General features: G+C 41.9%; 3 protein-coding genes and 1 long non-coding RNA gene across 7 annotated transcripts; all 4 read right to left on the reverse strand.

Moving 5' to 3' along the window:
• Positions 1 to 17,026: 17,026 nt before the first annotated feature.
• Positions 17,027 to 20,891, reverse strand: LOC142088988 (uncharacterized). Its single transcript, XR_012676077.1, has 2 exons — positions 20,728 to 20,891; positions 17,027 to 19,170 (listed from the first exon to the last, which is right to left on the reverse strand). It is a non-coding gene; the product is annotated as an uncharacterized LOC142088988 (long non-coding RNA).
• Positions 20,892 to 29,706: 8,815 nt separating this feature from the next.
• Positions 29,707 to 33,112, reverse strand: RPS15A (ribosomal protein S15a). Its single transcript, XM_075165103.1, has 4 exons — positions 32,980 to 33,112; positions 32,718 to 32,797; positions 31,083 to 31,168; positions 29,707 to 29,840 (listed from the first exon to the last, which is right to left on the reverse strand). The coding sequence occupies exons 1-4, from the start codon at positions 33,110 to 33,112 to the stop codon at positions 29,747 to 29,749; spliced, it is 393 nt and encodes a 130-aa protein (XP_075021204.1). The 3' UTR covers positions 29,707 to 29,746.
• Positions 33,004 to 42,755, reverse strand: ARL6IP1 (ARL6 interacting reticulophagy regulator 1). Its single transcript, XM_075165102.1, has 7 exons — positions 42,639 to 42,755; positions 40,330 to 40,463; positions 38,468 to 38,587; positions 37,451 to 37,568; positions 36,709 to 36,793; positions 36,328 to 36,476; positions 33,004 to 33,117 (listed from the first exon to the last, which is right to left on the reverse strand). The coding sequence occupies exons 1-6, from the start codon at positions 42,672 to 42,674 to the stop codon at positions 36,358 to 36,360; spliced, it is 612 nt and encodes a 203-aa protein (XP_075021203.1). The 5' UTR covers positions 42,675 to 42,755; the 3' UTR covers positions 33,004 to 33,117; positions 36,328 to 36,357.
• A 4,282-nt stretch (positions 42,756 to 47,037) lies between these two features.
• On the reverse strand, positions 47,038 to 117,088 carry SMG1 (SMG1 nonsense mediated mRNA decay associated PI3K related kinase). 4 transcript variants are annotated; one of them, XM_075165097.1, is made up of 63 exons: positions 116,823 to 117,088; positions 107,185 to 107,348; positions 103,023 to 103,178; positions 97,676 to 97,812; positions 95,272 to 95,330; positions 94,308 to 94,521; positions 93,355 to 93,480; positions 93,188 to 93,260; positions 92,400 to 92,497; positions 90,606 to 90,779; positions 89,284 to 89,508; positions 88,471 to 88,572; positions 87,752 to 88,021; positions 87,052 to 87,182; positions 86,151 to 86,312; positions 85,575 to 85,693; positions 84,725 to 84,812; positions 84,540 to 84,641; positions 83,950 to 84,090; positions 83,437 to 83,636; positions 82,955 to 83,151; positions 82,094 to 82,261; positions 81,107 to 81,261; positions 79,861 to 80,006; positions 78,970 to 79,171; positions 76,507 to 76,616; positions 75,970 to 76,117; positions 75,423 to 75,582; positions 74,634 to 74,754; positions 73,688 to 73,936; positions 73,096 to 73,380; positions 71,958 to 72,102; positions 71,526 to 71,664; positions 71,007 to 71,237; positions 70,731 to 70,908; positions 69,746 to 69,907; positions 69,206 to 69,423; positions 68,849 to 69,003; positions 67,647 to 67,869; positions 66,375 to 66,621; positions 65,543 to 65,772; positions 64,733 to 64,981; positions 64,182 to 64,320; positions 63,985 to 64,094; positions 63,140 to 63,358; positions 62,518 to 62,708; positions 61,725 to 61,897; positions 61,061 to 61,340; positions 60,055 to 60,327; positions 59,687 to 59,921; positions 57,924 to 58,150; positions 56,539 to 56,689; positions 56,257 to 56,446; positions 55,552 to 56,021; positions 54,386 to 54,523; positions 53,324 to 53,476; positions 52,794 to 52,973; positions 52,345 to 52,572; positions 51,681 to 51,892; positions 51,375 to 51,481; positions 50,453 to 50,632; positions 50,143 to 50,249; positions 47,038 to 49,452 (listed from the first exon to the last, which is right to left on the reverse strand). In XM_075165097.1, the coding sequence occupies exons 1-63, from the start codon at positions 116,909 to 116,911 to the stop codon at positions 49,375 to 49,377; spliced, it is 10,989 nt and encodes a 3,662-aa protein (XP_075021198.1). In that variant the 5' UTR covers positions 116,912 to 117,088; the 3' UTR covers positions 47,038 to 49,374. The 4 variants fall into 4 exon arrangements, with proteins under 4 accessions (XP_075021198.1, XP_075021202.1, XP_075021201.1 ...); XM_075165101.1 differs by lacking the exon at positions 116,823 to 117,088 and adding an exon at positions 116,453 to 116,579; XM_075165099.1 differs by having other exon boundaries at positions 49,428 to 49,539.
• Positions 117,089 to 144,179: the final 27,091 nt, after the last annotated feature.

A 144,179-nucleotide genomic window follows, 5' to 3' on the forward strand; every position in this document is an offset into this window, starting at 1 on the left:
TGCTTTTAAAAGCCACGATAACAAGCAATACTCTCAACTTATTTTAATTAACAGAGGCAGAATGAACTAATTGTTGATACCAGTGCAGTTGGTCTGGGAGCTGCACTAATCTGGAAGGACAGACAACATTTTGACAAAGTGAACATTGTGGCATATGCTACCTACTTGGTTTTAACAGGGGGCAAAGATATTGAGACCAGAGACTAGCAAATCAGCAATAGTCTGAACGCCAACACTTCCATCTTCATTAGCCGGTGCTCACTTTTGTGTTAATGGCCGATCGTGAGCCAGGACAGGCAGACTTTAGCGGGGCCACATGTAACTCTTTGTAATGAGCAGAAGAACGGTATAAAAATGAGATTTAGAGTACAGCGGAGAAAATGCTCCAGCCAGCTTTTATACCAAGTCAGGCAATAAAACCACCACAGGTAGAAAGCAACAGAATGCAATAAAGCAAAAATTGCCGTCTCTTTTTCTGCACCCTGTGCTGTTTCCAAATACCAAGAGCAGAGGAATGCAGATCGAGATATCTGACAGCTGCCTGCAAGGAGCACGGAGGAGTTGTGGCTGCAGCAGTGACGGAAAGGGCTGCCAGTGTCAACCGCTGAGTCCAGCCCTTTTCAGTTGCTGACACAGTCGGTGACATTTTCTGTTATGCTCTCATTCATTTTTTCAGCTCCTGTAATATTTACTAGCTGGACAGGCCGGGTGATGATTTGGCAATCAAGTGCTCTGCCACACAACCTCTACCAGCACTACCAGACACGAGCTACGTGGCCAGTCTGTCCTAGCTGCCCATCCTTGTGTCCAGCTCCTCATCTTTGGGCTGCCTCGTACCTCAGATCCCAGCCATTTGCTCTTCTCTCCCTCCTCCATCAAAGAATTGTCCATATTTTTTTCCCTCCTACTTATAATATTTGGGAGTTTTAAAATTCTCTATTTAGAGGGGCTAATCCCACCCTCCTAAAATCCCAGTACACAGCCCCTCCTCACAGACAGCCACCTCCCCTTTGCAAATATCCACCTGAAAGCAAGGTTTAACCCATCCACCCCCTACTCTTTGGGCTCAGTCGCTCAAGATAATGAAAAATTTTGGTCAAAACCCAACATCTCAGTATTAAAGCACAGATCAAAAGCAAGTTTTGAGTCATGTCTTGTGCTATGTGCAGTTATGGGGAACCTCTCTCCATATATTAGCTACTCAAAAAACTAAGAAATTATTAATTCCACTCACACATTGTGAGCTGTTTGTTCTGGTCAGACCAAGAGTTATTTAGGGAAGAAACTCTCAAACAATTTGTTGTAATGAATTGTTTGAGAATTTAGCAATCTGCTCACAAGCCATTTTCAGACAGAACAAAGAAGGAATTCATCCAATAACTTAATTAATTGCAAATTATTTTCTCATGTGTAACGGAAGGACTTTCCACTGAACTGTACCTCCTATGCAAAGATTTCAGAACACTTTGCATACAGAAATGCAGCAGCACAACTACGCTGTCAGAAAGGAGAAATTTGCTCTGTTATAGAAACTGAGAACAATGAATCTAAGCTAGGCACTAAAAAAGTGACTAAAATAGCCAAAATGATGAGTGACTGGAAATTGTGTCTTTCAGATGATGAGGGCTCAAAAGATTTGTGTGGAAAACTATTTTTTGTCCTGGGGGAAAAAAAAAAAAAAGAAATTTGCCCTTCCCTAGTTAATCCCAAGAAGTCAGGTCAAGATTTCAACATTTTCACAAACAAACAGCAACATCAACAAGCTTTGAGGAGTTTCATCTGTTATCCCGAATGCCTTATTGCAGAATCAAACAGATTTGCCAAACATATTTTAAAATAGAAACTTAGAATCCTGTTTCTGCCATTTCAGATGGTCCTCAACAAAAACCAGTTTGGGAGACTTGCAGAAACCAGCACTTCCCTGTGACCTCCCTTTCTGCAAAATACTGAGCTCTCAAACTCTGATCCCAGAGAAACTGTAAAGCCATTGGAGACCATCCAGTTAGTAAAACTAACACGGGGGTGTGCAACCCTGAGCACAGCGATCTGTCCCTCCCGGGGCAGCGGCGGGGAGCAGCAGGGACGGTGAAGGTGGCCAGGTGGGCCCTGGGGAGCAGGAGGATCCCCAGCTGTGTTCAGAGCGCAGCCTGCCCAGCTTTCTGCCCCGGCTGTCCTGCAGGAGATGTAGAGTGCGGTCAGGTGTGCAGGCCATCTACGGCCCCCGGCCGTGCTCAGCAAGTGCTTGCCATGGTCAGGAGAGTCCTACATGTGCAGCATCCGGCCCAAGACATTTCAGCTGAGCAATTAACCCCAGGAAGGGCTTTGCTCTTTTCAGCAGTCGAGGTTAAATGTCAGCAGATGTGCGTCGTTTTCTGGGCTAGCCAGGGCTGACAGTTGCACTTTACTGTGACCCACGCAGCGCCATGCGAAAGTGCAGGTTACGACAGCTGTCGGTTATAACAACAAAAAATAGCCATTTACAACTTCAGCAAAGTCTCAGACAAAGCGAGGCCTTAAAAATAGAATTACAGCTGAATCCCCTTTCTGAGAGAGGTCTGTACAAGACAAGTACGTAACAGTTGTGCTCACTGCTACATAAAAGGGATGTCTCAAGTCTCTGCTACATGCTAAGCAATCTGCAGAGCGAGTTGTCGGTCACTGGTGGCGATGCAAACCCGACTCGATGCAGTTTGGTTTCTAGTTTTGAGTTTGGATGTGCTTATTTTGCTTCCTTGGGGAAAGAGATTTGTTTTTCTCTGTGTCACCGAGGACTACTCACTTTTTAATACGAGAATGCCAGTTTGTTGCTGAGTAGCTTTACATGGAGAGGTGACAATGTAACACGCAATGAATACAGCCAGAAGGGTTTTTTCACGCCTTTGAAGTAACACTACCAGACAGTTCAACTTCATTCAGGCAGCTTTGAGCAATAAGGCCCAAAACATATATTAGTATCCCCTGCCTAGTCCAATCAAAACTCTTTCAAGATCTCCAGTGTCAAGCACAAAATAGAGCTTGCATGGTAAAATATTTATCTAAAATTCATCCTTACATTTAACTTACTTTCAAATACACTCACCTATAATATCATGTCAAAGGATCATTATGCTTTTAGCAAAGCTAAACTTTCAGAAGAGGCTGTTCAGTTGTTTTAATCACCTACTCCAGGTCTAAGTTTCTATTGTATAAATAAAATGTATTTTAATTGTGTCACATAAATTAACTCCACATACAAAAGTGAAATCAAATACTTCAATTAAGGTTTGTGTGGTAGAAATGTCCTCATCTAGATGAACTCAAAGGAAAGCACTCTCAAGACTTGGAAAATCATTTTCATTCTTTATCTCGGCATAGAAAGAACAGCTTTGAGATGAGGGTGGAAATGGGCTGCCCTAGCAGTTCGGGATGTCCCCTGCACTTTGCAGAAGCGGTGAGCCTTCTGGTCTCGGTTCCCCTTGGCTCCTCCGCACCTGGACGCCCGCCCCACTCAGCCTCCAGCCCTCCTTCTCCTCCATGGCCGCTTCAGCGCCGAGGCCAGCCCTCGCACTTGCCCCCACGTTCTGCTGCGCTGAAACGCTGTTGTATCAGGCTCTCCCTCCCCTCTGCTTCATGCCCAAAGCACTGTTGAAAAACACCACTGAGAAAGACCGATTTCTTTAACCTCCTCGCTGGGGCCAGGCGTGACCCTGGCACGGCTCACCGAGGTTTGGACTGTCTCTCATGGGACGTGCTGCACATTTTCCTACAGATGCTGCAGCTGCCTTCATTCGTACCCAGCTCTCCCCTCTGCCCCACGCACGTGTCAGAATATGTCGTCTGTAGAGACCACAAAGGAGCTCGCTTATCACTTTGTGATTAATCCTACAGAATTTAGTCCTTTAGAATTTAGCAAAACTCCCACACCATCTTAAGCCTTGGCCTGAACATATATTGGAGATGCTATATCATCATCACCTCAATATTCCCAGCTCCGAGAGAAACTCAGTGATTTTCCAAAGAGCTACCACAGGATTTTCTTGGAAACAAAGCATAGGTGACATCAGTAGCCCAAGAAATTCCACAGATTGAAAAAAAAAAAAAAAAAAAAAAAATCACAAACCCTTAAAGCCCAGTTCTGGCTCTCAGAACCTCTGCTTTAGAAAGGTGATTTTAGTGGCTACTTAAAAGCAGAGCAAACTTCAGTTGTCACACAATCAGCACAGCCGATTGAATTAGAGAAGCATATTTATGAGTCTAACAAGTTTGAATCTGCAGAAAACCCTGCTGGGAGCAATTTGAAAAGACTAATGAGTCTTTTCCCATCATCGGCCAGGTATATTCTCCTTTAAAGGTTTATGAGCATGTCATTTAGTTTCACTACAGCTTTTGCAAAATCATTAATGAACTTGTGAAAACAATTAGAGAGATAAAAGGGCAAGAAATGTATGTGTTAGCCTGAAACCTGTGATAATACAGAGTAGGCGAAGCAGAGGAGAATGCACTGCTTTGAAGGCATCAGACGCAAGATCCTGATGTTTTATGCCTGTTAAAATTATCATTCCTAGTTTTGCGCCTGCTAATCCTAAAGTGGAAAAATATCTTTGTAGAACATGATCTTGGAGACTCTGTTGCTTATTAAAACAAGAGGTACAGCAGAACAATCTTGTTAGGGTAAACAGAAGACATGAATGTCAGGCCCTATAAAATGCACCTCATTAATATCTGCATAAACGGAATGGCAGAGCCATGAATGTTACAAAGACTGGATCTGAGTTTGATCTTTTGAAGCTACCTTTGAATAACTCCCAGCCCACTACATATTGCAGAAGAAAAGCAAATGTTCTAAGGCAGAAAGGACCTAGAATCACAGACTCCGTGCCACAGAGGTCTTTTCTTATTTTGAGTGCACTTAGGTTATTTTGGCAAATAAACCCACCGAACACCGTGACCAATGAATACACTGACTTCTTTCCCTTGAAAAGGCATTTTCTCCTTCTGTGCCAAGCTTACAGGAACAGGAATGGACATGGGGAAAGCCCTGTTCTGCTTTAGAACTGCACATGCCCACCCTACAAGCGACCCCAGCAGCACAAATATCCTTCAGCTTCAGCGATCATGGTCTGTGTGCATCACAGCTCTGAGCACCAGCACATCAGAGGCTTCCCGATGTGGACCAAGGCTTGGGACTGAACAGCATACAGACCTGTCACTAGTGCAGCATGGGATCAAGCTGCAGACGGGCGGCCAACCTCACTCCAGCTGTTAAACTGCTTCCCTGCTTCCCCAGCGACTTCCAGCTGTTTGGCAGACCTCAGCCTGTCTCCTGCAGCAGAGACAGAACCTGCTCTTCAGCTCAGTGCCTGTGCTCCATCCGAAAGCATAAACCTCTTTATTTATATCTATCTCCATTACTAAGGTGTAGATTAATTTCAGAGAGACTGCTCTGAGAGCAAAAAAGAAAGTAATGACCAGCTTCCTAAAATGACTAGCTTGCTCATCTCATACCATTTTTCTCCTCTGTATATAAACACTACTGTATTCTCAGCCCTGTGCAACTGAGCCTGTGCCTCAGCATTCACTACGCATTCATGCAAGTGGTTTCTCTTCTTCACTAGCTTCTCTGATCAGTATTCTGAAGCTCTCAGACATACAATCGCTAATTCAGAAAATGGAGACTACGAGCTTCACTTCTTCCTTTTCCCTTGGAAACACTGCAAGTTTTGCCAGCTATGTGGCAAAAATATAGCTAAATATAGGTCAAAAAACAATGTCAATTCTGGATGATTTGTAGGCCAAGTTTGAACATAAACTGCAATAGAAACTTGCTGTCTCTGGGAAAGTCTGAAAATCAAGTCCCTTCTCCACACGTTAATGACCTGAAACTGGCAAATGGGATCACAGTAGTCTGTCCCATCACAGCCTGATGGCTTAGGTAATGTCTGAAAAGCATTTGGACCTCAGGAAGGGGAACATTTTCAGTGTGGTTTCATTTCTTAGGTGACTAAGTCACTTTCAGAAATAGAGCTTGGCTGTCTCAGCCATGCCATCACTTACAAGTCATTTAACCTACGTGCTGGGCTCTCTTTTCCAGTATAGCTATGGATAGTTCCAGTTTGGGCCCAGAGTCCCAAAGCCTGAGACAAGTACAGTGAACTCCTGGCTGTGAGTCAAGTCATCCTGGAGAAAAAGAAATTAGTACAAATGGCTCAGAGTCAACATACACTCATAGAAAAAAAGTAGGATGTTTTAGCATCCCCTACACCCACGCTAACTGGACTGGACTAAGCAGGATTGGTCCACAGCCCAGAAAAAGTACTGGAAATCTTGGCGATGACTTCAGTGAATTTGAATCATACTCAAAGACTCACAGGTTTTGGTGGTGAATGAGAAACCCTAGCTAGAGTCTTCTGCCTCTAGGATACACTTCTAGGAAGAGCTGCACTGTGTCTTTTGCAACGATCAGCATCTTGCATAGACCACCCTTGTGCGTGCCAGCTGACACTGCAATCGCTGGTGTCACTCCATAAATCTGCTCGCTCCAATATTTGCTCCACTATATCAGAATTTGGCCCAGCCCCTGTGTCTGGCAGGAAAAGTGCATTCAAATGTTCTACACACCAGCCGTTCCTCCTTTCCCCAACATGCTCCAGTCTTCTAATTGCCTTGTTTGGATTCTCCTCTCATCCCTCAAACCTTCCTGATGTGAATAAAATACACAGTAGATGACAACTTTCAAGTCATTTTCATGTCATGCCTGATAGCTGCTGTAGGAAGGTTATTGATACTGTTATTAATTCTTTCATTTCAATTTTCCCTATACATTTCTGCCCCCAGCAAACCCTCAATATGAAATTATTTTCTGAACTGTTTCCAGCCTGCTCCTGATGTTGCTCTCAGAATGATCTGAAGACAGATAATACAGCTGTCATTTCTCAAGGCTCCCCTGCCATGCTTTGATAAAACCCAAATCGTGGTTTTGATGGTGCCAGATTTTACAAGCCTATTAAGCTGTCTCTGCCAAGTGATGGTTTTTCCTTTACAAGCTCTGGGCTGACACAGGGTTTCCATGCTCTCCGCAACGTTTAACATCCCATCTCCGCCCAACCGTCTGCCATCTTTTTTATTATTTTTTTTAACCTGACTGCCATTATAGCAGCAGACTCAAATGAGGAAACCAGCATAGCCACAAGAATCAATCACCAATCACCTTTTTTGTCCTCAAGCAGGGTGTCAAGGAGAAATATTTGCATTTAAACAGAAAAACATAAACCCTGTAAAAAAAAAAAAAAAAGAAAGCGATACCCTGCCTTCTGGTTCGGATTTCTGATTTCTGGCAAAAGATCTCCATTCACCAAAACATTTAACACACATTTTAGTCCCTTCTAAATCTGAGAAATTAGAAACTAAGCACATGCCCAGAAGCTTTAGTGAGACTCATACACTGCAGACGGTAGAGACGTAGAACAGGTGGGAAGAACAAGACCTGTTATTCATTCCAGCACTGTTTCATTACTGTCAGACATTTACTATTCTGATGTGCAAACTGGGTCTTGCAGGCAATATCTGGCCTTCCCTGGTCCTCCTAGATTTTGCTCATGTGGGTTACACTGTACAGGGGGGCAGACACATTAATTTAACCTTCAATTAAACATCAACTCCTGGCAACGTTAGCCGCTTCCTGCGAGTTTTCAAGGGGGAGTTTTCAACCAATTCTTGTGGTAAGTGGCCGAATAAAAGAGAGTTCATAGTAAAGGAAAATATTCATCATAGAGATGGCTCTCCTGGACAGCAGCACAGCCTGCCCACAGCAGATGGTTGCTTTGAACCATATTCAGTAGCTCCTCTCTGCAACTGCCTACAAAAGCTCATACACCTAAAACAAGCCATCTCAGTGGTACCCTGATGACTTCATGGTGGGTATCAGACCCAGCTTCCCCTCCACATTCCCATCCCCACCTTTCCCTTGATAGACAGCAAAACCCCAGCAGAAGGAGTGAAAGCAGTTCCTGTTTCCCCATTTTGCTGAAACTAGCCAAGCCTGAAGACATTTTTTACCTGGAAATTTTCTAATGTTGACAAACACCAATTAAGTTGTAAAGCAAATTGTTGCAAAATGGAGGTCATAGGGAGAACTTTCCCATTTCCAGGAGTGCTAGCAACACGCAGACAATGGACCTGGTAGAAAACAGCAACCTGGCAGGCTGTGCCAATACCCACGAGTCTCACATAGGCCCAGCTCCCCACCAGACCTGCTGCACTCTCTGCAGAGGTGAGCACAGTCTTTGTTGGATTACTGCTGCAGAATACAATGCAAGGCTGTAAATTTGGGAACCAAAAATGTTGTGTTTACAAGACAGAAAACAAGGACTCAGAGATGAAAGTAATGATCTCTGGAGTGCTGATGCTGTTCTTGCATGACTGAAGAGCCAGGCAGCATGAAAGCAACATTAACTTTGTATGTAGACCTGAGAAGTCCCTAGTCCAGACCAAAGAGTCAGCTTTCAGAGAATAGGAAGACACAGAAATGAGTTTAAATGAGAGCTGAAAGGAAACCAGGGCCTGGAAAACAATTCCTGTAGGGACAGACATAAGAAATATAATGTGTGTGAATAAAACAAAGGGACAACTGAATAGATACTCACAGGTACCTGTGCACGGAAGAGCTAGCCAAAAGTAAGCCTCATTGAAATAGGACCCAATGGGCAGAAACTGAAGTCAAACAAATTCATCTTTGAAATAAAAGCTTGTTTCCCAGCACTGAGAGTAATTAAACCATTGGAATAGCTTTCCTGGGGAAGTGGCAGACTTCCCCACTTGGAAGTATATCACTGCTGAGTGATATACTTTAATCTGCTTCGTCTATCCCTACATATCCGAGCATGCCAAACAGACATATTGCAGTGGTCCCATCCCACACAGCCTGCCTCAAGGCTAAGGGCCTTTGGCTTACATGTGTCCTGCTGGGAAACAAGAGCCTGAAGCCAAGCAGCTCCTTCCCCAGCCAGTGCTCGGCTCTCATTCCCCTGGCAGGGCCTACAGGAACCTGGGGACCTCCAGACCACACCAGGCTCAGAGCTCCTGAGCTCTTATAGTTAGAAACTGTTTATTTTTTTAGAACTATGGAATTTGCTGAAGAAAAAAGATGTATTCAATCACTCGTGAGTGAAGCACGTGACCATTAGTCATACAGACTGCAGGTCCCTCCAGCCACTGCCACCATTTTCTCCTTTTCTTAGGACCTTCTCTCTCTCGTTAGGTGCACTCTCTGGAAACAGCTGCAATACCGGAGATGCTGGGCCTACCTATCTTTTGCTCATGAAAGAATTGTCTCCCAAAGGCCATATTCTAGTCAAACAACCTCTAACATGGCAGCCCACCACAGAGAGGTGATCTCCCCTCCCAGTAGCACGCAGCCTGTGAGCAGACCTCACCTCCAAGTCTGCCTGACAGGGTCCCCCCAGGTCTGCAATCACAGCAAAAGCCCAGTATTCTGAACTGGCATAAGGAGAGGACAGATTGATATAACCATCTGTGCCATCTATCCCACTTAGATCATCCCCAAACAGTACACTGTGCCTGCATCGTGGAACCGGCTCATCTTCCTAAACACTGTGGCAGTGTCTATCACTGGGACCCCGCTTCCCAAATGAACCGGTGGGGCACCAGACCAGAAGTCTGTACTGTGAATAGCAAGACCATAGTTGCCTTCAATGCAAGGGTCAGGCAACACAATTCATTTTAAATTCTTCCCTCCCAAGGCTTCCAGACATCTGGAAGAGGCCAGTTAAAAAGCCATACAATATTGCTTGTTCATTTGCTTTTCCATTCATTATACATACTTCCAACCAAGACACTGTGCTCCAACTTGATAAGCAACCAAGCCACATTTACACTTGCTCCCAAATCACTGAATCCCCAGTAACCACTTTAAGATGGCAAGAACACCAAGGTAAGTGGCAGTAATTTTCCAGCATGAAGAGATGAGGTCATATCTGCCTATTCTACTTCAGATTTTCCAGTGCAAGGGCGAGCCATTTCTTTTTATGCTTTGCAGGCTCCTTTCAAGCATACAGAAAGTTGTTTTCTAACGAGCTGGAACATCTTGCTTGATGAGATCTCTGTTCAAATTGTTATTTTCCTCCAGCTGGGTCAGGGCTTTCTGGCTTTGACACAATGAAAAAAGCACACACGTTTTCCGTGACTTATGTATTGCAAAGACTCAAGTGTCCACACTGGCAGATGCAGTGGTCAGGCATCCACCCCTCTCCAGCAGGTTGCTTCCCCTTCCTACCAAACTCTGTCCACAAGGGGACATTCCCCTTCCTCCCTCCCTTTCTCCCCCCCGCCTTTCTCTGCAGAAAGGAGAGAAAGGGAGCAGAACCAGTCGTGGGCCTTGCAATTTTCCTATCTGACCCACAAGACAACGTGACGGGAACAGCCTGCATCTTACACCGAGGAGGAGCAACACGTGCACCAGGTACACTGTACAAATGTGTCTCTGAAGAGCAACCACCAGCATGTGACACAGTGATGCAGCCAGTGTTGCTGCCAGGTGAGTTCACCTGCCACAACTCACAGATCCTCATTAAGCACTTGGCCAACTCGCAGTTATTTGTTTTTATAACATCTCCTGCTGAACAACAAACCTACCCATGCTGCTGCTTCAAAAGAAATGTTTCACAAATAGCCATGCAGGGTTTTTATCTTCAAAGGAAATTCCCAGTAAGGCCACTGTTTCCATTCCACTACTCTCCCTCCACTGACACCAGGTGTCCACCCTCCCCAGCACGCATGGAGCAGCAGATGTGTGGCGAACCACATTGCGCAATTTGTTAGATCAAGGTTAGACAAAATAATAATAAGCCTGCCCGAACTTATGAATAAACAGACCGGTTTAATTATGGGTATGCTTTGACAGAAATAATTTCCCATTCAAGCCTTTCACAGCGCTCTCCCAAAAATAGATGAGGACCCAAGAATATCAACAAACATATCCTCACATCACCCCTGCTAGGTGAAGCAAAATCCATTTTACAGAGAAGAACCTGAAATGGGAGGTTTGCCTACAGAAATCTATGGCACATGGTATCTACCAGCCCCAATGATGTGACATCAAAGGATTCCCTTGTCAGAAAGTGAGGCTTTCCATCATGAGTAGGAGCATATTTCACCCATGTGCAATGTTCTACCTAAAATGCCACAGCACTTTATTAAGTTTTGTGCTGTTGTGCTTGATTTATCAGCAGAAAAATAGAATAGAGGTGATTCCTGCCTTCTTTCCATCCTCCTGGCCTGACCTCAGATTATTCAGTAACTTGACCGCAGCATGCAAAAGCCATCCTGTCTTTCCTAGCCGTTCTCCTTAGAGCCACCCTTGAATGTTTGTTCCCATTTATCAGACATTTCCCATATATGCCACGCATTCATGGTTCTTGCTTTACACTGTTCACACCAAAGACAGCAAAAAGCCATCAGCTGCATGACAAAGACATGTCTATCTGCCTCTGCTTTGGTTCTTGAACTGGCCAAGCCTACAGAGCCCAGCAGGGTGTAAATGGCCTTTCCTTTACAGCAGGTAGGTTTGGGCATGGCCCAGCTCCTCCAGGCCAGGAAGGCAGATTTCCCAGGATTAGCGAGGCAATTCAAGCACACTGCAAAGGCCTACCAGGATTTCTGGACTTTTTGTGGTGTTGCAAATTCCTGTAGACACGCAGCATCAAGATTAACAGATATATCCCTTGGTTTACTACAAAGCCTCAAGGTCAGCCATCTCTAAAAGTCCGTCTCATCAAACTGCAGGAAAACTTCTCTGCCCCTTCAGACACAGAGACCTGTGAGAAGGCAGTGGAGCCATCATCACTCAAGTGATTTAGCTTTTATTCATGCTGCTATTCCTGCTGTCCATCCCAGGTAGCCCAGGCATAGAAGAGCAAAATGTCAGCCCACAATTGAATATCTAGGAAAAGAGACAGAACCACCATTACAGGAAACGCCCGAGATAATCCTGCAGGGAAGGTGCAGCCTGAATAGGAGCGAGCCCTCCAGAGGCAGCAAGTCTCTGGAAGTGTGCGCACAGTAAAGCAATGCACAGTTCAAGAATTCAGTCATCTCTCACCCTGACTTTACTGAGGTGCTCAAACGACACGGGAATGGAGAAATGGGAATTTGAAAGTCAAAGGACAAGTATAAACTAGAGCAGTGGTTTGGCTGGCATTTAAGGACTGGATTGTGCTCCCACCCTTATATCAGAGAGCAAAATGCTGGACAAATGCACTCCCTGGACCTTGTGCTTCTGGCCAGACATTAGTTGGTGGCCACTGCCACCTCGTGGCACTGTCATCCACAGAGGGGCCCAGAGACAAAGCAAGGACTCCTTCACCCCTGTTACTCAGCCATGAACAACACAACTTAAAACAAAGCAGCTCTCTGGACTGCACAGCAGCATAGAAGCAAGAAGAGACCAGACCATGTGGTTTTCCCTGGCTGGAACACCCTTGCAAAACATCCTCTGCCTAATTCCAGGCCAGTTAATTCAGCCTGGGGCTTCGACGCCCGTCCCTGTCAAGACGTTTTTGCTAGCACAACAGAACAAGCAGGTTCTGCTGCATTCAGAGCACACTTGGAACTAAAATCTTTTACATGTGGTACAGTTGCCCTTTAAAAAGGGGAAGTCTAACATTTAAGAGAAAAATAAGGTCTGGAGAGACTTGGAAGTTTTCTGTTCTGATGGGTGGCTGAGAAAAAGAAACACCCCTACTACTAGCACAGCTACCACCAGAGATGATGTTCGGGGTTTACTGGATAGTACCTCCCTGCAGGTAAGGTGTGGTCTACATTATCCCAGCCGCCCCTTGCTGTCTCAGAAGCTGGTCCAACAGAAATTTCCATCCATTACTATTACTCTCTAACAGATCAAACAGTAACAGCCCAGGCTTAATGATTTCAGACACTCCAGGTTCAATCTGCACCCAGGGTCCCAGCCGAAGGCTGATGTTTAAGATCTCCAAACTGTTGTTATGCCCTGACAGGGTCTGCCCATGCCACCATACAAGGACACTACTGTGACACTGCATTACTTTCACGGAGGCAAGCCCTGGTTCTCCCCGCAGATTGACACCGCTTATCTATCCTCAAGGCAGTAGAACCTCTTGTCTGTTGGGGGTGACCTACCACCACTGCTGAATCTTCCAGGGCAACTTGATCACCAACCACCGTTACAATATGAACTTCTCCTGATGACTGCCTTTAACGGCAGGTCTTAAATCTCAAGGCTTAGCACCGTTTATGCTTGCCTTTTTTTTTTTTTTTTTTTTTTTTAACTTTAAGGTCTCTGTGCACATAAGCAGAGTGAAGCCTAAATCAATGCACACAATCGAACTACAGATGATACTATAAGAAATGACTCTTTGAAGGACAGGTTCCTCCTTCTAGGGGAGAGAGAACAGCTGGGGTTACATTCTCAACAATCCTGAGCTTCCCTTTGCCATTGCTGGAAGATCACTTGACATATATTTGGTAGGAGCTGATGCAGAGCCACTGTTTTCATTGTCTGCACACAGTCCTTTGCAGGGTCACCACAGGTTAATCCAGGCAGCACAACAGCGGAAACCTTTTCCTCTCAGGGCGAGTAAAGCCTTCCCCAAACTTCCAAAACATAGCAAGGTTCTTGTAAAAATGTGGGTGAAACATGCAAGTTACATCCTTGAAGATGGAACACCCGCTTTCAGATGCCTGGCAGAAGACAGTCAGACCTTTTTTTTCTCCCCCACCAGCTTAGATTACAAGCAGGTCTGGGAGCACGCACAGAGAGCAGGCACCCCTGCACCTGTAATTATAACTTCAAACCACCTTACCCTGACTTTCCTGTGGAAGTGCTAGCAGGAACCCTCCCTCTTGGTGCTGTGTGACCTCTGCCTATTGTCTGTAGCGATATTTACTGTCGTCGTGGTCTCCCTCGCTCTGTAGGCTGGCTCCCGAAGTCTTTTCATATTTGGAATGTGTCAAGTAAATGGAAACACTGACAGGGAGAGTAATTTAAGCATCCAGGAACCAAACTACCATTAAAACACTAGTAGACGCAGGAACACATACTAATATCCTAAGGAACAATAGCCAATCTGAAAAACAATAGGTAATTTTCTTCTGTCTCCAGCTCTTTTTATGGCTCATACTACCTATCATAAGTATCTATTAAAGAGCCCATACCGCAGCATGGAAGAGAGGAGGGGGAAACCCGAAGTACACTACAAAACATTCTCCCTCAAATTCTGCCCATCAAAGGGAATTTAATCTCCAGCTGTCTACCATTTAAGAAATATCAAGTAAAATGGTGAGAATAGACTGCAAAATGCCTTTTTTTGCCATTATACTCACTGCTGAGGGAAAACATTTTTGATGGGGTGACCTTTGCATCGAGCTGTGTTCATACTGAAATGCATTTTGCAGACCATGAAAAAAGCGGCTCCTTTTGACAGCAGAACTCAATACATAAGAACTATTTAAGAGAAGCTGCTTTACAAACAGTGGGTGGCAGATGACAATTAGTTTTATTCTTCTATTATGGTACTGATGGGGGGAAAAAATTATTGCCATTAGTCACAGCGTGCTTGATATGAAAACAAAGAGGGACGGGGCTCTCTCTGTCTTCTTTCCCATGTTTTATTTTCCCTGAGTATCTGCAGGCATCGCCTTTATTGCTTCATACACGCGCGTGCACACACACACACTTATTCTTTAGTCTGTTCCCAATTTTGTCTCCCTTTGCTTTAATTCAGCCCTAAATATGTTAAATATTTAAATATGTTAAATGCAAATCTGGGCAGCTTCCTCAGTTGTGGAAGCATTTTGCATTGGTCCTTGAAGATCAGGATAAAAAATTGAATCCAAGAAAGATGGGGATTAAAGAGGAGGAGGAGAGGAAGAAAAGCGGCACAGGGAAGAGAGGAGGCGAACAAATCCTCCGCCAGCACAAGTCACTCCCTCTGGTGCTTGAATTACACAGGATTAGTTTCTTTCAAAATGTCATCTGTGCCTCACCTCGATGCAGGGACCTTGCTGGAGCCCAGACCAGAGCCGTTCGCAGCCCTCCAGGGACGCTGGCGTTGCTGTTCCCACTTGGAGCTGGCGGTTTTGGACTGGACCTGCCCTCATGGCTGCACAGAAGGGACACACAAGGGACCAAGAGGCCACTGGTCTGGAGAGGGCAGCTGGAAAGCAAGAGGAGACTCAGTGCCCGCAAAGCAAGAGGAGCTCAGGACAGCTGAAAACCCCGGCAGCCACCCTCCATGTCAGCTTCCCCCGGCCCCTGGGGAGGGGCTGTGCCAGACGAGGCACAGCTGCGGGCCTGCACCAGCTGGGGCAGGGCCGGCAGCCCTGCCGGGTGGTCCCAGCCTGGGGGGAGCAGGGCCGTGGTTGCCAGCAGCCCTGCCTGGCCAGTCCCTGGCGAAAGGGGGGATCCCCAGCAGCGTCCCCCCACTGTGCTGCCGTCCCCGGAGCAGCCCCATCTCTGGGAGAGGCCCTACACACCAGGAGCTGACACAGACGGTGGCCATGTGGCTTTTAAAGGGCTCGGTGGGCCCAGAGTTGAGCCGCGCCAGCAGCCCGACCTGTTTCAGGAGACACAAGATCCTGAAACTCAGAGTCCGATGGGATTGCCGAGCTGAAAGAGGGAGAAATGGGGCAGTGGGCCACTTTCAGAAAGGGGGTGACAAGAACATAAGACATCAATGCGATGCTTGGTGGCACTTCTGCCGCATGTACCGCAGGAGGCCATTCCCTTCCCACGCGCGTTGCGTCGCAGAAAACCGCAGCCGACTGCTTTTGAGAGGGGACCGAGGGATGGGCAGAGCCTCTGACCGCGTCCAAGTGCCACTCGGGGAAGCACACACGGGCCTGGCCCATCTCTGAGACCACGGGCCAGGACAGGGCACCGGGAGAGCGGCTCGGCAGAGATCCCAAAATGCCCGGGAGAGCGGCCCGGCGCTCCCCAGCCTGGTTCCTCTGCACCAGGCCAAGACGGCCCGGGAGGGCAGCAGCCCTTGCCTTTGGGAACAGCAAACCCGGGCGTTGCTTTGCCACCGAAAGGCCTGGCTTTGGAAGCACCAGTTCCTACAAAACCCCACCAACCTCTGCAGAGAGATGTCCCCGGCCTGCCCCCGCTGACAGCCCTCGTCAGCTGCACGAGCAGCACCCTGGGTCTGGAAACACCAGTGAAGCCCAGCTGAGACTTCCCATCTCTGCCCCCTCATTCCCAACAAACCCCACCAGCAGGGACCCTGCGCCAAGCCGGGGTCCTCACCAGCGCCCGGTAAACCAGGAAAAGCTATGGCAATCACTTGCTGTGTTCCCTGTTCATCTAAGTACACGATGAGTTTATTCTGTGATGGACTGAATTTAAGAACGCTCTTCAGTATCAGACAACGGGCTGGGCTGAGTACACGGCACCTTTTTACTAAGAAAAGGACCAATTTCGCCACACCATCTGCAGAACAGTGTTTTCCTCACCTTAGCAGACACCACATAAGACCGATGGGGCAGAGGCCACGAGGGCTGCAGACCCGCACCCAGCGTGGGCCCAAGGGTGCTGTGTGAGGCACCAGACAGCGACCCATGAAGAGAGACAAAGACTTTTACTGAGCACATTCCCATCCAGGCAAGCGAGTAAACAAAAGGGCAAGCAAGACTAATAAAAAAAAAATCCTATAAAGAAGTTATTTGGCCATAAATGAACACCAGGGTGGCAGCATCAGATATGATGGTTCCCAGATTTTTTTTTTCCCTGAAGGTCAGGCAGCCCTTTGACTAATAAAATTTGAGAACCACAGCTGTAAAGTCTGTTCCTGCCTCTGCTCTTTGCCTGCAGAGAGAATATATGTGCATGAGTCTGTATTTCAGATAGCTGGGGCCAAGGATAACTCAAAAGATCTTCAAAAAGGATAAAAACATCCTTTGTTGTACAGCAGCTCCCAAACCATGATTTTGGTAGAAAATAGGCACAGTCATATGAGAAGCTACACACAGCACACAAAAGGCAACAAACAAAACTATGTGAATTCAGGCAACAGTTGAATTATTTTAATATCAGCTGAAGCTTTGAAAATATGATTAGCATATAGTTAGGAGACACTTCTCCTTTGCATCTAAAAATACCATGCCAGCTCTGGAAGAGAGCAGCCACCAGCAGAGCAGGAGAGTTGTATAAGCCTCTGTGCACCGTTGTCTACGGGGAGCAAAAGGGCCCCAAGTGCTTTCTTGGTGTTGTGGGAAATAGCAGATAGTTCACTGAGCAGTTTGATTTTTATGACACTTAGCGTAACAAATCCATCAAGGTCAGCCTGAAATAGTCACAAGACGTAGGTATTCACACCATACATTGGCATCCTTTGATAAACGGCTGTGCATCTCCTGTAGCACTTAAAAAGTGATACCTATTTTTAAATGCAGGTCTCCAAATGACTGTTTAAAACCTGAAGTGGGAAACAACATTTAGAGCCCAGTTTTGTGGCTCTAATTTGCATGAGACCATGCTCCCACATAGCAGGCACAATAACGAACTCTATGGGCGGCTCCCAACTCAGTTCAGCTGGCAGCACGGCCTCTCTGAGCCGTCACAGCCTGGTGGGGTTTGGATCTGTGCCAGTGGAAATCTTCCCTTCAATTGTTCAAGTTTTGGATGAGGACTGACTTGCACAGACCTTTAAATGTGAGCTTTAGCAAGATTCGCTGAGGAAGGCCAGTTCAGCACATACTGTCCATTAAAGGTCAGCAGGTCAGGGATGAGCTTCACCAGGCAGGAGCGGGCACTGGCCAGGATCAGCCCTTATCCTTCAGACAGACCATAAATTACGTTATCCTTCAGACTGGGTACTAAAAGCAAGGACCTGAATATCTCCTAGACTGTGAGGGACACCTGAAATCTGGATCTTTCTCAAGTCTAGGCAGGGGCTCTTCCCCCCTTGTTCGTGGCTGAGCGCTGGCACAGCACCAGCCCCGCTGCAGCCCACACTCAGCCCGGTTCCCCACACCCCCATGTGCTTCCCATATAATCTCAGTTGTTGTTCTAGGCAGACGGCTCTGTTTTTACTTAAGGCAATTCTATGCCTTTCATTGTGTTTTTAATTTTCATTTCACCAAGATTCACTCCCACGACTGTGCTTTCTGGCTTCTTCCAGCTTTTGTCCTTTATTTTTACTGCTGGAGTCAGAGATTATTATCTCTAAGAAAGAGATTTCAGCTGCATTATGTTGATGCTAAGTGCTGTTTTTCCTGCCTGTCTGATTTTCCATGCAAGATGCTTTTCGTATAGCTTTAAGTGTTTTATTATTTGCAAATTGATTGCCACGTCTCCAAGTTTCCCTTTCCCTGCTGCGGAAGGTGCCAGCATTGCTGTAAGGAGGGGACTGCAGCCTCTGGCAGGCCTGAAGAAGCAATCAGTTGAACCTTGGAGAGGACCACAGAAACCTCCCACAAATGCAGGCTGCTCTGGGGCTCCGTGACCTCCGCCAATGGTACCACATGTCTTCGAGCACCTCCATCTGCATGCCCTAGGCAGCAGGGACCTTCCTGAGCCAGGGCACGGCTTGCTGAGAGACAGCAATGGGATCGCAGGCTTCCCAGCAGCCAGCACATTTGAGTGCTGGTACACAGGCTGTGACACCTCCATCCTTGACAGCACCTCCATCCTCCCCAGCATGACATGGAGATCCTCAAACCATCACTTCTGCTGCCAGCACTGGGAGATGCCCAGGCAGCAGGGAAGCACCGCTGAAGTCCAGGATTAAAGACAGATCCTGATGCCGCCCAAAGTCGGTACAAGCTGGACCTGGCCAAGACTGTCCTTCTAGAGCATCATCTTCTCCATGACAGGAAGCTTCTGAAGATGCCACATGAATCTCCAACCATGACTAAAGTCTCCAGAGAAGCACCTTCCTTCTCCTGTTAGGCAGAGGAAATATTCCCTCCCCAGCCTCTCCAGCATCGCTCTGCATTAGCCTTCCCCACATTTCCTTCCCAGCGCTGTTGCTGCCTGCTTGTGCTTTGGACCACCAGTTCTCAGCTGCTTCTTCAGCCACCTTTCACAGGTCCACAGTGGCCTCGCTCGCCCTACGCACGTATTACACAGGGCCTGGCAATGCCATAAGCTGTCTCACATCACTTATTGTACTAGTACCCAAAGCTAGAGGAGCAGACAACCTGTAAGAGAAGGCAAGAGCATTAAAACAGTGTCCCCAGATTGTCACAGGTCACCAGCAGCCACAAAGGGTCCAACACGGTCCTTATCCCCCCAGCTGACCATGCTGCCCATGCCCTACAAGGGGACACTTGTCTGACTTCAGCCAAGTCAGTGCTGTAAGCTCAGCATCTGAGTTTTTTCCTCCCTGCCTACTTGTCCGGTCCCTCTGTTGACAGAAACTACCCGCTCATCTCTGCAAGACCTCCCAGCATGCTGAAAACCAGCAGGTCTGTGCCCGTACAAGACCCTGACACCATACAACATCCCATAGGCTTGTGAAATAGTATATAGTCAGGGCAATACAATAGAGCAAGCTCTATTGAAAGCCACTGCTGGCTCAGCATTTTTACTTTCAATCAAAGCAGCATTTTTTATTTTTTGTAATGGTTTTTCCCCCTTTGGCATTTTCATTAGAAGACTAACAGGAAAAAAACCCTCAACAATCCCTGAGTGAAAGTTATAAGCAGCCTGATACCTGGTAATGAGATATTTCAAGCTATGGCCTGGCACTTTTATGGTATTTCTAAACCAAGCGCTCAATCAAGCGAACTTAGAAAGAATGGAAAGTTTGTTACTCCCAGGCATATGTCTTAAGGTTTTTCATCTTACATTTCAGCAATGGAAGAATACAGGACAAATACGGCAGGCAAACACCTGGCAAGTAAATACTTCTGCCACAGTATAATTATTCCCCTCAACAAAAAGGCTTCCAAGATGGCTCCTGAGACAGTACTCAGCGTTCACAGCCGACCTGAGAAGCTCTTGGCTCCGCATTTGAAATGCCTCATGATTTTTCTGAAGGAAACAGAGCTCAGACAGTCCCTTTGTCTGCCCACCCTGTTGTCTTCCCTTCCCCAAGCAGCTCTGCAATCCACCAGCCAGTTTCACTCAAAGTTTAAGCAGGACAGTAAAGATCCAAGATTGTCCATTTCCACACGTTCTTCCATTAAAATGTATGCAGAAGAGATGAGAAATCTTACTGCTGTTGCAAAGCAACAACTCAAAGGCGATGCCTGCTGAACCACTCGAGTGCTAAGAGATTTGTCCGGAAGCTGTTGCAAGGGGCCCCTTCGCCCCGCGCTGGTTGGCAGCCAGCGTCTGCCCAACACACGGCCCCTCAGCAAAGCTTTCCCTCCCTCCCTCCCTCGCTCCAGAAACTTGGGGAAGAAATGACAACCATAGCGGCAAGCCCTCATTGAACTGGTCAATGCTTTTAAAATTACTGCAGGCTTTGGCTCTCTAAGGGCGAGACACCCCAAGCCCCATGAAATGAGAAGGGGCAGGGCAGCCGCGGGGCTGCCAGACCCTGACACAGCCAGCACGACCGAGCAGGCTCTGGGCGAGCGAGCAACAAGCACCTCCCTGCAGAGCCTCCAACACCACTCCCAGCTAAGGGCGCCAGGTATGCGGGCACCTGAAAGCACCCAGCACTCAAGCACAGAAAAGCAAGACAAGAATAAGATGAGCAGGTTCCCATCAGCAGAAAGGCAGGCAACCTGCACATTCAAGCAACCAACCTTATCTCCATCGCCAATCTCCACTTGGAGCACCCAGCTCCTCAGAAGACAATAAAGCTTTCACCCGGCCACCCACACGTCTGTGATTAAATTCCTGTGAGATAACCAGGATGTTTCCACTCCCCTCCCACTCCAGCCACAGCTCAAGTTAAGGCTGGTGGCTGCGGCCAAGTTGTCAGGAGTCCCAGGGGGGCTGGCAAGGGGTGTCTCGCCCTCATAGGAGCTCTGCAGCACCCAAAAGCAGAGCAGAGCCACCACAGGCAGGCAACTGTTGGGCATGGAGACTGGAGAGAAGAACCTCTTGTGCTGTTGTCTCACTTGTCTCCTGTTTGACACAAGGAAGGGAAGGTTTTCTCAAAGCACAGCCACATTTAGGCCACTTGCTCGTCTCCCACAACAAACGACGCCATCCAAACATCACTGCTAATTGCAGAGACAGGAAAATAATCTGCATTCTGCCCATAACAATCCATTGTTATTTTTACGCACGCATACGCAGACACGAGTAAAGAACCCTTCTCATATCAAGCTGTGCTATTATGCTAAGTACAGAGAAATAAATATGCCACACTGTAGCTAATAAGTGTCATTCACATCAGTATTTATTCCAAACATGTTTCCCCCATCACGTCTGCTCTGCCTGGAACTGCTCATCACTGAAGAGGAGACCTTTATTTCTAGTGATTTAAGCAGACAGGAGAGAGTTAGCAATTAAAGCACACTTTTGTACAGTTTAATTCTTTTTATTTCAGCTATCAGGGAGTGTTATCTGCTATCACTGTATCTTTCTATTTCTGGAGCTGCCACCTACCAGCACTGGGTTCGTATTTCACCGATTTGCAAGATGAGTTCTCCCACCTGGGCATGGGAACAGGGCTGACTCCTGACCTGCAGTGGGCTTGCGGTTCTCAGCCCCGTGCCCTACACCGTAGGACTGGGTCTCTATCAGGAAAATGGGCTGAGAGTCATTTTTACTCAAGCTCTGATACGTTCCTGTACCGCCGAGCCGACTCCAGCTCCCTGCCACCCCGCATTTTGCTCTCGCCCGGTGCCTGCCGCTGGGTGCTGCCTGCTGCCCCCGGAGCTGCCCCAGCGCTCCCACAGCCATGCCGGGAGCTGCCGGCAGCTGAGCACAGACCCAGGCACCTTCGGTTGTTCCCTTGAGGGATTATTTCTTTGCTCATCAAAGGCTGGCGAGGACTGAATGTCATTCCAGAAAAGTATTTCAAAGCTAAAAATAGTCTCCTGATTTTTGCTTCCCTCCCAGAGCAAATGTCTGCCTGGCAGGTAGCAGATGAAGTTAGTGGTCCTACCACGCACATCTCGTCTTTCGCCTGACGATGCTTCACAAACACAGTAAGCAAGGCATGGCACCAAACTCAGATACTCCCATTACCTGGGCTGAACTATAACTATTTTTCACATTAAAGTGAAAACAGAACTGAGTCAGAAATCCTCCAGCAGTCATGGAAAGCAAGCAAGGCTTTGACTTCTGCCCAAGAGGGACCGATCCACCTGCCCATCCACACCAGAGCAAACACAGGTCTCCGCACAAACACAGGCGATGCGTGCAGTCGGCTCCGGGCCCCAGCCTGCTCGAGTGAGGTGAAAACGGTTTCAAATCTGAGGAGCGCAGATGCTTAACTGAGGGGCTAATGTTGCTGCCCTAAGGAATGAATCCCAAGGACTGAATGAGGGCCAGCGCTAATTACCAGCCCACGCAGACTTGTGGATTATATGTCGAGGATCCTGTTACGCAAGAATAGAGCTGGGCATGTTACTGCAAGCGAGGAGACAAGCACCCATGTGAACTGCAGAGGTGTAGGGAGAAAAGGAAAAAAAAATCCTTTCATTTTCCCCCTGACTTTTTTCATTCTTATGGTTAAAGGGCTGATTTATAAAGATACTAAAAACCTAAAGTTCTCATTGATGTTCCTGGACTTCGCTTTTTAAAACTGCACAAAACAGCGGACCAAACATCAGCTAGGTTCCATTCATAGAGCAAAGTACCCCAGAGGTGGGTTTCAGCAGCAGCTTTTCTTTTAACCTCACTCGTCACCTGCTTTTCTCCTCCTGCTCCCAGATATAATCCTTGCTCCTTCCTGCTTGCAGCCTGGTCCAGCTGAAAGCACAATTTACTTGTATCAGTGGAAGACAAGAGGAATGGTTTCTTCCCCACAATAGAAGGGGCAAATCCCACTCTAATCTAGCTGGGGAGGTGAAGATGGAGGGGGGTTGCACATACACGTTTCTATCAAAGATCACATACCAAGTGTTTTGCTACTCCTGCTTTTTCGTATTTTCTTCTGTTAGGGCAAGAGAGACATCTAGAGATTACAGGCAGGATTGCAAGCTTCTGGGAAAAGTTCTGTAGCATGGGTAGCATGATGTGTTTGCAGAGTGGGAACTATAAATAAAACGAATGAAATACGAAACAAATCAACTCCTGCTTATAAATTATGAAGACACAAGAGGGAATAGCAATGGATTATAGAGTAGCAGGAACTCTCTCCATTTCTATGGCTTGCCCTCACACAACACTACCCCCAAACCATGAAGAAAAGCACTTCCTTGGCGGACAGAAAGTTTGGAGTGGGTCACACACCCTGCTAGAGCACCCTGTCCCAAAGCAGACAATACTACAGGAATGCATACGCAATGATTAAGTGCAGCACTAGTAGGTAAAACCCCTAATAAAATGTAACTACACTAGACTTGGAACTTTAATCCTGCCCTTTAAATCCCAAAGCAAAGGCCCACACCCATCCCATCAGCACAATTGCACCAACAGCATCACTATTCTCAACTCAGCCACAAGACTGATGAGATGGGGTGTCCTGAGGATCAGGAAAATTTCAGCCCAGAATAGGTAGAACAAGCTACCCGTGTCATTAAAATACGCACCTGATCCATTTGCTTTTATAGACCATTCGGCATCCACTTTAACCATGTTTTATGTCACTATAAAAAGGGTAAGTGGTGGTTGCTGGGTGTTTTCAGCTGGCTGATCTCCAGCGTCCTGCTGCATTATGCTGTTGCACGGCACTAAAATTTGATCAACTACAGCTGTGCAATGACTATTGCCCCGATGCCAACCCACGAACAAAATACATGGCCCCAGAGGTTTTGCTTAAACTGTTGAGTGTCACAACCGGCGTATGAAGGAGGGGGAGCAGGGTTGTAGGACACGTAACGTGCTTGTAGCAGTCAGCTACACATAGTCTATTGAAGAAAGCAGCCGTGAATTTGATTACCTTGTTAGACTGAGGCTTGTCACCGGCACATCAGAGATTTTGCAAAAGGGGTTTTAACTTGCTTGCTGCTTGCTGGGAGTAATCGTCGTAGCTTTGCTCCACTTGTAAAGGCAACTTCACCACTAGCGTGCTCTCCTGTTCTTGTTTGCTCCCTCACACCCGGAAAGAACTAAATGGGGTGAAATTCAAGAGGAATGAGGTCTGGGGCCTTTGTTACACCAAGGTCAGGGAAGATAACCGAGTGTCTCTTCTGGACTTACTTCCCAACTGAGATTTTAGAAGGTGGAACAATTGTCTTAATGACACAAGTATTATTTTCCCCACTTTCATTTTGCACATATTTTTTGGCCTGCAGTTTTCCTTCCCCCACCTTCAGCCAGTGAAACTCCAGCTGGAACACGCGTCAGGTGATTAAGGGCATCCATTTCTCTGCTTGAGGAAAACTAGCACACCAAGGAGAGTCAGCAGGCTGAAGCATCAGCACCCAGCTGAAACCTGTGTTACACAGACCGAGTACGACTAAAATACTGTCATATCACATTTTACCAGGTTGTAATTGAGTTGTTAACCAAATATCTGCCCTCCCTTTCATTCTGGGTACTGCATGAGAAAAGATCCAGTCGGTACAGCCTGTCCTGGTGCAGCTGTAACCCTTCTGGAGATGGTGAAATTCCCAGCGGCTGCCACCTCTGCTTGGCTGTGCCCACAATTGCCCCCCCGCAACGCGATGCACTTGCCCTGTGCATCACAGCGCCCCAATAGTATAGATTTTAATTTGTGGTCCCTATATAAATGTATACAGGGATTCCCACACACCGATTAGGAATCACTTGGTGGCTGCTAAACCCAGTGCAGTCGGATGAAGAATGCCAGGACAGCTTTCGAAACCGTGGGTAACCAGTAGGTAATGGTGGATACCAGGACACCTGATGACATTGAGTGGTCCTAGCAAAGGTCAAAACTCTCATTACCTTCACCAGAACCACAATATTTCTTTGTACATGTTCTCCTCTGTTTCTAGTGCTTTTATGAGATTATTCTTATATATCTCCTATAATAAACCAGACTGGATCAACTTAAAACTAAGTGGAAAGTTTTCTGCCTTCAGACATCCTCATTCACTTTGTCTGAGAAGAGCAGGAGGAGGACAACGGAATTTATCTTTTTTCCCCCAGCAGAAGATGCACCTTTGCATACCAAGCAATAAAGTTTGCCCAGTTATTCTTGTAACTTGCTATGTCAGCACTTCTCTCTTTGTAAAGATATTTGTAAACAAAACCAAATTAATCCAGGTCATGAGCTGGTAGTCAAAATACAATGTACCAGAGCAAGGAGATGGTGAACAGCAGGAGAACTAAGAGAAAAATAGGTAATTCTATTTTAAAATAGAACTGCATAAGTAAAATGGCAGCATTTGAGCAGAGAAAGCATCAGAGGCATGAGCGAGAACAGGGGCCACCAGCTTCTGAAAATCCTTGGCCCTTCTAGAATAGTCCTCTGGACTAAACTGTGGTTAAATCCATCCAGATATTTACTGAGAGCCTGATATTTGCATTAATTGGCAGTAAGACACTGAACAATAGATAGTCTTGTCTTAAATCTAAATTAGCTAGACAGCATCAGACAAAACACACAAAATCTTGTCATTTGAGAGCATGTCATTTTAATTAAAAATCCTAAAATAATAGCTTTGGCAGTCCCAGATCCTTTAAAAATAAATTATGTCTCCTATCCTCTACCTGCCCATCTCGACATGCTCATCACCGTGCTCCCCGTTCCGGCACCCTGCAGCCAGGGCCCCCGCGCCAGCCACGAGCGACTTCTCGCTCTTTCACTGCTGTGAAATAGCTACTCGGTGCCAAATCCGCTGGGGCCAGTTCTGAAGCCTCGCTCACCCATTTTCTTCCCTGCTTTCTGCTGCACCGCCCACACATCCTTGTCTGTCGTTCTGGCTTTCATCTGGAGTCCAGTGGGCAGGAAAGAGCCACTAAGATAACTGCTCAGACATTGGCGATCAAAGCGTAATCACTGCTTGCATTTCTGGTGCAAGTAATTGGCACATGAGTTTGAGAAACAAAACACACGCTCCATTCAGGGGACGAAGCTGATTGAATTACCTGTGGCAGAAAAACAAAAGGACGAGGAGGAGAAAGTGCCGTTCCAGTGAAGCCGCTGCCATGCACCAGGCTTTTTACCCTGTTGCCTTATTTTGAAGATCCGTACTTATTCTCGCCTCGCGTATTATCTTAAATCAGGCTCTATTGCATCAAAGACAGAAAAAATTATCTTTGTGGCCCAGCGTACAGGAGAAGTCAGGATATTTAGCTCTGCAGAAAGAGCGGGGAGACCAGCAGCACCGCCACAGCCCTCCTGGGACTCCTCTCACAGCTCGCCCTCAGTCTCCAGCGATTCAAGGTCGGATGCTGCCATCTGTTGACAACTTCCCACTGTGACAATAAATCGCTATTTCTCTTAATGCATGGCAGGCGGTTTGAATATGTTTTATCCTGTTCCTAAACAACAGCATAAGGAGTAATGGCAACCAGCACCTGGAAATACTGGCGACGTACCTGACAGCAGAAGTGAGACCCAGCCGTACCCCGCAGATGGGTCACCAACCTCTCCCATCTACTTCCGACTTAATAGGTAATTTTCACACCTCAGATTAAGTTCTGACTCCATTTTACCACCTGTGACTGGGACTACTGATGCTTACCTTCTTGTGATCAGCTGAGCAGGTAAGAAGGGACTACAGGCAGTGCAGCATCACCACAGACATCCATACCGTAACGACTAGCCTCTCCACAGCACGACAGCCGGGCAAGCAGCCGCGCTCACACGGACCTCGGTGTTCAGATTCGGCTTAGCAAGTAGAAGCAACCTCCAGCCAAAAGGCCAAGACTTCTCTCTACGTCTGGAAGGGTATGGAGGTGCCACTTCCAGACTCGTTCAGTGTTAGGCTGCAGGGTATCCGGGATAGCAGCAGTAAAGCTTGGCGATTCAGGGGTTTGCAGCAGACGCCTTCCTCAGGTGCCACCCACCCTCCCAGTTTTCCCCACATGAAGGTCACCTGCCTCTGTCGCATAGGGGACTCCTCCATCATTAACATCCCCCCCTGCTCCACAGGTACCAAACACCTTCTCTACACTAAGACTTTGCCTTGATTGCCCGTTGCAACCCATACTGCACTTCCAGCTTTGTGCCATTTTCCCTCTCACCTCTCCCTATTAAATCCTTTTATTACCCAAAACGATAGTTAACATTTACCTACAAACTGCTTTTCCAAGGCATATGCCCTCAGCTCACAAAACATCACTGAGGCTTAAGATACCACCGTCGGATTTTAAACATGTCTGAGAATGAGAATTTCTGCGAACCCATTTAAAGCAGTTGTGTTGCAGGGCATGTCACAATCCCGCGGGTCAGCTCCCGAGCCCCGCTCCAGAAGTTCCTTGGGTCCCAGCCAGCAGCGATCGCCCAGGAAGAAAGCTCTCGCCAGAGGTGCAAGCTCAGGGATCATCTTACGAACTTGGATCAGCCCCATCAGCTTCCACGTGTGGTAAGCCAGTATGTAGTTACATTCGTTAGATATACTGTGGAAAAGCTGCGTCTGCTGCATGGGAGCTCTAATTTCCATTTCATAATCCTACAAAAGTCATTGGGCTGGCTTGTGAAATAAATTAACACAGTCTATTCCCAACTGGTCCGTCAACTGAGAATATCAGAAATTCTCTTACTTCGGAAGTCTCTGTGGTAGTACAGGACATGCACAGGTAAACTGGTTCAGAAAAACTGGTGTGTGTGTCCTGTATAAAACTGGTTTAAAACACGCATGTCAAACTAGCAGGGAACTTGGAGCCATAGCAAATTCATCTAAAGGAAGTCTTAAAGTGTCACTGACCTCCTTCCATCAGGTATCAGAAACGTGTGTTCTATTCTGGACTGATAAAAGTCAAGATTTTATAAATCTCGATATGGAAGTGGAATCTTGGTATGATCTTCAGGGTTACTCTGAGCAAAAAAACCAAAAGCTTGTGTATCAGTTCTTATTACTGCAAAATTATCTCCATTAAGGATAGGAAAAAACCCCACCAACCTGTAACAAAATAGCTTGATTTGACAATAAAAAAGGGGTCAAGACAGACTTCTGACTTCGTAACTACTCTTTGTAATTCAGTGTACAGATCTTTATCTTCAGCTAAGCAAATTTGTTTCAAATCAAACTGAGAACCACACATGTGAATGTTTTGATGCCCTCTGCAATCCATACTTTGTGACCTTAACTGGCATGTGACTGAGACAAACCAGGTAAACTGGCCTTTTTTATTATTCCCCTGCTCTTCTCAGTCAAGCTGCAAATCTCCATTACAAGATGCTAGTGCACAGCACCAGAGCTGTAACCACCCTTTCACAGCTCTGTTGCTAGCTTCGTGTTCCTCGGAGAAGAGCCACCACGAGGCGAGACGGTGCTGCCTGCCTACAAGTTACGAGGTGTTTGCTGAGCAGCATCACCTTCTCCCTTTCTCCATAAAAAGTAACAGACTGAACTGAAACAGGTTACATAGTTATAAAGACTTTGCGCCTGACAACAGTCACTTCCATCCCAGGGCTCTCTGAAAAGCTTTGTGGTGAAGCTTCACCTTCAAGGCACAATACTTCTGACTCAGGCAACTGCACATATCGAGCATCAGGACACACCACCAAGAAGGAAAATTGTTTCCAACTGTTTGTATCAGGAGAACCACAAATTCAACAGCTGTTTTAAAGCGTGTTGAAACAGGCTTGCTACATTTCAGTAGGCTCCTTCCTAATAAAGGCTCCGAACAAAGCAAAGTAAGGCAAGGTATTTCCAACCGCTGTTAAAGGACACCACCATCAGCCCAGAAGCTCGCTTCCCGTTCTCTGACATCTGCAAGCAGCTCTTCAGCTGTAGTCACAGGCTCTGCGTACCGCTTTGGAAGTCTGTTGATTTGTCCGTATCATATACATTATGCTGTCATGCATCAGATGCCTGAAACAAAGACCAATAACTCATTCAATACTAAATATTCACTACCTGTAAGATAGGTATCCTTATTTCCTTGCTCCAATAACTTAAAGAAGTCCCAAACGGTGACGTCTTCATAGCAACATGCAAAGCAGCTGCACAGCAACTACCCTACCCAAAACTCTGATATTTCAAAGGACTTTCAAAGTAGAAATTTGAAGGAAAAAAAAATTCACCTCTCTACCTCAGTTACTCCTTACACTGTAAGATGTGGAACAAGTCTGTGATCTGAAATCAAACTTCAACCATCTTCATTATTCCACAATCCCACATCTCATAACTTTTTAAACCATAAACAGGAAATACCTTCTGGCAAGGCATCTTCTATTACTTAGCCAAAAGGTGAAACTAGAGTCACACACGTGTCTCCATAGTTATGTATACCTAACACCTAAGAGGCGATCCCACTGCATGATAGCTGAGTTTGTAGTTCAGCATTAGAGTTCCCCCCCTGCTGAGGCTATTCTGTACAGCGACCTGTAACTGTCATTCAAGTGGTAACTATTAAAAGTATGTTATATCATTAACAGAAATAAAAGTTGTGACCAGGGATGGTGTGGAACCCGAACGTCATTTGAAGTAAAGCTGGAACTTAACCACCACTGAAGAGCTGCCTGTTACAAGCACTACCACAGGTAGTGTTCGAAGTCATTAAAATACCGACTGGAAACACCAGAGTCCATTTGAACGATTTATTCGTATCCTTTTTTTACAAGTTTTAGAAAAAGAATCCCAGGATTTTGCCTCCTGTGTGTTTTCGCCTAGCCTCCTCATGGTCCATGATGCCAGCTGAGGTCGTCAGTACAATGTACCTGTTAAGAAAGAACAAACGTTCAGTTTATCCCAAGTTTTGTTCTATGCTCGTGCAGAACTGGCAGCACCAACTTCATTTCTGTATTACGGTAGTAAGATCTGTTTCTGTGAGAATGGGCCTAACAGAAGTAAGATCAGACAATGAAAAAGAAACTCCTCTCACAAGTGCAACTCTGCAGCACGCAAAGGACGTTTATAGGCTTCTGTTCTCCAAATATTTGCCTAAGTCTCAGCAAGAAGTTTTCCTGCGCGTTCCCACCGTAAAGTCAGTTCAGCTGTTGCAGCAGTAGCAACTCTATAGTTTCTAGACAAAGTCTGCTTCTATTTTAAGCACACATTTTTCTTCAGAGCAGGTAGAGTTGCCATGGTGCCAGACAGCGCCCGGCCTCTCAGTGTTTGGAGCACTGTGCACTGATGCAGATGAGCATCTGGATCTGGACGGGCAGCTGAAGCAGCCTTAGTCACTGCCAATGCCAACGTTTGCATTATCAGCATATTTCATCCACACAGCTTCGTGTCCGAGAAGCTCTTGTCCCACCACTCCATAAATACTCTTAAAAATCTCAAAATGACAACACATACTAGTGAGCCATATAGGTACAGCTAAAGCAAGCAGCTTATCACTGGAGCTTTACGCACAGAAACGACAAGGAACTGTAAATCCTGCCTTTGACAGGACAGACTGGGTGAGCCCCTGAAGACTCTTCTAGCTCTGTCATCCTGGTGCACCAAGATTCATTACTGCTGACTCAGCGAATTTTGGGAAGGAAAAATACACTGCATAATAGTAAGATTTTCTAAGTTGTGGAGGTTTGTTTAACAGAGGCTCCTAGTCTCTCATCACTTAATATCTAATCAATTTATACGCAATCAAGTTTAAATGAGAGTTTTACGACGTATTTCCATTGACCTGGTAACTTACATGACTCCTCCCCCATCTATAAATGGCCACTAGTAAAATTAAAATGAGTAAGAGAAAAGTCCTACTTTTCTGGTAAACTGTAGAAATGGTGAAACCACGATTTTACCAAAGCCAAGCAAAAATAGGTCCTTGCTTAGCAGTGCCCCTTTAAACTGGTTAAAAAGAGCATTTATATGGAAGATGGATTTTTAGACTGGTATCTACCTCCAGACTGATCAGAGAGGAAAGGTGTCAGGCGAGTCTAACTCAGGCAGTACGAAAGCATAATAAAAAAAAACCATTTTTACATGACACGGATTTAACTCTTCTCCATACTTACCCAAACTGACGTGAAGGCAGTAGGTTGTTCTGCCACTTTTCCAAATCCTTCAGCTGAACATCAAATCTGGGACTGATTACACCACACTATAAAACAGAATTCCATTACAAATTGAAGAACTTTATAAACTGGATTTGCACATTTGTCATTCCAATTCACTGGATGAAGGAATTTAACAACTGCAATTAAAATATTTTTGGCAGCAAAAGATTAGAGTACCAAGAAGCATGCTCCACTACCCCTAATATGAAACAATGCTTCCTCTCAGGTAAGCTGAGCCTCTCACACAGCTGTTCAGCTGCTATTTCCTCAGCCTTCCCTCCTCCTCCTCGCTTAAATAGTGACTTACACTGCTGCTGAAGCTAAGCAGTGTACTAAGCTAAACTAACAAATTAATGGCTAGACCTGGGAGAGAACAAAAGCATACTATAAACCACTAAAGATGACTAAGCATCCTATACGATGAAAAATCCTGCAATTAGTCAGGGATATTCTACTTCTAATCATCATACACAGTTAAAACCTGTAGGTTTTAAACAGGGAGGAATTAGCATGCATAAAAGTTATCCAAGTTTTCAAGTTAATCCTATTACTTACTGACCACAACCACTACTACCACCTCCAATTACCTCACTGGCTACAATTATCTTAAAAAATATCCAAGAGCAAAACAGAAGCACACCTTCCTGCACCGATGGACATTTTTCTGAACCAAACAGCTGTTCCCTTATTGAAACTATTGAGAGAAACATTATATCCAGCTGCACCCCGGAAGATCTGTTACAAAATCATCCCCGAAGAGTTCAAGGGACACTATACTCAAACCTGACATATGTTATTTTTATTACAGACACGTAACACTAGTACTTTGGGTGGTGTCAGAATTCTCCGCCTGCTACACTCAAGCAATTTTCAGCTGCAGTATTTGTTCATCGTGGAGATAGCCCCAAACATACTTTGGCCAAGTAATTTTTTTATTTCTTTACTAAAGAGCCACCTCTCACTTGAATAGCTTAATTGGAAACAACGATGCACAGCAAGCCATCACAGAACTAGACAACTCAATATTTCGAGACAAAAGCATTTAAAAAATTTCCAAAACACCCGTGAATACTTCACATGCCCCAGGAACTTAAAAAGCACTAATTAACATAACATTCAACTTTCCCTCAACTGCAAGCAAAGCCCATCTGGCGGCAGGAGAAAGGCTTGTCTTCTCAACGCTTACAGGTATTAAACATCAACCGGAAAGCAATTCAGTTCTTATCTCTTTCTAGATAGCTTAAACATCAAATAAACTGAGAGAACAGCGGGTAGCCAGAAAGCCTTTAAAGAGAGAGAAACACACCGCACTTGCAAGCAGACTTTCCTGAAAATGTGTCTTTGTCGTGGTTTAACCTATATATATAGAGTTTAAAAGAAATGTAATTAGTCAACCATACCATATGAATCTAGAAAAATTAACAAGCATTTGGTAACCGCTGATAATACCCATATCACTCTCATTTACATGGATTCAATAAATACCACCTTCTTTACAAGTAATTCTTTCAGAACTGGAGCAGACAAACATAAAAAAAAAAGTCTAATTTAAACACCTTTCTAGAGAACTGAATTCAGGAAGACAAATCCTACCTTGTTGAGTCTGCCTGTGAGATTGACAACAATCTTCCCAGCTCTGTGATCATCAATTATCTCAAATTCACCAATGTAACCTACAAAAGATTAGCAAACAGGCAAATCAAATATATAATACTTAGCTACATTAATACAACTATGTTGTACAAAACTAGTTCAAGCATCTTGATTTACTTTTAGTCAAAAAGCACCTTCACACAACAGTATCCACAGAAATCACGAATGAGAAAAAAGCCAGCGCTGTGCACTCCAGACTTACCGTGTTTCATCATCACAGTTAAAAACCGGACGATTACTTTGGAGCACGGCCTAATGAGAACTTGGCGTTTCCCACGTTTCTCTGCATTGTTGATGCTTTTGAGAGCATCGGCTAGAACATTCATGCGCACCATGGTGCCTGCAGGGAAGAGGAGGGCAGTTATGTACACCAGCTTTTCAGCAGAGAAATACTGACCACTGCACTTTTTTTAAGGCTAATTTTAGACCTAAACGATTTGAGACTGACAGAAAGTTACATTAAACCTTAAAAAGCATTTCTAGCCTAAAAAGCAGATCAAATCACATACGCAGCTACGCTCAAGAGGATTCACAACTATCATGACAAGTGAGGAAGTCTGACACACTTATATAAACATGGCATTATCAACACACACACGAAGACTTAAAAACACCGTCTAGACAACATTTCATCAGTATGACACCTTTCCCCGGTGAATCGTTTTGGGCTTTAAAGCCCAATTATGCAGTATTAGCCCTGTTCAAAAACTAGGTCGTACAGAGTATTAAATTTAATAGATGCTTCTCGGCTTATCTGCAAAAAGATTGCAGGATGCAAGCGCAACACAGCACTCTAAAGGAAGCCGGGCATCAACTCTTGCATTCTCGTGATAAAGACACGAACACCGGGACTACCACAAGGCGTGACGCGGCTTGGTACTGTCGCCCCACTTACTAAAAGGGCCAGTGCACTGCCAGAGCTAGGCAAGACGGTGCTCCTGACCTGGCCCACAGGGCCACTCCCGAGACGGCCAGGTCCTGCGGCACAGGCGGGCTTTTACCACTAAGCCCGGGCCGCCCAAACGAGCAGGCCGGGCTAACTCCTGCCCACGGGGCGAGTGCAGCCAGACCCCCCGCCCCGAGGGCCGCCTCCTCTCCCAGGGCCCAGCCCACCGCCCGCTCCCCAAGCCCCCTGCTACCTCCTCCCAGGCCTCGCCGCACGATCCTCGCTCCCCGAAATCCACGGGCTCCGCGGCCCGGCTCCCCCGAGCTCTGCCCAGCCCAGCCCCCCTCAGCACCGGCCCTGGCCCGGCTGCCGTGCCAGCCCCCGCCCTCGCTCCCGCCCCGCATCTGTGCGGAGCGGAGCCACGGGCAGGAGGGCGCTTCCCCCCACCCTCCACTCCGGAGGCTCCAGAGAGCGCTAGGGGAGACGCCGGCGGCTCAAAACAGGCCGGGCCGGCCGGGCGCACCCTCATGGCCCCGGCGAGGCGGGCAGGGGCGGCCGCGGGGCCCGGATGGGGCCGGCAGGCGGCGGATGGCCGCCGGGACCCAGCAGCACCCCCCGCTCACCGGTGCAGCAAGATGGCGGAAAAGGAAGAGGCCGGGCGCCCGCGCGGGATTATGGGAGGGCCATGGGCGCGGGGTGGCGCGCGGCACCTCGCGAGATCTCGCGAGACTTGGCGTCCCAGTCGGGAGGCGCCGCGCGCCAGGCCTGGTCATCCTCATTGGCCGAGAGCCGCGCATCGCACTTCCGGGGCGACGCTTCGGCCCGCGTTCCTATAGCAACCGGAACGCTTCGCAACGGGCGGGGCTACGGCCGGGCGGGAAGGCCAAAAAGCGGGCGGCCCCGGCGTCCAGCGGCGCGCGCTCCCCAGCGCCCGCGGGGCTCCCAGGCAGCCGGCAGGGGGCGCCGCTGCGCGGCGGTCAGCGCACGCGCCGCCTGCGGAACCCGCACGGGCCCCGGGGGGCGGCCCCGCTACTGCAGGGGGGCGTCTGGCGGGGCGCGGGGCGTCTGGCCTGGGTTTTACGAGACAGAACCCCGTAGCGGGCTCCCGACACACTTGATTTCCACTGCAGTGTCAATGGGGCCGTGGAGCAGCGCAGCTGCCCCGTGCTGTGAGGAGTCGCACGAGGAAGCCGAACTAGCTCGCACGACGCGGGAGGGTTGCGTTTCTACCGAATTTTAACTCAAAACAGGAAGGTGGCTCTCGGTACCGTAACAGCAAACGCACAGCACTCTAAAGCGGTGTTCACGTGGGGGTAGAGGGGCTGCCACCAGCCCTCCCGAAGGCAGCTCTGCCACACCGTGCAACGCCACCGCTTGTCGTTGCGCTCCCCGCATCCCTTCCAGCCACGCCTGTGCCAGGCGAGAGACGCTTCCGAGTACCCGTGTCACGGCTGCACCGGGGCATCCCCCCACGCTCACACCTTCCACAGGTTGTACTGATCGGGGCTGATGTGTCCACAGCCCATCACCTTTATCAGATAACATTACAGCCTCTCCCCTCCATGGCCGATTAAAGTTTTACTGTTTACACTGAGCCATTTCAAACAAAAGGTGTTTTTCTCTTAGGACCACCTGGCACTAACACGCCATTCCCAGCTCCCGTTCTTGACTGAGAGACATTTACACAATCTTCTGTACATTCACAGAGAGCAAGTCTTGAAGAAGTTTCTCTTAAGTCTGTATTTACCTATTCAACAGTTACAATAGACACTGAAGAGAGTTCATTTTAAAACAGTAAACTTTTAAAATGCATTAACACAGGTTTTAGCTTTTTAAAGAAAAAAGTTCAGTTTTAAAAAAAGAAGGGAGAGGTCATAGAAAAGCACAAACAATTCAGACAGGCTTATTTACAGAGACAAACGTAGCATATTCAAGGTGATTTTGTATACCAACAACAACATTCATAAAACCAAACATGCTACATGGCTCCATGACAACAGCAGTTTTTAGAACAATCAGCTGTTAAGGTAAACACACACCTTAACTCATTTTCTACAGTCTCAGTGCAATGAGTTGAAGTTTACACTACAGCTAAATAACTGAACTACAAATTTATATATTCCAGACCCCTATTCAACAGATAATCTGGTATATGCAGCCAAAAAAAAAGCAAACAGATTCAGTGAGACAATGGGATCACCTTCTGCAGCAATTTTGGGTATGCACCCTCAGCTATGATCATTCTTACTCAGCTAATTGACCTCCTTCCACAAGGATCAGTAGTAATAAGCCTCCAAGATGTGTAAGCTTTCAGAACTGCTACTTGCTGTAGCCAAAAATTAACCATCAGTGAAACTAACACAGTTACAGAAATGCTATCACGCATTACAATTCTGCTGCTTCTTGAGTTGGGGTATTTATTTATGGGGCTTCTTAGTTTGGTGAAGACACTTAAGCTCCATACAAAGGTCAGGATCTTTGACGTAAGATCAGCTGCAGGCTGCAGAACCCTAGTCTGCACACCAAGAGACACACAAACCCACAGCAGTTGCTAGAGTGACATTTTCACTTCATCAGGGAGCCAATAAAAAAAAAAGCCAGTGAGCAATACAACTTCTATTGTCTTAATTACACGTTAATTCTCAAAACTGTTCCCAAGGAAACCTTTTACAAGAGTGAACAGCAGTTAAGTCTTCATTCATTTTTCTTTTCCTTGTGCTTGAGAAGTTTGTTTATCTCCCTTTTCGCCATTCCAACATACTTTGTAATGATCCCATGCTGGTTTAGTCCAGGAAACAGCAACAAGAAACTTACTAGAGAGGAGGGGAAAAATAAGGGAATTACTTAATACTCGTTTAACAAGCTTCTGTCACTTTGCAATCTCTTGCTTCCCTTAAGCCCCATTAACTGCTTGAAAAAGACAAATAAAACCCTGCAACAAGAAAAATCACCCCACTCAAATAATGAAAACTTACTTCTACCAGCCTCATACCATTTCAGGCAGCTAACAAAAAATGTTACTTCTGTTTTGTATGCTGCACTTACCAATAAGATAGGTCAGAAAGAGATTGTGAACTTGCTGTCCAATCCAGGCAACCACAGCAAGAGAAAAAAGCATGGTCATGAAGTACTACAAAATGAAAAGGGAACAGTTACCACACATCTGCTGGGACTTCTCCCCCTTCCCTTCAGTATCTGGCAACACTTCAACATTTAAAACTAACTTGAGAATTTGGCTCTTCCACATGCAATACCTCTGCGTAGGCTTGTCAAAATTGGATTAAGAGTCTACAATTGTATGTTCTCGTTTATCTGGACCATCAGTTTTACAGGACGCCAGTTCTCTTCTGTCCAGATATCCCTTAGAGTCAGACTACACCATCCCCATTGACACTTCAGCCTCACACAGTACCTGAAGCTGTTTTCAGGACAGTAAACATGACAGTAGTTCATGTACCTAACCTGACACGTTACTAAGATCTAGTTTTTTTGGACAGTTCATGTACACTGGAAACAAGCTGTGTTTCCAAAAATTGACCTATCCAAAGAAACCCAGTTTAGCTTTATCAAGGTATGCTCCTAACGGCACAGTATTGCAAGTTTAAAGTCATGTATCTTGCCACTCCAGGTTTAAATAAGACGTGTGACTGGCATTAAGTCACAGCCAGAACTGCTAGTTCTGGGTTTGAAATACCAGTTTATTCAGACATGTGCCTTGCTAAAATACTTAAGACAAAACAAAAAGAAAATATTAAGACAACAGAGATTAACTCCTGGAACTGAATACCATTTTAGGCTTCTCTTCCTTCAGTGTGAAGAGACGTTTCCACCAGCCAACAATTCGGCGACGAGATTTTACCAAGTTGCTGCAAATCTCATGAAATCTTTGCTGCTGTTCCGTAGTCCTTTTATTAAAGAAAAAAAGCCAGAAATAAGAATTCAGTATTTCATCTGAAATTTAAAAAGTCTCCTATGGTATTTTTCCAGCAGTAAAAATTTATCCAGTACTTATCCTGGCATTTGCTTCACTTAGTTTTATACCTTATCTTTATTGAGCATTGTAATGCAATTGCCCATGTAATTTTTTCTGTACACTGACTCTCAAACTGACTCCTAAAGAGCAACCACATTCAAACCAGAAGACCACAGATTTTAATCTGATACCAGTGTGATACACGCATGTAATACACACCTGATACCAGTGTGTACTACTTTGGCTTTCATGTTGGTTCATTATTAGAAAAGAACATTTACCTACTAGTCAACTTAAAGCAAATAGGCTAAAATTTACTTTTAATTCAAAATTTTGTTCAATTTTGTTCTCCAGCTTACTGTTTTTGTATAAGCCTTGCCCTTTTTCAAATCTTTTTCAACCACTTACTATCACATTCATACTGTGTATTACTCTTTTCCTTCATCTTATTTACTACTGCCACTCTTTCCAGACATATAATCCAACATCCTTCTTCATATTTTTAGTTCTCAGTATCTATTATCCATTAATTACTAAAAACTAGTTTAGCAGAACTAACTAGCATCCTTAATGGAGAGCAAAGAATGTGCCTATTCCTTCAAAAAAATCTTATTTTGCTAGAAGAGAAGGAACAATAAAGATATGTTGTAGTAGTAATCTTTCAGAAAAAGAAAAATGAAGGACATCTTGCTAGTGTCCTCACTTCATATATTAGAGATTGCCAATTTCTTACAACAATGACTCTATATAGTAATCATTTGATATTGGTAAGTCAGATATCCATTTTGACAAAGTTCATAATTTATTTACACTCAAGAAACCATTCCTCACCATTTATTAGAGCCAAAGATTCTAGGCGCAAGAGCAGGAACAAGATAATCAGCCAAACAGAGGAACATAACGAAACAGGAGACACCTGAAAGAACTGATGGGTCCAAGTAGTAGATCATCCTGCATAAAGAAGATAACAGAAATTACTTCTGGATGCTCAGACTGCTAAATACTGGACATATTTAGTCACCTCTTCAGATTGGCTCAGGACTTCAAAAAGTAGACCTACCCGCTTACCCAACCTCAAAAAAATATTCAGATTTGCTTCTATTACTAATAAAAGGAGCTTTAAGTACTTCGATGCTATTACAAAGAAATAGATAAAAACACCAAAATACAATTTTCTTAATGTACTAGATAAGAAAATGCTACAATACAGCAAGCATAGTATTGAAGTTCAGCAGAAGTAAAAATGCATCATTATTGCGCTCTCAGAAGTTGAGATCTAGTGAACTTAACACTGACCAGGGGATGAGTGAGTGAACGTACAAAATAACCAGGTACAGTGAAAGCTCTAATCTTGTTGGTTCTTAAGTAAGTCACAGAATTCAAATCCACTGCAGGTTGTCATTTGCTCTGTCTCACCCATGAGAGCTAGCTAAACCTGTTCTGGACAAGGAGCCATAAATCTCCAATTAGGACAGTGTTGTGCTTTTACATATTAAGTGTGCCATCACTCAAATGCAGCAGTATGGGTACTGGACAAGAACTAGCTCATCTCTTGTCTGTTAACGCTCAGCTGTGCCCCGTGTAACTTATTTGTACTTAACACAACTTCCTGAACATTGAAGCAATAAAAGTAAAGAAATGACACAGCCCATTGCAGGGCCAGTCTTTCTGTACATCTGGCACAGTGCTACTGCACTGAATGTTCACGTTCATTTTTGATGAAGTACCAATTCAAAATTTGAAGTAGTTCTGTCTATTTCCTCAAAGTATTATTCAACACAAGATCTTTCCTGCTACAATCACAGAATTTGTAACAGGATACCCTGAAGTTCATGCAATTACTTCTTTTAAAAGTTACTTTTCAGCTTCATTTCCACCCTCCTCACCTCCCATGAAGACCATAAAATTTATATTAGCCAGAAGACGGATTATCCCTGCCTCACCTGGTTCAACATTTATTTTTGTAACTCTCCTCTTCTCCTTACTCCAAAAACACATGCAACTGGCAAACTCCACAGCTGGCATGGATACTTATCTATACAAGGCAGGCATCTTGACTACTACCATGTTACGTAAAAGCACGTACAAGTGCCTCCAGCAAGCCGGTTCTGTATCTCCAATCCAGAGACAGGCAACATGCTGTTAACTGAAAGTTACCTGCAGTCTCTCCTTCTCTTCCTTTCTCGAAGGACAAGACAGAGAACGCAAAAAACCAAGCTGTGCAAAACCTTTTGAACCCATCCTAAACACCACACCAAAGATGCAGAATAGGAAAGTCTGCCCTATGGAAACAAGTTTTCTATAATGATATTGCTGTTGGTTTGGGGAAAAAAGCTAAAGGAGATAACCAGATTTGACTAAGCAGCAGGGTACAAAGGATGAGGGCAGAATATGAATACACCAATGAAGAACATACAGCTGAGCATGGTAAAAAACTACAGCAACCACTGTAGTGGTGTGTGACTGCCCACAAACAGCTTTTGCAGAAAAAGCTGAGCAGGATGTGACTCGTGTTACTTCCTGTTCTCAATATTTAAGGTTTCTCTTTTCAACAAAGTTCATACGTATTCAGAAACAGAACCTGGAGTAACAGCCTTCCTATTAGATTTTTAAAGATGTCTTGTTACTTAATAGGTTTGCTACGAGCCATGAAAGTGCAATGGTGTTCTAGGTTTCCTCCACAAGCTACTTACAGAAAAGAAAAGGAAACAACACTCATCAGCGCCAGAGGAAACCAGGCTCTCTCCCAGCGAAGAACTTTATCGGTCATCAAAATCACTTCTCCCCATCCTTGCAACTGCTCTTCCAAACTAGCAGTTTCTGCAGCCTACACAAAAAGAAAAGAAAGCTCTTTTATTACTAACTAGAGTATCAAATTAATTCTCATACTCGAAGTAGCTAAAAAAAGTCATAATTAAAGACCCATCATAAACCTTTCTGAGTAATTAAATTACTAATAATGTTGTAAGTTTTGTACTAAGTTATGACATTGTAGCAGTGATACTTTAAAATAGTCAAGATCCTAACAAAGCAGCAGCATATGTTATCAGACCAAATGATACCTCCTCCCAGATTTTGCCAAGGTCTTTTCCGCCAATTTCCCATTTACGGTACTCCCTCCCCCCAGATTAGTAGAAAGTCAAGTTTTAGCTAAAACCTTTCAAGCTTTCAGCGTCAACATCTGGAAAATTGCAACATGAGAACTATTTAAAATATATGTATTTTCAAAGACAACTCTACCACACTATGCTGAAGCTTTCTAGTTGCTGTCCAACACCAGTTTTTTATTATGTCGAAGATGGATAAAAGGTCAGAATCCACAGTAGAGGAAAGTTACCCAACTGATCACATTTGGACTGCAAAGGAAGTTTTTCCAACAGGTTGCCCAAGGCAGTGATCAGGCAGCCTTTAAACTTCTCTCCCTATATTATTGCTACATTCTTCCCTACACATCTTCTGCGAGAAGGCCCTATCTGTTCTGGCATCTGCTTGCTAAGCAGTTCACCTGAGGTGTTCCACATTTAACACAGCTTAATAGTTTTCCCTCAGGTATCTCAGAGATTATAAAACTCAGGTAACCATGAGCAGAACCGATCACTGCCCAAGTAGTAAGAGGTGAAAAGGCATCAAGACCTACACATGTGCTGTGCAGAGACAGCAGAGCAGGTTTCATTCTCAACTGTGTGCTAGATACCTCAATGATAAGCCTGACACCACTAGAATAACAAGGACAGCTGAGTGCAGCTATCATGGTGAAGTAGTTTCCTTGTGTGATACCATTGGAAACTATTTGAAACTACAGTTCAGGACAATTAAAAAAAAAAGAGTAGAAAACTATCTGACATGCTGCTGAACACCTTCCAGTTATCATATCTATCTCATGTTATAAACACAAACTGTCACACAGAGGGAAAAAAATGCATTTCTCCAGAAAACTGACAAATAACAAACTGTTTTTCTTTATTACCTCTAGCTGTCTGCATTTAACATCACAATCAAGAGAAAGTTTAATGGGAAACTGACTGGAATATAACAGTGTTATTAATAGTAGCCTGCCTCTGTCAGCCTAAAAGACAACTATTGTAAGTTGTTTTCCCACTGGGCCAGGTAGAGAAAACTTAAGTCAGCTTTTGTCAACACCATCTTCATTCCAGAGCCCACCCATCAAAAGGGTTTTTTTCATTAATCAAACAACATAAAGTTTCTATAAAGATGAACTTCTGCTCCGAAAGGGGCACCCCTTCCAAAACATTGCACATCTTTTTGGCATTACAGTTCCGCGCACTTCTTCTGCAGAAATTCGAACCTCCCTTCCACCTCCGCGCTATTGACAGTTTCCCTCTGTATCTCCCAGGCTGCACAGCCTCCTGCGGCAAGAAACAGCACTGATCAATAATGCACTCAAAGGCTTCCCTTCTTCAACCCTTCACATGCTTTTACCGTGATTTTCCTATTCCCCATGGCAGCCGTTTACCATTACACAGATAAATAGACATATCCTTGTATTTATTTAAGTTTTAAGTTAAGCTAATCATCCAGCTCCTGCCACTCTCCTGCATCGTTGAAGCGTTCGATAACACAGCCAAAAGATGTTGAAACACAAAGACATGAATATTAAACGTAAGCCCTGCACATCAGGTAAAGCCAGATATTATTAAGAGCTCCGGCCTGCGAGCAGCAGCCGTGCCCGCTCCAGGGACGGCACACAGAGCAGCCTCCTCAAACCCAGCCCCCGCCAGGCCCTGAGGCAGAAGCCCGTCCCTGCACAGGAACCCTTCAGAAGCAAAAGCGAGGGCAGGGAGGTAATTCCCCCGCGTTTCACAAGCTCGGGGCCGAGGCGGCCCTCGCCAGACGCCGCCGCGGGCAGGCCTGGCTCCCCCACCTCCCCCAGCGTCGGCAGGGCCGAGCGGCCGCCAGCCCTTCCCCAGCCGCCGGGAGGCAGAGCGCCTCCCCGTCGCCAGCCCCAGAAGGGGCGACTCGCCCCGGCGCCGCCCGCCCTCACCAGCTGGTAGACGCTGTTATTGTCACCCTCCGCCATCTTGCGCGGCTCCCACACCCCTGCCTCCCGCCGGCCGCGCCCTCCCGCACCGCTCCGCGCCGCCGCCTTTTATAGCCTCCGCGGCCCTTCCCGGCACTCTGATTGGCCTTCTCGAACCCAGCACGGGCCAATCCCAGAGCTTCTGTCGCGCCACATCGACAGCCGGTTGGCTGGTGAGATTTGAATAGCGACAGCCGCCCAATCAGCGTGGGACCTCTGCGTCTCCTCCCCTCCCTCCGTCGCAATGCGACTGCGACAGCAGCGGGCCTTGGGGCCCGGCGGCGGAGGGCGGACCTCCGCGGAGAGGGGGTGGCAGGCGCAGCCGAGGTAGCCTCGGGCGGGGCGGTGGGCCGGGCCGGGCCGGGCCGTGCCGGGCCGTGCCCGAGGCGAGCGTTGGTGGGGGCGTCGCGCCGGCCGTTGCCTGCCGGGCTGTGGGGAAGCCCGCCAGCGGGCCGCCTCGGCTGGGGGAGGCGAGCCGGCAACCCAGCCGTCGACGCAGGAGTGGTAACTCAGTCACGTCCCCACCGGGGCTTGCAAGGAAAAGGCTTTTATTTTAAAAAACCTGACCCATATAACCTGAACGTGTGATTATCAGGAGACAAATAAGTAAAAGATTACGTGCCGTCTAAAACGTTACCTTTTCTTGACATACATGGTGTGTGGGTGTCCTACCAACTAGACAGAGCCTTCTGGTGGAGGATGTTTCAGGGCTAATAAATAGCCCGTTATTGCTGAAATTACATGGCACCGGAGGTGCTCACCAACAAACTTTCTTTGACTGAAAGTTTTGCTGGTTTTCCAGCACAGGTATTTATTTATTGCGTGTGACCGACACGAAGCAGCCAGCGTGTCAGCTGGAGGCAGCAGACTGCGGGGGTACGGGATTTCGGGGTTACCACACAGGAAACCGATGAAACAACTCCTAGCTTCACAGGAAGGTTGCCCAGCTCTGAACACTGCCTGACCTACCTATGATAATTGCCATCCGTCCAACTGCTTGCTTTATTTTTTTCAGAAGCTGTAGCAGCATTGGAATAAACACGGGAGAAAAGCACTAGGGTATAAGTATTTTTTCTGACTCAACTTCTTAAATGTTTGTCACACATGTTAACGAGCTTAATCACAATCCCTAGGATGTAATGCAAGTCCAAAATGAGGGCAAAGAAAATATCATTTCTGGCACCAAAACTGCAATACTTTTCCAACCTAGCTCACCAGCTTGATGGAGAGGAAAGAGCGGACTGAGGATGATACTGTAAAAGCAAAAACATGTCTGTACTGAATTGTTTGATCTTTTACAGGGTGCTTTTCAGACTCATTCAAAATTGTATGTAAAGAACAGATACTTTACTGAACAACTTTCAAGTTCGTTTACATGTTGCTAAAAGCTAAGAGTATTTTTGTGTTCCCTTTTGCACTTAAAAATTATGGAGTCCACCCTCAAAATCCATAATTGCACCACAGCAAAGCTCAAACAAAAGCTAATTTCATAAGGAAGTCATGCCAGCAATAATTCTGATTAGTCTTTTGAGGAAGTATGGACACACGCAGAAGCACAATGCGTTGCTGTTCCTAGGAGTACTTGCAGCATCCTGCGGAAGCCACCTCTCCGGCTATCGGATACAATCAGCCAGCTCCTGGTTTCATCCATCTGTGTGCTTCTCACCACAAAAACATAAGCACCTGAAAAAAGCAGGTATTTCCATCATCTCCAGCCACTGTCAAATTCCTTGTCTTCCAGCTAGTCTTTCAAATGCCAGCTCCAAAGTCAGTCTACCGTTACAGCTTTTCCCCCATCCTAGAGGGCCCACGGAGGAGCAGTTCCCTCTGTTAGGTGTTTCCCCCCCTCGGAGGGGCGGAGGGGGAAGCGAGCCTTGAGATGCGCCATCGCACTGCAGAGAAGAGGGCAGCGTGGGGCCCTGCCCCGCTGCCCCACGCCCCCCTCCCTGAGCCGCCAGGCCTCTTGAAGCACAATGTAAAATGAAGAAAAGATGTGCGTGTATACATATACACCTGTATGTGTGTAAATTTGGTTGTTAAAATCAGAATCCTGATGTAGAAGGCAGAGAATGGTAATAGCAGTAGCTCAGAGTGTGGAAAACTATTAATCATCTCCTATGCATTACCTGAGCTATAGAAAGTTTTCTGTATGCTTCAGTGTATGACACAGATCATGCTACAATGTGATGCATTCCTCCTACGCTGAGATTCTTTCTTAGCAGATGCAGAGAAAATTAAATGCCCAAGCTAACTTCAAAGCACCTTTAAAAGGAGCAGTTTAATTGCTCTGTGCACTTAGAACAGACATAGAGACACAGATTTTACACGTTAAGCCTCCACCCATTCATCATACGTAATATAATAAATGCATCTCAAACTTTTTTCTTACGCTATTAATAAAAAATTAGGCTGATGGATGGCAAAATTGCAGGAGTTTTATGTAGTATCTATATTTTCAATGAAATTCTTTAATTAAAACATCAACAGTATACTCATGAATAACTATTTTCCACTAAAGAAAAAAAAAATATGCGTGTGAGAATTGGGTACTGTGTTAAGAAAGCAAAAGATGGATGGCAGGTGTCATCTTAAACTTTTTTGCTAGCCCAATTCTTTAATGCATAAAGGGGTGCGTCTGCCAATTTCAGGAAAAGCTTGCAAAAAAAGAAAGGGAAAAAAAAGCAAAGAAATCTTTGAAGTACTTGAGTGTGCTAAAACAGGATGGCCAAATGTACAGAACACACTGATAAATAATTGAAGCAAACTAACTTTAAGGATTACAACATTTAAAAAAAATGGAGCTTTAACCTCTCCAATCCCCTCCGGTATTTCTGAAGTTGTATTTTTAGATCGTGCTTTTTGTTGAGGTATCACAAAGCAATTAACAGGATAAATATTATTTGATCAGTTTAGTTTATCAGAGTGTGGACAGCACTACGTGGTGTCACGGGGCTGGGGCGGATGGCTGCTGCAATTCCCGCAATCGAGTTTGTGCAGTGAAACACCCTCCTTTCCTACGCAAGGTAACCTCGCACTAGCATCAAGTGTTGCCAATGCTTTTATAGATGTCTCATTCATTTTTCCTTGGAAAACTAGCTCCCTCCCCCTGATTTATGTCTGATTTATATGGGAGATTTGAGTCTTTTACCAATATTTGAAAAATTGCAGACAAAATATATTACTATTTAAATAGACTAATCACTGAAGGCAAAACTAATTGTTGCAAAGGAAGAACGGACCATGAAGTCCCTGCAAAGTACCAAAATAATTTGTTAACTGTATATAATATATATAATATATAATTTCAATTTCAGTTATATTAACTTGACACTGCCATTATTCCACCAAAATAATCTCAGACACCCCTAATGACTCCAGTTGGTTTAACACATCCCAGTAACCCGTTTGGTACAGCAGTGCTCACATCCTGGCTTTATGGAGGGGAGCGGGAAGAGAGGCAAACTAGTAACTGGATTTTCAAAGGGTTAAGAGCATCTCAACCAGTAGCCTCCATAATTGGGAGGGGGTAACAACTTAAAACTGATGAGCATGCTTTCAATTTGATTTTGAGAAATTAGTTTATAGCATGATCCCTTGGTTAACATCTACTGCAGGTGAGCACCATGCAAAAAAATTGCCATCAGCTGAATGGTTTGTCTTCTATAGCTTCAGCTAATATTTATGTATTTACAAAGATTTGATTCTAGATTTGCGTTATTCTAGGTCTTACTACAGAAAAAACAGAAATGTCTTGTTTTACTGAAAAAATGTCTTTATAAGAAAATGTCTTTATAAAAAAAGTCTTTATAAGAAACACATTATCTTTTAAAAGATAATGTACCTAATGCAGTCTTATTTAATATGCAAGATGCACACAGAGAATCTGCATTTTGGGTTTAACCAAGACCGTACCCATTTGCCATATTGTCAGCATTTACCAAGGAAAATGCATCAGCACACAAAAGCCGACAGTCCCACTAACTCCTAAGCATGCGAGCTGTCTCCTCAACATCAGTTACACAAATTTAAGTCTCTATAGAATCCTGCTCTAATTTTTGGATTTGTTTTGTATTTGTTTGTATTTGGCATTTTATTCTCCCTCGTAATTTTCACAACCACAAGTAGTTCTGCATACAAGGAAATTATGAATACATATTCTTTTTTTTTTTTTAAAACTTTATTAAATTATGCAGTAAGAACCCATCTCCACACAAGTGTTTCATTTCTGGATAGCAGAGGTATAATACATGAGCCACAGGTGAGTGCATTACCCCTCCCTTCCTCCCAGCTTCCAAGAAATAAAACAGCATGTATAATACACTCTTGTTACTACGGTACTCCAAACAGATTGTTCGTAAGGTTATTTTTAACTGGAAAAAATAAAAAGGACCGACAGTGTCAAGTGTCTTGTTCTGCATATGAATGTTCTTCACTGCAACATTCAAACACCTTCTTTCTTGCAATGGCGTGGCGGAGGGTTCAGGAAGCGATGGCAGTGGAATGCATTTGCACGGGTATCGTTAGATATAAAGCCTGTGACTTCCCTAGAGTTAATCAGGCAACCAGAATGCAAAAAAGGCCATGTGTCTGTGGAAAATTCTTACACTTCAAAGTGCATGTCCACAAAAAATTGGCAACAGAGGAGAAAGTGAATTCTAAGACCTACTGAGGAGGCAGAGGAGTTAGCATAGTGCGAATACTGAAAATAATACAAGTTTGTTTATTACTTATGCCTGGTGTTGATTTATGTTATCTGAAAATTACTAGCCAAGCTTTCCACTCAGATGAACTGCTGCAAATCTATTCAATTAAATTAATTTTATGCCAGTAATGGACTTGGCTCAAATCCTTTAATACTTAGATTTTGATTGAAAAAATGCTGTATTTAAAGTGTGTTTTTACTCCGGAAAGTGACTGAAATGGCATAAAGGATCTTCCTACATCTTGTTTTTCAGCAACTGTGCATAATGAATTCACCAAGTTTACAAAAGAGAAACTTTTTATACATAGCTACGCAAATTTATCTGGGTTGAGAACGCCAGTGTGCATTTCTGCTTTAGCTATCAGCACCTGTAAGATTCTGTAGTTGTAACTGAATTGTGTTAGGTTTATTTGCTCTAAGAAAAGGGAGTTGCCTTTTCCTAAAGGTGTCCCACTTTAAAAAGGAAGCAAGAAGTCTTTTAGACAACTGGCAGACAAGCAGGACATAGATCTAAGCAAGATGATGCCATTTTTGGAGAGACTTTTCTGACCATAATCACACTTTGAGTGCAGAATTGATTAAAAAAAAACCAAAAACCTTGGTGGAAGATTCACTATGAATGCATTATTGAACAACCATCTATAGAAGTAATATGGCAAAGGAAAATTACTTTGCAGAAATCTTTACAGATCTAGTTGAACAAAAATTGGGAGAGTCCTTCATTTCTTGCATTTATATGTATACCCCTGTGAACTGAAGCACTATAATTTACAAGTGTAAACTAAAAGTATTAGGAAAGTGAAGTAAAAAGCATATCACTCTACCTCCACCAGAACATCACTTTATTGTTTATCTGTCATCAACAATGTAAAACTCTACTAGATACTCTATCCTGGTTTTTAAAAAGGTAAAGATTACATTGGATTAGCTACGTCGTACGAAAGAAACTACAGCAATCACAGTAGAATGAGATTGGAGGGACAATTTGAATTACAAAAAAGTGTACACTGCAAGCAGAGGGAAGTGCACATTAAATCAAATGCCTGTAGGATTCATTACTTTTAAATGCACAGTGACAATTTTGAGAAACTGTACATAATAGAATCACAGAAATGACTTTAAATAACCAAAATTACATTTTGCATTTGACCATCCAACTCATAAGTAATCATTGATGTTCTATATTTTCAGTGCTTTTGGAAAATTTGTTTACCAAACAAAATTTAAGTTGTTAATTTGACTAAACTGTGAAGTAGAAGGATTGAAATAAAAAGTATATTGGAAGTACGCCTAACCTACAAGAATAAGCCAAGAGGAGTGTATGCAAGGAGAGGCTGGGAGGGAGGAGAGAAAGGAAAGAGGAAAGGGAGAAGAGAACAAAGGCTTTTTCTTCTATCTCAGAAGTTCTTCCAATGCAGCGTATATCTGATGTACAGCTCTTTGCTTTCAGTCCATTTCTGAAGTTTACATTTTGTAGCCTTTTTCCGTACTAACTGGTCGACTCAACCAGCACTGTTGCCACGCAACAAGAGTAACAAGAATCTGAATGCATCAAATCTTCCCTTGCTGTGATTTCTTCATGGCCCCATTTTTTCTGTTTTTCTTTGAACAGGGTTCGGTGTTACCTGAATTGTTCACAGGGTCAGGTGGAATTGAGTTCCAAATCACTCTGCTGTTTGTAGCATCCCGATTTCTTTCTGCAGCTAACCCCCAGACACGTTTGCAGTTCTTCCGTAGCAGAAAGACAAACCGTGTTGTTCAAGCGGTGAGCTTTCACCCTTGACCGTGGGGGTTGCAGACCATTGTGTTTAGCGTATCCCTGAGTGCAGCTATCCTGCAGGATTCACTTCCCAGTGCACCGAGATTTCCTAGGTTTCCTCAGATTAAGCCCCAGTATGCATCACCACCGGCTGTGGTGCGGCTATGGATGCCTGAGGCCGAGTTGATTCTGGTGGATGTCTGACCTCGCTGAACCAGACTGATCTGCTTTCTCCCTACTCATACCCAGGCAGTCCAACCTTCATACAGCTGAGCCAAGTTATCTAGATTAGTTGCTTCCTTAATCACAAAGTCAACCTATTAAAAAGGTCAAACAAGTAATTAAAAATAAGCTAGATTTTTAAAAGTGTTTAAGTGATCTTAAAATTTACTGTTGAATGTCACCTGCGAATACAAAATTTCAGTGAAATAGATGTATAGTAACTGTAAACTTAATCTTACATAACTTTGTGTAGTCCACATAAGAAATAGGAATTTCTACTGCAGGGGCAAAAAAAGATCACGCATCATCTCATTCATAGCCCCCATCTTGAAAATAGTTACAACATTCTCAAATTTACGTGGACATCTGGGTCCCCTGACTCAGCTTCCCAGAGACAGGAGCGCGGCTGTGTTATGCTAGTAATCACAGACAAGTTCTGTCCTTTAGACAGCTGTACAGATCTCATGTTCTCCCTCGATACCAACAGCTGTCTAACAAATGTTAGCTTACTGATATACAAAAGGCAATTTTATCCAATTCATGAGTTTATATAAATCTACGGTACAGAAAACAAAAGTATTTGATAAAAAAAAAAATGAATGCAGCAATACAAGGCAGCAGCATACCTTGACTTGTGTTAGAATATAAATCACACATCTCAAAGGGACCCCCATTCACAATAGAATTTTAGTCGTTAAGGCATACTTCAGCATACATACACACGTGCTTACTACCAAATATTTAAAGCAAGGACCGGTACTGGAACTTTACTATTTTCAACTCACCTGTTCAGCAACAGACATTCTCCTGTTGGGATCCACATCTCGGCCCTCTAACTTGGCTTTGACTCGCTTCCACACGCTAACTGCGTATGAATTCCTTTCTTGCACGGCTAAAGGTACAAAATAAAATTAATTCAATTTTACATTCCTGCACAGAAGCCCACCGAGGTGTTTTGGGGTTTTTTGCTGTTGTCAGTGGTGGGTTTTTTGGTTGATTTTTTGTGGGGTTTTTTTTGTTTGTTTTGGGTTTTTTTTGGTTTTTGTTTGTTTGTTTGTTTTTTGTTTTGTTTTGTTTTTTAAGCCCTATATTTACCTTTTCCCGTTTTAGGGTCCCTGGCTGTCTTTTTGGGACTACAGGCAACACTTTTGCCAGTTCCTGGGACTGTGCTTGGAGGAGTATCTGCTGACGTGGCAAGGTTTTTCTGAATTAGCTTTCGTGCATTCTGCGACATCACCTCTGGCTGAGTTTTCTGCCCTGTATTGCTACGTACAGCTGTAAAGAAAGTTTAAAAGCGCTTAAAGTATTCAAAATAATATATTATAGATGCAAGAAAAAACACAATTAAATGTGTATCAAACGCAGCTATTTTAAACTTGTATTTTAAACTCCGCACCAGTTCTTCTCTCTGCAATTTTTTCCGTTTTCTGGTTTCTTTCACTTCATAAACAAGGTTTTGTTCCATTGCAAAACATTTATTTACATTAAGCAAATTTTTATGCGCTCTCTTAACCTCTAATTCTATCATTTTGTATGGCAGTTATAAAATGGAATTCTTGCTCTTGATAGAAATCAGGAACCTGAGCTTAGTCCAAATACCGACAGTAGAATAACCCTTTAAATAGAAAGAAATCCATGCTCATGAGAAACTTTACTCATGTTTTTAATTGTAAAGTGATGAAAATTTTGCAAACGTTAATACATCTGTAGGTTTCAGGATTAACTCCAAAGTCACCATGAATTTTAATACTAATTTCTACAGAAATTACAGTTCAGTTGATATATGTGAGAATGCGTTCCATGTATGCCGGGCTTTGTGGAGTGAATCCAGATCTCGAAGGCTATTCAAAGGCTACGATCAAGCGGTCATTCAGTATTGTATGCTGAATAACTTGAATTTTACAGGCTTTTAGAATCTTTTAGAGATTGCCTCTGTTTCAAAATTTAATAATAGTTATGATCCCCTCTCTAATATCAATTCCTGATGTTTTAATGTTTGTATTTTTTCAAGTATTACCTGCAGCAAAGGTTGGCTGATATGTAGCAGCTGACGTTGGGCTTGAGCATTCATTTGATGTATCCGTGACTAAGGGTGATGCAAAACCCACTAGATTATTGTAGACACTAGGAAATATAATGGACTTGATAAATATTCATGCAACTACTTGACTTATTGGAAACTCAAAAAGAAAGTTAAGTCAAATTTTGCAAAAAGATTTCTGCATTCTAAGACAACCACCAAGGAGGTACCCCATGCTGTGTTTCTGCTATGTACAAGCAGATAAGCAAAATGCCTTCACCTGAGAGAAGGTGACTTTCTTACCTTTGGCTCTGTGTTTTTAGTTCTTTCAAGGTGGGAGTTATTTCCTGCAGCATTTCAGCATGTTCCTGACTGCGGACTTGACCCATAACCTGAACTAATGTAAACAAAACTGTCTGAATATTATCTTGCCACGATTTATATTCGCCCAAGAACTGCCTAACACTATTCTCATAGGGAACATCTTCACCATCTGCCAAAGCCGCTTCTTCATCCTGCAACAAAGATGTGCAAAAAGGTTAACTACTTGCTATATTTTGGCTAGGAGAATAAAGTTGAGCATTTCTTAGCCTTTTCAGCCCCTCAGTTTGTCATTTGACTACAAATAACCGTAACTTTCAGTAGTTACATTTCAAGAAAATAAATTTGAAAAAGATGAAATGTTTTACTGATTAAAAACCAAGAGGATTTGTAAACACAAAGAAAATGTTTCAACTGCCAAATGAGAGAAAAGGTTTAATTCAACCAAAGCCTGATTAGCCTAAGTCTAGAAATAAAGCTTTATGAATTCTTAGAGATGAAATGAATTTTATGTCTTGAACTCCATATGCATGAACACATTTCACTGTTTCTAGATACTTTAAAAAGCATAAAGTTACAAGTGTTTTTTTTTTAAACTATACTGACATGGGTTTGAGGAATAAATTTAATGCAGCTTTAGGCATACCTTTGCCATAGCTTTCAGTAGATGTTTGACATCTCCAAGTTGTCTGTTATGACCTGTGAGCACAGTTTTAATACTATCCACCAGATTCTGAATTGTTTCACAAACTGTTTCTATTTGCTGTTCTCTTTCTGTTTGTACTGTTCTCTGTGTAGATATTTCTTGGGTCAACTGCTTGTGAGCTGAGTGAAGCCATTCAGAGCTGCCAATAGGATGTTCAAGACCAGTGCCCTAAAAATAACAGAAACATTTTTGTACCTGTATCCAGAGATTAAATTCAATTACTGTGTAGATGCTACTGCCAAGTGTTTAGCAGCTGATGGAATAAACTCTGTAATCCACAACCCATTAGAAGGCATACATAACATCAATTTAGGATGAAAGACAAAATTGAGAACTCACGATTACAGCGATTCTGTAATGTTACATATTTTGCTTTGACCTTTACTTACCACTCTCTGAAGCAGGCGAAGCTCCAGTTCAGAGACTGAACTGTTGAACTGCGATGCAAATGAGCACATTTGTTGACAGCGTTTGAGAAGTTCAAATAATGCAGCATCGAGATTTAAGGCTTCTGCTGTTCTAGTACGTAAACTTTCAAAATGAATGATATTACTGCAGAGAAAAGTGACCTGAAAATCAAAGCAAGAGTGAGAAAAATTATCCCAATTAAACTGTCTATTATACAAACTGCGTTTGTTCCATGTCCTTAGAAGGGAGAATTTTGAATACCGCAGTAAATACTGCTCTGTTGCAGTAGCAGTATCATCTCAGGGTCATCCAACCCTGCAGCAATTTTCTCAGAGATTATTCATATTGCTTTTAAAGTGGGATTCCCAAAAGTATTTGGTTATCTATGTTTGCTCTTTAGATGCTGAGGAGGAAAAATGTCTTCTACATAAATCTCAATTTTCCTCCTCAAGGAGGAAATAAAGAGCGAACACACTTATCAAGTCAATAGTGCTATACTTATGTATAGTACCTGACTTGCTCTTTGACTTTCTTTCAGTACAAGATTTCTTCTTTCAGCAATAGTGGCATCAAAATCTTGCAAGACTGGTGCCAGTGCAGGATTAGCACCTCCAGCCCATTTTAAACGCTGCTCAATACTTGCTTCAAGTGCTGCTAGTTTCTCCTGCATTGGGGAAGAAAAAAAAAAAAACACCTAGATATAGATAATCCACACTATACAAGATATATATTATCTTAAGCCTAACTAAAAAAAATTACGCATATGTAACACATGCAGACACATTCTTATACCCATATATATAAAAGAACGTGGTATTCATGATTGACAAATGTTAGCTTATGCTGTTTAAAAGTTTATTTTCAGCAAACATCACAACTGGATTTGATTGCTATGGAAATAAAGTCACCTGTCTATATTTTAACTCACCATAAAAAAAAAAACAAACAAAACAAAAGTTAGAAGTAGTCACATTTCTAGACTAAAAATTGTATAAAATCACAGAATTACTTTACAAATAATCTTCAAAAAATGACTACAAACAGTATCTTCACAGCTAAAAAGGAAATTAAAATTCAAGAAGCTAAGCAGTATTTATTTTAAACAATTAAACATTCTGTATTACTGACATCCAAAAGTCTAAAAAGCTGAGCCAAGCCACAGCACACAGAAACCTTAACACACAGAAAAATTGATTTGCCCAGATCTACAAAGGAAGCTTCTGACACGTAGCTAGTAAAATGATAGTAAGGATGATCAGTCAAGTCAGACAAACTTAAAGAATAGGAGCATGATTAGCCTTCAGAAGGAAAGGTACTTTCACGTATTTGTATTTTCGCTCATGAAACAGATTTACTGATATTCCTGAGAGAATATTTTGTATGAGATAGCAAAATTAAACAATGTAACAGTACACATCAGACAGACTGAAAGAGATCAATGAAAATACCACTAAATTTGTGGTATAAATAGCAAGAGAGATAACATAATCTGGAGGTGGCAGATAATTTTGCAGTTTGTGTTAGAGTCACATTCCAATATGCTGCTGAACAAACCTCCCAAAAACAGTAGTACCTGGACTGTTGCAATTGAAGCTTCAATCTGACTGAGCGTGTGCAGTTTCTTTTTCATGCTGGCTAAAATTGCAGAACGAGGTGGAGGAGTAACAGAAATAGCTTGCGGGCGACTGATGAGGAGATCTTCATGCTGCCACTTTAAGAAAATAATAGGAACACTTGATTATCTACATTGCTCAGCACAAAATACTTTGCTTCACAAACAGCAATTCTAGTACCCTGGTACACTTTATAAGTAAGGGCATTTTAAAAGGGCTAAGTGTCAGACGATACCAGCACGCTTAAAAGTTCTAAATCATTAGAGTGTGTTAAATTATGTAAGTAGTTGTAAACTATGTTTTGCTGGCTTGGATAAGTATACCATTAATCAGTCATTAACTTAATAGAAGTGATTTACACACATTTCCTTGATCTAAAAGAAAACCCATCAATATTCAGAAACAATTCACTTGTGATACATTAAAACCAAGACAATTTTGCTTACCAGTCTATGGAATGGTTTAACTGACACGGAGAAAACCTTTACCCTTAACCTACAACTCACTACAAAATGAAGATAAATATGATACTACAATACAACTGGATACCAGCATACAGTTCAAGGTACATAATGGCATTTATCTAAAGTCTCAGAAGAACATTTTCAGGATTGATACTGCTGCTATTTATATTTTTTCATGAGGCAAACAGTGGAGCAAGGAGACAGTTAATGCATTAAAACTTTGAAGGAAAGGTACAAGATGACATTCAGCAATGCATACCCTCTGGTTTAAGCAATCTCCTCCCTTAAAGTCATAGCCTGTTTGAAAAAAGGGGGAGAATGGGACAACATTGCTAGTAAGAAAGCCAGTGAATGACTTCTTTTCTAATAAACAACTTAATGGTTATTGAAAAAAAATTACATGTATTGACTCGAAAAGAGAATTCACACATTGCCACATTTGCATCTTACAAAGCAGCTAGTCTTCAAAAGAAGCTAGCTGTAACACTTTTTTTCTTACACATTTACAGAATAATTTAAACCCAAAATATTTTTATCCAGTCCGTTAAAATACTCTAAAGCTCATTCAACAAAATATAAAGTTCCTGTGCTCAGACACAGTAACTAAAGCTCACTTTCCACAGACACAATTTGGAGAGAAATAACATGCGTTGTCGTCTTACCTGGAACATGGCAATATGCAACTGTACTCTCTGAAGACTGGTCTTGCAAGATGAAATACTGGTTTCAAGTCTGCGCACTAGATCATGCTTCTTCCATGCTGTATCGTATGAGCTAGCTAATACTGTTGCCCTGTTCATGACCAGCTGCGAGAACTTGCCAATTTGGATATTGTGCTCCACGGCTTTCTTGCACAGGTCATCCACAGAAACTTTGCTTTCTGCTCCAAAGTCTTTAGCCTCTACCTGAGCAATGATATCGACACCCAAAGCGCTGATGAAACTGCACAAAGTCAGTCCCAAAGCTTGATTTGGAAGGCCAATTAAAAGCTGTCTCACAAAGTCAGCTGTGAAAGCCTTGATTGGTTTGGCCATTTGGTCTTCACTAAAACAAGAGTTTCTGTAAAGGGCTTTCACATTGACAATTTGAACAGGTCCATTTACTGCATTCTGGTCTTCAAGTGAACTGATTCCTTTTAAAGGAAAGAAATAGTATTTTTGTTATAAACAAAACATTGGATGCATCTAGAAAAATATTATGTGATTTATAAACAGAGCAAGACTACAGGAATTAATTCTTAATTTCTGCATACTTGCCATATATGAAAGGTAAGTTACAGTAAAAGTGACCATTTTACATTCTTCTCAAAAGGACACAGGATGAGAAGTGGACAAAGCGATACTGAATATTTGATAACATTTACTTACCTGACAACGTTTTAGAAAAGGTACCACAGAGCCTGAAAAATTCTTTAATTGTTTGCAGTCTCTTCAGAAAGAAAATTTCCTCTAGAACTTGCCGATTATTATCATCATCGAAGAAGTTAACTTGGGTGCTGCGGGCTTCCCTAATTATGTCAATCTTACGCCAAGCAACAGGTATTTCCATCTTGTTTAGCTGACCAATGTAAAGGATATAAATTAGTTTTGTTTTTATAAAACTTTCATATTCCTGACTCCAAGAGTACTCTGAAAAGAACAAGTCCGTACCTTTTCAATCAATAAACCAAATGCAGTTTCCACTTGAGCAAACATTCCATCAAAGGCTACCAAAAGCATCTGACCAGCTGACATTTTGGGAGTTTCATCAACTGAACCATTTCTTGGCTGAATCAGCTCACCATACTGAGCATGAAGTACTCTTAAAAAAAAGAAAATTTACATGTTTTTGCTTAGTCTACAAGAAAAAACAGGATTTCTTAAACTGATTGATCCCACAGCTACAGCAGATTGGAATCAAGTTGCATCTGAACAAGATGACATTTTTGCAGGCTCTTCCTACCCATCCCCGCCCCACTTACCACATGAATCCTAATGCTGGTCTCATAAGAACAGCTAAGGATACCATAAAAGACCGGAGTGTATTAAAGGACCAGCTACAAAGCTAACTTCAAATACAGGTAGAGGACACACACTGTACTTCCTATGATCATGGTAAAAAAGTTATGAATAGTAAGCGATGTAAATAGCACCTTTCTTTCCTTCAAGTACTGGTTTTACAACATACACATATATAACTGACTGAATGGAGCATGGAATAAAAAGGTGGAAAAAAGTGGAGGATGAGGTCTCGGGTTATGGCTGAGATGTTTTAACAGCTTGCCGCTCCTGAAAGGATGGTCTTATCCTCTCCCTCCCTTATATCACTTTTGACCCTCAACTAACAGGCTGAGCAGGCTTGCCAATGGGTAAACCAGGAAGAAAATTAACCTAAGAGAAAAAAAGTAAACTGTTTTCAACTGGTATAGCAGCCTTCATTGTACCACTGATGGAGCCACCAGAACTGGCTGAAGGGAAGCAGCAAGATCACTTCTACTTGGCAGGAAGCTTCTGAATTGGCTCAGCTGTCTACCAAGCACTTCCCCAGAAAGGTACTGTCCCACATTACAAGATGCACAAGTCTTTATTTGGCTGGGGTTTTGTTTGTTTGTGTTTTGTTTTTTTAAATCAAGTCACTGAGTCATTATGCAAAAGCTGCTCATCAAACCTCCTGATGGGAGGAGTGCCACGGTTACAAGCTCTCCCTTTCACAGGTTCCTCCCACAAACTAATGGACCAGTTGCTATTTTTAGCATCCCTTAACTTCAAACATAAAATCACAAGCACATATTTTGGAAAAAGTTGACTACCGAAAGACAGCTTTAAGCAGATGTAAATGTAAATTGCCGCGGCTCTGTATTTCTATGTATGCATGCGGATAAACGCACAAACACACAGAGAGGAAACGTGCGCACTTTAGACACTGCATTCTGCTTAAGGGTATTCTTGGGCAAGAAAAGACTGTACATCAAACAAATAATAAAATTTAGATAAACTAATGTTCTGCAGTCTTCATTATCTCATACCTGAACCAAAAAAAAAAAGAAGTGATTTACCTTGCAACATCAATGTAATGAGTATGTGTTTCTTCCTCTAGTCCCATAGCGGCATTTCGTAAATAGGCTTGAAGAGATTCAACCAATGTTTGCAAAGGGACTCCATCAGTTGTTTGTTCAATAAGATTATCTAACTCATGGAGCATACTTTCTAAAGTATATTCTCCTTTCATTAAGCACCTAAGCGCTTCAGGAAAAATGATCTGTCGGAAGTTTGAGTTCAACTCCTGTTGGGAAGTAAGTATGAAAACATAAGAAATTTTCCCCTCTCAAAAAGTATCATATGCAACATCTTTCTCATTTTAGTATTACACCACCTGGGGTAGACATTATCTAAAAACATAACATGATGGTGGTCGGCCAAGGGTCAAAATCTACTCTTTTTTTTTTAATTTAAAGAAATCAGGAATACATTAAACCCTGTACAAACCCAAAGGTTTGACATTTGCACAATGTAGCAACAACTACGTCAATAGCATCAGCAGCAATACCTTACAGCAATCCTCAGCAGAGGATTAGTGGTACAGAGATCACACTTTGCAACTCAATTTCATCCAATTATGTAGCTTTTCTTTTCCATTACGTAACTATAAATCAGTGAGTTAAATTATTTACTGAACTTATGATTTGCTAAACTGATTGGATTTGGCAAGGGAAAAAGAATCAAAAACTTGCCAGATCGTCATTATTTTGCTAGTCCTACTCATGCCACAGAAATTGATGCCATGCCACAGAAATTGATGCAGGTAAGAAAAAACAGTACCCTAAGTGGCATAAAGCAATTTTCTCCAAGCAGAATGCATCAGAGGACTAAAGGCAGCTACAGAAAGAACCAACCAATGCGCTCTGTCTCCAAAATGAGACAAGACACACCAAAAAGATTAGTTATCTTGGCTGCTCAGTGAGCTACACATCTTACCCAAGAGCCCACAGGGAGGACAACAATGTGTGGGTGAAAGATCTCCGCTGCAATGCAATGAAATTGCATGCATGTTTCTGAAAAATTTCTGAAATGCTAATACTTTGAAGAGCGAAGAAACAAAGTGATGAAAATCTCAATGCGCTTACTCAAGTTGGTAGGAAAATATTTTTCAAATACAATACAGTGGAACCAAAAGCCTCAAAAAGCTATTTACACCAGCCACAGTTTATAAAACACCTAAATCTTCAGCAGACATTTTACTCAAGCTGCCACTAATGTTTTTTTGTTTGTTTTATTAAAGTGGAAACATTTCTAAAACACGAAATTATAAATGCATTTTTCTCTTTCCCAATCTTGGAGATAGGGGCCTGTAAAACAGGTTTTCGGAATTTGTTTCAAACTACTTGTTTCAGGTGAAAATAAGTAAGGCTTAGCAAGGGCAGAAAACAGAAAGAGCACAGATTAAATGGTTTGGAAGTTCTTCTGGACTGCCAGCAACAGAATAAAAGAATGAAAACAAGACATGAAGCTGGTGGGTCTGTAAATCTGATCCTAACTTCTTTCTCATGGTTACTTACTTGACAGCAGTTTTTACAATTTGTCATGTATAGATCAAAATGGTTTCTTTCAACCAATAAAAATGTAAATGGCAGTAGCAAATGCCTGTTCAGCTCAGCCAAATACAGCAATCAAGAGGTACTAAGGTCTGACAAAAAAAACCTCAGCAGCATCATAAACAAACATTCAGTTGTTTAAGGAAGAAGCTGTTAAGAATGGCTTAGCTGAAGCCTTAGAAGGTTGGGGATGAGGAAAGAAAAAGTAACACAGAAGTAAGTATCACCTGAAGTGAGATATATACTCCATTCGCTAAGTGAACAGCTTCTGATGCTTCAATTGGGTTAGGAATATCTAAGTCCTGGGGTACAAGATGACACTGCTTCAGCAACTGCACAAGGCACGTAACATTCCCACTCATGCTGCAAAGCTCCTCCAAGAACCAGGCTCCATCTCTTGACGTCAAATCAACCAGTTGCTCTCCAGCACTAGATGCTGCACCTTCCATCATCAGATTTCGCCTAGATGAATTATGACACTTAATTAGACAACCTGCCTGCTATTGCATTCTCTACATAATTATGTCACTTGAATATTCCTTTTATGTGGTCTCAAATATGAACGCATACAAAAAAATTTCACAAGAGAACTCACCTCGTTAGCGTACACAGAGCAGAGATGATAACGCTTGCTAAGCTCAGTGAGCCCTCCTCTCCATTTTCATGAAGGAAAACTTTTATGCAACGTTCAATTTCTTTCAGCTGCTCTTCACAAACAGGTACAGTAACTGCCTCCTGTTTCAAACGCTCCACCTGCCTGATAAGTCTGTTATTTATATCTGCTGCATAGCGCTGTAGAGTCATTTCTGTAGCAGTTATGAACTGACACATACTTGGAGGTGGCTGAGGAGCATATTGCATTTCATACCTGTAAAGCAAAAGTACAATGACAAAATTCTCCCTTCTCAAGCTCTAGCAAATTGCATTCTGCTCTGTGGGTACGAAAAATACTCCGCATTTGAACAGTTCCCACATCACCTACTCCACATCAACTCTAAATGCCACAGCAGTTGATGGCTACCCTAATGACACTTTCCAAAAGTCCTAGAATGCACCGTATTTCATACCTATTTGCAAGGACAGAAGACAAACAGTAGTCCTTGAGGCAAAGAATGAATAAATGATAAGAAACAGGAAGGAAACAGGTTTCAGTGTAAATGCTTGAATATAATCTAGATCTTGTAAGCCAAGCAGTAATAATGCTGCAATGGACTGACTTTAGAAGAAAAAAAAAAAACCTGCTTGAAAATCTGTTTTAATAAAAAAAAAAATCTTTAGTTGACTTAAGTGATTTTTAAATAGAAGTTTCTAAAACACCTAAATATCACTACCCTAAAGCCACAAACATGGTTCTTCATTTGTTCATTACAGGGCAACGTTACTTGGTTTTCTTTTTGCAGTACACAGATTAAACTCTGGAACAGTATTTTTAAAGCAGTTTTTCATCTTTTTCTCCAAATTTCTGGAACTACAACTTAATCTTCTCTTGCTTTACAATTAGATCAGTCCTCGCAAAAGTAATCATTTTAATTAGAAAATTAAAATCCCCAAGTAGCTTGAAAATTAAGTTCTTCAAACAATCCATTATTCTGTCAACTTACTTCCTAAAGATATCCTGACAACGTTCTATTGTCATATTACAGATGAGTTCTTCCATCCAGGTTTTCCACTGCTCTATTCGGTGCTTCTGAAACACAGCTTTTGGATACTGAAGAGCTACGGTTGCATAGTTGTGCAGTTGTTCAAGACAACCACGTAATACGGATCTTCTCTGCTGGAGAAGAGCACCAACTTCTCCTTCCAGTTGTTCACACTGACTGATTAGATGTGCCTGGCCTGCATTTTGCAGAAACGCTGTTGCTGGTACGTAACTTGGAGGACCTTTTAAGAAAGATGGTTAAAAATTAAGACGCACCTCTAAAGCACACGTATTTTATAGCATACAAATACTGAGCATTAACATCTTTTCAAAAATATTCTTTTACTTGTGATAAAGGAGGCGTAGAGAATTCATATTGAGAATTTTGAGCACGAGGTAAGAGAGTAATCTCATGCCCAGCTAGGGTAAGACAGGCAAGTTCCTTCAGACAGCTTGGCACAGAAACCTTGAAGTGCTCTAAATCCCCCTTTGAAGAACCCCCTTTCTTTTTATTTATTTTATACAGGTCCTTGCCTTTAAGTTAGAGGATACTCAGAATGCCTCCTGATATTAAACTCTAGTTATTTTCAAACCATTAAAAAAACCCCACAAATACTATTTTATACCTAGGTCCATTTGTGTGCTAATTTCCTGAAGAAGACTTGCAAGTTGCGTTGCCTCTAAATTACTGAAAGCAGTTTGGTAATGTGTTATCCACTGCTCAAATTCATTCAGCTTCACCTGGATTGCTTCCTGGACAGCTCTTTGTTGAGACTGCAACTGTGTGTGCTCAGAATACCTGAATTATTTAAGCCACAGAATCAAGTAAGTATTACAAGAAAAAAAAATACTTAACTGTATTGAATACAAAACCATATTGAACAATACAACTACCTTGTTGACCAGAAAATGAACATTTTCTCACCAATTACATAAAACTTTAACAATGTTGTGCTAATAATTAATTCTGTTTTCCTACAAAATAATGAATGCATGTGCATATTCATGCAATTCTGAAATCCTTGACCAATTTCAAATAAACTTGAAAAATAAGTTAAAGAATTAGAAACTTAGATGAAAAGATTTTTGTGCTATTTATCAATAGCTGCATTATGTGGATCAATTTGATGGGACACCACATTCAGCACATTCTGTCTCTTGCCTTGAGGGTCAAGTGTGGAACACGGACCAGCATAGGTTATATTGATGGAGTATGAGGCACAGGACATAAATAAGATTCAGTAGGAAAATGGTTTCAATAGTTCTTCTGTACAAGGAGTGCCTTGCTTACTGTAAGAATAGCTTTTACCCAGCTATTAATCTCTCTCATATATACATTTCTAACATTTAACTCATAAGTACATTATTAAACTGTACTGAACTGTGAGATTCCTGACAGAATTCCTGGCTCCTCTGTACCTGTGCTGAAGCGTGTGGGAGGGATGATCCACTCCTTCTGCACCTTCCAGAAATTCTATCTCCTCCAGTAGTTTTCCTTGCAACTTTTCTACATCTGTCAACTGCTCTTGCAGGTTCAGATACTCTTCTAAACTACTGTCCAATTTTGGCAGCACAGCAAGCATTTCATCTCTGTTCTTAAACCAGTTAACCTATAATCAAGACACAGACATTATAGAACTGGACTTAATTCAAACAGGTAAGAGAAAGTAATACATGGCAGCACTTAACTCTTCAATGATGTTGTTCATCTAGGACTACCTCCAGTGCTACAAATGCTAAAGCTTATGGACATTCTTTATTTAGACTGCTCTCTAAAGCTCTATTTTTATTCCTCTAGCCCAGATTCAGGCAAAACATTAAAACATGTTTTAGAATTAAGCACACACAAAATGAAAACTAAATACTTGCAAGTTCCATATAAGCACTTCCCTCAATACAAATTCAATTTAGCTCAAAAAATTTTGTGAGCTGTTTCTAATAAATGACCACCTCTTCCACCACCCCCAAAATGCAAATAAATGAAATGAAAGCTTAGGGCCTACTTCGGTTATAAAATAGAAAATTATTGTAGTAAGCTCACCTTTATCTCAGCCACTCTTGAAGAAAAGAGACTACGTGTAATATCTCTTTCCATTTCTCTTTTGCTTTGTTTGTTTTCAGCCTGCTGGCCGCCACCACCATAGACAGCTCCGGCAAATCCTGCTTCGCCTCCTGCTGTCCAGTCCACCAGAGGATCATAAACAAAAGCTTCAAGCAATGTAAGCAAAGTCTCTCTCCCACGCCGCATAATATGAAGGACCTGCATCATATTTTAAACAGACTCATTCTGATCTTGCATTATCCTTGTAGAACAGTGTGGAATTTTAAATGCAAAATACTGTATTTCAGTAGGTACAGAAATCCGTAACTTATCCCTAACCACTACAAATACAGGAAGAACACCACAATATGTACAAATGCAGCTAGCCTGCAGTAACATCACTAAAATTAAAGATTGCGTTCTAGCCTTCACACAAACTCTATACTTTAGCAACAGACACTTGAGGAAGAAAACTCTCCTTTGCTCAGAGCATTTTTCTTTTTAAAAAGGTATCTGTCATGTTTACAAAGGACGAGTCCTGAAGAAAGACGGTAAGCAAAACTTCACAAAAAAAGCTTCAGGAAAAACATAACATTTTACATCTAGAGCTACAAGGCCCTCTCCCCCCCCAAATTGTAGTTGTACCACTACTTCCATATGTATTTATCTGATATTCTCATATTTCTTAAATACCTACTATAGGATGTATCTAAATAAGCCCAATTAAAATCACAGCAGAAAAGATGAAGGCTTTATAAATCAACAGCAGAATGTTTAATAGAAAAGCTCTAAGATAGTATTTGGCAAGTGATAGGCCTCAGTTTTTTGCAAGTTTCCTAACTTACCTGTTCACAAGAAAGCCTGAAAACCCCTTCTACTCCTGTCACTCCAAGTGCTGTTTCAATATTGTGCGTCATCCGGAACGGAACCTTCTCTGGTACCCTAAGGCTTTTCCCTTTAAGATAAAAATGTAAGTTGTTTCTTTTAATTACCAAGAAGGAAAACCTTTTATGTGAATAACATATAGCATTTTTTAAATTACCTTTTTCAAAGCAAACATTATAATCTATGTGGACAACTTCTCCTGTAGTCATATCTATAAGAACATTATCCAGATGTCTGTCTCCAAGACCAATGATGTAGCCAACCATGGACATAACTGCAGTGGATCTTGCATACGACTTTAAAGAGAGTTTCAGGAAAAAATTATTTGTGGGAATCCTCTGCCAACACATTGGACCGACTACCATCTTAAAACATTATTTTAAGTGTAAGATAAATCAAAATCAACTTATTCCAAGCTGTACTCTATTTGTTGTCTGATGATATGTTACAAGAGTTTTCATGTCTTAGGCTGATAATTCTAGTTTAATAATTTAGAGTTATCAGGTGTATACCCAATTTTTTATTCCAGATGGTACAACTGCATCATTTCCTGCCAAATGCTAACATTTCCTGTTATGTGAAACTTTAGCAGTCCTAGCTCGCCTAACTCAGGAGTATCATTGCTTGAACACATCCCAGGCATTTGTTGCCCCTCATCCCATTAAAAACACAACCTTTCAAAGGGAAAATATATTTGTTATAACTCACCTGTGTAACTCTCCACCATTCATCCGGTGTAGTACATGATGACCAGAGCTCCTTAGCTAGGAGATTTGGGGGCGTTGCTTCCATCAGTTCTTCTAGAACAGCCCTCATGACGTTCAAGGGCCAATCACGACGTGACACATCAAGACTAAGCCCGACTGCCTTTAATGCGGGTCCAATTTTACTGTAGTAAAGTTCACTGGGTCTAGGCACTATTCCAGGATTCTGAGGAGTCTGGTAAGAATCCTGAGCCTAGAAGAGGTAAAAATGCTAGTTTACATATTGCAACTTTCATTACCACAGAAGAATATCCCAAATCCAGTTTTGGTGAGAATAATATGAAACCAACTCCTCTACTGAGGATGACTTTTACAGCTCAGAGAATTATTTCAAAATTCAATGGTTAAGAAAACCTAAAGAAACTGAAAATACATCGCTTTAGCCTAACTCTACTCTTATCAAGGTCAATTTAAAAAAACCCTGTATTTAAAACGAAATAAGAATGAGAGAATGAGATGTGGAACTAAAATAATTTTAACCAAGGTTAACTCTATTTGTTCAAAACCAGTTCTCCTTGAATTATCATGCCAGCACAGTATATTTATGTTACATACTGTAATATATATAAATACATATATGCAATTTCATTGACGTCTGGTGAAATACCAAGAGATATGAATACACAGAACTATTCTGCATGATTATGAACAAAACAGAATCCTTTTAAGACTACATTATTTGGAATTGGAAAGCAAATCAGAATAAATGTTTCCCTTCTGAATTGTCCCAGCCGGCATAAAACATAATTGTTACCTTTTGTGCTTGTAAAGCAGCTTCTCGCTGTTGCCACCGCTTGTAAAGACCAAACAAAGGTGTAGCTCCATCCACCCACTGGATCAAGCCTGATCGTGTTCCCAGAGGTGTCACAGAGTAGTGCCTCGCATGGAACCTCGGTGTCTCTTGACGGTTAATGGTAGCAAACATTGTGTTCACAATCGATAAGAATTGCATAATTCTTTCATCTAGATGCAAGTCTTCCAAACCTGCAATAAATTTGTTTTTTTAAAATTTAGTTTCTAGATAAAAAAAATTATTCTCTTAAAGCCCAAAACTTAGCACTTTGTGAAATCCTACTTCATTTCAGACTATGAATAGCTTTATAAATTATGCAGATTAAGGATGAGTTGTTCAGCCTAGACCTAAAGGTTTACATAGCATTTACCTACTAGAATCCCCAGTTTATGACAGCGCTCTCTGTGAGCAGTACACACAACAGTTACCAACATAACAAATAGGTCTTTCCCTTTCAGGGAAGGCATGAAGTCTCAAAAGTTCTCTTCTGGGTACTACCTTAAGCTTTTGGAAAAGTGCATCCAGCTAATCCTATCAGTATGCAAGCAGAACACTGTTTCTGATGCAACCCTTATAAAGAAGGGATCTGAAACACCTCTGACTTACAGCTTCACAAAGCAAAAATCCTCGACAATGTATGGTGAGGTGGGGAGGAGCAGATGGTCCAAACAACTCTTTCTCCGTATCATGCAGGTAGAGAAAGCAAAAGTTGCAACCGTGCATCTTCCCAACTTTAATATAGTCTGATTTATAACAAGAGACAGTAACTTGTATGAGAATTTCAATTTCTTACCTTTGAACAGGTAGGGATAGTTCTTCCCATCTGAACCCAGGAAAAGCAGCTTTTTAGGTTTGGTTTTGGTAGGCAGAATTGTGATGGTGCTGCCCACACTATGAATTGTGACTGTATCTCTGGTAGATACTTCTCCAGGAAGTGCTATTTCAGTGTTCATCATGGCAGCCAACCAAGGACTGATTTCTTCAAGCCGTAAAAGGTAACTAGCCCGTTTCTGTGCTCTTTGCTGCAAACTTAGCATAACCTATTCCAAAGAAATTTTTTGTTTTAGGTTGAGGTTCACCTTAAAAGCTAGCATTAAAAAAAAAAAAAACAACCAAAAAAACCATAACACACAACACCAAAACAGAGTTAATAGTAGTCACCTTCCAGAAAGCACGGAGATTTTTTTTAAACTATCTTTCATCCTTGCCACCCTACTAATCCATTTATAGCTTAGGATGAAGATGACAAAATCTAAAAAACATCCTTTATGTAGCAAATATACCCTGCCTCGTGATAGGCACCAAAGTCACAACATATCAAACTCCTCTGGAGGTTTGGTCCTGCATTTATAAATATTTGAGCATTATAAATATATAAATATTGAGAACCGTTCAGCAGCCTCCTGTTTATTTATCTGCATGCTTGCTTATTCTGCAAAGAACAAGGGGAACTACAAAAAAAAAAGTCTATTTGTGTGTAAAACCTAGGTTCTGTCTATCAAGATTTTTAAAAACCACCAGGTTGGCTCTGGATATCCAAGTGAATACATATTTTATTTCTCCTCAGACCCATAAAAAACCTAATAAGACAAGATCACATAATTGAAAAACAGAGTATATTTGGGAAGGGTTGATCAGTTGATGGTTGCTGCACAGACTGAGGACTACTTAGATAACCAGACTACCAACTTGTTCAAATTTAAATCCACTAAAGTCAAATAGCATAGAGTTTCAGAAAGACAGTATTTAAAAAAATTGAAGTCCTCTGCCCCCAAAACTGACAGGATCTCAGACAGCAGAAGATGCAAGATTTAAAAAAAAAAAAAAAATTTCATTGAGTAGAAATGCAATAATGCAGACAGTCAGTAAGACTTGTTACAGAGGCAATGATTACTTTGCTTTAGTGTCTAGCATGCCTGTGGCGATTGCTGAGAAGACAAAGTCTCAGGCTGCAATTCTGATATGGCAAGAGAATAGCAAGAGAATACTAAGGAGAGGGTGGAGCACATGGTACAGCAAGAATGTCAAGCCTCTACTTTGTACTCTTAGTCTGTGCATATAATACCTCTTTAAATGGGAGCCAGCTGCTTCCAGGTTTAGCAGGATTCAAAGGATTCTTAAGTTTCTCTAGCGCATTTTCAATTGCATCTCCATAGTTATCCTGAAACCATTTCTCATGAGGAGTTTCTGCAGGAGCTGCAGTGATGCTCCGTACATGTTCCAAAGCAAATACAATGGGCTTCATTAGAGCTGTATGCTTTTCACGCATGATTGCTATCTTCTCCTCTCTGTTAAAAAAAAAATTTCCTCTTAACTCCATAAAATAAAGTTACTTCATAAGCAGAGCATTAAAATAAGACTGCAAATGAACATCTACGAATTCACGAAAATGGTTACACCTCTAAAATGAAGTCTGCAAGGACGACCGTATTTAAAAGGAAGAGTATTTCATTCCACGTTGAATGCATGTTCCTCTGAATCACTTTTTTTTTTTTTTTTTAAAACTGAAACATTTGAACTGGGCTCTTCACCACGGGAAACCCTGAGAAGAAGCTCAGAGAGCTCAAACCACCCTTGGCAACTATTTCCTTTAATAAAAGAGCCCCTAACTACTACCTCCTGAGGGTGTACCACACTATAAAGAAGGGGAAGAGCGCGATTCAGATCATACTGTTCTCCCATTCCATATCAGCTCTGACTATAGAATTCGAGAGATGTTCTTAAGCTTAGCCAGCTTCCCAGTGAATGGCTTTCCTCTTCCACAAATCCATTCACAGGAGAACCCAGGTGAGAGAGAAGAATAGACTTGATGAACCCTGAAAACCAAAAGCAATTTGGAGTATTGTTTACTCCAAATATCTATAATTTGGAGTATTGTTTACTCCAAATATCTGTATTTATAGTAAGCTCCAAATAGATTACATCCTTCAACATGCTTGTCCTCATTTCAGCTGATTTATAAGAAAAACCTTGGAATGAAGAACTACAGGATCTCATAATCCACAACTTAATATGCATTGGGTTCTAACGAATTATTACTAAGGAAATCCCAACATGGATTCACAGGTAGACTGTTGTTGTTTCTTGTTTGATTAGAGTACTAGCTGTAGCATCAAAATGTTCTTGAAATAAGGTCACTGGCTTACAAAGAAGAAGCTAGGATAGTACAAATTCAGGAGCAACAACTGTTGATGGGCTCGACTGTATGCTTTCTTAAAAACAAACATTTGTTACGATTATCACTTGAATTATTCAAAAAAGACATACTTCCGTAAAGTGTTGTTGTTTTGGACTCTCTTGACTTCATCTTCCAGTTGTTGAATCCTTCTGAGGACATACATGTGCTGCTGCAGTAAAACTCCCAACCAAAGTTCATCCCAAAGAACTGTAACTCTGCGCAGCTCAGCCACTAGCATCTGAACCTGTATAAAATAAATTAAGATTCACTTACTTTTAAAAGTACTAGTATTAAGACTCATTCTTGGAGATTAACAACGTGAAAAAAGATGACAGCCTAACAGCAAAGATGCACCAAACTTTCAGTAGGCCTACCCAAAAGATATACAAATTATGTATTTTGTGGTTCAAATAAAAGCACAAGTAACCTACATTTGGATTATTTACCTGCAATACCATTGTTGGATTTGCAGCAGACAGTTTCTCCACAATTTTGCTATAACAATCTTGCATCATTGCTTGATCTTCATTTAATCCAACTTTTGTGTCATCTTTACTACTTTCTTGAGAAGTTGAAGGGCTCCCTCCATCGCATTCACCACCCAACAGTTCTTCTCCTTGAATATTACCCAGCAAAGTAGGGATGGCAGAAGGCAGCTTGTTCCCTAAATTAAAAACAGATATTAAAATATTATCTACACTGTTCTGGCCTGGAAAGATACATCGCTCAATACTTCATTTAGCATCTGGTACCCATATTACATTAAGTACTGGCCAAGTATGTGATGACAAAATTGAAAAAAACTAATTTATTTGCCAAAACTGATACATCAAATGAAAGATATCAGTGAGGTCCCATAATAAAAATGTTCTTAAGATAGAAAGTATCAGAGTTACTGAAAAAAAACCCAACCTCATTATCATTTTATCCAATATATAAAATACATTAGCTAAAGTGTATTTGAACATTTATTTTTTCCTCCATACCTGAAGTCTGGGATTCACTGCTAAGTGAAATGGTACCCACTATTGCAGGATATAGTATGAGATGAGGAGAATCTTGAGCCACTCGACACAGTAAGTTGCAAATACTCTGACGAACATACACTTCTGGGTGATTCAGGCGGGAGAAAAGCTGAGGAATAATACCTTCATAAACAGGAAAAGAAAATGTGCCGATTCACTTCCGTACACTTCAAATGATGCAGAATTTTATTTTAATTTAAAAGCATGCCGGTTTTGCATTAGGAGAATGTAAATGTTTAGTTTTCCAATAAAAACTTCTTGTTTTAAATAACTGTCTTTCACAGTACAGGCAAAAGCTTATTTTCTTCTACTATTCAAATACAGATAACAGCAGATGCAATATGTAAATCCTTTAGTCAAGCACTAAGAATTGAGTTTTACACATTGTATCTGTTATATCATTTTTAAAAAATAAGGAGCATTTAATAGTTCTTGAAGTTAGCACAACTGGATGTTTCAAAAGAAAGTACAATTTTGTACAATAGCTGGCCTCCTCTTCTGCTGCCTTCCACACTTTAACTCAATAACATTTTGTGGGAAAGTCCCTGAGCAACTAGAATGAGTACTGTAGTGCCAAACAACTACTTCTGAGACATCTGGCTTTAGCCATACATCTTTCTCTGAACAGTATTTTAAACTGTAGCTAGGAAAAAAACCCACCCCATTTTTTTGTAAGGTGGTAATGTAAAAACTACATCTCCTTTCTCCTTTCAATGTCTTAAGGCAGGAGAAGGAGGCGGTCAGAATCTGTGCTACTTCTTTATTCTAAGATCAGAATGCACGGCAGAGACTTGAATACCTTTAATGAAATTATTTAGTAAAAAATAGGCTCTCTTTCCATCATGCTTAAATAAAAATTTTATGAAAGTGCAATGAATACCTTTCTGCTTGTATTTAGAGAAAATGTGTCAAAATGAATTTTAACAACTAGATAACATGCGCTTACCTCTCCAAGGAGCAGTAGGTGTAGTTTCTAGCCCATGCTCTAGATACTGTCTAAGTTCTCCAGCATGTTTCACAAGCAATCGTAACAGCCTTAGGGTTGCCATCACAATAACATCATCAGTGCTTTGCTCAGAAGTATTTCTTAAGTGCAGCCTGGGATCATCTTCATCAAGTGGAACCTTGAAAGAAAAAAACACTCCTCTAAGCTAAGTATATAGTTCATATCATCATTTAGAAAAGTTTGTAACTGGATTTCCTCATCAGCACAAACACTAACCTGACCAGCATTGAGTTTCAGGAAAGTAAAATATGCACTGCAAGAGAGTTTATAGAGACTGAAGATTCTGTCTACAACTTTCCTCCACACTTTAATTAACCCTTCTGTTGCATTTTCATCAAGATCTGAAAGCCAGGGACAACTTGTTAATAATTGACGCCATATAACATCCACCATATCGTCTTCTTCATTGTCTTCATTTTCAGTGATTTGTAGAGTCATATCTTCATCCTAAATGCAAATAAAGAGACAGGAGATTTGATTAAGTCCTCCAACCATTGTTACAAGCAGTTCCTAATCCAGTTTTTGTCTAGGCAACTCATGCAATTGGATTACTTGATCATATTACCATAGTCCACAGAACATGTTACCGCTTAGCTAACAGACGGTTTCTTAGAGAACTCTTATCTGAATTTTAACTTCAAAACATTTACAAGATTTAATATGAATCACAAATAGAGGAAAAGTAATTTTCATACTGAAGTTGAACATTTTTTAAGCAAGCAAATTTACACTTACTTGAATCCCAGCTGGACGACACACTGCCTGCCCAAGAATCCCATAGATTTTCTCTTTGTCTTCCTCTGCAATGTTGTCTGGAAGCAAGTTCTGAACCTCAGATTTTTCCCGGGGCAGCAGACGAACACCTTCTCCCTGACTGTAACATTTAATGAATTAATGATCCCCAATATATTAGTATTTGTAGAGCTACTGAACCCATTAACATTGTATATATAAAACTTCTTGAAGAAAGAAATTTTCACCCTTTAACTCCGAATTAAATTAGCTTCTTTTTAGAGAGGGCAAGTAATCAAGAAAATACCCACAATTCTCAGCTCACATGTGACTTCTGACCACAAAGAACAATAATCATAAATACAAAGCTAAGGTTTATCTTAAGAAAAAAAAACTAGTTGTGCCGTATAAATTGAAATGTTAGGATGAATTTACCTGGCATTATCAACTACTTTCCGGCCCCACCTATAAGCCCAACTAGCCAGGGCTGCCCAAGACTTGGCTACTTCAGGTGCCTGTACCGAAGACAAGTGATACAGCTGTCCCAAGATGAAGTCAGGTTCTCCAACTCCAATATTTACTGTGATGGGAGAAATAGAGTAGTATGTGTTATGATGTAAAACCTGCTTCTAATTTCCTCAACGTACAAAATAACAGCAAAATATTTTAAGTGCTTTTTTTTTTTTGGTCGAGTTAGTACCCAAAAGTGTCAAGTTTTCCAAAATGGAAAACTTGGCACTGGCTGCAAAACAAAGACGAGTTTTTCATTTGCCAGCAACCATTGCCTATACTCTACAATTGTTTTCTCTTTCACAGAAAGATGGTACTGAGGCAAGAAACTCATGATCTTCAAAAGAGCAAGATGCTTCAGAAAACAGACTTATGAAGTACCTAGGGCAATACGTTTGTGTTTATTTGTGTATATATTTATTTTCTTCACCATCAAGTCAAAAAGCACCTAACATCCATTAACAGCTCTAAAATAATTTTGACTCTGCAAGAGAGAAGTTAAGTTATTTGTGAAATCCATGTTTAAGCAAAGAAAGAACTTTCTCTTGACATTTGAAGAAAAGCCTGCCGAAAATTGGGAATTAGAGTACATTTTGTGGCAACAACAGAAGTGTTCAAATTAAGCGTAGATTAAAGATCACGAGAAAACCTAAGGTAACTGCTTTTCACACTTATCAGGGCCTTCAAAATGTAAGTCTTGTCAATGCTTAATCTGAGAGATCTCATTCAAACTAACAAATACAGGAGCTGAAAGCAGACAGAAACATGACAAAATTTGATATCCTCTTCATAAAATAAATGCATTCCAGCTTCTTGTTCAGGCCACAATCACTTTAATGAAAAAAATGTGAAAGAAATACGAAATATCAATATTAACGTGTTTGGTTTTTTCAACTGTGTATAGTTACGTATCGCACAAATGCACACCGTTGGTATTTGTATTAGTAGAATAAATATATGAGTGATGGAGCACTTAGTCTTTATCAATATAACTGGTGCTATCCCTCAGTGGAACCATCAGTAACTAGTTTTAAGAAAAAAAGAATAAGAACACCACCTCTACCTGTAGATTCACTTTCAATCCTAGGATATTCTTCTTCCAGTGTATTAACAGCTGGGAGATCAATCAAATTATATATGTTTTTAGACAAGGTAGACAGGCCAGTGTGATTCTGCTGCTGTCGAGCTCTATACACTTGTTTCAACTGTCCTGAAATCTCTTTCCATTCTGCTTGAATCCATTTAGCCAGTGTGAGAATAGATTTAGCAACTGCATATTCAGCTTTGGCAGATTTGCAAAAGGATATGGCACAAGAACTCAGCATTTCCATGGCATGTGTTGACTGACCTGCATATCATGAAAAACATATCTTCAGTAGAGTGTTAACTTTATTCAAAACATTTCTTCTGAAATTCAGCATATTCAGATACAGCTTGTAACAATATATTTTTACAAAGAAAATTCTCTTTTGAAGTTAAAAATGACAAAAAAGAAAAGACGTGTGAAAACACTTTCGGACAAAGACAACAGTTAATAGGATGAAATCAATTCCTAATGATACTGTCCTATTACGATTTTTTTAAGGTCAGGGGTATTAGCCTGGTTATAAGGACAAGAAGCCCAAGTATCTCCAACATAATTAGCAAATACTCACCTGCTGTGTATAACAATTTTGTTTTCTCAATATCAAGTTCAGGACCCCATTTTTCATCTATCTGACCAGGTGCAGACAATTTTTTAAAGTGCTGGACTAAGTCTTGTGCAGTGGTGGTTTTTCCTAGCTGAACTTCGCTGCACTGAGCAAGCAGTCGTGTAGCTAGGGCAATATTTCCTCGCTTCCGTGCAAATTTTGCTGCTGTTAAGCCCAGCTCCATTAGATGGCTTTTAATTGGGACTGTTGGTTCTGAAGAAGAAAGCAAGACATTCTAAACAAAATTATTAAACAAACAATAACTGCACCTGGGCTATACAGATAATGCCTGCCCAATGTATTCTGTACACGGCCATCAGTAAAAAAATGTTAGGAAATACGGAAGAGCTGAACACCTCCTTCAGAAATTTAGATTACTTCATTTCTGCCTAGAATATTTATATACCCCATCTGAAAAAAAAAATATATCCATAGATTATCTGCTGGGCAAAAGAGTAATTTTTTCACATTATAAGCATTCTTCTTAACTAAGAAATCTACTTGTCCCCTAATACAACTACTTCTTCTCCCATTACCTCTTATCATACTGCACATTTAAATGGCTTTTGTGACTGTTTTTAAAGACCCATTATTGATAGTGTCGAAGTGTTCAAAAGCAAAAGCATTTAAAGTGTGAAGAGATGAGCAAGTAAATGTGATTAGAAGAGTAAGTATAGAACTGCTAAGCATTTCAGAACAATTTTTTTTGTTTTTAACACTGTTTACATTACAGTAGTAATTGAGAGTAGTAATTGAGTTGTAAAACAAGACACCTAGAAAACCAAAACTTGGCTTCTAAAAAGTAATCCACCTAAATAATAGAAAAAGACACAGCTGCTCCTTTCAGCAGAAGATTTAAGTTCAAATTCTGCATTTATGTTTCATAACACTAAAATAAGAGCTTATATACCTTTAAGTTTTTCCATCAATTGATTCTGGTACACTGTGTACCTCAGCGCATGCATCCATGGCCTTACATCATGCTGTTTGCATGACCTCAAAGCATCATTGAAAAGAGGTATAAGACAGTCCTGAAAGAGGCATAGAAGGTCCACAGTTGTCATGAGAGACATCTTCACTAAAATGTATTTTCATTTATCAAAAGCAAAGACCATTTTAGTGCAGAGTAAAGATTCTTATTTATATTAGTAGCCGGTTTTTATCGTTAACTAATAAAATGCAAATATGTTTTCTGCAACTCTAGAAAGACATGCTTGATTTTGAGAGGACAACACTAAGAATAGCTCAAAATCAAGCAGAATTGTTTTCTGAACAACATGATTAGAAATTAGAAGTAGATCATCCATGCTGGTTGAAGTTTGACATTGAGTTTTTTAATTGCCTAAGCGATTGGTTTTTGATAAATATTTTAAAGTAAATTACTTGTGTGTATTGTAGGCATAAGTGTTACAATGTAGAAATATACCAACACTTCTCTAAAAAGCAACTACCGATTAAACTTTAAAAATACTATAAGTAAGTGAAAGATATGGTATATTTATAACTATAGAAAGAAGTCCAATTGAGATGTAAATTTGAAAAAACTTGGGTCAAGACACATTAGAAAACTAAATGAGGTCTTTTTACAGCATGATTAACAACAGTCAAAACAACTAACGTATGTTCTATATTCAATACGTCATGACATGACGTGGAGAAAGACATTACTCCAATTTAGGTTTTAAACACACAGACATACCTCTGATGTCAGCCTGTTGGATACAGTGTTTTCCAAAGCAGAAGAACAATACAACTGAAGAGTGCTCAACACTGGTAAAGACTGAGACACAGTGAGTGTGGAAAGTCTTAAAGGTCCAATAGCGATTCTTGATGTTTGCTTTAAGTACTTAATAACATTTCTGAAATAAAAGAATCAGAACAGTCATTTTTGTTAGCTAGACTTTAAGAGTAAACAGTGATATCAAAATTACTGAAGAAAAAGCAAATTCAACATCTTCAAAGAGATGATGAGAAAATCTTGCAATATCATGCGCAAGTTACAGTATGATACTTCATTATTAAACTGACAAGAAGCAGTACTTTATCAACTCAAAGAACTACATAATCTCCAAGTTAAACATCATCTTATTTTTCCTCAGTAAACTCACAAGAGCTAAAACTGGTAGCAAACTACCATAGATACTGAAGTACAAAGCAGAGTATGCTTTTCACAAAGTTGTTTAACAAACTAGAACAGCTTTTCACAGTATATTATATTCATTCATTCATAGCACATTTCAACTTACTCAGATATTGACTGCCACTTTTGCTCCTGTTCTATGTGGTTTACAGCTGTTGCCAGACATACTGAACTTCTCAAAAGCTGTACTTCAACTGCTTTTTGAAGTTCTCTTGGATCAGGACTTAGCGTATTAGGAAGGAGCTTCTTCATGTCTATATGGAGATCAAACAATTGAAACCAACTAGAACTGCCAAATTTTGTCAAGTGTCACCATCTGAGAATGCATTTTTGAGAGCAAGGAAGTTTGGGGAAAAAACCCTTCTTTAATAGACATAGTTAATATATACGTATGTGTGTATTCATATTAGAAATTGATGATAGATTATTTATAAACAAACACATTAACTCCAGAAAACACACTTGTATCAACATTTAGAATGACCACTGCCAATCATTTTGAAGCTCGATTCGTAAAGATTATGGTCAGTCCATTGAACACAGCAAATGCATTCAGAAGTTCCAGTCTGTCATTTATAGAGACAGATACATGAAGAAATATTTACTTTTGTATTTGAAGTAATGTTAACTTATGCATTTATACCTATTTTTTCTTTGGATCCCCCTGCAAGTAGGTTGATATTTTCTCCTGGTAATAACTCTAGTTGTTCAGTGCATTCAGTAAGTTGTCCAGACTCAAAGCTGCTCAAAGATCTGCAATTCAATGTTTATAGTTTTATTCTCACGTTTCTTACTTCATTCCAGTCGCTACATTATCTTATACAGCAAAAAAGAAAGACTCAAGTCTAACTCAAAACCCTACAGAGCACTTATGATTAATTCTAAGCAAAAATCCCCATTTTTCACATAGATCAATAAAAGCCAATAGTATTGCACCAAATGGATAAAATTCAATATCAAGGAAAAAACACCTCTCCAGCTATGAAGCTTTTCATATTATCATCACATATATATACAATACTCTTCTACCATAGTCAGGAAGAAAATGGTTGACTTTGGAAGAGTCTAAAAACAAACAGAGAAAACCCCAAAACTTCCCCCCACACACACCATGCACAGAAAACTAAGTTTTGGGGCAGAATTTCATGAGGCCATAGTTTCAACTCTTCAGTTTACATGAAACCAAAATTCCAGAAATACTGGAATATTGTGCAGGTCATAGATTATACAAATTTATATTGCTTAACAGCCTGAAGCAACAAATGTAACTTTTTTTTTCCATTGTTCTACATTAGGAAATAATTTGGGTGTTATAGACTTTTACAGAACTACACAAAGGGCACTGAAAGGTTAAGAGGCTTGATGGCTCAGAATACAGAAGACTCAAAGGTTCAATATTCTTGTTACTATCCACTGAAGAAGGAATTATCTAAGTATCTGCATTACAAAAGAAAAAAAATATTCAGCATGTGAAAACTCCCCTTTCTGCTGAATTATTTCGATCCTCATTACTACAGAGAGTCTCTTCTCAGCCTGCTCAGCAGCAGAAGAGTCAAAGTGCTATGCATGCTCAGGAGCTCTTTACAGGATTTTTCTGATGATGTGGTATCTTACTTCCAGTAAGTATCTGGATGAAAACTAACTCAAACCACCCAAAAAGACCAGACCTCTGCAATAGTACAGCAAGCACTCGCGATGCTTATCAGAAGTACAGTGGATTTTGTTTACAAAACCATGAACATTCAGAAATGACACATTTTCACACCCATGACAAGCACTCACTCTCCTAATGGATTAACCACACAACCTGAGTTACTGCAGTAAGAAAAAGGATCGCCCCTTTCTCTGACAGAAGTAGTCACCTTTTCACACCTGCAAGATTTTATTTTTAAGTTTCCTTCTAAGCTTTTCTTTTCAAGTCAAGAAATTTCAGCCAAAAGGATTTTACGATGTTTACCGCAATAGTACAGGGATGGAAAGTAATCAAGTTGTCAAATGAAACAAAGGACTATTCCAATGTCACAAATATTTTTTCATGAACTAGACAAATATCAAGGGTTAGGAAATAAATGCACAAAGTAATGTCTAAATTCCATGTAAAAAAAAAACAAAATGAAAAAAATAATTTAAGCAGCCAAGACCACCTCCTTAATATACTTTTTACATGAGATTGATGAATTAAAATATTTTTAAGAACTGTACCATTGACAGGCATTTTATTTTTTACTATTATTTAAGTTGTGCGAAAAGATGCATCTTCTGCCAATAGAAGGAGAATAAATTTGGTATCTTTTACTTTCAATGAAAAGATGTTTTTCTTGAATACTAAGAAACCTTAGCAGTCAGAAAGCCACAGTAACTATTTAGAATGATGTTACCTCTTTATTTATCTGTATGGCTAGTAAATATCATGGCCAAGTTTTCCCCCTCCCAAGAACACAACTTTCTTCTTATCACGCCTCTATTTCAATGTGTTTCGTCTGCGATAGAGTTAATTTTCTTCCCAGTAGCTGGTATGGTGCTGTTTTTTGGATTTAGTATGAGAACAATATCGATAACACACTGATGTTTTAGTGGTTGCTAAGTGGTGCTTACAGTAGTCAAGGACTTTTCAGCTTCCCATGCTCTGCCAGGTGCACAAGAAGCTGGGAGGGGGCACAGCCAGGACAGCTGACCCCAACTGTGCAACGGGGTATTCCATACCATATGATGTCATGCTCAGTATATAAACTGGGGGGAGTTTGCCGGGGGGCAGCGACCGCTGCTCGGGAACTGCCTGGGCATCGGTCGGCAGGTGGTAAGCAATTGCATTGTACATCACTTATTTTGTATATTCTATCATCCGTATTATTATTTTCCCTTCCTTTCCTGTCCTATTAAACTGCCTTTATCTCAATCCACGAATTTTACTTTTTTTTTTCCAATTTTGTCCCCCATCCCACTGTGGGGCAGGGAGGAGCGAGCGGCCATGTGGTGTTTAGCTGCCAGCTGGGGCTAAACCATGACACAATGACATTCAGTTTCTAAAATCCATAAAAACTTTAATATTTCAGTTCTCAGATACTGAACTCTTCGGTACTGTTGAATAAATTAATTATATCCTTACTTTATGTAGTTAAAATCTGCTTTGAGATTGATTGAGGTATTACTATTGCTTTTCTTCAAGTCATGGACCATATTTTGCCACTCCTGAACAGCAGACCAGTCAGCAATGGAAATGTAACATTCACATGCTTTGTTACCCAAGTAGTTTATAACTTCAGGTGAAGAGTCACTTGGCTTAGTCAGAACAGTCTTTCTAGTTTCTCCTGTGAAACAAAAAAATAGTATATATACTTAAATATATATTTATGCTCATATATTTTTAAATAGCAATTCTATTACTCAAATGTAATTTCTATATCTTTTGTCAAGAAAAACACTTAATGTAAAAAAAAAAATCAAATAGTTACACAACATTTACAGTATTCTTCTTCCACTTATATTTAAAAAAAAAAAATAGAACCTTTTCAAAGGAGGTTTTGGAAAAATTTAGTCCATATCTGTAAAGAAGTATCAAAACAGGAAAACAGAGGAACTAAATTAGGAACAAAGGTGGTCCCTTTTCAAAGATGAAACGGAATACCGAAACAAAGTCTCAGTAGTTGAAAACTCTGAGTAACTAGTGCATTTATGATACAATTATGTCATAAATACTAAGCCTTAAGTTATGAAGATCTAAAATAACTTAGAATTAAATTAGTAAATTACAAAATATTTTACCTATTATTTTTAGTTTCATTCAGCTAGACCTCAGTACTGCAAACCCTCATATCTACACATAATACTGGTTTCAATGGCATTAAGCTGTTCAGTTTAACTGCAGACAGAAACAGGTTTTCAGATTTAAGAATTAGACAATATCATTACCATGGCTATATCATTGAATGTTCTAATTTTATGTACATACACTTACAAAATTGTATTTCTCTTAAAAAAGAAAACAATAAATACTGACCATTCAAGGAATGCTTTGGGCTGGCATTATTCACACTGTTTGAATTGGCCAACTTCAGAACAGTTTTGTCAAAGCCTGCTATGCAGCAATCCACTCCTGTCATGGAGCACAGGTGCTCCTGGTATTCCGCAGTTGCTTTTTCAAACCTTAAATGGTTTAATATCTTAGTCAGCATTTTACAGAACCACTTTTCTTTTTTGGTAAATAGACTGTATTTTAAACATTCCTTTACCACAGTACTCAAAAAGTTCACATGTCACCTTCAGCAAAAGAAAGGGATTAACGTAGAATACAAGTTTACCAGCTGAATTTCCAGGTTATAGCATAGTATAAAAGCTTTTCCATTTAGGTTTTAATGCCAACTTCAAACCAAGTACAGATTGAAGGAGATAAATAAGTTTTATATTTGACTGTCACACTTTTTACCTGAATGAGTAAAGTTGAATACTGATTAACTACGTATCATTTAATAGAGGATTGTAAAACTGGGTCTAGGGCAACAATTCACACCTTAAACTTGACAATTCTGAGAAACTTCTCATGTATTACAAAGCTGCACATTATTTTAAGAAATGTTAAAAAACTGGGAAAAAGACAGTTATAAATATAAAATCTCATTTTTTTGTTTTGTTTGGGGTTTTTTACATGGCAGGTAAATAATGAAAGGTGTCCCTTTTTCATTTCATACCAAAGAAAGGATGCATTCCTTTAAGGAGATGAAAACACCAAACTGAAGGCATACCCTATCTGGAACATTGACCCACTTATTTGTATCTGCAGCCAAAGATTCTACTTCAATAGACGTAGAAGCCACTTTTTCAAAGCTGAACTAAAACTGCAAAGCATCTCCCTCGGAGTCCCTCTCTTGGCAAACTGTGGCAAGTAATCAGATCACGCCGTTGGTCAGAAACTTCATTCGAAAATATTTAAATTAATAATATTTTGCAATGGAAAATTAAATACAATATGAAAATAGTATTGCTATGTATGAAAAACTAAGAAAAACACAGCTTAGGAGCACCATTTATATTTAAATCCTGGTAATTTAGTTAAAACCAAAAGTTAAAATACCTAAAAATGCTGGATGCATTAGGTATCTCTGAAAGACACAATGACTTTAATTGACATGGAAATTAGATCAGTAGCCTTGATTCACACCACAATTTAAAAGATTGAGAAGTAGAACTATGCATAAGAAGGAAAAAATGTCCAAGTTTGTAACATCCAGTTATCTGAGAAAACTTACCGCCCTTCTGCTTGTTGAGCTACAGAATTGATCCAGGCAAGACTCTTCCCAACTACAGCAGAAGACCAGACAGCGATACCCTGAATAGCTTCAGGACAGTGAAGCTCACATAATGCTTCTACCAGCATCATAATTGTCACTTCCAATTCATTTCCCTAAAACCAAACCAAAAGCTTTATTTAACAAATCTCATATAAAGTAAGAGCTATATACATGATTAAATACTTGAAAATGGTAAAGCAGTATTTCATTATATGCATCTACAAGTGAAGTGCTCTGCATATCCATTACACTGCTTTTGAAAAAGCAGGGGAGCTAAGGGAAGAGCATATGCTGTGAATCCACAGCCTGAATGTCAATTGTAAGCAATCACTATGTGATGGTCTATACCTATAAAAGTATGAGAATTCATAAAGAAGCAGGAAGTAATAAATATCTATCAAACCTCCTTTGTTAAAATATTTAAACAAATCAAGTCATGTACCGAAGAAATTATTCAACCTTTTTAAAAAGGCTTAACCACTTTACCCACTCATCCCATCCCTGCACTTACCCTGCTAGTTACTTGTAGAAGGAGGACACCCTCACGATACATCCCTTTCCTGCTCTACCCACAGGTAAGCAAAGGCACTACACTACCACAAGCTTGGGAAAGCCTCACACTAATACAACAGAAATTTCATATGGTTTAAGCAGCACCTTCCGCTTAAAAAGAAATTGCTCAATTCAAACTGTGAACCAACTATAGGATTCATTTATGTATAGTATTTGACCACATGTATACAGTACATCCTAATCTCCAACCTACAGTATCACTTAACCACAGAAGTCTATCAATACAGAAGTATGAGTTTAAAATGTGGCTTTAAATAACACAATCTTTTACAGACCAGTTGGTTTAATAACCACTGATTGCCTTAGCTTAGTTCTTTTAGAATATCGTCGGAATATTTTTGCAATAGTCTACAGAGTATGAAAAGAGAGTACCTGAGAGATACTATTATTAGTTTTCATTTCTGTGAGTAAATCAAAACCATGCCTGACTGTCACAGCAGGCTGGCCAGCCAGCAATCCAACTCTCATGATGGAAAGTCTAATCCGTGTTAGCCAATCTTGGCATGTCTGACGATTAGTATAAAAGAATGTCCTGATAACCTTTAAAGACAGAAAAGATAAGTTTCACAATACCATTCTTTTGTATGAATCAAAATAGTTACATGAAGTACTTAATATTTATAATAATCAAAGTCAGGACAGGTTTCTTTTCTCCAGTTGAGTTTTGAATTGAGAGATAAAGAAACAGGTAAAATTCTGCATCTTTAATTTTATTAATGCAGATGGTCTGAAATCATGCATAGCACGGAACTGGCCAGGCATATTGGCAAGCTAAAAATCTTGAAATGAACTGACTACAAATTATATATTACTGTCATGTCAAAGTCTGGTAATTAAACAGCTTATTTGAACAGCGAAGAATGTTTTGCAGTTAGAACTACACAAAAGGGTATGCTGTTTATAAATAATTATTATATTCCTCAAAAAGCAATTTAAAGCCTCAAATAATTGTGTTACTTTATAACAGGACTGCTGACAACCTACAAATAAGTGACAGCTACAAATTAGACTTGCTTGATTTGTACCACTATACAAGCTGGTACTCCAGCAATAAATCCTGTGTTCACATGTTTTCTAGGAATAAGCCAAAGTCAAAGCCAGACCAATTAAGAGTCTCAAACTTCAGTTGAGAAGTTCTTCTGAAGTTCCACAGTTAAGACATGAACAGCCCTGAAAACACTGTTCATTCAATAGACTGTTTCAAGTAACATCAGCATTGTAAGACAGACAAACCTTGGGTGGAGAGGTGAGGGCATTGGCACATCCTTCATAAGCATTGTACATCAATTTTTCCAAGTTCTCCAGATACTGTAGAAGGAGAACAAGCCTAAGCTGGTTGCTACTGTGTCCTTCGTCATTGTCTGCAGTAGTCCACTGGCTAACATCCTGGTCAGGGTTTAATGTATGGGCTGCAAGACTCCTAATAATACCTACACATTTTACCAAAACATGGGAAAAAAAAGTTACTAGACAGTATTTTATTTAACTGTGTCAAGGGATAGCAATGCTAAAGTAAAATCTCTCAAAAGTTAATAGCAATTATGCTACCGCTCTTCTGCCATTGCATTTCTTGATGTGTCAGACAAAAACATGCTAAAATCTATAATCACTGAAAAATAAAGCCATTGTGCTTCTTGTCTTGGACATGAAGTTCCGAGCTGCACAATCTTACCAAAAAAAATCCCATTAAAATAAAACTATATTTTTTACATTACCTTCAATTGTTTGAAATGTATCTTGGGCTCTACCCAGAGGAGTTCGTAACTTCGAAAGAACAGTAAACTGAGCTGCTTCCCAAACAGCCCATTGCCAAAGGACTGCATCAGTCTTCAACAGATTACGAGGGATGGTTTGTTGATCTCTCTTATCTAGTCTTTGACAGCTATAGAATAATCTTTCTAACCAATTATCCTTCCTGAAAGAAAACATCAGTAGGTTAACACAAGTTCATGTGTTAACGAGTTTATACTGCACACACTTCAGCTCCCTATTGCTCTCAAACAAATCTCTCATAGGATTACTTCCAAGCAGCAATGTACATAGGCAAACATGCAAGAAAGTGTGTGTGAAGATATTTATAAATACTTAAAGAGAAGTGTAAAAAAAATGATTGAAGGTAAACCAATGTAATTTGTAAAGACAATTACAAATTTTAAACTAAATATAGCTTGGAAATGTTTACTATAAATCCAACATCCATGAATTTCAGTTTTAAAAGAAGTTCTTACCCAGTTCGGTGAGAGTTCCCATACAAAATAAAACTAATGACATCAGAGAAATCCTGTGGGTGGAATGTATTACTTGGAGCTTTGCTCATATGACTTCTTATAGCCAAAGAAATTTCTTGTATTTCTGTGTGGGTGCGGTTACTGCAGGAAGAGAGGGGGGAGGCAGAAAATAACACATGCTATAATGTACGTGAATAAATCAAAAAAAGTCGTGCAAAAAAGTTACACACACATATATATATGCAACGACTGGAAATAAGTATACTTTTTGGTATTAAGACAAAATGCTTTAAGAGTTCTTTGAGACCAATTGCAGGACATAATATAGCTCTGGATAACACAGCCCTTACAAGTATTCACATTTGCTGCAGTAAGTGCTGCATAGTTTATCAAATTTGTTAATTACTTTGTGTACTACCTATTGTTCTTAAACCTGTAACAAAGTAGAAGAGATAGCAAGACACTTCATGCTTTTTGATTTTAAATTAAGACAGTATGATGACATTCGACTGGCATCGTTTTTCAGATAAGTGTCATTGAAGAAAGAAACTAAACCATTATCTATATTGAAGTTAATCTGAATGACCTACCTCAACACAACATCTAAAGGAATTGACTTCAGAAGTTTTCCAAAAGTTTGTCTTACACGAGCCCCGCTATGTACTAGTTGAACACGACACACATCAACACACCTGCATCACCAAAAAGGAAAAAAGGTGATAACATTTCCATTAACAGCATAATTCAAATAATACACAGAATTCTGTGCAAGTACCTTTGTAAAAGGTCATCTGGGAGGGAGGAAGACAGGGCATGGAGGCTACTACATGCTTGAAGACAAATGTTCACATCTTCCAGAAGGGCTGAATTAAGGAGTTGAAAGGAAAAAAAAGTTATTCTTGCTAGAATTAGATAACTTATGCATTACTCTGGTTGTGGTAGAACATCAAAAGACATTTTTACAGCATAGCTGGTAGAAGGAGACACAGGCTTTAAGCAATACTTTTCTTTTGATTTCGATGACTGGTTTTACTATAACAAGTAAATGCTTAGTAACAAAAAGTCACTTGTGCTACATGTTACTTATGGGCCTTTTCTGACAGCTGACAGATTCATCCTTCTATGGTCTCCATAATTGGCATTATACACAATATATTTCAATAAGAAAAAACTAAGGAGAAGTTAGTAACTCCTGGCCTTGGGAAGTTACTGCTCTTGCTAGTATTACGCTACTAAAAGGATTTGTTCCCATATTTCTATTTCCAGGTTTTGAAATCCAAAACAATACATCACATTATGGAATGGTTCCACTGCTTTTGATAAAATAAAATGAATCTTATAAGTAAGATTTGGCACATCACTGACTTTTTTGGTAGATCAATTTCACAATCACAAATTATTATTTTAAGAAAATTAACTGTTTGCATAAGTAATAGGTAGGGATCTATTTGAGAAAAATTATGGAAGGAGAGTGTAAGTTTTTGCGCAATACAAACCGGAAGCATCCCTCAAAGTAAATGAAACAAGTACAGTTACCGCCATCAGTGGTATATGACAAGGTGACTTATGTACTTAATTATGCTATGTAAAAGACAGTAAATAAGTAAAAATATGCGATATCTTACTGTTTGCTAAAAGTCCTTTACAAAACTTATGAAAAGATGGAAGAGAAAATAACGGTGCATATGTTTCTGATTTTTTCATCAGAACAGCCACTTCCAAAGCCCATGTCATAAGTAGTTTCCTTCAAAAAACAAAAGTATTAGTCACTCTATATAGTTACAGAAAGATATCTTTCAATATAACTTAAACTACTTCACATTACAGATGAGTATTATACCATAACACATATTTTTTAAACAAAAGGTTTCATAACATTAAAAATGTCCCTAGTTTTCACAGCATTTTGGTAATACAGGATTGTAACTATTGTAAGAGGGTACTCTCAGTGAGCAAAATAGCTCTGCTTTTACTGTATAGATCTTATGACAGTTTCAATTTTTCTAGTTTTCATGCATAAAAATGAGCAGCTACTTTTTCTACGGGTATTTCATTATTAATGTTTCAAAAAAAACAAATACTTGACTGGTTAAATTTACCCCAAGTTTTACAGATGAAAATTATCCTTGTTTCTGAATTAAGGCATCCTACTGGCGGGGAAAAAAAAAAAGTCTCCTGATTAACAACAAAATGTTAGTTACCTGGTATCTTGAGTAAGGTTATCCTTCTTAAGCAGTAGCCCCAAAAGGTTTAGTATGATTGAGAAATGTTTTTTTGTTGCTGTGGTTACAGTACTTATAACTGCTCCGTCAAACAGAGAGGGAGAGGAAGAACTGAGGCTACTGGATATGAAATGGTCGTGCCTGAAAAGGCAAGGACAAAACATAAAATATAAAACCACCCCAAGATTAGGGATACTACCTTAAAGTATACAGGAGGGGGGAAAAAAAAAAACAATAAATCCCCCCCCCCAAACAAACAAACACACAACCAAAAAACCAGCAGCAAAAGTTAATGTACACCCACACAGTAACCACATTATGTCAAAACCCAAGTATTTTGATCCCTGACCTAAAAGAACAAAGCTACAATTTTACGTCAGTCCATGCAGCCCAGTAACCTGGTTTCAACTGTGGCCGGTATCAAATGCTTAGCGAAAAAACACCAAAACCAAGAAATGTACAGAGTAACAGTTACACTAGTATATTCCCTTACTTTGACAACATTTTGTAGTAATAAGGTCCAAAATGTGTTTAAATCTGTTGTTTAGATTTCATTACCTCTCCTAGATCTCACAGTAAGCAAAATAGTAAATAATCTTTCCTTATTTACTTTCAGTAGAGTTCTCCCTCAGTTATCTCTATTCAAACACAAGACTTCTAATCTGCCTTTGAATAAAATGCCAAATTTTAAGCCAGGATATGCTTTCTTGGCTGAGATACAGACTCCCTGCAATCAATGAAAGTAAAAACTGATTAGGGAAGTTTGGGCAAAAGCTTAATTGTAATAGCCTATTTAAATTCATCCCTCCAACAATATATTCTATTCAGATCAGTCCATCCTAGCGCTCTTAAAATACTAATGAATTATTAATCTTCATACCTGGAACAGTGTGAATATAACGTATAGAGTACTGCATACTGGACAGCAGGAAAATGAACTGCTATGTCACCATGAACAATCATCAGATTTTTACTCAGTAGTGCAAACACAGTCGGCGAAAGGGCCCACATCTATAAAACAATTGCAACATAAGCAAAGAAACATAATAAATAGGATCTATTTTTCAGTGTAGTTTCCATACCATTAATTATTGTGTTTTGCTTCTTCCCAAGGGAAATAATCTCACTCTTATTAATTTTCTGACCTTAATTGTAACTATTTTCTTTCCCCTTTTTAAACAACTGGTTAAAAGCAGTTTATGTTTTTATCTGGAAAGATCTGGAATAAGTGTTTTCACATAGCTGATATACTACCAGAGGACACACTAAAGCTGCTTTTATCTGCCTTGATTTTAAAAAAGAATTACTACGACGATCTTAGAATCAATCCATGAATAACCCTGGTAAGATGCTCTTCCCTTGAAACTGCTTTTCATTATGCACCAACTAGAGATACAATCCACCCATTCTGTTTCCCCTAAGTTTTAATACCGGAAGTTTTTCTGTAACATAAGTTAGGAAATATGATCATTTTAATTATACATATGTGCACTACTGGTGGAATACATTATGGTATATTTTAATTTAAAAAATATTTTCACACTTACTGCACAAACTTGACCTGTAGAGTTTTTACTCACCCCAATTAATGAGTTTTTAGCGTTTCCAATAGTACTTAGAGCACTGAGGTCAAATATAACAACAAACTTTGCATTATCCACATTGAATATATGCTTCTTGAAAGAGTCATGCTGGATTTCAGAACAGGCTTCAGGAAGATGTAAACTATAGAGAAGACTATTGAGAGCACAGGTCATTTCTCCTAGAATCAACCTGTAAGCAGTCTCCAAAACAGGAATGTTCTTCAGGCTCAATACGGCTTGGTAGACAGCATGGGCTGCTGCAACAACCTTGAGAATATAAAATAATTACAGTAATAATTGATTAGCATGAAATCATAAAATGTATTTATCACCAACATAGAATTTAAAATTAGCTTCTTTATCTAGGAATAGCCTAGTTTGATACACATACCTATCTTCAGTTTTCTGTAATTAAGTACTACTTACTTACAGAATCTATTAATTACTTTCTGGATCATCCACATAACACGCTGAGTAGGAAAGCCACATCAACTAAGGACTTCTCTATCTGGTATGATGGCCAACTTACCAATTCCTTATCAAATCTAAATGCCAAAACCAAGAATTAGCTACATCTGCCTTTTCAGAAGTTTCACAGATATATAGTTAAACAAAAAATATATTGAAGATTAACAAAGTTTTACAGCTTAATAAATGTATTCTAGGAAATTCATGAAGGCTGTTGTAATACACCTGTAGAAGTCACTTAGTCTTACCTCTTTCTCCTTATGATAACGAAGAACAAGTAGTTTAGACTCTGGTATAAATAATTTCTCTACAAATGACGATGGCAGTTTTGTATTTATTTGTTCAACAATCTGGGGATAAAAACCAAAATGGTAAATATCTTTACCTGAATTAATTTTTATTAGAATAGATTATTAAAGATTAATTAAAATACTGTTTTTCTAGCTTGTATACACTATATCTAGAAAAAACACCTTCCCAGCAATGCAAATATTTCGTATTTGCTTTCCCAAATTCACATTCAGAGAATTAGTTATTTTCAGGCTTTAACAGCACAGCTGAGAGAGGAAGTTGCGTGATTAATTTACATTGATGCGGGTTTAAGAGTTTGTGGCCTACACATTAAGAGCTATATTTTGAAGAAGTCCAATTTCTCAGGTCATGGCATAAATTGATAAATAGAACATATTAAGCACTAAGATTCTGAAATTCATCACGTGGTGTTATCAACTGCAGAGGCCAGAGAATGGCACTGTCCAACAGTCAAGCCAGACAGGGAGGAAGGAAAAAAAAAAGTAAAAACCACAACACCCAAACCCAAAACACGAGCACTAAGGCTAAAACTAAACACCACTTTAATCCACAAGCCAAGTGCATAAACAAGCTAGCAGCACAAGCTTTACAGAAAAGAATACAAGCATTTAGAAGAGGAATTTCTTGCTTGTGATCAGGAAGAGAAGAGTTTTAAATATTTATCTAATACACACACAAAAAAAAGCAAGGCTGCTTAGAAAATAGTATTTTCCAATGCGAAAACCACAATATTAAAAGTATGTACAAACCAGTGTCAACAGATTCAGGACTGAAATGATATAATCAGTGCCACAAGTCTGACAATTTTCCATTTGGTCTAATCCATATGTGATGACCATGTCACAGTGTATGGTCATACTTGGATCTAGGCTGCCAAGTAAAACACCAACACACTCATTGGCAGCTGTAAGTACGGCTTCAGAAAAGAATACTTGGTTTGCTGCAGTCACACATCTCATTACTCTGTATAGAACCTGGAAAATTAAAAACACACCTAAATTAAACTCCACTGAAAAGAGACAAGGACTGCATGCTATTTAATTATATTCACATCCAATTGATATCCTGTCCCATCACCTACTCTGCAGTTTGGTAAATTCTGTCAATAGAATATTCTGAATAATGCACATCATGGCATTACACTTCAGAAGTATAAGAACAAACAAACCTTCAATTGCCTGGTTTCCTACTCAGTTAAAGACCTAGAAAACCTAAATGCATTATTCAGAATTCTGTTCAGTTCCAACTGATGTCGGCAGAACTCTTGTTGTAAAAGACAGACTAGTTTTCTTTTCTTGAGCTTTTGTCACAAGAACCCTCTGCAGATTAAGACACAAGTTACATAACTGTCTTGGCTTTAATTGGGAAATCCATACACTTATTTATCCAAGAAGTTTTGTCCCTCACAGAACTCTGCAAGGGCATAAATTCCAGTTGTGCAGCTTATGCAGCAACAACTTTGATTTTGACTGCAGGTATTTTTATCTTATCTTTTTTTTTTTCTTTTTTTTTTTCTTTTTTTTTTTTTTAAATCATCCACACCCTCTACAGTTCCTGGTAGAGAAGTATAGCAGCTACTTAGCACATTACATAGTATTTATTCTGAGTTTACACCATCCTATACTATACTTTAGAACAAGAGGACTTTGCTATCAGATTTGATAAGATACAATTTCAGCATGGATAAAAAACCCCTACATTTTATGAAAATCGAACTCATAATTTGAATTCAGTTTTTATAGCATCATAGCAATCTGAATAAATGGTATCATTATGGTTACAAAGACAGATAACACAAGCATAAACCTAGCTGCATGAAGTCAAAATGCCTAAAAAAAGTTAGTCTCTGCTATATGACTCCCATGTGCCACTATCACAATCTGTACCTTAATATTTAATAACATTCTTGTAGCATATTTCTTCAAGAAAATACATTTTTTCAAAGCTGAGCATAAACATATTTATATAAAATTCATAAACCTAAACAAACTCAACAGTGAACAGCATCATTATATGGTGATAAATCATGTCAGCCACAAAGAAAAACAAAAAGCAAAACCTGAATTCTTACATCAGTTACATATGCTTCCGTAATTGGTGGTCCTCTAATTGGGCTGAAGCGTTCCCCAATACTCCTCACCACAGTACTGAAAACCCGAAGAAGTGCAGCCAGTTTAGGTAGTGATACTGAAGGAGGAGGAATATCTTCATCTACTGATTCCCCAGAAGCCACATGGCTGAGGTCCTACAGCACAGAAGTTTTATGTATCAGTACACATCATTAACAGTTATAATACATGCATAAAAGATCAAAATATGAGATTGAAAATACTTCATCTATCTGTTTTCCAGACATATTATAGATATTATCCAATTATAGATACATTTATCCAATATCTCTAACTTCACATACATACGAAGATGGGATATAGGCACACAATGACGATGAGCTAGTCACAGAGCAGTAACGAGATGCTGCTCATTAGTTTAGCCACTGAAACAGAGTACTCAGACGATATCTTGTAAATTAAAACAAAGGCTTATGATGTTCCTGGCCCCTGGAACATGATCATCCATATTGCTGCACTGTTGCAACAGTTGTCTGCACACTTTTACCACTCTCCCAAACCATTCCTTTCCACAAACTGGAGTCAGGATGTTCGAGTGGCCATTCCCATCACACTGTTTACATGCAGCTACCTTGATCTGGACACCATGAGTTTACTAGCAGGCTACTTCATGCCAGCTGGCATCAGTGCCTGGGAACATTCCCAGAAGTGCTGATCTCATTAGTATAGATATAGCCTTGGTCTACCCCACTGTGAGATAAAAACACACTAGCTGGAACCATCTCCTCCATTATTTAAGTTAACGCACGTTATCTTAAAACTCTTCCGTGACTAAGAATATGCACGTTGTCCAGTTCAGCTGACAAGCTGATAAGCAGCGACTTACTGCACTGGCTAATCTCTTTCAACTCCGTGCCTACAGTCACAGCAGCGCAGGTTTCTGTGGGCTTGATACTAAAGAGATCTGTGAATCCTCTTAAAGCTGTATCATCAGAAGCCTTGGTGTACATATACGTACACTAACAAAATCAAATTATTTATTTTGCTTTGAGTGAAACAGGTTATGCTGGAAGTATAATTTCACCTGTAGGACCTACACGTTAACATATATAATATAGCATAATCTAGTTATAAGCATATATACATATGAGCACATATACCTTAAGAAAAAGACAACATTCCCCCCACCCAAACCAAAACTCTTCCTTTAATGACAGCTTCAGATAAACTCTATGCCCTGTTAACTAAGCAAAGGTCACAAAGTCAAAACAAAGTATGTTAAATGAATATACTTTAGTTTTCTACCAGTTCCTGCTGCATTATTTCATGCACAATATTATCTGTAACTTATTTAAAAAAAGACAGATTTACCATTAATCTACGGAAGCATTGAGAAGCCCTCTCCCCACAAGAGTCACTACTTCTGAAAAACTCTGAAGTCGGACAATTAGAGAAAATACCAAGGAAAGACCATGAAATGTCTTCACTGCAGCTTTTTAAAAATGAAGGCATTCCTGTTTGGTAAATTGTTTTTATTTTTATTATAACATGATATTCTCAAATCAACAGTGGCTGAAAGCCTGGGTATGATACTATTTAAGTAGTTCATGAGGATTCATGTAGAATTGTCATTGTACATGCCTTAAGTATACTCCATAATTTGATCCTCTTTTAACCAGGAAAACCATACAATTTTATTTTCTACAAATGTAATACATCCATAAGAATCACAGCTGTGGATTTATTAAGAAATCCACAACAGTTAACTCTGGTATATACCATAAAGTCTTGTTTACCTCAGCATAAGCTTCCATATCTTCTAAAAACTGACCCAAGAGCGTGGTAGAAAAAGTAAGATCAGCCACCCAAAAAGGCTCCAAGCTCTGCAGCCATCCTGTATAAAAATACCAGGGCAATTAAAACAGGGGAAGAACAAGGTAACATAACGAAAATTAAATTTTAGTTGCATATTGCTGAGGTAAAAGTTGCTAAGTTAGAGAAGGTCATCTACATGAAAATTTTAACATAAGTTGTTTTTAAAATAAATATAAATTGTATTTCCCTCTTTTGTCCCTTTGACAAATTCATTTTAAGGTTCAGTCCTGCCCCACAGCAGTTAAATATTAAGGATAGAATCTAGAACTATGACACAGGAAACATAGCAGACTTGCTGTGAATAACTGAAGACAACTGCTATAGCTATAGGAAGAAGTTTCCCAATTTCTTAAATGCCAGTACAGTATCTTTACCACAAAGATTTTCTAGAAGTACATAGGATAAAATATATTCTTTTACAGAGAATATATTAAGATCTATAAACTTATTAAAAATTGTTAAAAAGTTACACAAAACAATTGATGTTTAAATGTAACTTGAATAAAGCATCCCATTTTTCCAGGTACAGCATAAAATGGCAAATGCAAATTTACTAAAAAATTAGGAACAAAGTCTCTTGTAACGTAGCCAGAAACTCTTTTTGGTTTTATGTCAGCTTCCATGTCAGTAGGACCAGACTTGTGTAAGTAAACCCACATCATCTGCAAGCCAGAGTGGACTACAGTAGTGACTCTTTGGCCAAACTTACCAGACACCTGTTGTGTCAACGAAGGTTTCTGAGTGTGATCTATATGCCACCCAACCAGTATGTCCACTGTGTCCTGGAAAGCAATTTTGAAAAAAGGTGAATTACCCAATTTGCTGCACCAATGTTTCTATGTGAGAAAGAAAATACAGAGGACAAAGTAAGCTTACCCTAAAATTGGTGCTGAAAATGTGCGGGTAGCATCGGGACACCAAAAGGATGCACTTGACACATTTGCACAGTAACTCTGGTGTATCCACATTTTCTAGAATGGACTGCAGGCTGGTCATTACAAGCTAAAAAGTAAAGCAAAGCCACTAGACATTTCACTTCATTAAAACAACATGTGAAAAAGTTACCATATTAGCCATACCCAGATTTATTCAGTGTTGGACACTTTTTAGCAAACTACTTTGATTCAAACAACAGAAACATCTCAATACTCTTTCTGCAGGAAGGAAAAATGTAAAAAGCATCACGTATACTGCATGAAAATAATCATTTCAAGTAGGCATTTGCTTGAAATATGGCAGACCCAGGTTCAAGGCTTGGGGACACTGTTTTCTTTAATTCTTTAGCCACAGAACAACTAACTGTTCTAAGTTCCTGTTTCTCCTGCTGAAACTTTTTGGCTCTGTGAAGTAAATATTAAATTGGAGCACAGGCATGGATATAGTTGTTCTACATCCAAAATAACAGACCCTAAAACTTGAACTAGGGGACCAGATTTGTCTGCACACATCCTACTCCCTCTCAGATCTAATTACAATTCAAGTTAGAAATTGTAAATATGAGGTAGCACAAAACAATTAACAGTTGGGTTTTGTGTACCATTCCACCTAAGTTCTCTTTTTGGTCTCAACAAGATTCTTCCTCTTGGATCTGCAATATATACCAAAAAGTCGCATCAAAATATATATCATCCTACAAAGACTTGACATTCCTTTCTAATGTAATCAGAATGAGAGAATCCCATTCAGTCAGAAAGTTCCTTCCCAGTTGTAATTATATTTACTTATTATGCCAACATAGCATTACTTATTGTTCATTCCAGTTTAAAAAGTTGATTCAAGCATTGCACTGGAAAAATTATTAATAAGCCTGTTTTAACTTGTAGTCTTACCTGCATTAAAGATGAAAAGGCTTTCTTTTCCCCTACAGTCTCCAGTGCTTTGTAGGTTGCACACAAATAAAGAAGTTTAACTTCATCTTTTGTGGATGAGCTGAATTTGCTAAAAATCCATTTAAAGATCTTCTCAGCCTCGTAGCTCAGAGAAGCACAAAGAAGGCCAAGACAGCAAGCTCCTTCCTGTCTCAGTTCTTGAAGCAATTTGCTACTGTATTTTTGGGGAGGAAAAAAAAAGAAATGTGCAATCTCCAGACATGAGAGCAGAACAAAAGAAACCATGAAGAAATTAAAACATTTTCTAAAGCAGAAAAATATATGCATGAATGAAGCTGCTTGTCTCCTACTTAATGGCAGCAGTGATGAAGCTAAAATAAAAATTAATAATCTGAAAAATCTATGAAATATTATTTCTACGGAATAAATCAACTTGAATGCAATAAATAGGCCGTTCTACTTGCAACACACTATCCAAGGAAGAAAATTCTTAACATACAGCTGACTTTGGGTAATAACACTGAACTAAACACCAAAAGGCTCCACGCTCCCTCTACATATGCTCTTAGTTGGACGTAAATGAATTAGATCAGGTTGTAAAAAAACTTAAGTTCAAGTTGCAAGCTAGACAACCACAGCAGTGCACTACCACACCCAGGTGATTAAACTTAGCTGAGACAGACTTCATATTACCTACAACATAAAAGCCACACTTGTGCATTCAAATCCTCTCCGTGTGAAGTGTACTCTAGACAGTCTAACAATATTGTTGATATGCCTAAGAGAGTCTTAACTCTCCTCCAGTTCCGTCCTGTTATTGCAATGTCACACCCATGCAAAATTAATGAATTAATTTCTTTCAACCTTTCCCCCCTCCATTCCATTTCTATACTGAAATCCACACCTAACACTGCCATTGTTTCTCCTCTTAAAACCTTCAAACTGCTTAGTTTGTCCAGCTTACCTTTCATTGAGTACATCATGAATGGCAGTCAGGATATTATCCAGTTGTTTAACTAGTACCTATGATATAAGACACATAAAAGGCATAAGCATAATAATGGCATGATAACTTCTGCAAACTAGGTCCTGTTTACACCCACATTAAAAACACCACTGCCAAGTCTGTTTGCTAATAGAATGCTATTATGCTTTCCATGGCCACTGCAGACTAGCATGAACTATATTAAGTAATACTGCAATATTATCCTACATGTTATATTTCACATTTATTTACAGTAGCCACAAAAATACACTGGCAGCCTGCTATCAAGGTTTGTTCTAAGTTTAGTTCTTGCTGAAAATGTTACATCACAAATGAAACACTCACCATACAGCTCATCAGTAGCACCTACTGAAGACTAGTCTCCTATTCTAATAATCAATTTTATCAGCAGAACATTTAATTGATCAGATAATACAATCTGAAGTATTAAAATTTCTCCTTAGGCAATCCTGACTTTCAGAGAAATGGAGTACTATTTTGAGGGATGAAACATTATTGATGAACCAGTGCTTCTCAGTAAAAACAACCAGAAATACTTGTTTTTCTAACATGCACTAAAAAAAAAAACCCACATTAGTGAGTTCAGCTGCAAAATAATACATTAGCTGCAACTGTATAAGATATTAACAAAAAGTTTTCTTGACGAGTTAATAAAAAGGTTTGTTCTCTTTTCTTCAGAAAGATATTAATCTTTAACACAGTGCATGTTACCTAGTTTTTGTTGTTAAGTTTTGAGCAACACCACTCTGGGGGCTGAGGGCGGGGAGAGGGAGGGGAGAAAGAGGTTCACATGTTTGGCCCCTCAGAACTCACAACGACATTTTAAAAACGTGCCTGGTATCTGCAAAAGATGCTACAAAAGAGACAGGAGAAGGCTTCTATACAATTTAGGAGCTGAGGCACAATGCCATTACATGACAATGCCACTGCCTAGTGACTTTTACTACTTTACTTTGTCGAACACACTGACATTTCAACCCTGAGAATGAAAAGAACTCTGTTAAACTACACTTAATAGTGTAAAGAACTGCAGGAGCTACTGCTAGGTTAAACACTGTCCATTATAAAATTTTAGGCTTAACATCACGGATATCCCTTGACATCTGCTCTTGTTCTCATTAGTGAGCTGAGAGAAGTTTAAAGAAAAGTTTCTCAGTGACAAACTTTTAATATTCTGACCACTAACAAGTACAAAGTTTGACACCACTGAGTTAGATATTAGAACGGCAATTCCAATATGTTCTGAGATACCAATAAACCTAAATAAAATGCAGTTACAGAAAAACCTGGGGAAAATGCATTGAGAATAATGGAAGTAATTAAAAAAAAAAACGATAACAGAATAATTGTGGAAAGCATTTACTCCCCAAACCCTTGTATTAAGAAGGATTTTGTTTCAGAGGAAAGCTGAAGTGTTAGCTAGGCTTGCACACGGTCTGTTTATACCTAGGTGCACAGAATAGAAAAGTCTCAATGTTTAAGTGTCACGCCTTTTGGAAAAGAGCACAATTACCACTGGTTAATTAATATATAATGAGAGAATGAACCAACTTTTTATAAATATGGATAGACACATAACCCACAACTGAAATATCACAGCGCTGCCTGTAAATGAGTGGCAGGGTATTAAAACCATCACTTCCTGCTTTTTCAATACTTGGAGAACTCCTAAGCTCTCCAAAACAGTGAGGGAGATGTGTCAGACAAAATACTCTTAATACTTTACTTCAAAAAAAGTAATATTAAAAACATATACCCACAGTGGGATACTTCCCCCACCACCCCCAAATCCTTAAGAAACACTTGAGGATATTAGAGAGTTCAACAACCCATTAAAAAACCCAAAGATGTACTGAAAACAAAGATTTATTTGGTTCTCTTCCCATAAAAGGGAATCCACATACAAAGGTGTTTAGCTAGAAAGCTGAGTAACTCTAAGATGAGCTATTCACAAGACTGTATAAGTATCTGCTTATTTTTAATTTAAAATACAGAAACAGTTCTTGAACAAGACAATAATACGTTTTACTTTTTTCCCCCCTCTATTTCTTTGCTGAAAGATCCAGAGGATATTGCTAAGACCAGTCAAAAGAACCCACATGCATGCCGTATTTATTCCTACAGTTCGTGCATTCAGTAGTTTGCTTTAAGGCAATGCGTTGTAAGTAATAAGCAATAAAAAATTTCCTGAATGCTGGAAAAAGGACAGGCAATCCAGGAATACACTTTCCTTTACTGTAGAAGGAAATTCCTTGTATACAAGATATTTCTCGCAGACATATCCCAATACTCAGATTTTTAAAAAGACAGTTTTATAAAACAAGAAATACTCCAGTGTTATGGAAAAGTAAAAATTACTAACCAGCTTGTTTTCTGGTTGCTGAATGAATTCTTTCAATTGCTTTACAGTAGCCAGTCTTCGGTCTCTGTCGTCTTCCCGAGTAATCCTCCGAAGAAGATTTGACAGTCGAGACTCATCAGAATAAGACAACGATCGCTCTGAAAAAGAAATGGCAATTATTTCTTTTCTCTACAGCATTTGATCAATAATATCTGTATTGTCTGAAATATGTATTTATGGACTCAATAAGTCAGAATAGTAATTTGAGAAAAAAGTAAAAAAAAAAATCCTGATTTGTTTTAAAGCTAATATGAGGAAAAATAAATATAACATTTAATTTAGCTACCAAAATATTTCATTCCTTCCAGTGGACAGCCCAGTACCTGGGTAGAACTCATTCAGAACTAAGCAGAACTGTTTTACTTCTACACAAAAACCTGGATTTAGTTCCCTTCTACATAAATGGAACTGAAAAAAAAGGGGCCTGGTAAGGTTAAATCAGACCTCTGACTAAATATATAAACAAAAATAATTCAACAAATAATATTTAAAGAAAACCTTGTGGAAAAGAACAACAAGCTGCTTCTTGAAGCAAAGAACCAGATTTAAGCTCAAGCAACTACCAAGAAACAAGACTTGCTCTATCGTTTTGGCACAAGAAGAAAGATTATGAGTAGTCCTCTGATAGCTAGCAGGGTTCTGCTTTGCAAAGGAAAACAGATCTACTCTTCCTCTGAGGAACAAAAGTATACAGCGTGCAGAGGTGCAGTGGTTATTGATTCAAGTGGATCATAATACAGGAGAATTAGCAACTTCCTAAGAAAACATTTCATTTAAGTTGACCAATAGCACTACTGATACCAGTGAAGGTCACAACTCAGTTTACCTGATTTAGGTACCAATTACATGAATTTATGAGAATAGTTCATTTTCCTCATCTGCAAAAAGGAAACAAACTTTCTTTTGAGAAGTTTAACATTAGATGTTTCATGGTGATTAAAATTAGAGGATTCATGGAACGTAACGAGGTTTTCTTAGTCACCATGACTCTTATGAGAACACCCAAGACAACTACAGACAGCTTTTTTCTCTGGTATGTTACACATCAGTCATGTGATGGGAGCAGCCATAAAGGCAACCTGGTTATAATGGGAAGGTTATAATGGAAAAATACTGACAGAAGATGATGTCTGCCAGCCTGGGAACTGCTAGCCTGAGAACCCGAAGTGGGAACCTGGAGCATCCTTGAAGGGCAGCTGGGTACCTGAGACATCCTGAGATACCCTTGATAAGCACAAAACCAAGAAACTGCAACAAATAGACTGTCATGGTAGAAAACATCCTGGGAAAGCAGGAATTGGCAACAGCTATTGGCTGTTCCAGCTGAAAAACAGTAGTTGGTAAAAGTTACCGGTGGCTCCAGGTGGTTGCGTCCTACACCCCCTTATGTCTCTAACAATATAAAAATAAATACCTTTCTACCGAAAACAGAGCTTCTCTCCAGACCTCCCCCTGCATGTGAGATCTCCTGGACAGATCGCTGGGGACGCCTGACTGACTCCAGACCCTGTGATCTTTGAAGTGAGACTTTGTCTGTCATCAACTGGCCTCATTCCTGGGAGAAGTTTGACAAGTGCTGTACCGGTAACACTTTGAATAATATATATATAGAGAGAGATATATATGCATATAAATAATTAATCCTAAGTATACACTTGCTTTACTAGTGGTAGTTTGTAGTAACTTGTAATAAAGAAATTTAAGAAACAAAAACCTTTGTTTCCTTGTGTGTTACAGAATCCTATGAACCCATCCACAGGCCAGTAACTCTTATACGTCATGACGTCACCTCCGGGAGGGCATGTCTTCTGTATTATAGTCATGAAGAATATTCTCAACCTATTTTCATGTCTTTATTTTTTGAATTTTAAAAGAGAATATGAATAAAATAAGCTTTGATAATCTGTTTCTTGCCAGGCATCAGTTTAAGCAATTAATTTTGAAGACACCTGACATTCTGAAGGATTAGGCAGGCTTAGCAAACATTAAAATAGCAATAAGAGTCTGAAGGATCAAATCTACGTTTTGTTCCTAGCTAGCACAACTACACAAGACATGTTGAGATGTTATCTGACAGGTATGAAGAGCACTTCTTTTAAGATGTTACTGATTTTACAGAAGACTAAGGCATACATATCCATTTAGGAAGAATTAAGATTCTTTTCCCTTGCTTTATCTGGAAACCAGAGTCTTCAGTAGTGGACAAAAAGCCATGTGTCTGGTGAGAAACATACAAAGAATCATGATCAGCAAAGACACCTTCTGAAGCAGTATCTGAGGTCTTCCTGAGATGGCACCTCAGAAGGTGCCAGACTAATAACTACAATCCCTGCTAGATGATCACTTACATCTGAAGATCTCCTTGTATTTCTGCCAAGAGTTGAGCTAGCAGCTGTAGTCCAAGGTTTGCCTGCCAATGGTCAATACATAGCCAAACTTCAGAAAGATGGACCTAGCACAGTTACTCACCCAAAAAATTTGATCAGCCCTGGAGAAGAAAGAAAAGGACTACCAGGAAGAATGCAGCCTGCTTGGGGGTATACCACATCTACCATTTTCTTTAAGACCTGGGCAGTAGTAGAAGGTCACCAGACCAGGGAAAAAAATTTTTTTTTTGAAAGTTCAAATGGAATAGTTCGGAAACAAAACATATGCAAACGAGAATGAAAGTTCTTTTAAAGCTTGGTTACAATGGAAATTAACACAGACTACGGTACACAAAATAAAAAGTGCAACTGCTATTCATGAATAATTCCATGTGAAAACTCTTCTGCTAGGAACGTACTGTGTTCTACATTACTGAACGTATCTTGAAAGCTTAAGTGTGTGTAGATTCGGTTCAGCTTATTTCACTATTAGACTGTCTACATATGAAGCCTCTCAAAACAGCAATTGGAATCTGTCCTTGAATAATTCAATGCGTTGGCCACCCCATAATACAGTCCTTTCCAAGACAACAGATGTGCCTCATGAGAAAGAGCAAAGTCTATTCTACAATATTGCTACAGCTGCACTCTACCAACGCTAACCTGGGCCAGGAACGCACAGTACACATCACTTCTCTTCTGTCGCTCCCAGTTTGCACTGATCTCCGACACTCAGCAAGCACATGGGAAGCTACACCAGCACAGCTGGGTTAGGTCACTAGATACTGCTCTTGAAGGGCAAACCAGGATGCAGTGGCTTGGAAAACACTCAAAATTATTTTTACTAAATAACTTTTTTAAAGATACTCTAGATCTTTGCAAGGTCCCTAAAAAAGTGCCCCGTCCTGTCCCTAAAAACGTTGGTTGACTCTTCAGTGTTAGATGAAAAGCCAACAGTAAGTACAAGCCTTGAATTAATTAAATCCACAACTTGCAATTTTTTAGTGTTGTCTTCTCTGCGTTTATCTTTTTGTTTGTAATGTCTTCATTGAAAACTCTAATTTATTTTGAAATATGGTTGTGCTGTTCTACATACAAAAAAATCCTAAAACCAGAACTGTGTAAATAAAACTACCACCACCAAGGTTACTGGTATGAGACACACATTTAACTGCTGCTAGAACAAGACTTACTGTTCAAAACTCTGTACTAAAAGCAGCTTTGTTTTTATTCAGTTAATACCTGATGAACATTGGCATTACTCCCTAAGAGAGTGTTAGCTGTCTGTTGAGCCATAATCATAAACTAAAAATAATTTTAAAAAAGAATAAACTAACCAAGAGCATGACTGAGGCTACGCTAGTCAAAGCGTTAGTTAATGAACACCTGTATGACTTCCACTTTGTGAAAAATCAGCAAGGTCTCAGGCACATGCTAACTCTCTCACAAAAGACAACTGTTTTAAAAATTGCTTAATGTACACACTAACAAACAAGAAAATATAACAGAATTTAAAAAATAAGATCCTGTTGCAACATAATCCCACTGTATTTTGAAGAAGATACGAAAAATCAAAATGACTTGCTAAAACCTACAACAATCACAGACAGCCCAGTTAAAAAGGAGAAACTCTTGAAATCTGACGTCTAGAGGACAGAATACGTACAGAAGCATACAAGACGTAGGCAGCGACTTCAGTCATCCAAAATTATAGTTCCTAACATTTTAAGGATTAAAGAGGTGCCCACGTACCTAGAACAGTCTGAATTTTCTGCCCATACTAATAGTAAATTCATGCACAAGCCCACAACCAGAAGTATTATTTGCAGAGTTCTCTATTAGACAATTCTCTATTTTCTCTACATAGACATAATTTAAGACACTAAAAGGACTGAATAATTTTTATATCAAGTCATCAGAATGGGATTATAAAGTCTGAGTTTAACCCATTCCAAAGATGAGGCTTTTGCAACAGTCATGTCACCACTTGCATCTCAGTTCTTCCACTCGCAAAGCACACTGACTCTTCTTTCACCTTTTGTCTCCTCTGAAATATAAATCCCTGAGGAGAAACACTGTGTCCTCATATGTTTATAATGTGCCTGGCATAAAGCAGTCACAGTTTTTGTCAGTGGCTCAACTACCACTTATACTAAGTGATGCAATAAATGACAGTGCTTAGTCATAACGAAGTTTCTATTTTCATTCAAAAGTCCTTGGAAGAACTTTCTTTTTTTTTTTAAAAAAAAACTATGATTTAAACCCAAATAGTGGGAAAAGTGAAGCCTTCTTTCTCAAAAACACGTGACCAGCATTCTTGCACCCTCTTGCAACTCCAGATTTCCTCTCGCTGTATCTCCCAAGACCTTGCCCACATTCTTATGATGCCTCCAGTTCCTCCCTGGCCTCTAATCCTCAGCTGAGCAAGAGGGAACATGAATTGTGGCTGGTTCAGGAGTACACATCTACTGACTACTCAGCTGGTATGATGTGATGACTAGTTGACCTGCAGGCCAGTAGAACAGATAACGGTTGAGCTCACCATTGCAGGTTTTCCCGCACTAGGGACTCGTTAACGAACAACTTTTTACTCAGGCATCAATTTTCAACAAATCTAAGAGCAAATTCTCTTTCTTGGAGCCCTTGAGCTCTTTCCCAAATTCGGCTGACTGAATGAGGGTTCAAAAGCTATTTAAAGGAAATTGAAAGATTGATAGCATAAGCCATATAGTCGAGAGATCTGCCTAACCTATGGAGGAAGTCTCAATGCAGGGAACAGTCAATACAAGATGACAGTTTCCATCAACATCATCTAATCATGTATCACAAAAAATAAAATCCATATAGATTGCCTTATTATAGTGAACTTCTTTTCATATTCTGAACACAAGAGAGGTTGCCAAAAGAGTTCCTCTTTTCCTGAAAATCTGTGGTATCCTTACCCTGTGATTTCCTCATGTCTTTTGTGGCTAAAGCACGATTCCCATGCGGAACACTGGTAAAATCAGGATTGGTCACATTGTTAACTCTCAGCTCTTGCCCCAACGACTTCCGACCATAAGTATTTTCCCCAGATCCTCCATTGACACTGTAGCCACCTGTGGAAAAACCAACATGAGATTAAAACAGGCTATCACACCATATATTTAGTAGGGTAGTGTGTTATGAGTTATTCAATTCATATGCAAATTAGCAGCCCTATCCTCTACCACCTTCTTTAGCTTCCTTTTTCACATTTCACACAAAAATGTTTTGTTATGCCCTGTAAGTTTCCAGGTCACATATTCAGAATGTAATCAGTCTTTTTTTGAAGCACATGAAAAAACCTCTATGGCAATGAAGTTTAACATCCATTTTGTTGCATTTGGAGTAGTCTTATTATTACTTTTGACCCTGTATTTTACACGGCTCTTCATATCAAACTCCTAGTACACATGGCTAGAAACATTCACTTACTTGCTCCTTGATTATGCACATCAAATTTCCACTCTGTTTTTGTTATAAATCCACCACACAGGCTCAGTAAAATGGCAAAAAATAAAGGAGAAAGCTTTTAAAAAGCCACACATTATTTATACATAGATTGAACAACTCCCCCTAAACATACAACAGTGGATATTTTCACACACTAATACTGACGTTATCTTAAATTAATTAAACTCAATCCTACATTCTCCCACTTGAGATACACAGGGTACACCTTTGGTAACAAGATAAAATGGAAATAAAAGTGTCATTTTGAGTAATTCAATTATTTTTACTCCTAGATCCACAAGAATTTACATACTCAAATGTTGAAACCCAAGATTTTTCCAGTCTGCCACACCACTTTGAGGGGCAGGTTGCTTCTCTGCAGTACTGTGGAAAAGTGAAACTGTCCCCTGAACCTGCCCAATATTTCACTCAATGTATTAGAGCTCACTTTCGAGGCAGCTGTGCAGGCAGCTTTCTAAAGTGCCTTCTCTGCCTGAGACAGGGAAGAATCAACTACTAAAATTAAACCCAGAACAACAAAAGATATGCAAGACTTCTTTCAGAAAAGGTATTTCCACAATTCCACCTGCATCAGCGTATAAAAGAAAATCTGGGGAAAAGGAGAGGTGGCTCTCTGCAAAAAGAGGCAGCCTACTGAGACTACAGGATAGATTAAAAAAAAAAGTTAAAACATCAAGGTAAATCTGGACCTTAGTAGATGTAAAGAATGTCATCCTGAAGGCAAAGCTTTTGATAAAAGAAGCTGTGAACTACCGGTAGAAGTTTGCGTATTTCTATACACATGGGACTACCCGACCATTACAGAAAATCCTGTGCAAAGTCTCAGTTGTAATTAGTTAATTACAATTACAGTAAAGATAATTTGTGTATATTTGGATTTACAACATTAAACTCAATTTTTAAACATAAACTAGCATGTATGCCACCTTAATGTTATTTTGTCATAACAAACCAACACTGCTTTATGAAGGAAATTACTTCTAACAGCAATAATTATATTTATGACTAAACAGAAGTGTATCACTAAAATTCAAAGCAACAAAGAAATTAGTTTAACTGAAGATGTCAGATAATCATGCATTCAGACCACAAACATCAACTATCAAAACCAGACATACTACCATATACTATTGGAGTTATTTCAGACTTTCCCTCTAGCACACAAAATAGCCCAGCTTTTTTGGTTGTCTGCAAAGGCACGTAGTATTTGCTATAGTGTATTTGACACCATCTTAAATGAATTAAACACAAACCTACATTCTCCCACTTGACATATAGATGGTACATCTTTGGTAAGAATATGAAACAAATTGTCATTTAAAGTAATTAAAAAACAGCAGGGCAATCAGGTTTTTCAGCAATAAGGCTGTAAATATTACATTGTATCTCTAGTTATCTCCTGGTCTGAAAAGTTTTTGAAAATCCTAACATATAAAAATTCTCTTCATTTCCCTTTAAATGTTAAATCTGAGACCAAATAAGAATATGATCAGCTATGTCATGGTTATTAATTTTAGCATAAATATGCAGATACCATGACATATGAATACTAGTGCAGTATCTTTTTAGCAGTCATCATAGTTATAAATCAAAAGGGGGGAAAGTGTTTCAGGAAGGGAGAACATCTCATCTATAAAAACCCAAGAGCCTTCTATTTAGTTTTAAAAACTTAAAAATTCCAACTCCACTGTCTTGTTTTACAAAGTAAAGGGGAGAAGACAAAGGGGAGAAATCTAATTGCAGTCTTCCACGAGTTAATGTGAAGGGTTATTTTAAAAAAAAAAAATAAATAAAAAAAAAAAAAGACAGCCAGACTAATCTTACAGATGCAGAGCAAAAGGACAGGAGTCAATAGTCATAAGTTGCAGCACGGGAAATTCAAACTGGATATGAGAAAACAATTCTTTACTAGAAGAGTGGTAAAGCACCAAACAGGCTGCTAAGGGAGGCTGCAGAACCTCCCATCCTTGGAGGTTTTCAAACATGAACAACTTCCAGCAATTATCAAGTTGGAAGTCATTTTTATTATCAACACCAGAAACTGGGGGGGTGGGGGGAAGGAGGCATGGAATATCTTCTCAAGGATTCTAGGCACTTATGATATATGGTTATCCAGGATAGAAAAGCTAGAAGTTCTTAAAATGAAAATTCCATGCTGGCAGATTCCAACAGATTAATTGAAAAATCTTACTAAACAAACTATTCTGCATTAAGCTTACAAATTTCTCCAAAAATAAAAATGAACTAGAGATATTTGGAATTTGGTTTTATAGTACAGAATATCCTAATCATATCTTTTCAAGTCACACCTGAACAAAATAGCATAGTTCAAGTGCTGAGCTAGCAGAGACATGTCCTGTAAGATACAGTATTTAAAGGAGAGATAGGTGCATTTTTCTTTTCAAATGGCACTTTCCCAGCACTTTTCCCACTTCACAAACTACCTTACTGAATTTGTCCGAAACTCACTATTTCACTATACTGCCAGTACATTCTTTAAATACTTGCACACTTCAAAGTATAAGAATAACCTACAATGCTAGTCTGTGTGAAACATAGTAACACTCTCCATGTTAGCAGACACACTGACAAATGTACTCACTTTCTAAGCAGTTTCTCTGTCAAAGTTATCCAAATCTTAAGGTTCTCAAGGTATGCAGATAAACAAATACCTGTTTCATGCCCCTGCCTCCTATTAGCAGTACATACTACTTACAAAAAAAAATAAATTTGCATCAGCACACCCAGCTGTAACTTCCCCTAAGATGTAGCAATTCTTTACAGATAGTTACAGGGCACAGAAGCAGGGGGAGTGCGAATGCGTTTTAGGTTCCTGAACAGAAACTCCCACATTAATATTCCTGTGAGATTTTTTTGAGTCTGGCCTGCCTGAAGAAGATTTACATAGTCTAAAAAGTGACTCTGCAAGTAAAAAAGCCTCCTATTTGATACCTGTATTCAGCAATTAAAAAAAAAAACAGAATACAAATTTCTTTTTCATAAAGATGAAAAAGATATGATTCTGAATTTTTAGCTATTTTCTGGAGAAAGTATTTCCAGTCTCAAAAAAAAAACCTCCAGGGGAAAAAAAACCCACACAAAAAAAATTCTATGAACCATACATCATGCGATTTATATGAAGTCAGACTGAGGCACATAGAAGTAGAAATTCCGATTAATGACAAAATATAGATTTGATTCCCAAACAAAGATTCCAGTTTGCTGCAGTAAAGCTGCAATAGGTAATATATCAGATTAGTAGCCCATTTAATCAGGCAGTCCATTTTCAATACCAGAAGAAATTACAACTTGCAGACCAGACACATCCAGAATACTATTCGTTAGGAAAAAGTGCTTATTCTATTAATGCATTAAGTCTTCTCTTACATTCTTCTCCTAATGCAACTGCATATTTTTCTCAGTATTCATATCAACCACATTTCTTTGATCCCTGTTAAATCTCTCAACACAGTGATACTGTGGCAATGAGTAGTATCAGTTCACTGCCTTTAAAAAATAAAAAAAGAAAAAATTCTCAACGATTTCAAGTTTACTGCCTTTCTCTGAATGTCCCTTCACAATTTACACATGAAACAGCAATCTGTATACCTTTTTCTTCATTCTGTATGTCAGTGTGGACTCTGATATCATCGTGTCTTTGTCGAGACACCACAGCTGAATTTGAGGGTTGTAATCCATAGGAGGCAGAACTGCCCCGATCTCTGGATGAAGAGTATTTTAAATTGTCCTGGTCAGCTGATGCACTGTCAGTTCTATAAAGAGAAAAATATTTTTTTTTATGTAGGGGTATAACAGGAGTGGGATTCACATTCACTTATAAATGCAACATATTTAAATGACAATCCCAAATGTATTTTCCTGTGTCAAAAAAAGTTGTACGTCTAACCTGCTTCTTAAAAAGTGACCTTAAATGCACATTGGGATTAGAATTGACTAATTATTACAGCAACATGCAAAGGAAATGCATTCTAGTGCGCCAGTGCCTTTCCTCAGGACGTTCTCAAGTCTCTTTCCAGTTGGATGCCTATATAAAGAAAAATTACTTCCCAGAAATGAAAAATAAAATACAGCTAGGTATAGGCATATACCACAGCAAGGCGATACAGTGTCTATCATTTGTGAAAGTCATTACTAATATACACATTACATTTACATAATATGCTATGGGCCTTATTGAGCAATGTAAAACCACTTATTAGACAGAGGTGTTACTAGCATGTAACTGATAATCAATATAGGAATCACATATTAAGTTTTTGCAAAACAAAAATTGCAAAACGAGAAAACAGGCTTTACTGTGGAAAAACGTAAAGCCAGAGTTGTTATTCTTTAGAGTAGATAAAGTGAGTTAAAAAATCTGCGTTAAGTTTAAACCACTCTCATATCAGAAAACTGATTTATAGCCCAGAATAAATTTTTAAGGAAAAAGATGAAAATTACGAAACCAACTCTTCTCGCTGGACGTACTAAGTGATTTCATTTTTAAAAATACAATAACTTTAATATACTAAACTCTGAGACTTCAGAACCTAAATTCAACTAATTACTTTAAATGCATCCTTACAAGCAATACTGGAGGTTTTACATTACAACCAGTAAATCAATACCCATCCAAAACAAAAAACAGCAGAATTTTGTTCAACTCAAGTATATTTGGAATCAAACTATTCAAATTATTTACAGAGGGCTTTTCCTAAGCAAACTCTAAAGATCTTCTATTTTTATTTTAAGCTTTGGATGGATCATTTGATTATTTAACAAAAAGCAGGACAGATTGTTCCTTTTCATTCCTGTAAATTAACTACAATTTGTCTAAGGACAAACGCCACATGTTCTTGGGAAAAAGTCTTTCATTTTTACTTTTCAAGAGAACACTGTGATTAGAACCCGTGACAAATTCAGGGGAAAGGAGTTAAATACATCTCAAGGCCAAAAGGGAAAAAACAGCTAAAATTTTTGAAAGGCCGTTGTTACTTAAGCTGTCCTGAAGGGTTGCTATTTTCAAATATAGCTCATCCTCAGTACAACTGGAAGAGTAATACCATGAGGGTTGATATTTGCAAAAACAACTGGAATTAAAGAAACCCCCCCACATACTTTATTCTCTTGAGAGTGTTAAAAGACAACAGGGTTCAAAAGAAGAAAATTGTGGTTTTGCCCTGTTCTCACAGTGAAAGGTTGACACTAGGTTGCTTGGCAGGTATTATTCCCTTTTGCTGTATAAGCAAATTTATCTTTAGATATACACATTAAGACTCTTTTCCTCATTCAGCATTCACTGTGGCATCACAACTACTGTTTTGTTGAGCACTTGCTTGGACTATTTTATAAAATAGGCTATGCTACTCGAGGCAAAGCCTTAGTAAAAGTCTTTGCTCATGACAGTCAACTAGGATTGTAGAAATACTTACACGGTTGGACCTTCATCATTCACCTAAGGTATGTTGAACCACAACGAAGTTCTGCACTGTACCTTCAAATGGTATGAACTTTAAATGTGCCTATACCATGTGCAAATTTTCCAGTCAGCTACAGAGCCCCCAGATTTTCTCCCTGCCCTAAAACCTCAGGAGACTTCCAGCTCACTTTAAGTAACAGCAGAGTTTATTACGGAGGATTCAAATTATTTTAGCCTTTCAATGAAACAGACTGACAAATTTTCAATTGGCAAATTTAAGTACTGATGGGTTCTTAATAGCGTACCTCCCCAAAGAGCATCGGTTTTTTTAAGGCAATGTGCTGTAGACTGTATCATCTCCAATTGTCAAGCATTAAGTCTGACATTCTTAAGTCTGAAGGCAAGCTGATTAAACGTACAATTTTTAAGACTGTTCTGCGTATCCCAATCAACTGAAGGACTACACGTGTTCTCAGCTAACCTCACTTCCCGCAGCACAGCCTTTGAACATTTTGTAAAATTTTCCATTGTGGTAAAATACATAAGCCTATTGTTTCCCTGGGAAAAACCACACACTCGCTTCGTTCTGTCTTTGGGAACAGCTTTCTGCAAGCTAACCTGTTCACACTTTATCACCCAACTAAAAGGCGAGCACAATTTTATTAAAAATATATAATTGTTCTTCTATGTATCAATGTAAGGGACAATAGTTCCCACTGAAAACATTGTTCCCACTACAATAAATGTGTAGCTTAGATATCCAGCAGTTTCTGCCCTTTCTTTATGAGGCAGAGAAAAAAACGCTTCATAGAAAGATACTGTTTCCAGAGAACGAGGTTCTGTGACCCAGCTGGCTGCTATGGTCCTCCGTATTGCTTCGAAGGAGGATTTTGAACTGAAAGAAGCTTGCAATAAGATTCACACCAGAAGCAGAACCCACCATCTCATGGGCCTGTGCATTTCTAGCTGTCCAGGGATGCACACCATTTCTTAAATTTGCTTCCCACCTGAGAATTGTACTGTAGCTCCTGCATCAGCACTCTGGGAGTTTGTGGCATGGCCTCATCAAGACCTGGGGACGTGACCCCAGTACCTGTCACCTGCGCCTGTGCTCCCTTACCGAGGAACCCAGACACCTGGGTGACACAGGACACTGCTGTGCAAACTCACAGCGAAGCATGGTCTGCGTGTACAGAAGGAGACATTTAGTTTTCAAATTTGTTTCTGAAAAATGCCATTTTCATGTCAATAACGTATTCATGATTTTGAAAGAGAACCACTTAGAACTCAAAACGCAGCCACTCTACGGACAGGTACTTGCCAAGGTCTTACAAATAATTACTTTTTCTGCCTCCCTCCAGCCCTTTAAGGTACACTGCAGCCATTCCACGAGGGGATGGGAAGAACCGTACTCCCAGCTACCTCAACTCACGCCCGCATGCCAGGAGGGCACTTTTCCTGTTCACCTGGCGGTATTTCCACTTTCATTACATTGTGCCAAGCAGATGGTGGGTTACGTGACAGATGTAACACTTAGCATCATCTTTCAAAAGAAGCCTATGTAACAACAAATTTATCAGTTACATACATTGACATTGTCACAGACCTAACAAACATTGTATACTAATAAAATCACAACACACAATGTTAGCAACAGATAAGCAAAAGTACAAACACAAATGTGATATTAGACAAAGCAGGAATGGGAAATTGCAAGGATGAACATGACTATGATTACCTTACACAGTAGCTTCAGAAGCATATTTGCCACTTTATGAGACACTATTCTGTTTTATTTCCACCTGAAAAGCTCATTGATGGAGACTAAGCAAAGTAATTCAAGAGCTCACATGACAGTTTTCATCTGTGCCTGGCTCTGGGCGGAAGACACCTGACTACCACCAACACCGGCACCAATTTCCTGCATTTCTAGCAATATCATTTATACAGAAGAGATTGCATTCGGTTTTCTGCAGGGTAATTTTTAACCTGCCTTTATCCATCAGAAAAAGAAAATAGTTCACCCACCTAAATAAGCAGAAATGGCCACTAGTTCTCCCTAAGAAAAAGCTACTTAGTTTTTTTTCCAGGGATATACAAAAGGAAAATTAGACTTTTCCAAAAGTAAGTGTATATCTCATTCCATTAAAAGTATCAACATGATTTGACTAGCCAATTGGTATGACTGAAGAAAGCATGGCTGAGAACTGGCTTTAAAAAAAAAAAATCTCTTTATCTAGAAAAAAGAAAAATAGGTCAATCAAAAATATATCATGTTTCTTTAGTTATATGGCAGCCTTAAGAATTTTTGTCCAAGAAACATGTTACAATCAATCTGTTGTATACTATTCATTATCTGTAGCTCTTTCAGAACGACCCTGCCATATGGATATTATTTTGAGATAAAAATCACTTAATTATTCTATTTGATTTTATTTCCAAGTACAGGATCTACATGGAGGATTTATTCTGAGACAACTCTACTGTATGAGTTGTATTATTGTTCCAGTCAGTCAATTTTACTTACTTATTTGCTCTATTTGCCAAGTTTATTTGCTACAATGCAGATAAATTCATTACTTAAAATCTTTATCAATAAAATATTTAAAACTTAGAATCACTGTATCCACTCAAATTAACAGCTTCCCACCAAGTTTCTGACCTTTCTTCCACCAGCATGCAGAGCAATGACAGCCTTCTTTTGCCATGCTCTTCACTTGGTCCATCTTGCTAAGCCCAAGCCTGGCTGAACCCACCCCAAAGCCTGCTTTTGTTTGTACCCCTGTGTTGAGAGAGCACAAGAGTTTAAGTGGCCATGTTTTCACTAGTGTAATAACAACTAATTCACTATTTTCCTACTGCAATTCTGCCATCTCCACTGCTGGACAACTGCCTGCAGTCACAGTAGCTTTTCAAATCACCTCTTGATTCCGCATCACTCACTTCTTACACAGTAGCTCACCAATTTCCTTCTGTCCTGTGATGGACATCAGGAGGGAAAGTCAGGGAAATGTATCACATATATGCATCCTGTTCTTATTTTTCCATAGGCATCTTCTGATAGCCATTTTTGTATACAGGATATTATGCTAGCTAAATCATTGGTCCGATCTAGTATGGCTATTCTTGTATGGAAGGTTATCTGCTCTCCAAGTTCCTTTTGCTTCCCACTGACACACTTTCATCTTTCTCACATCTCATGCTCCTCTGTCCTCACATTAAAAACAAAGGCTTTCACATTACAAACTTAGGCTGCCCCATTTTACCAAAAAACAAAAAAGCTCTTTGATCTCATACCTTCCCAACCTTATCAACATATTCAACACACTCAGGTGTGAAAGGAGATCAAGAATTACTTGTTGCCACTTCAGAACTGAACCCATTCCTGTTCAGCATCTCCCACGCACAGTCCACTGAATCTCTCTTCCCAAGGTTTCCATTGACCTGTTCACAATGGCACCTCACAACTGATACTGCATCTCATTCTCTAAGCTGGCTTCAACATCGCAGACTATTTCTCTCTCTCTCTCTCCCCCTATGTACATATCTATCTATCTATCTCACTCTTTGCGCTCTCCTCTCTCTCAACTATCCCTGAAAAGATGGAGAAGCCTTACCAACTTTCATCCTACATGACTCTACACCGATTCTCAGGTAACTTCAGCAACATCCTCAAACATCTCTATGTTGTCAACTTTCAAGTCTCTCAGTTACAGACCTGTCCAAACTAAGATTTCAGCCTATTTCTAACAAAATTTTGCTGTGTACTTTGTTGTACATGCAAACGCAGAAGAACTAGAGTTTCTGACTCAATTTTCCTTATACACAGCACCCACTATCACCCTGCTTGTCATTCAATGTGTTAATCCAGCATTATGAACAGATAATATCCACAACAACTAGTGCTTGCCTTTTGTAAAAGACATGCCTCTGCCCTTCACAGCCACGTAAAAAGCACTGCTCTAACCATCACTTTCCTAGCCCATTTGCCCTAATGAGTTTCTTTGCTCCTGCCAATACCTCCTATTCTGTCTTTAATTAAACACAGGGTACTTGTCCTCAGTTATAAAGTGCTAGCCAAAACTGCTCTCCTGCTTAGGTTATAAGCTACCTGGAAGGAGAGCCATATTTTACTGTCTTGTCTCATGGTGTCTAGACCCATGGGGACCTAAGCAGTAACTTGGTTTGGCAGGCACCGTGCTAACAGAAATCAGTAATTCGTAACACTGACTTACATTGCCTGAGAAGGATACACTTCATTTTCAAGAACGAATTTCAGTACTGAACCTAGCAAGACACTTCTGGAACTTTTCTCAGATGTGAAAGATTCTTTTTCAACTTTTCCATATATTCCCCTGCTAACCTACATTTATGATAGCAGAGACAGAGAGGTCCTGTTAATTAAAGTCCTATTTTCTTTTCCTCACTTTCGCCTAAGAATAAGAAAGCCATGGTGCTAACCTGCTCCCCTGCACTCACACTCCTGCTTAGTACCACCATAAGCACATGAAACTTGCTTTGCCACCCAGAGCATTTCCTATCAAAGGCAAGTATTGCTTGTTTCAGTATATAATTAGCCTTTAGTACTCTACGGAATTAACTCTGCTCACACACAAGACCTGCACACTGACATGATTTTATTTCTTCCCCCCGAAGTTGGAAAATGCAGTGAGATCTGTCAAACAAAAAGGAAAGAAAAAAAGAAGTAAAGGTTTAGAAAGCTATGAAATTTAGAAGAAGGGAGAACAAGATCTTATCAAGCCTTCTCAAAAAAACCTCCTGTTCTCCATCACATATATCCAACATTTATCTAAAACGTTTTTGTATTGCTATTAATTTAGACTCTGGTACACCTCAGTGCACAAACGAATATGCCCACATATATCAGGACAACTTCTTCCTCCATAATACACAGTCCTATCAATACACACACTGTAGGAAAACCAGTCCACGTGCATCTGACAGATATGACCGCATTCATGCGGGCACAAAAAAAAAAATCAAGTTCTAATTAAAAACTACTCGCCTTAAATAAGGATGTGGGCTCCAACTTTCAGTTTCACACTGTTTTCACCCCAAGTCCCAATGCTGATTAGCATTACTAAAAATTGAGAGGAATCTGGACCCAGTAATGAGAATCGATCTAGTCATTTTTACACACACAAAAATGTGCGTTTGAAAACACAAGCCATCTGATAATACACCTGTGCATTAGCAGTTCCTTTTTCCCCCTTTAGGAACTTGAAATGACTACAATTACTGCACTTGTCATTACTTCAGCCATGTGCATTACCTCTTCCACGCCCTGCAAGAAAGCATTTACCAGCAACATCACCTAAGCTAAACGAAACTAACAGTCAACAGAAAAGAAAGGGGAAGGAAAGAACACGCGGGTATATTTTGTGCTGTGGGGTTTGTCCAAGAGCATATTCGAAACAATCAACGAAAAAGAAACACTCACTGCCAGTTTTATATAGCAGATCTCCTTTCAACCGTGCATGTGAATCACTTTTAAAAGTTAGTTAATGCCAAAAGAACAAAGACTGATTTAATCTCTGCGTCGTTCTTTAAGCTCCTAGTGTAGACTCACAGGTTCCATATCGCCAAAGCTATCTTTTTGAGATTTAAAAAACTTGAGCATAACATATGGAGAAAAATGTGCTCTGTGTTTGGGACTGTGTGAACATTTCTGATTCCTGGACTCTCTCACCAGATTAAAAAAACATATTATTTACAGGAAAGGATAAAGTTAAATTCTTCCAAGTGACAGGATCAGTGAAGAGGTGTTACCCATTTCTTAGCAGGAGCTCTAATCACACAGTGTGATGGAAACAGAACTAGGCCCTAGCCATGCTATGAAGCCCCCCTAGTCTGCCACACTTTCTCTACTGCTTTCAGATTTTTGTTCCTGCTATGACTTTTGGGATAATTATTTCAGCAGCCCAGTTTACAGCAGCTGTACTTGAGAGCTAAGGAGGCACCAAACTACAGCATGGGGAACAGACCAGAAGCAGACACTGAGGTAACAGTCTAACTTCTTAAACCAGCCTTATCACCAGGCAAAGCGTTTCTGCAGCTACACTCCTACTTTCACCCCTAACACAACTGAACCTATTGCAGACAATGCTGTACTGGAAAAAGTCAGCTTCCTAGCCCCTGTAAGACGTATTTTTTAGGCTAAAAGATAGAACTTGTGACAAACTAATATATCCAACCAGAAAGCATTTATAGAAGCCATCCACTGCAAAGACACAAGAGGTACATCAAATTTCTTCCAGGTAGGAAGGTCAAGAGTTATGGTTCAGAATTCCAGACTGCAGCCCAGAAATCTGAAGCAAGGTAGTAGTTGAGAAGTAAGAGACCAGACTTCTTAATCCCCCCCAAAAAATCTAGATGCTATAAGAAGAGGTCACCAACGAGGTTCGCAAGCTTTTAAGTGTGGAAAAAATAGTAAGTTATTTGACCAAGAAGTTCAATAACAGAAGAAATTAGAACTTAAATAACCATGCCCCACACACCATTAAGAACTAAATAGCCTCTAGCATTAGTCCTACAGGCTGTGCTGCTAGCTGTTCAAGCAAAAGGAAAGCTTCCTTCACAGTAAATACTTAAGTTACACCTGTGCTTCATAAGATCTATCTTCACATCCACCCCATTTTCCTAGTCCAAATCGCATGCCACTGGGACTGTCATCTGTACATACATTCCCAAGCACGTGCCACTCTGTTCTTTGCTGGAAGGTTTAAAAGTAGGATCCCATATTGTGTTAAACTCTCAAAAACACTAAAAAAGCCCCAAATCTTCCACATAAAAAAAAAAATTAAGAAACATCGAATTTATTTATAATTTCTACATGAAAATTTTCTTACAATAGCAAAGATGAGCACTACAGCAAATACATTAGCATCAGATGTATCAGAAGTAATCAAGACCTGAAATACACTGCCTATACTTGACTAAAGAAGTCAACAGACTTTGAATTCCACTAAGAAGTACCAGGTATAAACACACCTTAAAACCTAACACACATTGTATAAGCTCTCACCCCAGCCTACTTACAGCTCAACTGTAAGTAGATAAACAACAAAAAAAAAAAACCCTGTACTTTTTTATTAACCCTCAAAAGACTAGGAGTATTTCCGCAGCCTCTGTTCTTCTCTGATTAACTGCCAGCTGAAAACTGGACTGAAAAAACACAGGTATCAAGCCCCCCCCCCAGTTCCCCACCCCACTGCAGCCCCCAGCGCTTCTGCTTTCCAGTAAAGCGTCTCCCACCAGACGCGCAGGGGGAGGGAAGCCGCTGCCTGCAGACACACACCAGAGACGGCACAGCCACCCCGAGCCGCGACAGGCCGAGGGGAGAGGGGACACCGGGAGAAGCGGGGGAGGAAGGAGCGCTCCCACCCGCCAGCTCAGAGCCCAGACCGGGGCCCCACCGAGCCCTGCGCGGTGACAGACCTGTCCCTCTCCCGTCTCTAGCCGCCGGCAGACTCGGATCCGGAAATCCCCTCCGCGCCCCTGCCCGGCTCCCGCCAGGGCACGGCGGCGGCCGGTCCCTTCCCCGCCGCCTAGGCCCGGCGGCCGGCCCGCCGCCACCCGCCCCGCGCTAGGCCCGGCGGCTGCCTCCCGCCCGCCCCTAGGCCCAACAGCCAGGAAGTGGCTCCGCCGCCGCTCCGAGCCGCCGCTCCGAGCCGCCGCGGCCCGCGCCGCCCCGCTCCCCCAGGCCCGGCGGCGGGGCCGGGCCGAGCCGCCACCGCGGCGCCCCGCTGCCCCGGCCCCCGCGCCCCGCAGGCGGCCAGGCCGCGCCCCCTGCCCCAGCCCTGCCCACCTGGGTTGCCAGTCATTCCAGCCCCGCGGGTGGTAGTGCTGCCTGCTGCCGGTGCCGCTCAGCCGAGACCCCGGGGCTCTGCGGCTCATTACCTTGCCCGAGACGGCATGGCCGGCCGGGCAGCGGCGCGGGACAGGGGCGGCGGAGGAGGGCGGCGGGGGAGGAAGGCGGGGGAGAGGCGCGGGCGGCGGCTCCTCACTCGCGCTCCGCAGTCGGCTGCTGTCTCACACCGGAGGGAGGGGACGCGGCCGCCGCGGCTGCTCTGGCTGCTGCCCGGCCGCGCGGCATGCCGGGATCGCGGACATGGGCCGCCCGCCCCCTCCGCGGGGCACGCTGGGAGGGCGGGGGACGGGGCGCGGGGGCGGTCCGCCTCCGGCAGCCGCGGGACGGGCTTCCCCACCCACGGGGGGGGGGTCCCCGCCGCTGCCCGCCCTGCAGGGGCACGGGCGGTGGTCTCCCCTGCGACTGGGCGTGGGGGAGCGGGCGGCCATTGTCGCCACCCCGCCCCGGGGCGGGAGAGGAGCGGGGGATCCCAGCCCCCCGGGTCCGGAGGGGAGCCTGAGGCCCTTGGACTGTCAGGATCGGTGACAGCCGACAGGCTCCCAGCCCCTCAGCTGTGAGGGGAACCTGGGGCCTTTGGGCATGAGGGCAGCCAGGGGATCCCAGCCTGACCAGCGTGAAGGGATCTGGGGCATCCCGCTCCCTGAGGGGATCCTGGCACCCCTGCGCCCTGAGGGGACCAAGGTCCCCGGGGCATGAGGGGAGGCGGGGGCTCCCAGTCCCCCAACTGTGAGGAGAGCCAGAGGATCCCAGACCCTGGCTCCTGAGGGGAGCCTGGGCCCCCTGGGCACTGTGGGGACCAAGGTCCTCAGGGCATGAGGGGAGCCTGGGGCCCTTGAGCCCCGAGAGGAGCTGGGGCTCCCAGGCCCTGAGCAGAGCTGAAGGACCCCTGCACTGCTCCCATCTCCCTTTGTTAAGAGGATGCGGGCGTCCTCCCCCTTCCCTCTGCAGGGGTCTGTGCTGCCCCAAGCCTTGCTGGAATGTCTGCGGGGAGCTGCGTCCCTCTGAATAGATCAGATCCTCACCCCCATGTTTCTCCCCACTAGGACATGTCACCCATATATGACTGCCAGGGAGAAGTCTGATGTTTGGCAGTGGTCAGCAAAAAGCTGACTAACCCCACACTAAACACTAACTAAACCCCTAAGGTTTCTCCTTCTTCCTCCCTTCTTCCTCACAGCTGCTAAAATGCATTTCAAAAGCAGACGAGTGAAATAGTGTCTTTCTAAGAAGTCTTTCTAAGCCGGAATGACTTTTCTGTGTAAAGCAGTCGCCACATTTGCTAGAAGGGCATTTGATGGGGAAAGCCTCCTGAGGGGAGAAAAAACATCTCCTCAATTTGGTAGGTATTCTGAGTACATTTCCCAAAAAAGATGTAAAGACTCTCTCAGGCATATTTTTATTTCTCCTGCAAGACCTGGAAACTTACATTAGCTGATTTGATAAACCCAATTCTTGACTGCAGCGTATTTCCTTAGTTATGAAAAATTATAATAGTTTAGTCAGATACTCAGCAAAGAGATCTGGGTAGATCAAATTCTTTTTTTAATTACAATATTCTAGATTTGAGACCACTGAAAGACCTGAGGAGCCTTTTAAAATTCTCCTGTGCCTAATACGCCACGGTTCTGTTGGTGACTTAGCTAAGACAGATGGCATACTGCCGCCTCCCTTGGATTCTGCTGGGCAGCCATCATCCTGCTGATACAGTCTTGTTGGCTTACAGTCCGTAAGCAATGCGTGCAAGACATGTACAGATTTCAAAATCAGTTTCAGGACAAAAAAAATAAAAATTATACCACAAGGCTTCCTTGCAACACAATGCCATTTTGATGCAATATGACCCAGTGCTCATCAGACTGCGTTTCAACTGACATACGCTTTTGTATCTTAAGTGAATCAGTTTTGCAAAAACAATCAATTCCATGAGCCATGATAGATCTTTTTTCCCCTTCTTTATAATTGAGATGGACACCCAGAATTACACAATATGCGGCAAAATTAGGTTTTTATAAGTGTAGCAACAATACCTGCTGCAAATTTGCTCACCCTTTCCGACAAAGTCTAGCAGATCCTCTGCCCCTGGTGATGCATCAGGTGAGGATTTTTCTTCTTATTTCGTGACTGACTACTATCCCAATGGTAACAACATGAATCATTTGAAGGGCAAGGTAATGCTAGGAATGTATTTTTAACTACCCTTCAAATTAATTTAGCAAGAGGAGGTAAGAAAGCAAGCTGGCATACTGTGACCAACAACTGCCTGCGTACAGCAAGAGTTTAAGAACCACTGATGTAGTGTTTGGTAGAGTAAATTTTGTATCAGAAATCCTGTATTCTAGTGGTGAATTTGCTGCAGTCTCTGTGGTCTAATGCAGATTCCTCTTCTGAGTGCAGTTGTCTCCATTTGTAAAATGGATCAGTGATGTTTAGGTTTCTAAACTGCTGTTGTGCACAGCCTTAAAACTGTGAAATGTTATATAGTTGCCAAATGAAAAGACATACTTGATCTGTTTCTACAAGGATGATTATATTGTGAAATTTAAATGGTATTATAGATAATAGTTAAAATGCTCATCAAGATCTGTGAGATAGAGCAACAATTATTTGTATAGCACTTTCTCAGTTGCAGATTTCAATCAGCCACTTTGCAAAGATGGATGAGGCCATTCAGACACCACTCTATGAATGAAGAAGCCCAGGGAAGCTGAAGCCAGGATTTTCAAAACTGCCTTCTAATTTTCTGTCCTCAAGTTTGGGACTTTGGTTTTGGAAACTTAGTGGCCAGCACTGACATCACCTGGAGCTGTAGATTCTTGAGTCTTGTTAAAAAATAAATAAGTTGTCTAAATCTGGACCCTCTCAAAATAGAAATATATGGACTTAAAAGACCTGTCTTAAATCTCAGAATGAGTCGATGACACTCGCAGAGATACGCCTCCCGTCTCACTCCTGGGCGTATGCTCAATCCACTCCATCAAACTGTCCACATCCATCCTAATGAAGAACTCTGGAGTGACAGACATCGTGAACCACAGTTTTCCTGCTTTATAATTCATGGTAATGATTTCTCTATCTAATATATAAAAGAAAGGCATATTAGTCTGAGTGTTATTTTTAGCTGGAAAAAAGTGCAGATTGTATATATTGAATGTGCTGAAATAGGGCGGTAAGCACCACATTGCATCTTTTACCCCTTACTAGTTTATTTCCTTACCAAGCAGTATGTCAGCATGTGCTGAGGATTACAAGTCACTTTTGGCCCTTGGCTCCCTCTGATCCACAACAAAGCTACAGATTGAGAGAAAAAGAATCACCAACCACGAGAGGGAAAGAGATGCTATTTCCTCTTCTGGAAATAGGACAGAAGCCAAGGAGCAAAGCAGTATTTAACTAGAGCAGAGAAGTACCAGACGCCAAGATCCTATAGCCTGTATATTGCAGATGGTTGCCCCTTAAAAATTATAAAGGATTCCTAGAATAGTTACTCCCCCTGCCAATGCTACTGCTTTGATGGCAGAATCCTGTTTTTATCAGTAACCTACCAGATTTTCAGTTGAATGGCCCCATACACTATTTTCTGGACACAGCAGACTCAAAGCACATGTGATGTATGGCCAATCTGTGCAGGCATAGAGAGCCCAGGGTGTCCAGAACATATTGTACTTGTGGCGCAGGCACAGCCCGTCAGCGCATGCACAGTGGGTCCCTCAGGACTCCCGCTGTTTTCTTCATTAAAAATGTCGGCAGGTATAATGATCTATGGAGATTGTACTGCCGAGCAAAGATACTGTCTATCATGAACAAATGGTGCAGTCTGCATTGGGGCCTACATTGTTTCATCTCAAACTGGAATTTTTCCTTATCCTTTGGTGTGTATTAATATAGAAGTCCAATGTAAAAATAGTCCCAATAGCAAGGCATATTGAACCATTTTAGGGTTTTGTGTTGAAAACCTTTTTAATGCAAAAAAAGTCAATCTTACATTTTAGAATTCTGTAACAAATGCACTGTGATTTGAATACTTGAGTATTTATAAAACCACTTTGAATTTAAGTGGGATAGCACATGGACCATCTGCTCCATTTCCTCAAGGTCCTTTAGAGGATAACTTTTACTGAACAGGATTCCTCTACATCAGTGCAACAAATACAATACATTCACTTTCTCAGAACTTGCATTTTTGCTCTACTGAATTTCTTCAAGGCTATTACATCTTTAAGGCATTTTACATCTCCTACATAAGGAAGCATTATGTACGGTATATGAGTAAATATTTGAGTTCCTGTCTCAGATGCCCATTATAGATTTATTACATCATGGACTATAGAAGTCCTTGGTTGTGTGTATAAGCTGTTTCTTCATTTTCTGTTTATTAACAGTATGCTTTTCTGTTTATTAACTGTATGCTTCCTTAAATGTCCTAGACATCATTTACATATTACCAGCAACAGTCATATATAATATATAAACTAAGCACTTCCATTTAAGTGACTGGTTCCTAAACAAGTACTCGTTGGAGTTACTTTGACCTGAAAAATACATGGCCTAAAACAGTTATAGGTCTTGAAATATATGTCCAAGGAAAAATGGTAGAAAAGTAAATTTTTTGTCAGTAAAATCAGCCATATTACATCTGTTAAATTTCAACCAGTGTTAAAACAGCGAGATAGCCCAAAGCAGTAGTTTCCATGCTGGTCTTCAGGAGAGCAGAAACTGCAGCAATCCTTTTGTGAGTTTTGGAAGTCACACAGAATGCCTTAGAGGAAAGTCATAGTCTGCATGCAGTGTGTTACGTAGTTAAATTGACAGCATCATAGCAACTCGGTTAAAAAAATTTCTCAACATCTCTGAAAATCAAACTCATTTTGGAACAGTCGCATGTCTGATTGGTAGGCAACGCTGGCCAAGAATCAAATGTGCTTTTACTCATACGGAATAAAATGTGTGCCACAAGCAGCAGTTCCCTCTCTTCTGTTCAATGAGACGGTGCCGTACCCGAGGTCCTGCCCAAGATGTTCTGTTATCTGCAAGCCAAACGGCGTGGCTGCAGATTAGTTCATGTTGCTGCAAGAGTTGGCTGTTTTGACTGGCAGCTGTTGGGAGATCTGTGCTGCTTGCATTATTTCTGGAGAGCCTGGGCAGAAGCTTAATGAGAAACACTGCATCCTGCAAGAGCGAAAAGCTGAATCAGGACTAGGAGCAATTGCATATTATGAAATGCTGCACAATGCTGGAACGGAGCTGGCGTTCACTGTACTGCACTGCAGAAAAAGACAAAGTTGGAGCAAGAAGCAGTTATCTTTTACCGTGGATGCCAATAGTACAAGACTACTACACTGTGAAGTCCTTTTGAAAAATTAATAGTGTACTTGATGCTTCACCTTTCCGGTGAATTTGAGAATTTCCATCTGTTAAAATAACTGCTCTCTTGCATAAATTTTCATGCTCTACAGACCCAAGTTTATGTCATGTTTGTTGAAGGGGTAATCTGAAAGAGGCTGCCAGGAAAGTATCAAGCCCTTAAGGCATAATAAGCCCAGGGAAATTTGTTTGGATGGTGTAATGAATCCAACTTGTTAATTTAGCTCAGTTTGGTGCTTATTGCTGATAGTGGAGTGCTATGAAAATTAAAAGAAAAATTGGCCTAAGAGGTGCAGTACAATTAGAATTGAAACATACAGTAAACTCCCTTGAGGTATTTATCCTTTAATCTTCTCTAATTTTAACTGCTTTTTCTAGGCCTATTTTCCTACTTGTTTTTTAATCTGTTCCAGGTCTCGACATTACCAAGTCCTTATCTCTCTGTCTTTCCTTGAAGCTTCTGGAGCAGACTTTGATGATATTACTAGAGATGTCACTTGGGTCATACTTCGAGTGAGAGCTCAATAATCAGCCTTTATGAGGAAAAACATAGTATCAGAGCACGAAAGGGAGGAGTCATGGGGCCAGACTCAGAGAGAGATTTAAGGAGCAGGTCCTTATCCACCAGAGTTCACTGCTCTGACCCAGGCAGTCTTCTATGGGACTGATTTTATATATGAAGTACAACCAGATGATCTGTCAATTCTGCACACATTTCTCAAGTCCCTCTCAGGTTTTCTCACAGTCCTTCTGAAGGGTGTTTTTGTGGAAACTCACAAGTTGAGGTGTTTGACCACTGAGCTGGCAATGAGACCAAAAGTTATTACTAGAGGACCCACGGCCCACCTGCTGGCCAAGGGACCACGTAACCTCTGCTTCCATAAGAAACCAGCTAAAAAGACAAACAGCCTCTGGATTTTTGCATGATAACATGCTACCAGGGTGAAAACACACTCATCAGCAGAAAACAAATGGAGTTGGACTCCTTCACTTGTGGCGTGTGGATAAAGCTGGGGTAAACTCATGCTCAGCAGCAGCAGAAGTTGCTCTGCTCCAGCTCAACTGTGGCTCTTCTGCTTGGCGCTGCAGAGGACGGGCATCCCTATGGCCGCAGTCACCTGGCACTACCTAGAGCAAACCCAGGAGGGTTCAAGGTCTCTACAGGGGGAATTGAGGCCCCAGGCACTACTTGGTTGAAATCTCACTTGCATAGTTGTTATTGCATGTTATTTTTGTGAGAAAGGCTGTGTCCGTGTCTAAATAATGACACAATTCAAGCTGAACCAAACAAGAATAAATCGCCTTCTACTGCCAGATACATTCAGTGCAAAGACTTGGTATTAATTTGAGCCTGTGAAAAGCTTGGTGTGGGAGAGCTGTCTAGCATTATGTAAAAGAGAATCTGATTTCCCAAGTAACATACATGCACTGTAACCACCAAATCATCTTCCTGTAGTGCCCTATCTAAATCACTACAATTTCCAGCTTCTCTAACAACAGCCTTACAAGCCACAGCTTCCTTCAATATGCAGCTTTGACTCATCTCCAGGCCAGGATGAAAAAATAGGATGTGCATAAAAAGCATCCATTATTCCTAGTCAACCTGAATCCTGACTTTTTCCCAATTTGCAAGTTTTGCTTTTGCAGCCTTCATAAAGTTCTCTTAATTCAGTTTTCCTGTGTTCACAGAGAAAACTCAAAGGATTTAATCAGAAACAAACAGAAGAGAGACAGCAGATCTCATCATGCAGTATTGAGATGTTCTTTTAACATTTTTTTTGGTGATTTACACACAATTGGTATTCCTTAGTCCCCAATACTTGTGATTTCTCCTGTAAAAAACATGTTATTCTATAAATCTCTGTATATTATAAAGCTTTCTAGGCAGAAATGACATCTTTCCTTATGTTTAGCACAGTAAGACCTTTATCTAGTTGGGATTTCGGAGCGCAACATAACGTTAAGTCTAATAATACTGCTATCAAAGAGTCCGAGACCCTGAAGTCAGTGGGAGCTTCACCATTTGAAGCAGATTGAGCCCTTAAACAGAGCACATCTTTCACCTTCTCTTTCTCCCTTCCATTGTTTTTCTGGACCATAGTTTACGCTACGCTTTTGCCTGATTCCTTGTAGCACAGCCGTCCTCCTTGGACCACAGCTCGTGCAGCCGATGCACACAGCAGTGTTACAGCCCTTTAACTCAAGGGCCTTTTAACAAACATGATCAGCCTTTCATTCAGCTAGAAAGTAATCGATAAGTGACGTAAATTTATTCTCGTCTTTCGCGTAAGTTTCTTTAAATTCTTATTTGAGATATTATTTAGATTGTTTTCAGCCTATGGTTTGTAATTACTTAATTCTCTCGGTTCCTGGAACTTCTTGTTCCTCAGTCTTGCAGATACGGCGATCATTCAGAATGAATAAAATTAACCTTGAAATAATCAGTAATGCACAAGGGTAGTGCTTCATCATGGTGCTTTTTCTTGTTATTTCTGTTCACTGAATATAAAAAGAGGCAATGTTTTGCGCTCTCAGCTCATTCATTCAGATGTTTTTGTAAAACACTGACACTAGAAGCTGCCCTGCATTTATTCCATGTCTGATGTGCCCATTAGTTAAACACCTACTCTCCAGATAAATGGAATTCAGCTCCAAGCATGCAGACCCAGTCCACCAACCCCACAATGACGTGTTCGCAAATCCATAAATCCTGGCTGTACGCTTTCACCAACACATAGCTAAAGAACAAGCTAGGCATTTAAACGCTGAGAAGAAAACCCGTGGTGAGACAAAAAGTGACTCCGAGAAATGCAGCAGTACAAACCAGAGCTGCACAGGTAATTGCTGTTTGGGTGTAGGTAAACCTCTGAAATGCATTTGCGTGTATGGTGTATACATACATGCACATACATTTCTATAGACACTAGCTGGATCAACATAATTGATTTCCTTTAAATCTGGAATCCAAGTTGAAAAAAAGAACAACTACGTTTGAATGAAATGTATCCTTTAAATTTTGAACTTCGTAAGATTAAAAATTACACTGAAGCAAATTACAAAGCAACCCATCACTTCTAAGACATACTGAAATCGATTGTTCAGGGTAGATTTTTAATGCATTTCCCTCCTCTTTTCATTCTCCGCTGCCTGCGAGTGTGTCGGCTGCAGTGTGCTGGCTCCCTGACGCTGAGGGTACTTTCGGGGTATGCCTCCTATACCGGCACAGCTCTGCGCTGTGCTGAACCGGCTGCAGTCCAGCACACGTAAACACGGCCCAATACACATCAGGGAGATGCACATCAGCATCTTAAAGCAGCTTCACATGTAACTTGATTTTTTAAATCAGTGAATAGAGAGTGATTTGCATAAGTGACAGGGTATATGTGATTCCTTTCACTTCCCGAAACCCTACTTCATTACAAATCATGTGCCTTAGTGAAAATTTGATGTACATTTTTGTAAAATGCCTGAATTGATTAATTCCTTCATTTTATTTATGTATTTAGATTCTTTTAGCTGGGTTCAGCTGTTCCTAGTACCTGCTGAATATTTATAGCTCTGTGTTGCGCTAAGGTGGTGATTTGGAGATATCTGTCTGGCTCCTTACAGATTTCTGGGTATGGGTGGGCTCTGATTACCCAGGGAGGGTCATGGAGTAACTGTCCCCATCTCAGAGCCCTCCTATGGCCTTCTAGCCCCAGTAGCCGAATGACAGTATATCTGTTCCTGAGTTACTGTAGGGCATAGACCGACATATTAATGCAAACTGGAATTGAGGATTATGCTAATATGTCAGACTGTGCACTGGACTGGGGAAATAGGGCAGGGAGCCGGGAACTGCAGCCTCAGCTGCCGCCTCAGCACGAACCGCAGAGCTCATGGGAGGGGCTATAATTCCCACCTCGAATGTGGAACTTTTTATTATTTTACAGGCTGCCCTGTTTATTTCTAATTTTTGCCTGCTCGTTTGCATCCACTTTGAAAGGGGTCTTCCCATGGTACTGAGTGCCTGTTGGGCCGGGTTGCAAGGATTATTCTCCCTCCTACTTCAGAAGGAAGACACTGTGGTGTGCTCAAACCCTCTGCTTGCTGGCCCTTCAGCCCAGCAGTGATCGTTTTCCTGTGAACCAGCTGTTGTAAACCCCAAATGACAACTTCTCTTATGTCTTGGTTTTCTTAGTAAAGCCTACACTTCTGTACTGGCCAAAGTGGTTTGAGTGCGCAGTGCCAGCACACGGTTAGGTTCCTCCAGCCTGCTATTGCCACTTCTATTGCTGGGATGCTGCTGCTTCCCCACCGCTCTCTGGGAGTCCAAGTGCCACCGCTTGACTGACACAAACTCAGGTACTGCCCTGAGGGGGATGCACCTTCATCTACAGTGTCAGGACGCTGACAGTCTTGGGAGCTGGTCAAACCAAGCTGCAGATCCTCCCTCTCACTGCATACCTCCACGCCGCTAGCCCCGCTGCGTGATTCCCTCTCACCTGCCCTGCAGTGGTGGCCAACAGAGTGGTTCTGTTTCCCTCTCTTTTGCACCATTATAGTTAGGCATTTTCCTTGGTTTCATCCATTTTGCTTCATGTAGTATCCCTGAAAGACCACCATACCTGTGTTCTCTGCCCCGATCCTCAAGTTCGTGAGCTACTTCTGCTCTTACCCCAGCAAGTTCAGTCCCTCTTGCTATTTGGAGACTTGTCTCTTACTAGTGTTTCCTGTACTTATGTCTCCTCAAAATAAATTATTAGGAAATCCTTAAGGTCTCCAGAGCTACAGTTCACCTACAGCATGCAAACGCATACTCCTTAGTCTGAAATGGTCTCTTTACCAGAGATAGCAACACCATGAGAACTCAGCAGAACGCAAGCTGGAAAATAGGAGGGTTTTGGACTTGGAGAGCCATGCCAAGCAGCCAGGGCAAGCCTTGGGCTACCTCCTACATGCAAGGCTTGCCTCAGCTTCAAAACTGTCCGCATTGCAGACACCTTTTTATAGCCCTGCCCTTAGCGCTGTGCTGTGTCAGTTCAGAAGGTCTCAGCACGGACAGTCCCTGGCGTAGCCAGGCTGGACAGTGCAGGTGAGAGGCCAAAAATTAAACAGCACTCCTCGTTCTGAGCAGTGAGTTATGAAATACACATTCCTCGTGGGGCACTGGGAGTTGCTAAATGAGTTTCTGATAGTCTCCATAGCAATGGAAAAGCGTACTAAGAACAGAAACCACAGCGAAGATATATGCCAGAGAGAGGTCTCCTTGACAACAACCGAGGCATGGGACTGAGAGCGCTGCCTGGAGAAGCTAAAGCTGGATCCTCGTGTCCTCCTCTTCTGAAGTGACTCAGGACGTCAGAAGGGGCTACTCTAAACAAAAGCAATGAGCACCAGGGCGAGGATAAATGGAACCACTAACACTAGGAATGAAACTACCACTGATTTACATGAATTGGAAATATATGTCTAGGTATATCAGTTCCTTTGCCTACCTACATATGAATTATGTATGAGTTTTATATATTCATATGCTGCCAAGTCAAGTATTCAAAAATTACCAGGCTTACTATAGGCCATGCAGCTGTCTCCAGTCCTCCTGTTTCTTTGCCTTATGAGATATTTCTTAATAACATGATCAAGGGAGATTTTTCTTATAGGACCCCTGCCTTGTTCAGCACACTAGGCAGGTGATGCTTACTGAATTGGTGAGTCAATATTTTGTCTTTTCCTTGTTGTTCGATAGCTTGCCTCGGGCCTTCTTTATTTCATGCTGTACAAATGTATTCACAAAGACAGAATAAATTTCCTCATGACAATTTCTGCAGCAGTTATTACAGCAGCAAGGTTAAATGCTACCAAACTGGAATATGCTAAAAATACCAGCAAAAAACTAAACTGCAACTACAAAGGCAAAAAAGCAGGAAGAAGCAAGCCAAAACTGTTCTACAGCTGTGCCGCTCACCAGCTCGCCTGCAGCGCTCCAGCAGCCAACTCATCCAGCTGTTACTTTTGCTCTCATTTCCCTTTCTGTTTACCCAGATTTTGGTAAGTTTTTCCAGCCCGGGAGTACCTGAAGGCCCCCCTCACATCCCCCTCGCTGAGCCCTCAGCCCCTCCAGGGAGAGGTCGAGTTAGTGGTGGACTCTGTAAAGGAACTATGATGCTTGGGGGGATGTCTAAAAAAATATAATTAATAAGTTATACCAAAACAAACAGGGCATCATTCAACTTAGTGCCAGGTTCTCCCAGTGAACTTTGGCACTGAGAGCAGATACTGCTGGATAGACTTGGGATTATAATTTAAAAACCAAGTGTAGGGCCCTGGTTTATTTTTCAGTCAGGTGCTGAGTATTAAGCAAAGTCCATACCATGGTTTGTCGTGTCAATGGCAAAGATAAAGCACGGTATTTTCAGGCACGTAGAATATTGCAAAGCAGGAAGTTCTGTCACTTTTGTATTAAATAAAAACCATAGCTGAGTTGGTTGAGATTTTATTGAAATTAAATCCTATTGTTTCCCCCATCTTGCTTGTAATTAAAGGAAGTAATTGCTCTTTGATTGTTTAGGTGATTTAAAATTAATTCCATTGTTATACCCTACTTTAGTTATTAGCTGAAGGATGCAAATCTCCCGGGACAGTTGAAGAGCTCCTGCCGCGTTCCTCCTCCCTCCCTCCCAGCTGACTCTTCCCTGCCTTGGAGTTCTCAATATTTCCTGGAAACCATGAGGAATCTATGAATCCTCCTGCAGCAATGTCAGCAAAGAGGGCTTTTACCATTTGCTACCAGCAGTCAGCTTAAAAAAAAATAAAGATAGAAAAAGAAGAAGAAGGGAAACCACAGTCAGAACCTGGGGCCCAGCAGGCTCTGGCCTGGAAGAGATGAGTTCCCAAGACAGGAGGCTTGCTGAGGAGCCCTACCTTCCTCAGGTCAGCTGCTGCTGGATCCTGGCCGGTCATTCTGGACCACAGTTTGCCCCTGTAAAAGGCGAAGGGCCACCAAGGCACGAGGATGAATTCACCGAGAGCTGGGGCTCATCCTACAGATGTAATCGCTGGTACAGCGTAAAGTACGATCACATTGACCTTGGGCTCATCCAACACGCCCTCTGCTCGCAGTCAACGTTATTATTCCCTTTTATCTTTCTGAGCACATTTTTCATTTGCTACCCAAAAAAGTGGATTTGTTTTGTAGTTAGCCCAAAGCTGCACGTACTGCCCCTGCTCCCCGAGGAAGTTTTTCTTCCAGAGACCATGATGTCATCAGTGACTTGGACCTGGCTATTCTGGACACTGTGTGCAGACACTTGTGTGCCAAATGAAAAAGAACAATGGCAAAATATTTCACAGACTGCCAACAAGACAGACTGTCTCGCGTGAGGTGCCTGCCTGTGAAGGCAATTAAATACACAGCACGTGAAGAGAGCTTCAAAATGCATTCAGCACGAGAGCACAAATCCAGCAAATGGGCAAGTCCCAGAAAAGACAACACATCGAAAAAACAAGGGAGATTTCCTTAATGCCTTTTATCCACGTGTGCAAAGCTGACAGTCTTCATAAGCCCTGGGGCAGATCTTGTTCACGTTGTGTGAGTATCAGCATTTGTCTTGTGGCAAGAAATGACTCCGTGTCTGCTTCAGTTTAACCTCGCAGCTCTCCGACCCGGGGTTTCTTTTGCTGTTGCTGCAACGCCGCCGCCTCTGGAGCAGGGAGCAATAGCCTGAAATACAGCTCAGCGGTTCCCCGTGGCAAATGCACAGAGGACACCTTTCCCATTCCAGACTGGGGGGGTTGCTCAGGCCCTTCAGAGGTCAAATATTCTCCTTGAAGTTAGGGGAATCTCTACATAAAGACCAATATGGCCCAGCCTGATACCGCGGCAGGGGTTGTATGTCTGCTTGACTTCAGTTGAGCTACAGGCAAGCAGGACCAAGAGGCTGGATGCCGGGAACACTAACATGAGCCCACAAAAACTGCCTTTTCTCCTCCCTTTCTTTTTCTTTAACTGAGACCGAAGATGTGAAAGGGGAACACTAAACAAATCAACAATGAACTCAGCATAAAAGAAAGTTTTCATGAATATCCCAACCTCCAGCTTCGTAAGGGATCGATACTCATTCTGTACCCGATGTGGCAAGTATAGCAGTAGCATTAAATGCTACTCAGGATATTATTAAACTACCAAATAAGAGAGGAAATTGAAATACAATTGCTATGAACACTGTTAGGCTACAGACAGGTCTCAGCCACGTGTGGAAAGATTTTTACTTACGATTAAGGACTGTGATAAGAGAGAGAGAGAGCGCGCGCAAAGCTTTTCACTTAGCAGGGTGAAGGAATTGCACAGGATTTTTGGCCAAAGGAACATCCCCCCCCAAAAGTCAGGCTCTCCCCTAACAGGGAATTTGTCCCCATACCTCTAACACGAGTACCTCGCTCTTCTGTATGACATCTCCACCAATTCCTTCAATATATGTCAGGCTTATTTTTTACTCTAAGCTGAAACAAAAACAGTGCTGCAGCAAATGGCTACAATGCTGTATTGAGCTCCCTAATACAGTCTTGGCTGCATTCATTTGAAACAGCAGCAGGATCCAAATTTTGCAAATTGTTCAGGTCTTTATAAAAAGCCAAGCTGCAAGCCTTGGAGCAGACACCTCTTGCCCAAAATGTGCAGTTCCGAGCTTGAGGATGTGCCCTGTCACAGAGAGAGTGCAAACTTGAATAGCTTCTGGTGAGACATTGAGAAATGTGAAATGAAAAACTGAGTTGGAGCAGAAGCGAGTCAATACACTGCCTGTCAAATACAGAAGCGGTTTTCAAAGGGATGATAGCTGAAAGTAAAAAAATATATATTTTTTACAGATGCAGAGTCCCTACCTGGCATAAATTCATTGCAGCAGTGGAATGACCCCGGGGCTGAACCGGGGTCTGGGAGGGTTTCAGGGGATGACTTTTGACAGATGATGAGAATTTCTCCTTATCCCCCAAGAAAGCCAGACCAGCAGCGACACACGCCCCAAGGACTGCTCCTCATGCCGGAGGTTCTCAGCGCTGGCCAGCCTGGGGACCGTACTCCTCTTGAACTCCACTGATTCAGCATCCCTGCCATGTATTTGTCACCTTCCCTTACCCGATGCTAGCTCTTGCTGTAGGATGTGGTCCTCTGTTCCCAGCTCACGACCCGCAGCTGAGACTCAGGGTCTGACGGATACAGGTGGGACTGGTGTTATAACGAAGCCAGATGCCTCTGTCTCTGTCGGGGGTGGGCTCGCAGGGCAAAACTCTGGCTGTGCTGAGAAAATTCAGGATTAATTCAGCACAAAGAGATGTAATGAACATGTTTAGGAAAGATGGAAAGAAAACGGTTGTGCTATTATTTCATCTGTCTCTTCTAGAAACCTTTCCTGACTCACTGTTTCTTTGGGTTTAAAAGCCAAGTCCTCCTTTTTCACTTCCTAAAACACCTCCTCGGTACCTTTTGTGGGGTGGCAGGGATGAGAACTTCTGAAAGTCCCTCAGATGGGAGGAGGATAAGATAATCAAATATTGTCAGAGCTCCCCTGACTGCCTTCTGCTGGGCAGACTGTAAAATCACATCCCCTCACGCAACCTTGTCTTGTCAAGCACAGTCCCAATATCCCGCGATATGTGCACGTGATGAGGGAAGAGCAGGAAAGGCCTGTGAAGGCTGTAGCACCAGGTGTCTCCGAGGTGACACAGTCGGGGCACCCATGTCCCTGTCCCACCCTGGCCAGGTCTGTGCTGGCATGTGAAATGTGGCAGCCGGTCTCAGAGAGGAAAAGGAAAACAAAACCAGTGCCTAAAGCTTTAACTAACAACTTCTGGTTCTGAAATGGAGTCGAGGCAAAGTTAGACCCTACCTCTGCTGCCACGGTCTCACGTCCCTGCCGTCACCCCAGCGCACAGCCTGTTTGCCCCAGCCTCTCCATCCGGACTGACTCCAGCTCGTGGGTGTACGACCTGAACCCACCGCGTTCCCCAGTCCGTGGGGAAAGCCAGCAGGCTGGAAAGGCACTGAAACACCCCGCTCTGCCCACGCAGGGACAGTGCGTCCCACTGCCCGCCAGGCACTCCGAGCCGAGGAGGTGTGAAATACAAATGCTGGTGCTGGCAGGGCTTGGACAGGAGCGGAGAAGTCCCACATCTCTCCTCTTCCCCCTGCCCCACAGCCGGTGCGGACAGCAGGGGAGCACTGGGGGCTTTCAAGGGACAAGTTTCTATATATCTTGACCTGGACGGCAGATCCTAACTTCTCTCTTCTGAGAAGGGCTCATCACTTCCACCACTCCTCGCCTTTCTCCTTTTCTTGTCTCCACGGCTTTCCTCATCTGCTTTTCCTTACTCTCTCAACCTTCATCTCCTCCCTCACACAGCCTCAACCACACAAACCAAGACTTTCCCACCTTCTTTTAATTTAGACCTTTTTCACTTCATGTTTTTCTCATCTCCCCTTCTTTCTTCGTGCACCTCTCCTTTTCCTTTCTCACCCAGATATTGTGCCCTGGTTTTGTTCCCAGGTGCGGTCCATGACCCTATGGGTTACAGACATTAGGCAAATGCATTTCTAGAAACACCTCCAGCCATTGAAAGCAACAAGTGGTCAACAGCCTGGGGAAAGCTTGCCACGGGCCAGCAGGGTCATCTGCTAATTGCCACCCAGAGATATATTACGGACCGAGGTGGTGATCCCAAACCTGGATTTAGGTTTCTTTTGATGTCAGGAAGTCTGGATGAGGTTGTCACCGCCATCCCGCCATGTGGGGCAGATCCCGGTACCTCTGCGGGGTGCTGGGGTCCCCACGATCCCCCCTCCCGCCCGCAGCGGCACAGTCGGCCGCGGCTCCCGCAGAAGCCAGCGGGAAGGGGCTCCGTTCTGCCATGCCCGTGCAATTCTTACTATCATCAGCAGATGGCCAAATATTACCACACATTCATAACATTTACATCAAAAAGGCCACATAATTGGGTAGAAAACGCCCTTCCTTGCCAGAAGCATTTATTTATAAAATGGCATATGTACACTTGGCATTTACCTTTCTATATGCAATATTACCAAATGTGTGACAAATGTTAACACTCATTTCCTTTCCCACTCTTGACATGCTTGCCAAAGTAAAGAGCATTAAGCAAACAAGTAGTAGGATAAAGCTCTGCCCTAAAACACCTAAATATTATTTCTTATTTCAAATTTATTTTACAATAAAGAATAAAACCCCACAGCCTAGACCTGGCTGCAGTGAAGCCAATGTCCGCCGCAGCTGGCAGCAGGTGGCAGAGCGAAGGCGCTGTCGCACAGAGCGAGAGGCAACTGGAATTTGAATGCAGAAAGTGTTTCATTAAAAACGTGAAAAGGCCCAGCGAGGGGTTGTTTTTGCAAATGCACGGGTTTATAGTTTTAGCTGTTTTGAAGAAAAGCACTCAAATCTGCTCTTACGCTGCCTCACAAGGGCGGAGGGGCTTTAACTTCACGCTTTAACGTTGCATAATGTCTGAAAATAATCAATATGGGCACAAGCGCTAACATGACTAATAGGAGCAAAAAGCCAAGGAATAACCTTTCCAGCATCACCTCGGGGCATGCCTGTGCAGACGGTTGGGCGCACACTGGGTTGATTCAGCCAGGACACGTGCCAGACAGTGAAAACAAGGCGGCTGTAGCTGCAGAGGAACAGGAGCACCGACACAGCGGTACACGACGCATCATCGCCTTTGCAGGACCATGGCAGAAACACGCACCCGCGTTTTGCTGCTTTGGCCAGGGCTCCCAGGCCATTGCTGCTGTTGTCTGGCAGATCCTTTTCTCCAGGGGCTGGTCAGGAAAAACAACTTAGTAACTGGCTCTGCATCCTTTACTGTGCATCAGTTAAAGAGGACAAAGGGAGAGGAAACAACTCCATCGCTCGAGCATGCTTTAGGAGAACAATTTTCCCAAAATGCTGAGTTTCCAGTAGCTCGGGAATTACCATTTAATCTTTAAGCGATTAAAGATTACTCTAGGGCACCAATGGTAACCAGACCGAAATGCCTCCTCTGTTGTGCGGTACTGTATTTTACTTTTCCTCAAACTGTTTGAGCTCTGTTCCAGCTTGCCAGCTAGCTGGGTAGTAACACGGGCCACCAGAAAGGCTTTTGGTGTCACCATCACCTGCAGGAAATGCACGACTGCCCCATTCCCACACCTTACTGAATTCTTGGCTGACATTTATCAAGAGTGGTGGCCCGTAACTCTCAGTTACATGAAGCATATAGGGTGGCTTCCTAAAAATTCATGATCTGTGGACCAAGCTGGCAAAGGCAGCTGAATTCATACTTGATTTCTGCCTTTTATGCTAAATCAATAAGACTACAGGTATGCACACTGGGCTTTCATGCTGGGAGCCAGTGCTCCCACCTCTTATCCCTGCCCACAGCCTAGGAGGGACATGGAGATGCTCCAGATGAGATCCTGGGCATAAAACACAGAGCAATACAACCTACCCTGGATCAAACAGGGGGTGATGTTCAGAGATCACTTCCCTTGAGCAGGAATCTGATCCCTGGTTTGGATGCTGCGGGACTCCTCCTGACACGTGGCAGAAGCCCCCTCCTGCCCACGGTGTTCAGGCTCTGGTGCCTGATGGAGACCTTCTGTCTCACAGACAGCATCGCTCCTGAAATAGCATCTGCCCTCCCCGATAACTGGGCAGCGGGTTATCAAGGAGATCCCAGGCCTCCGCTCCCTCCCTCAGCTGCCCAGGTCAAGCACCCTCCCACCCCAGGCAGCCCTCCCCAAACCTTCACTTTCCCGACACCACCTTTGCCTGCGCTCAGAGGCTCTGAGCACCTGGCTCTGCATCACCACTCTCCAGCTTGGGTGCTGGATGCAAGACCACCCCTGAACAGAGGCTGAAGGACAACTTTGCTGTCTAAACAACCTCTTGTAGCAACTCCTAGGAGGAGTTGCAGTACTCTGACTGTTGGAAGCCTGCGGTGGTCTCTCTGTGCAGACATCACCTGCCGTTGTGCATCAGCCTGGGCTTCTGCCATTTTAGAAACCAGGCCCTAAAAGTCCTTTCTGTGTATTGTATTCGTACCTACAGTAACTCTTTTCAGGATTTTCCAGCTTTAAAAGGAGCCTGTCAGGGCATGGAGACTTAAAAGAATTTTTTCTTCAGCTTAATGTATTTATAGAGTTATCTGTGGCTCAGCAATCTGATTTGATCAATTTGAGCAGATGTAATTTAAGTACCAAACTTTTCAATTTGAGAAAATAACTCCCTTTGTCTACTGAGAGCCCTATTACGACTGAGGGTATCACTGACTTTACGACACATAATTCCACTCTCAGACCCCAGCAATCCTGGTAGGCAGTTTTAGAAACATGCAATTCTATATATGTCAGGGAAAACAGATCATCTGAAAGTAAAATGGCTCACCAAAGAATAAATAAAGCATCCTGCCAATCTTTTGTGCACCGTGTTTTCTTGGCTGCGGGTTGGGGACTTCCACAGAGGCATATTTTAAGCCTGAGCCCTTTTTTTGATGCCTGTTCTCAAACAGAGCAAACCCAGAGGGAAGGGCTCCGCTGTGCCGGAGGGGTGAGCCCAGGACAGGGGATGCAGGCAGCCCCTCGAGGCCGGGGGGGGAGTTGTCTCCGCTGCAGGCAGGGGAGATCAGCCCCTGGGGCAGAAAACCCCTGTCCCCAGCCCTGCGCACCCGAGAGCTGCTGGGTTTTCGGGCAGCAACCAGGTGGAAACCGCAAGGTAATCTCTGCACATGTGCATTAATAACCGCCTGCTCCCATCCTAATCACGCCAGCCGCAGGGCGGCTGCTAAGCAACTAAACCCCAGCGAGGAGGCACTTTTGAGATAATGCTAAAAATAGTCCCCAGCAGGCGAGACGGAGCGAGCAGCCGTAGCGGGTGACGTCAAGTTTCTTACCACTGCCCTCCCTGCCGTCGTTCACAGATGCCTTCGATGACCAGGCAAGTTCCTCCGGGCCTCCCCGGGGACCAGCATCATGGTGGGGACCAGCACTGCTGGCGGTCCCTGACACGCTGCTTCTGTGCGCCCAGCCCCAGCCTGCGCCCGAAGCTGGGCGCAGCCCCCCAGCAGCAGCCCCGGCCAGCAGCAGCCCTGTGGGGAGGCTGCAGGGCATCGGGATGGTCTTCCCCTGCCCTGCCCATGCTGGAGCTTCACCTGACGTAGGAAGGAACGGAAAGGAGCCTCTGAGCAAATTTAGTGTTAAAAGGAGCAATTTGATTAAACTGACAAAATCACACATGCGATTGGAAATGACAAATAACATCTACAACTTCAGTATAAAGGAGAGGCAGAGCATGCGTGTCCCTCTGTCTTTTCAGGCTGTTGTTCTGGGCAGTTGAAATCACTTTTGTAGCGAGCCTGTACCAAACTCGGTTTGCATCTATCTTCACACAGGGACAGAAGAGAAAATAAGCCAGAACACAAGAAAAGGTGCACATATCCTTTACGCAGCAGTGTTTGAATTTCTGAGTCCAGAAGAGAGAGAAGTGGCAGGAGGGAGCCTCGTGTTTTACCTTTTTGGCCTCCGACACATCATCTTCCTCCCAAGGGCAGGGCTGGCCCGGGCAAAGCCTCTCCCCACCGGCTCAGTCCTGCCCAAACTGGGCCACTACACCTTCTTTTGGGGAGGCACAGTGCAAAAACCGCACCAGGGAACTGATCCAGTACAAGAATCACCTCCTTTCTGTGCTGGTTTCTTTCATATTACAGTTCTTGAATGATGGGTGAAGCCAGCACAGCAGCCATCTGCGACCACCCTCTCGGGCATTTCTTTTGGCAGCAAGAAATTTCTTGAGCACCCCCTTCCTCCATGAGCAGCAGCCCCTCGCCAGCCCCCTTAACCACATCAGGGAACTTATCAGGCTGAAAAGAGCCCCCCGGCCTCCTTTCCCCAGGGTTGTTTTGGCCCAGGTCTGCTCACACCGAGCCCCGTGCCAGCCACCCCGGGTTCCAGCAGGGCTGGGGTGTGGTGGAGGGTGTCCACTCCCCGCAAGAGCTGTGGGCAGGGAGGGGTGTGTTAGTCACAGGCGTTGGGCAACAGCCTCCTCCACCTCCTTGCAACACCAACCGCAGGAACAGGAAAGTCCGGGCAGATGCCACCCCACATTTAAGGGTGACTGTTGCTTTAAATAATGCAGCCGAGAGATGTGTTTTACTCCTCAAAATACCACTTGCTTTTAAAACAGTGCCCCAAGATCACAGGGAACTGATAGCAAAGCTGCTTGAGTACAGAACAGCATTAAACCTCTCCCTGTTCAGACCAGTGGAGGCAGAGGAGCACCCCAGCAATCAGCAGGGCCTCATGCCACCCGCATAAGGACACCTGCAAGGACCTGGACAAGCTTAACCCAGTGCCTCCAGTAACCTACACAACAACCTTTACCATGGTTTACTCCTGCCTCATCTCTTCTTTTGGTAGAGCAGCACAAAGCCCTTGGTACCAGCCTTGCAAACCTCTGCACCAGATCTCACAGCTCTTCCCTTGGAGGTACCTGTAACGGTGCTTCCCCTGCCCTCCTGCCCTTAAGCCGCTGCTTAAGGACCCTGGGGATGCAGCTCTCATGGCAGGTGATGTGTTTCTACCTGCAGCCCACACACATGATGTGAATCGGCTCCTTTGGCTACCTAAAATAAGCCCCAGGAGAAGGGAGCGAGGTCTGAAGAACAGCAGGCAGCTCCCAGCCTCTCCCGGCCAGCACCGACCCGCTCGCTCTTTCCAGGACTTTCCTTCCTGCACATGAAAACATACTCAAATGGAGAAAAAGCAGAGGTAGAAACCAAAATTTCAAGTTCACTGCAGAGGAAATGGCCTCTCTGCAGCTGGGGAGAGGGCCATAAATTTCCCGGCAAGCATAAGCGGGGACGTGGGTGCACATATGTCTTCCAAATACCAATGTCGTTCTCAGTGGGAGTAAAAGCTAATAGATCTCTAACACGCAGCACTTAATTTCAATGCCTTTTGTACATCAACACTACTAGTGAAACAAATACCAGATTTTACTAAAATGAGTATGTGTCAACATATCGATGACTCACACGCCCAGTTGCAAAGGGAGACTCTGAATTACTCAGAAGGATTCTGCTTCGGCACTTTTTATCCAGCAACGATAGAAATATCCCGGCTGAAAATCCTGGGGCGTCCTGGGTCTTCCTTGCTCTTGCCCTGAAGCTGAGGTCTCAGCACTTTTGGAAAGAGATTTCCAAGTGAGGAATATTGTACGTGTCAGCTGCACGTGTGCGGCATTGAAAACGTCAAGGCAGCAACCGCCACTAAACCTTTCTACAAACCCAAATGGAGAGGGTTCAGCCAAAATAGGATATCTGTAAACATTTTACAGCAGGCTTTTCGTTACCCTTCCGAGGCCATCCCTGCCGCTGAAGCATGCCGGCGATGTGACAGCGTGACGAGCACTGGGAAAGCAGAGCTGCCCAGGGCCCATGGATGCCCAGCCTGTGGTTGCAGACTGCTGCAGCTCCACGTATACTTGCTGCTCTTCTTTACGGCTTGCTTTGACTGAATTATCATTAAAGAGCTGAGGGTTTGATACCTCATAGCTGAGAAGTATAAAGAAAGACCTTTAGAGATATCTTGCACCATAAATGTACTTGCCTGTGCTGGTCTATATCTAGGTGATAAATGAAGCTCAAGACACTTGAAAGAACTTCTTAATCTTTGAAAAGCAAACCAAAGCCAATAATCCTTTGTAGTTTTATTATACCATCCATCCAATTTCTTTTGCTCTGCTTCCAAAAGCGTTTGTGGCAGATGGGCAGTCTCCGGTTTCCAGCCTGGCGGGCTTTGCTGATGGGGTTCGTTGCAGAGCCCCGCAGGCAGAGGCACCGGCACCGCTGAGAAGGAGTGTGCTGAGGAGAGGGGAACCAGCTTCAGCTGCCCTGGAGAAAAAGGGCATGTGGAGGGACTGCCTCAGATGCAGCGAGAGGTGCCCGGGCCCTCGAGGCATCTCCCTTCCTAACTGCGGTCACCTGCTCCTGCAAAGACTCTCCCAGGCACCACAGCCAGCAACAGAGTTTGGTTTCTCCTGTAAGAGCATGAATGCTCTTTTCCCAGAGGTATTACAGCGTCCCAAGCCATCTCTGAACTGTCTGAGCACCAGTAACTCTCAGCAAAACCTTCGGCAGTTCTGGATTTTCTGGTTTCTGTTCCAAACCACCTTTCCCCGCCATGGCCCTGACTCATCCAAGGCAGCCAAAGGGCTTCTTCTGGTCTGCTCTCCTATCACTGTTTCAAGGAATACAGGAAGAGATTCGAGCTCTCCACTCATGCGATGTTTTAAAAAAATGGCTCAAGGGAGCAGTGAGTTGGCCAAATCCAGCCTTTTGCCTGTGTCCTTTGGACCAGAACATTTTTACCCTTCAAGCACTGGGGCATGTTCAGGTCCTCAGTGGGTGAAAGGGAAGGGAATACTCCTGGGACCGGTGCTTGCTGTATTTGCTAATAAAAGACATTAGGAGGCAACTGAATATGAATTTGCAGTTGAAAAGGGCAAGTCTGAGGATCTCAGCTGTTCAGGAGCTGCAGCACAAGTCAGCTGGGACCTCCGCATCCCCACCGAGTTATCTCCACTGCACTGGCCTCAGACCTCACCAGATTTGCAAGCTCTCTTCCTCAAGGCCAATTCTGCCAAAACCTCAAATCTAAAGCAGAAAATTCAAGTTGACCTTAAACGTCTACTAGATGTGGCTCTACAGGCCGTCTCTCATCTCCTGGGAAATCTCCTTGCAGAGTTTTGGCGACTCTTGCAAGTCCCAGGCATCCACCCCAGCCTGCAGCCGCCCACAGCTCTCTGCGGACCCAAACCCATCCGATGAAGAAGACCTACCGCCATCACTCCCTTACAGTGAGGTGGGAGGACGCTACAAAACCAAGAGCCTGTTGCTGTGCTTTATTTCCCCCCAGGCTCCACCATGAAGTCTCTTCAATAATGTTTTTATGGCTCCATCAATCTTATTTAAACTTCAGTACAAATAAATCGCAGCACATTCACAGTCCCATCACAGCGCTCTGACTCACCCAGTCCCAGCAGACATCGTATATTAAATTAATTTTGGAATGTATTCCAAAGAAATTGTTTCAGTTTCTTCAGCTAAGAAGTCCCCATGCTGTATGTTAGGGCAAAGCAGCGCAGGATATCTAACAGGAGGGCTTTAATTAGCTGGTAATTAGCCTCATTAGGACTCAGCTTATGAATAATGTAAGTCATGCCCTGGCCCCCCTCTCTCTTGGCTCAGTGGAGGTGGGGGAGATAACTCTTGCACTGATGGGGGAAAATGCAGCATTGATCCTGGATTTCTTTCTCCTGCCCAGGACGTGGATCCCTCATCAGATGCAGGGACAAATTCTGCATTTCATTACACCTAGGGTATCTCTAATAAATTAAATGAACTTCAGATTTACTCTGATATCGCTCAGAGCAGGGTTAAGCCCAGAGACTAAAATATTTACCAACTAGGTGGGAAAAAATGCCTTTTCCAGCTATTAATTTCTGCCCCAGGCAGTGCACACAGCTTCGGTTGCTCACATGGGAAGCGTACAAGACTGAGGAAATTAGGGCCTGGGGTAACCACGGCACCTGCTTAATGCAAAAGTTTCTGTGCTGGCTCAGACCCATGTCTCTTATTAAAAACATTCAGGCTTTTATTTTCCACTAGCTCTGGCCCTTGTGGACCACTGCCCCCCTATAGCAGGCTGAAAGCTCCCATTCGCCCTGGGCTTGTCTTTTGGCCCCATCCTCGAGATGTAATTCAGGGTCCTGTGGGATGCAAAAAAACCTGAAACAAGTAAAAAGCAAACAAACAAACAAAAAACCCCAAACCCCAACATTTTGTCCCGCTTTGCTTTGCTGCAGCAGCGAGTGCGGCTGTGTGCAGTGCCACCCCAGAGACCGGGTGGGAGGGAGCCCACCTTCCCGCAGAGCCGGGGGCATTAGTGACCTGCAGCCTGTGCAGCACCACAACGGCACACGGAGATGCCAAAGTGCCAAATATGCTTCCAAATAGCAAAAAAAAAGTGTGCTTAAAATGAATTACTATTTGACTTACTGGCTGACAAGATAATTAGTTGTCCCACACAGCTAATTAGCAAATTCCTGAGGCTGTAGTAACCATCAGACCAAATGCATACCAAACTCCTTGCTAATTCAGCCTTGCTCCCTGTCTCCTCTACCTCCTCTTATTATGAATCCTTATCTCCTTGAGAAATGCTTGTGTGGGAATAGGAAACACCTTCCTGTTTAACTGCCTGTGCTCTGGAGTGATTTCCAATCAGTGGATATCAGCGTCAGCTTGGGATGCAGAAATGCAGTTAATCTAATCTGCCTAGCTGGTTGATTAATATCTGTGAGGTTGGTGTTCAAGGGAGAATGCCTCTGGAGACCGGCCGGGCTGACGGCGTTAATAGCGATGATTATGCAGGCTCACGCTTTCCCCGTCCCATTACTTTCTGTGCAGGGAGCTGCCTGGGCAGTGGAGAAGGTCGTCTTCTCCCCAGACCCTGCGCGGAGCAGCTGGGGCTTTCGCAGGGCAAAGCCCAGGCTCTGCCGAAGCAGCCGCTTTCAGCTCTGCACCTTTAAATTCAACCGCGTTTCCATTCCCAAGCAAGAGGCAGAGAGGAGCTGTGGTGACAAGGACTTCGGAGGCAAAGGGGCATCTCTATTGACCTTGAAAAGCTACTGAAATACTTCCCTCTGTAGCAAAGTGAACTAAATCCTCCCAGGTCCTGCCAGCATGCTTCATCATTTGCTATTTTTGCTGGTGCTGTTGGTGTGTACCTGCACCCAGGAGGACTGTCGGTCGGCTCCAGCCACGGACTGACTTTTTGCTAAGCCGTGCTGGTCAATCCTTGAGAATGACTCCAAGTACTGAGGCTTTCTTTCTCAATCATGTCAGGCTGCTCAGCAAAAGCTGCTCAACAACATCCATGTCCTGCAGCTTTCCTAGAGAAACCCTGGTATTCCCCAGCCCCCAGCAGTGTGCATGTGTGGTCCTGGAGGAGAGGGCTTGCATGGCCCGTGTAGCGCTGGCACTGCCCTGGGATGCCCGCTCTGCCCTGCCGAGCACCACGCTGGGCCTCTTGGGGCCACCAGCCAGGAGGTTTTGGGGTGCGCAGTGGTGGATTTGGCAGGGGAGGTGCTGAGCAGAACCTCCTAACCCGCAGGGCCGTGGGGAGCCCCAGACACTGGTCCTCACCCCGCCTTTGCACATGGGGAAGGAGCTGGACCCCACCACCCTCGCACCAGCTCTGTGCCAGTGGGTGCATGCGGGGAGCCCCAGTCACGGGTTTGGGGACATGCCCTGGAGGAATCTTGAATTCATGCCGGGCCGGGACACCAAGGTGCCAAACTCCCCCTTCCCCACCCAACGTCCTTGTCTCCACGAGACGGGCACTCAGCTGCACGGACCAAAAGGGTGCTGCGGCACGGCCCAGCTGCGCGGCTCCCCTTCGCTTTATTCCTTGCTGAGATGGGGTAGGGTAGGGGAAACGCTGGGCTTGCGTCCGCAGGGGTGCTCTGCGGCGGTGGCACAGGGATGGCCGAAGGGCGAGTGGGGGAGAAGGAGGCTAAAGTCAGACCTTTGCTTGTCTACCTCTTGCAGAGTTCCCGTATCACCATCACGGTGACCAACGGAACCACGACACTCAGACCCTCGGGGGCTGTGTCTGTGGGATTCGCCAGGCAGCAGCGCTGGGCCACCCGGCTCACAGCTCCTCTTCCCCAGCACCCGCAGGGATGGACTCTGCCCAGTCTTCCGCAGTCCCAACGCAGCGCGGGAGCGCAGCACTGCTTCTTTTGGTACTGAAAATAAAACGTAGGGTGGCCTCTGAAACCACATTTCTGTCGAGCGATCATCGTTTTGGTGCCGAGGATGGCCGGGATCAGAGCCGCTCCTGTCAGCAGCAGAGGAAAGCAGCAGGTTTCGGCAGCCTGTGCTATGAACCGCTGCGAACACCATGGCAGCTGATACCGTCTGCCGTGATGACTCACCACTGTTGATTTGGGCAGAGGCAAGAAAAACAGCCTGAAATGCGCCGGTTGAACATTCATATTCTCAGCCAGGGCTATTAGCTCAGAGCAGGTCCCCGTCCCCCCACCCCCTCACCTCCTTTCAGTGCAGCATCACTGAAATTTATTTTTCTATATTGGAAAAGTGACATATTGACAGCCTTATATTTGGGAAAGCAGCTTATGTCACTGCCAGAGATGTCACGTTCAAACGGATCACATCTGCATCAACAAAATACCTGGCACAGTTTGACCCTCTCATCTCCCCAGGCAATTTTTCTTTCTTTTTTCAAGGCTGCTCAAATATTGGCTTTATCACCACAGGAAGGATAGGAGTGACCTATAGAGCTCATGATAGCTTTTCAGGGCTATTTTCAGGGCTGTTCTCCCAAAAGCATTCACCCCAAAAGAGATGTTTAAATCGGGGTGACCCCCCAGGGAGGTATTTCAGCCCAGCACCGCACAGCTGCAGCCAGACCATCGGGCAGGACCACGGCTGCCATGGAGCCGAACCGAGCGCCAATGGCTGGTGCTTCCCAGCCAGGGAAGGGATCGCACAGCACACAGCAACCTCAGTGGGGTTCCAAACGTGCCACTGCAGCGTGGGTGGCAGCTCCGCCCCAGCCTAGCGTGGGACGCGCACCGTCAGGTCGCGTTTCCTACGTCCAACTGTGGCAGCCACAAGTATTCACTTCTATCTTTCCACTAATCTCCGTTTTCTTTTCCCTTTCAGAGGCAAAGGACCACAGATGAACTGTTTGGACCCACACAAATGAAAAAGAAAGGCTGCTGTACCGACGAAAAACCTCTACAGCTGATGGTGCCCTGGAGCTGTTAAAGCATAACCCATTTTCTTTGAGAGAAATCACACTGGTGGATTTTGTGG

Source organism: Calonectris borealis, chromosome 16, assembly GCF_964195595.1.
Source record: "Calonectris borealis chromosome 16, bCalBor7.hap1.2, whole genome shotgun sequence".
NCBI classification, from domain to species: Eukaryota; Metazoa; Chordata; class Aves; order Procellariiformes; family Procellariidae; genus Calonectris; species Calonectris borealis.

Bases quoted from the DNA above. Each gene is read 5' to 3' on its own strand.
- RPS15A (XM_075165103.1), bottom strand. From the start codon at position 33,112: ATGGTGCGCATGAATGTTCTAGCCGATGCTCTCAAAAGCATCAACAAT. The intron at 31,169-32,717 runs GTAGGATTTGTC...TCTGTTTTATAG, and splicing joins TCACAGGCAGACTCAACAAG to TGTGGTGTAATCAGTCCCAG. The intron at 29,841-31,082 runs GTAAGTATGGAG...CTTTCTTAACAG, and splicing joins CTGCCTTCACGTCAGTTTGG to GTACATTGTACTGACGACCT.
- ARL6IP1 (XM_075165102.1), bottom strand. From the start codon at position 42,674: ATGGCGGAGGGTGACAATAACAGCGTCTACCAGCTG. The intron at 40,464-42,638 runs GTGAGGGCGGGC...CTTTTTGTGTAG, and splicing joins ATAACAGCGTCTACCAGCTG to GCTGCAGAAACTGCTAGTTT. The intron at 37,569-38,467 runs GTGAGGAATGGT...CTTTAATAAAAG, and splicing joins ATCTTTGGCTCTAATAAATG to GACTACGGAACAGCAGCAAA.
- SMG1 (XM_075165097.1), bottom strand. From the start codon at position 116,911: ATGAGCCGCAGAGCCCCGGGGTCTCGGCTGAGCGGCACCGGCAGCAGG. The intron at 93,481-94,307 runs GTAAGACTACAA...TTTACTTTTTAG, and splicing joins CCTTTTCATCTTTAATGCAG to CTTGTAATGACCAGCCTGCA. The intron at 76,118-76,506 runs GTATAAATGCAT...ATCTCCATATAG, and splicing joins GGGATCCAAAGAAAAAATAG to ACATGAAGAAGCTCCTTCCT.